General features: G+C 45.1%; 13 protein-coding genes and 1 long non-coding RNA gene across 22 annotated transcripts in view; 6 read left to right on the top strand and 8 right to left on the bottom strand.

Annotated features, from left to right (window-relative positions):
- pola1 (polymerase (DNA directed), alpha 1) overlaps positions 1 to 3,425 on the top strand; it is a 92,832-nt gene extending 89,407 nt beyond the window's left edge. The window contains exon 37 of the mRNA XM_062521316.1: positions 2,224 to 3,425. Coding sequence (XP_062377300.1) covers positions 2,224 to 2,363 — 140 coding nt within the window. The 3' untranslated portion in view covers positions 2,364 to 3,425. The remainder of the gene's footprint in view (positions 1 to 2,223) is intronic.
- A 4,471-nt stretch (positions 3,426 to 7,896) lies between these two features.
- On the bottom strand, positions 7,897 to 14,834 carry arxa (aristaless related homeobox a). The gene is made up of 5 exons (XM_062521424.1): positions 14,615 to 14,834; positions 13,537 to 14,062; positions 11,729 to 11,774; positions 9,887 to 10,212; positions 7,897 to 8,372 (listed from the first exon to the last, which is right to left on the bottom strand). The coding sequence occupies exons 1-5, from the start codon at positions 14,799 to 14,801 to the stop codon at positions 8,123 to 8,125; spliced, it is 1,335 nt and encodes a 444-aa protein (XP_062377408.1). The 5' UTR covers positions 14,802 to 14,834; the 3' UTR covers positions 7,897 to 8,122.
- Positions 14,835 to 23,087: 8,253 nt separating this feature from the next.
- hgd (homogentisate 1,2-dioxygenase) lies at positions 23,088 to 32,182 on the top strand. The gene is made up of 14 exons (XM_062520874.1): positions 23,088 to 23,247; positions 24,737 to 24,808; positions 24,932 to 25,020; positions 25,416 to 25,521; positions 25,620 to 25,679; positions 26,177 to 26,268; positions 27,808 to 27,842; positions 27,968 to 28,047; positions 28,215 to 28,314; positions 28,424 to 28,545; positions 30,129 to 30,233; positions 30,661 to 30,787; positions 30,927 to 31,108; positions 31,771 to 32,182. Exons 1-14 carry the CDS (start codon positions 23,233 to 23,235, stop codon positions 31,912 to 31,914), a joined length of 1,329 nt encoding a protein of 442 aa, XP_062376858.1. The 5' UTR covers positions 23,088 to 23,232; the 3' UTR covers positions 31,915 to 32,182.
- Positions 32,183 to 33,168: 986 nt separating this feature from the next.
- Positions 33,169 to 35,616, bottom strand: ndufb4 (NADH:ubiquinone oxidoreductase subunit B4). The gene is made up of 3 exons (XM_062521017.1): positions 35,420 to 35,616; positions 34,545 to 34,688; positions 33,169 to 33,315 (listed from the first exon to the last, which is right to left on the bottom strand). The coding sequence occupies exons 1-3, from the start codon at positions 35,594 to 35,596 to the stop codon at positions 33,253 to 33,255; spliced, it is 384 nt and encodes a 127-aa protein (XP_062377001.1). The 5' UTR covers positions 35,597 to 35,616; the 3' UTR covers positions 33,169 to 33,252.
- A 479-nt stretch (positions 35,617 to 36,095) lies between these two features.
- Positions 36,096 to 39,257, bottom strand: c19h11orf65 (chromosome 19 C11orf65 homolog). Of its 2 annotated transcripts, none has more exons than XM_062520842.1 (10): positions 39,162 to 39,257; positions 38,562 to 38,605; positions 38,231 to 38,357; positions 38,043 to 38,135; positions 37,872 to 37,925; positions 37,563 to 37,772; positions 37,313 to 37,446; positions 36,897 to 37,067; positions 36,531 to 36,586; positions 36,096 to 36,328 (listed from the first exon to the last, which is right to left on the bottom strand). In XM_062520842.1, the coding sequence occupies exons 2-10, from the start codon at positions 38,591 to 38,593 to the stop codon at positions 36,135 to 36,137; spliced, it is 1,071 nt and encodes a 356-aa protein (XP_062376826.1). In that variant the 5' UTR covers positions 38,594 to 38,605; positions 39,162 to 39,257; the 3' UTR covers positions 36,096 to 36,134. The 2 variants fall into 2 exon arrangements, with proteins under 2 accessions (XP_062376826.1, XP_062376825.1); XM_062520841.1 differs by lacking the exon at positions 39,162 to 39,257 and adding an exon at positions 38,794 to 38,999.
- Positions 39,258 to 40,378: 1,121 nt separating this feature from the next.
- Positions 40,379 to 50,004, bottom strand: zmp:0000000991 (mucin-3A). 2 transcript variants are annotated; one of them, XM_062520839.1, is made up of 5 exons: positions 49,681 to 50,004; positions 47,943 to 48,076; positions 47,574 to 47,727; positions 45,564 to 45,609; positions 40,379 to 45,132 (listed from the first exon to the last, which is right to left on the bottom strand). In XM_062520839.1, the coding sequence occupies exons 1-5, from the start codon at positions 49,794 to 49,796 to the stop codon at positions 40,531 to 40,533; spliced, it is 5,052 nt and encodes a 1,683-aa protein (XP_062376823.1). In that variant the 5' UTR covers positions 49,797 to 50,004; the 3' UTR covers positions 40,379 to 40,530. The 2 variants fall into 2 exon arrangements, with proteins under 2 accessions (XP_062376823.1, XP_062376824.1); XM_062520840.1 differs by having other exon boundaries at positions 47,943 to 48,073.
- A 489-nt stretch (positions 50,005 to 50,493) lies between these two features.
- On the top strand, positions 50,494 to 52,315 carry LOC134065710 (uncharacterized). Its single transcript, XR_009936326.1, has 3 exons — positions 50,494 to 50,541; positions 51,654 to 51,756; positions 52,164 to 52,315. It is a non-coding gene; the product is annotated as an uncharacterized LOC134065710 (long non-coding RNA).
- Positions 52,316 to 59,136: 6,821 nt separating this feature from the next.
- On the top strand, positions 59,137 to 69,647 carry chodl (chondrolectin). The gene is made up of 7 exons (XM_062520655.1): positions 59,137 to 59,480; positions 62,099 to 62,411; positions 63,498 to 63,655; positions 64,358 to 64,408; positions 64,952 to 65,041; positions 65,980 to 66,076; positions 67,556 to 69,647. Exons 1-7 carry the CDS (start codon positions 59,396 to 59,398, stop codon positions 67,638 to 67,640), a joined length of 879 nt encoding a protein of 292 aa, XP_062376639.1. The 5' UTR covers positions 59,137 to 59,395; the 3' UTR covers positions 67,641 to 69,647.
- A 733-nt stretch (positions 69,648 to 70,380) lies between these two features.
- Positions 70,381 to 72,178, bottom strand: lyz (lysozyme). The gene is made up of 4 exons (XM_062520656.1): positions 71,959 to 72,178; positions 71,535 to 71,690; positions 71,265 to 71,340; positions 70,381 to 70,563 (listed from the first exon to the last, which is right to left on the bottom strand). Exons 1-4 carry the CDS (start codon positions 72,089 to 72,091, stop codon positions 70,485 to 70,487), a joined length of 444 nt encoding a protein of 147 aa, XP_062376640.1. The 5' UTR covers positions 72,092 to 72,178; the 3' UTR covers positions 70,381 to 70,484.
- Positions 72,179 to 72,303: 125 nt separating this feature from the next.
- On the bottom strand, positions 72,304 to 99,448 carry abcc13 (ATP-binding cassette, sub-family C (CFTR/MRP), member 13). The gene is made up of 21 exons (XM_062521855.1): positions 99,299 to 99,448; positions 98,192 to 98,394; positions 96,388 to 96,565; positions 94,769 to 95,017; positions 93,821 to 93,886; positions 91,271 to 91,408; positions 90,161 to 90,307; positions 87,576 to 87,698; positions 87,352 to 87,528; positions 87,095 to 87,307; positions 86,132 to 86,351; positions 84,459 to 84,613; positions 83,994 to 84,149; positions 82,548 to 82,753; positions 81,795 to 81,921; positions 81,429 to 81,530; positions 79,996 to 80,142; positions 79,352 to 79,510; positions 78,621 to 78,787; positions 74,724 to 74,942; positions 72,304 to 74,265 (listed from the first exon to the last, which is right to left on the bottom strand). Exons 1-21 carry the CDS (start codon positions 99,446 to 99,448, stop codon positions 74,130 to 74,132), a joined length of 3,438 nt encoding a protein of 1,145 aa, XP_062377839.1. The 3' UTR covers positions 72,304 to 74,129.
- A 3,759-nt stretch (positions 99,449 to 103,207) lies between these two features.
- Positions 103,208 to 110,855, top strand: zgc:112408 (uncharacterized protein LOC550260 homolog). Its single transcript, XM_062521135.1, has 7 exons — positions 103,208 to 103,310; positions 104,085 to 104,194; positions 105,230 to 105,299; positions 105,626 to 105,708; positions 106,202 to 106,405; positions 107,421 to 107,555; positions 110,011 to 110,855. The coding sequence occupies exons 1-7, from the start codon at positions 103,244 to 103,246 to the stop codon at positions 110,197 to 110,199; spliced, it is 858 nt and encodes a 285-aa protein (XP_062377119.1). The 5' UTR covers positions 103,208 to 103,243; the 3' UTR covers positions 110,200 to 110,855.
- A 4,786-nt stretch (positions 110,856 to 115,641) lies between these two features.
- On the top strand, positions 115,642 to 123,457 carry lipib (lipase, member Ib). 2 transcript variants are annotated; one of them, XM_062522002.1, is made up of 10 exons: positions 115,642 to 115,784; positions 117,413 to 117,792; positions 118,382 to 118,490; positions 120,178 to 120,279; positions 121,028 to 121,117; positions 121,421 to 121,588; positions 121,699 to 121,788; positions 121,909 to 122,017; positions 122,332 to 122,505; positions 122,823 to 123,457. In XM_062522002.1, exons 1-10 carry the CDS (start codon positions 115,727 to 115,729, stop codon positions 122,908 to 122,910), a joined length of 1,368 nt encoding a protein of 455 aa, XP_062377986.1. In that variant the 5' UTR covers positions 115,642 to 115,726; the 3' UTR covers positions 122,911 to 123,457. The 2 variants fall into 2 exon arrangements, with proteins under 2 accessions (XP_062377986.1, XP_062377985.1); XM_062522001.1 differs by having other exon boundaries at positions 117,410 to 117,792.
- A 188-nt stretch (positions 123,458 to 123,645) lies between these two features.
- Positions 123,646 to 133,050, bottom strand: zgc:112982 (uncharacterized protein LOC503771 homolog). Of its 2 annotated transcripts, none has more exons than XM_062521999.1 (10): positions 132,842 to 133,050; positions 131,471 to 132,118; positions 130,051 to 130,779; positions 126,179 to 126,351; positions 125,963 to 126,059; positions 125,784 to 125,844; positions 125,359 to 125,483; positions 124,998 to 125,106; positions 124,459 to 124,573; positions 123,646 to 124,204 (listed from the first exon to the last, which is right to left on the bottom strand). In XM_062521999.1, exons 2-10 carry the CDS (start codon positions 132,106 to 132,108, stop codon positions 124,191 to 124,193), a joined length of 2,061 nt encoding a protein of 686 aa, XP_062377983.1. In that variant the 5' UTR covers positions 132,109 to 132,118; positions 132,842 to 133,050; the 3' UTR covers positions 123,646 to 124,190. The 2 variants fall into 2 exon arrangements, with proteins under 2 accessions (XP_062377983.1, XP_062377984.1); XM_062522000.1 differs by having other exon boundaries at positions 126,179 to 126,348.
- A 531-nt stretch (positions 133,051 to 133,581) lies between these two features.
- map7d2b (MAP7 domain containing 2b) overlaps positions 133,582 to 139,749 on the bottom strand; it is a 26,666-nt gene continuing 20,498 nt past the window's right edge. For 4 of the 5 annotated variants that reach the window (XM_062521994.1, XM_062521995.1, XM_062521996.1 and 1 more), the window contains 5 exons: positions 137,977 to 138,024; positions 137,693 to 137,747; positions 136,113 to 136,260; positions 135,351 to 135,611; positions 133,582 to 135,217 (listed from right to left, as the gene is read on the bottom strand). In XM_062521994.1, the coding sequence (XP_062377978.1) occupies positions 135,359 to 135,611; positions 136,113 to 136,260; positions 137,693 to 137,747; positions 137,977 to 138,024 (504 nt within the window). In that variant the 3' untranslated portion in view covers positions 133,582 to 135,217; positions 135,351 to 135,358. The remainder of the gene's footprint in view (positions 135,218 to 135,350; positions 135,612 to 136,112; positions 136,261 to 137,692; positions 137,748 to 137,976; positions 138,025 to 139,749) is intronic. The other variant, XM_062521998.1, reaches the window with a different exon arrangement.

The raw sequence follows: 139,749 nt of genomic DNA, 5'->3' as shown, positions 1-139,749 counted from the left end.
CAGGCTGCCTAACTTCACTCACGCTGCACACCTGCTAATGCACACGTTTGACAAGAGCCGTTGGGAGATAAAGAGCATGAGATGGTAATAGTGCAGCCATGATGGGAGGGGATCAGGCGGGGCGCCCAGATAAGCCCTGGCCCTGTTGTAGAGAGAGAGCGACTTGGAAAGGATTATGACATCCATCAAATCCTGCAAACCCGCAAAACACACTGGTGTCAATGGTGGCTCTCTCCTACAAGGCAGTTGTCTACAGTAGTTGCCTTTGGTGTGTTGTTTCAGGTCTGGAGATGCTGTGTTGCGCAAAACAGAACTTCTTTTTGCGCCCAAAGTGGGTTTAAGAAGCTAGTTTAATTTTTATCCACACCTGTTAGGTTAGCTTTAATAAGCAATACAATGCAGAGGATTGATTTATTTTATTCTTGTCCAGATGGGTTGGTAGCCAAGTCTGATCCCTTGTGTGTATGCTTATGTTTATACTGTAGTTCTTAGCAAACAAGCTTGTGCTGTGGTTCTGTTTGACACCGTAAGTGTTCAGTTACACTATGCTATCAGACCGCTGTTGTGTCTCTCTTCTCCAGAGAAATTCCACAAAGTTCCATGTGTTGTGCTTCCGTGGAGGAGACTGAGGTTGCCTCGGCAACGGCTATTGTGAGGTCACAGGGTCGTAGCTGCAGGTGTGTCTGTGTGCATGCGTCAGGCTCGCCCGCCGCTTATGGCGCCTGCATGCATGCGTCAAGCTCACCCCTTTGTGCCGGGCGACTATGCCGCACACACGGCTGGAAGCCGTGGTGTGGTGTGGTGTGGTGTGGTGTGGTGTGTGTGGTGTGGTGTGAGACCTGAATGCTGGCACCAGTGGGTTTAGCCGCATCACCACCACTGGCACCAGGGCTCCCAACTCTCAAGTTCTAGCTCTGGATCTCCCCGACCGAGCTCTAATCTCTCCGAGATTACCCAGCCCCACAGACAGGTCTCTCTGAGATTACCCAGCCCCACACACAGGACTCTGAGATTACCCAGTCCCACACACAGGACTCTGAGATTACCCAGTCCCACACTCAGGACTCTGAGATTACCCAGCCCCACACACAGGACTCTGAGATTACCCAGTCCTACACTCAGCACTCTGAGATTACCCAGCCCCACAGACATGACTCCGAGATTACCCAGCCCCACACTCAGCACTCTGAGATTACCCAGTCCTACAGACATGACTCTGAGATTACCCAGCCCCACACACAGGTCTCTCTGAGATTACCCAGCCCCACACACAGGACTCTGAGATTACCCAACCCCACACTCAGCACTCTGAGATTACCCAGCCCCACAGACATGACTCCGAGATTACCCAGCCCCACACACAGGACTCCGAGATTACCCAGCCCCACACTCAGGACTCTGAGATTACCCAGCCCCACACTCAGGACTCTCGCAGGTGATGAGCGGTCGCGACGCCAACTGACTCTGCGCGCCGTCCTGCGGCTCCTCCATCAGCTCTGCTGTGTAATTGAGGGCCCCCCCCCCCCCCCCCCCCAGCGTGAGACGGCCCTGGCTATCGACCCGCATGCCGGCCTCTGGCCCCCCCTCTGCCCCCCCCCCCGGCCCCCCCGCCAGGTGCCCCCGCGCGCTCATCCGCAGGACTTGGCTGTGTGCCGGTCTTTCCTGCGGCCACGGCACTTACCGGATCGCCAAATCTCTATTGATTCCTCCACTCTCTCTCCTCTCCATCTCGCATCCCGACGAGCAGAACTGCCACGCAAAGCCCAATTTCTGCGGCGAGCTCGATATCGAGCACGCTCTTCTTGCCTTCTCTCCGGCTCTGCTCAGGGTGGGACGAAACATCCATGCGCCAATATATCATGACTTCTCTTTGTGATGCGTTGTTGATATGCTGCCACCAAATATCGATATTTTTACTGATATTACGTTCATGTAACATAACCATATTCATCGTGCATAAACATAACCAACACAGAAATGTGCAAAGCTGTTTGTTGCATCCTGAAAGTGTTATTTTTGCTCATTTAAAAAATATATATTTGTACATTTTTAAGAGACACAGTGCAGAATTTTGCCGTAATTTCTGTTCTCATGCGGTTGTGTTTTTGCATGCTCGTCATCGTACGCGTTCACATGTATTGCTCACTAGCGTCCTTGCGCGCTGGTCATGGTGCGCGTTCCCATGTCCATATGTATGTTCTCATACGTGCTTGTGGTTTGCAGGGATGGTGAAGGGCCGCTGGGCCCCGGAGCGGCAGGTGTACAAGAAGCTGAAGGACTCGGTGGACCGGGCTCTGGCCTCCAGCAGCTACTCGGAGGTGAACCTGGCCAAGCTGTTCCAGGCCTTCACAGTGCTCAAGTAGCGCTGCCGCGTCTCCTCTCCCTCCGCAGCATGGGGGCCTGGCCTGTTGGGGGCGCTAGAGGCCCACTAGCCTGCTCCGCCCTGATGCTGCTGAGACTCCAAATCAGAAGCTCTCCACGCTGTGCTGTCACCTCAGGTTTCAAATTCAGCTTTATGTATTTAACAGAACAAAGTCTCCATTCCAAGGACCGGGTGCTATTGTTTTTATTGACGAACCCTCCCGACGAAGCCTCCCTTAATCCCGCACATGTTCTAGCGCCGGCCCCGTGCCGTGAGAGGAGAACGGCTCCAGTTATCGGGCAGAATCTCATCTGAATCAGGTCATGGTGGAGTGCCGTCGCCTATTAAACAGCGGCGGCGTTGCCCTCTCCTGGTGGCATTTAAGAGACTGCATGGTGTGGACGAGGCACATGTGAACACGCTTGGGAGGTCAAAGGTCGTGCTCTAATGGCGGCGGGGTGTGTAATGACCACGTCTCTGGCCGTCTCTGGCCATCTCGGGCTGTTTGAGTCCGAATCAATCACCGTGACCCCCCACGTTCTCATCGTCCGTCCAGTTCTTCTCCATCTCTTTTAATCGGCGGCGATTCCCTGGCCAAACTGGCTCGTCATGAGAGGATAAAGAGCCTCTCAGCTAGACCCCCTCCGCATCACACATGCCGTAAAATACCCTATGCACTTTCCCCCCTATACACACTCACACACACACACACACACACACACACACACGTACCCCGGGAGTGTCCAAGGGAATATCAATCACGACTAAGTTTCGGGCAGATTGGAGCGCTCGCAGGTCTGCCTGATGGGATCTGTGGATCCCTGCCCTGTAATGACATCTCTCATCACACACACACACACACACACACACACACACACACACACACACACACACACACCACTACAACCCCAGTCCCATTCACTGCTCAGCAATTAGCCAATGACATACAATGCCTACAATGCCTTTGATTCTGGAGATGTTTCTCCCAATTTCACTGTGATTGGACACTTGTTAGAATGAGTCTCGTTCGGTGCCTTTAGGGCTTTTTGACTAAAGGGGGGGGGGGGGGCTGAAGAGGATTGAGGTGGTGGCATTTGGGTGGTCTCTATGTCCAGCAGGTGTCTTCAGTCATATCTATATCCTGCATAAGTGTGTTAAGTTAGCCCTTTGTTGCTTTTGTGGGGGGAGGTTTTTATGTCTTGTGCATCTTCAATGTTTGTCCATTACTACATTTATGTCGCTGATTTGTGTTTGTGTATTTTGTAGTTTATATAACCTGATTGTGTTGATAAATTGTGTAATATGTTTTGATATGAACTTAAATAAAAAATGGTTAGTATTGTATCTGTTTCTCTGAATACTCACTTTTTTCTGCAATGGATGCTTGTTTTAAAGTGCAGTTCCAAGAAAAGACGTTTTTATAGCACCCTTGGTGTGTAATTTGGTGTTGTGTTGAAGTCACTTAGCCCGGGTGAACCCAAACAGATCTCAGTGCATTGTGGCTGGTATCATCCAGGCTAGAGGATAGTGTCGAGTATTACAGAAAAGTTTGTATTTTGTTAAATGAATACTAAAAAAAAAAAAAACGTTGTACAAGTTAAGTTGACTTGCGAATGGCGCAGACCTTGAAAGACTCCTCTTAAAAGCCGAAAATGAGTCGTGACTGAAGACGGGCCTTGTGTAGGATATTCACTATTTTATTTATTTATTCCTTGTGTAGCCTGCCTAAGATCACATGGGTTGTGAGCTGGTATTGTACTTCACTTCAGATGGACTACTAAATTCCCTTTGGCACTTTATAAGATTAAGTCATCAATTCATAGGCCTACTCTCGGATTTCAGGCACAACATTCCTCGAAATCGGCCAGCGCATTATCAAGCGGGCGAGGCTGTTTCCAAACTACAGCACTCAATAGCAATAAGGCTTTGCATTCATTTCAGCACTAAGCTAATAAGAACAAATCGTTTTTGTTATGCTAAGCTTTATTGCCTGTCTTTTTGACCAGAATAGTTGTGTTGAGCAAAGCGATGGACAAGGTAGTCTTTGATGAGGGAATTAGTGGCCCATTCTCTCCCCATTATTCATAGCGTCGCGGAATATGTAAGTACCCGAGGTGTCAAAAGGAGAAGCGGTCCTATTGCAAAGTGCCCCCCTTGTTCGCCTGAATGGGGGGCTATGAGATGATAAACCGCTTAATACACCGAGCTAATTGGATGAGGGTAAAAGAGACGGGGGAATTACGGCCAGCCAAAGGAGGACCGAGTACCAGTGGCGAACTATTCAGCCTTTTCACCGTGATTTCTCCTCTATATGACTCCACAGCGGGGAGACGGGCTCATCAAAGCGCCTTTAGAGCCGGTGCTCCGCCTGTCTCGAGCCGTGTCCGAGAGGAACTGCGGTTTGATTGCCCAGTGTGCCGAGGCACAGGCCGGAAGAATCTGAAATCAACATCGAAATCAAACATGGACTGAATAGGCGATAGATTTGGAACTAGCACACAGGGCTTTTATGTCTTTAAAATGCGTCTCCTGCTGCCGTACATGGAACTGCTAATATTTATCCTAACTTGTGGGCCTGACTATTGCAGGATAGAATCAGAAATGTTGGTTAGTCCACAGACTTTACATTTACATCTTTTCGTTTGTTGTTATTATAACTATGATGGCTATGAATATTGGATTCCCAGTCATTAAACAGTGAGCGGAAAGGGATTAGGCCTACACGTCTCAAAGTTGCCTACTTTTTAAATTGGCCCGTAGGTCCCGCCGACTCTCCGTTGAGGAGAACATTCCCCAGATGCTATGAACAAATTGAGTTGCTATTCATGTTTTTTTTTTTTTTTTTTTTTTTAAAGAAAGAAAACTTCACAATGAGATTAAGACATTCTGTGAAATCTCATAAGCGTTCAACAGGAACACGCACCAGTGGCCTTGGAAGAAACAGAATAGAGTGCCCAGCACTCACCTACTGAGGAGCTGTGGCAATGGGGGGAAATTGCTCTCTGTAGGCTAATATCGCTCCCTCTGAAGTCCACAGATTTTAATGCCGGCCGTGTGACGGTTAACATTGTCTGAAGAGTAGGTAATGAACGCTGTTTACGTGCTTAATGTGCAGATGTGTAATGTGTGTGTGCGCTCCCACCCCAGCGCGTCCCCTGGTCGCTTTATTTCCTTTCTCCTTGATCCTGCTTGTGTGCTGCGTCGAAATGAGACGGATTAACGGTTGTAAAACAAGGAAAGAGAAAGCTTTTCATTGGACTGAGCAATAAAGACGAAAATTAATCCGGGAGGTAATTTCACGCGATTTGGTTCAGCACCATGGACGGGTCAAATGGGGGAAGATGATGGTGTTGAAAGGAGCGCATTGATTGCGGTAATGGCACCGCCTCTCCTGTGAGTTCCAACGGAGAGGATTTGGGAATTAAATTGGGAATCTGAAAGAAAGACTTGCTGATAAACTGGATGTTACTTCATTAATGAGAAAGAACTCACAGCAACTGAGTTGGCGTTACAGCTGTTAAAACCAATTCAGGGCCTTGGAGAGTTTTGAAAGCATGTTTTGTTAACCGTCAAATAAAATGGTTGTATAATTGAAATCCGTCGCTTTTGTGTAGTATTCACACGTTTAGAGACTCTTCCATGGATATATGGCGTATTTAGACTATCGTTCAAAGCCATCAAAGAGCTCGGCTGTCCTATTGCTGTGAAATTCTTGTGTGTTTGCCAATATGTCTTGTATTCAACAGCAAAATCTGCCCACGGCCCCACTTTGATGTTGGACATGTCATGTGTCCCTCGATAGCCACACCACCGCTTTATACACACTGTACTCCATCGATCCTATAATACCGTCTAAAGTAGCCTACCTTCGCTATAGACCGATCTAAGATTAGCCTATACTTCGCAGTATAATGACGAGTGCCTTTTGTTAACCTTTCTTTATTTTAGTTAATTGCCTTATAGTATAAAGGTAGGAATGCTGTAAGTAAATAAGCAACTAGCTTACATAATTTCAGAAGAAAATGTATCTTCAAACATCCACAATAATTCTTCGCTGAAACATGAAGTTGCAAATGTCTAATATTTCACAATGCCTGGACCAAACGTTAAAACACCTCTCAACATGTTTAAATTGGCCTGTGATGATAGTTTAATATAAGGTGTGTGTGTATATATATATATAATTATAAATATATATAAGCTATTTTTATATATATAATACAGTATATAGGCTATTTATTTTTAAACGGGATAATTCATACAATTGAGTGATAACAGTAGAATTATGCATCAATATTTAACCTTATCTTCTGAATCTCTATTTTAACCTCTATTTTTATTATTTTTATTAATGCGATTTTATTATTACAAAATATCTGTCTGCTTCAAGAGTAAACAAGTACCATCACAAAAAGGAAGAGAGTAAATCGTGTCATTCTTATTTTGCCTGGTTTCCCCAATTATATCATCTGGACACATGTGAAAGACACTTTGGAACAGTAAAAAAATAATGTCACCAGTTCTTTATTTAGTTATAGTTTATCAGGCCTAAGCCAGAGTAATTTACACTCACTTATCAATAAAGCATCCTCTCTTCTCCACCAAAATGCTCGAGAGCAGAGAGTGAACATAAATTATAGTCTAGAAACCTAATATCTCATCAACATAGGAGCTTTTCTACTCAGAAACAGTCATACAATACTACATCAAGTGCATCTTTTTCAAACTTTTTTTCTCCAAATATACAAGGCTCTGTTAAGTTTTTTTTTTTTTTTCCTTTTTGCTTTCCACTTTACATTATTATGTACATTTCCTCATCACAGTTGAGCGAGGCTGTGTATTAACTCTAAGCATCACATCATCTGTCTTGTCAAATAGGATTGCAGTAGCATCATCAATCCAAACGGGGGTTTAAAAACAAAAACATAGTATATTTAACGTACACAGATGCTGGACAGGTCAGTAGGACAGAGGTCAGTGCGGAGACCTAAACTATAAGGATGGACTGAGCGACTCTCAGGCCCGAGGACAGAGTCTGGAGAGTCTGACGTGGTGACCTTTGGTATATTGACCTCTGGTGCACAGTGGACCAGGAGCACAGGTCAACCTGACGCTGCTGAGCTGAGGCATTCTGGGATGTCCTCCCACAGAGCCGTACCCCCCCCCCACACACCCCCCTCACCCCCGCCCCCGTAGGCTGAGTGTTCATGGTTTGTTTGAACACTAGGCCTCATCAGGCCAGATGTATTTGTGAACACACACACTAAGTACATTGCTAACAGGAAATGTCCAAGACTATGGGGGGCTGTAAAGGAGGGGGGGGGGTGTTGGGGTGACGCGGGGTGGGGGGGGGTGTTGGGGTGCTGGTTGGTGATGGTGCATTATGGGTAACTGTGGCCCTCCTCGCCGTGACGTGCAAGCTGGATTGGCACACGGACGGACAGACAGAGGTCTCCCCCGGCAACAGGTGCACACCACAACCTGTCCGCCAGGAGAGGTCAGTTCAGAGAGTGGACTGCACGTGCACGGGTCTCTGTGCGTTGGCTGGGCAGTGGAGGTCGCTCGGACGGAGGATGGACGCTATGACAGGCAGGCAGGCAGCTGGCAGCCCCTAGCTAGCGCCCACCGCAGCTCAGAGATGCTAGAGGTGCTATGGATTTGGTCTTGCTTTAGTAGGAAGGAGGGGGGGCATGGGGGGGCCAGGGTGGCGAGGCATGGCAGAGGTTCGGTTCGGTCCGGTTCGGTCCGGCGCGGTCCGGCTCAGCACACCTCCTTGCCCGTGGCGCTGGCCGGCAGGATGTTGAGCTGGGTCAGCTGGGCCGAGTGCTCCTTGGCCTTGAGGCGCAGCGCGGCGATGCTGGAGGCCCGGCGGTCGGCGGCGTGGGAAGAGGACGGGTCCGAGGGGAGGGCGGGACCGGGCGGCACCGCGGGGTCCACCGGCGGGACCGGCTGACGCAGGAGAGCGGCGGCCGTGGAAGCACTGGTCAGGGGACCCATACTGGAGAAGAGCCTGGGGGCAGCAAACAGCACAGCACAACACACACACCATGGTTAAGGTTATGGCTCTGTACGATAACACACACACATACACCTTAGTTAAGGTAACAGCACAGCACAACACACACACCATGGTTAAGGTTATGGCTCTGTACGATAACACACACACATACACCATAGTTAAGGCAACAGCACAGCACAACACACACACCATGGTTAAGGTTATGGCTCAACACACACACCATGGTTAAGGTTATGGCTCTGGCTCTGGGCACACACACACACACACACACACACACACACACACACACACACACACACACACACACACACACACACACACACACACCATAGTTAAGGTTGTGGCTCTGGGTAAAGGCTTTGGTCCAAAGCGACAACAATAAACATTACTGTCAGAAAGTAAACAGTTAGAGAACAGAAAGTAGTCCTATATTCTAAAATAATCTAATTATAGGAAAACTGCCTACACTAATATATATATATTTTTTCAGTTCCACAACACCCCTCAAAAAGCACTCAACCTCTCAAAATATTAAACATTTGATGTATGTCATAGAGAATATATGGAATATTCAATGCATTAGACACAGAGAGCTTAAATACTTTTTTAATATATAAATATATAATGCTTCAGTACAACTTGTCAGTTTGAGGTCTAGGCTTTCAAAAAGTTGTAAAATAATAGAATGCAATGAGTGGCTTGAATTCTAATGCCTTAACACTCAAAAGAGATTTAAGGGAAACAACTTTCCAATGCCGAGATGTCTGTCACTGAGTGTAATTGTAGATGAGGCCGATTTTGCGCTCTTCAGCCATCACACAGCAGTGCTGAAGTCAAATTGTAGATGTTCCGCTTTACTTTGAATCAGAATTTTGTTTTTAATTTGATCAGTTATCAGATTAATTGTTACTTTCATTAAGCGACATGAACGTGGTGACGACCACATTTGGAAAGGTTTGATTAAAAAAGGCCTCTCCACTCCCTGGTCGTGATCTGTGAGCAGGTGGTGATCTGTTGCTGGCACTTGGAATGTTTTCTCTGATCTAGAGCTTAAAATCATTTAACACTGCCCTGGGAATAAATTGCCACCTTCTCAAGCAGCTTGTGTCTCAGCATCAACCACTTGCCAAATTAGCTTCTTCGCTGCCATAATCTAATTTTGCATATCAAAGAACACTGCTGTAGCAGCTTCCTGTACACAAGTACACATACACACACCCTCACACACACACATCTACACTCACTCAAAACTGGATTTGCCCTAATCGAATGCAGTTTCCTTTGAAAGCATTGAACTGAAAGCACTAAATACATGCCACATTAGATGGGTGACAAGATGAATGCACAGGTTTCCAAGATGCAGTTTTTCAATATTTAGGATATGGTGGCTTGCAAGTGGGCAAAAGCTACATAAACTGGAGGCCTATTCACAGGAGATGAGAGTGGGGAAATAGCTGGGTATGGTGAATGACATGCACCCAAAGCAAACACATGTAAGTCCTTACCTGCCAAAGGTGGGCCCGATGAACGCAGGATGTCTGAACATGGCAGTGCCCAAGAAGGTGCCCAGGCCGAGGGGTGTGGCGGGGGGCAGGCCAGAGCCGTTGTGGGGCGGAGCTAAGCCGGGGAAGGCGGCGGCCGCAGCTGCAGCAGCTGTCCAAGCCGACTCCAGCGCGGGGTGGTGGTGGGGGGGGAACGGCCCCCCCTCCAGGTAGTGGCTCAGGGGGTGCGCTGCGGCCAGGTGTCCGGGGAAGGGGAGCCCGCCCGGGTGGGTCTGCACTCCGGCTTTCTCACGCTTCCTCCACTTGGCCCGCCGGTTCTGGAACCACACCTGGGAAAACCAAGCCAGAGCCAGAGTCAGACAACAGGCCTAATTATAATAAATCATCATGAATACAAACAGGATCAGAGGTAGGGGTTAGGCTGTATGTCAATCATAATGGACAACAACATGTTGCACACTATAGAAAAGTTCCGAAAATAAGTGATATTTTTTACTAATGTATTTTAATAAATATTCCAAATGTCCCTAGAAGCAGGAGCACAAGTTTATCGCCTCAGTAGTCTACCCACAATCTGTGGTTCCCTTTAATGAGGTGACAAATAGGCGGAAAGTCAGCGGTAATTACACAGGGTCTAACCCACTCTCTTCTGCTCCGTTAGCTTAAGATCGCTAATTAAAATCTGGTTTAGACAGCCCCAAAACGGGCGAGGGTGCAATAATTTAGAACCATGTTAACAAAAGATCGGGAAATAACAACTAAACAGAGTCTACTAACAATTAATGCGCTTTAAATTAAATTCCGCATGTGACCTCCAAAGGCTATTTAACTTTCCCACGATCTACCCCCCATCCATCCACAACTGCTGCAGTTTGTAGGTCTACGACAAAAAGCATGGCCCGCAGGCAGGGCCTGACAATGGAGAAAATGTCAATAGTAGGACAGTAAGCAGGGTCTCGGGACTATGGAGATATATCTCTCCTCTAACACCCACTCCTCCCTCCCACCCTCTCCAAACACACTTGCTTAAGCGCTGCCCTGTTTGAAGCTGTTTTGTATTGCATGGCCCCTGGGGAATTTATGAGTTTTATCACCTCCAGATTGAGCCCGTTAAGTGATTTGTTCACCTACGGCCCCAAACAGACATCTGTTGTTTTATGTGTTTGTACTGTCTCTCTGGTTATGAGAGTTGGTCTTGAACATGCAAAGCACGCCGTGAATAGACAGAGCGGAGGGGGCAAACACCTTTAATAGTCTCTCATTCGCTCCAAGTGCAAAGCATTGGATCAATGCTGGTCTATTGCAATCACAAAATGGGAAATCAAATAGCATTATCCTGCTTCCCCCTCCTCTTCCCCCTCCCTCTCCCTCGCTCCGGCGATGAGAATTCAAACACCATTTTCTCCCTGAAATAGCCATGTTTGCTCTCACGCTAAGTGCGCTTTTATGAATCAGGGGCGTCCGCGTAATTGCCACTAAAATGTCCGCCTTATAGTATGTAATAACTTTCGATAACAGGAAAGAGTTTTTCAGCGTTTATGGCCATTTAACAAAGTTTGGAATAAACACTTTCACTCGGATGTGCTTCTAAGACATGTCCTGGTAATATCCATTGCCGGTGGATATTTGTTCTTCCTGATAAAGCTTTACAGGGGAAGTGTCCGTTGATAAACATGACATTTAAAGACGTCATGTTAACTCCAGACCACAATTTACAAAATAAGTGCGTAATACGTCCACTATCTAATGTTCTTTATTTGAATAGTTAAGTGTTGTTAACAACGAGCTACAATGCCTACCGATTGTATGCAACAAATCAAACATCAGCAACAAGGCACTGCTTACTTGTACGCGTGCCTCCGTCAGGTCCAGCCGCATCGCGAGCTCCTCTCTGTAGAAAAAAATAGAAAGGAGGAAAGAAAGGAGAGAGAAAATAGGTTACCGAGCGCGCCTTCAACTGAGATTTTGCAATTTTACATTGACAATGGCAGAAAATTGTGCCGGACAAATTTGAAAAGCGTAAATGTGGTTAGTAATTTGATGATAATCGAATAGTATGGTGTATATTGTTAAATGGCGCACTTGTGCATGGGCCTTTTTTTCCAGGCGCATTGTAACAACATAATGGCCCGAGTAATGACTCTTACACAGCGATCAAGCGTTTGCTGAAAGCATACCTGTCAAATTGATTGCAATAATCTGCCACGAATGAATCGATAAAAAAAGCGTCAATGAACTTGATCAACGTGCACGGACATTTTGTTAAAAAGGACGAGTCTGCCAGTCGTTTGCTGTCCTATTTAAAAGGGAACTTGGTGTGTTGTCATCTATTAGCTGCCTTATCTAAAGTGTATCGTCGGTTTATATGGACTATTTGCTTTCCCGAAACGCGATAAGACGCACCACCTGTTCGTTCATATTGAAAACAAAAACTGTCTAGACATTTTATATAATCCTTATATAGATATACTTAAATATAAACAAGATAACTTGTTTATGTCCATAGCTAAAGGTAACATAAAAAACGGAGCATTCACACCCTGGGCAATTATTGTGCTACGCCCAATTAATGTTAGACAGATGCTGCTGTCATCAATTACATAGTTGCATTGTATATTGCATTGCATACTTGCATATAACTGTGTACATTGTTGGCATGCGTCTTAGCGTACATTTGTAATATTGTGAGACAAAAATACTGAATCAATAAACATCAGTGTTACAACAAACAAACGCGAGGCTGCAGGCTTTCAGGTAACAACAACAGGGTATCTGCCACGACTCCTCACACACACTCACGGAACTATTGTGTGACATATTGTTCCAGAAGTAACCTCGCCACTAAGGACATTGTTCACAGTGTCTCGATACTTTGGAGCTTCTACGGGCTCAGAAACCTGGTTATAGGGAAAGGCTGTCATGAGATACATGATGAAGTGACAGCAACAACGACTAATTGGCCCTGAGAGGGTCGTATCAATATCAGCCATGACAATACCCCACACAGAGTCTGACATAAACCGAGTTAGTGTACATTTGGAGCTATTGTTCCCCTTGCATAAGAGCTTGGGTTGAATGACATATTTTGTGCATGCGCATTATTGTAGTGAAGTAGAATATCATACTGCCACTGATTTGTCCAAAACAAGTAACCCAAGTAAGAGTCCATGTAAACCATTAAAAAAAATGCTTTTATATAGTATATAGGTCCATATTATATAATTACATATATGTAAAATCAGTAAATGTACTATATAAATATTATATTGTAAATTATTACCACCGCCATGTGCGGCCTGCATAGTCAATAATCTTAAAATGTTTGCTAAAATAATTTCTAGGCCTATAGGCCTACATTTCTCACATAATTCAGGTTGTGTAATTCGAAAAAAAATTAAGATAAGCCTACTTAAAATTATGTCCTTAACATAGGACCAGGCCTACATACAATATAATATTCTACACGAAAATAACACGACATTGGCCTGTTACACATTTGTGCTGTAGCCTACATATGCTTCTGTTTGCGTAATTCTTAGATCTAATCTGAAAATTAGTCGGTCACTATTTCAATGAAAAACCAATTGTCGGTTCATTATTTGATAATACTGCGCCGTTTCTAACAGCGCAATTTGATGTCCATCTTGACCTACCTCGTAAACACATCTGGGTAGTGAGTTTTCTGGAAGGCTCTCTCCAGTTCCTCCAGCTGGTAGCTGGTGAAGGTAGTCCTATATCTTCTCTGCTTCCTCTTCATCATGCCCTCCTCCGAGTCGCTGCCCGCCGACAAACAAACGCTGTCCTCGCCATCTTTAACATCCCCATCGTTCTGTAGACTCTCTTCGTCCTTTGGTGAGAGTTCCGCGTCTCCGCATGTCTCCTCTTTCACAGCATCCTCTTCGAACTTCAGCGTGCTAAGTTCCACAAGCTCCTCGGACCCGTTCTCTGCGCCGTGCCCGTGCCCGTCCTCGCTGTGACTGAAGGACGCGTTCTCTCTGTAGGATTTGCTGCGGCTGATGCTGACTTGTGGGGCTTGGTTGATCTTGAGGTTCTCGCAGGCCTGGTCCAGAAGCCGCTCTCTCTCGCCGCGCTCCGCGTGCTCGTGATAACCTCTAGAAGTGTCAAGGTATCGTCCCCCGGGACCGTAGAGCCGGCGTAGTTTTGGTGGCAGGTGCATGTCTGAATAAAAGGAATAATCTAGAATTATATTTAGTAAAATGAATCCCATGCATGCAAAAATAACTAAAGTCCATATGGGAAGAAAAATAGCTGATAATTTGTAGGGGTTTTTTTTTTCGTTTATTTGTTTTAGGCTACTATGATCAAGAACTGTGATCTTGGTAACAGCATTTTTTAAAACGACTTTGCTGCAATCTTAATAAATATATATATAAATAAATAATGCTATAGGCTATAATATTCCATGTGCAGCATTTGAGCTGTCGTGGACACGTAGCAGCAAAAAGCCTAGACTGTTACAGTACTAAATCTCTATTCCAATTTCGAGGTCTCTGCAAGATAGTTTCGAGATGACATCTCCCATTCCGCTGTTAAGCTGACAGAACTTGCCAAACGTGTCACGCTGTTACAATCAGTAGAAATAAACCGCCCGCGCTACATCTTGCTAACCTACAACAGAAACATAAAATCTAAGACACGAGTTGTGTTTACAGGTTTGTATGTGAAAGCGTTAGAATTGTTGAGGTAGTGCCGTTGGTCCTGCGATCTTACCCTCAGCTCCTTGGTCGGTCTCCGCTCTTGACGGCAGCGCTGGCAAACTTTGTGCCCCAAGCAGCCTGACTTTGCACGGGCTTTTCCTCCCGAGGATACTGTCTATGCAGTACGAGGACAGCAGTGTAGGCGACTTGCTTTTGCACTCGCCTCTGTCGTGGACGTCTTCGTGGTACGGACTGCTCATTTTGGTCTCTCTTTTCTCAGGTGCAGTGAGTATTTGAAGGAGTGAGAGGCTTGTCTCGCTCGCTCCGTCTCCCTCTCGGACGCTAATAACATATGCCGTGAGTCGCTACAGCTGCGTGCTCCATTCTGTTACATTGACGTGTATCGTCAATCTGATTGGTTCCCGGGGGGAAAGGCCGATCTTTATGTATTTTGACATTAAGGCTCATTTACACGAACCGAGCTAATCGAAAGAGGATTGTCAACGCGGAGCATTAAACTATTCTTTCGTTCAAACTCTCCTAATAAAATTCACCAGCTTCAATAACAGACATATGGTGTGTTAGTGGTGTTGTCTATGGCTAGCCTGCTGAAATGAAATGTTTTATTCCACTGGATATAATGCTCTCCTGTCACTGTCATCGCACCATTTCTTTACATCACATATTTCACTATTTATTTATGTTTTATTTTAATTAAATAAATGTAGGTCATTACTATTAATAGCATACTATAATTATTTCCATTACTACTGTTAACTGTAGGCCTCTCCCATTTCATTTCTAATATTCCAATAAAACTAGCCTATATCAAATGGGGGAAAAGAGTTAACCATGTAGAGAAAATAAGGCCAATTTTACTTTCATACATGCATTGGATCACAAATAATATTACACAAATGTTTTTAAATCTTTATTTTCTCCTGCGTCATGTATAGCCTAATGTCACATCCATGAAACTAGCAAAGCTGGTTGCCCTCAGAATATGTTTTAATATTATAGCCTATATATTTATATTAATCCACACGCTATAATAGAATTGTCTACTAACTATAGACAAAACATGCAGAAAATATCACACAGCCTATTGTAGCCAACCATCCGTCATGAAACATCACTCTCCCCACACACGTTGACGACACACACACACACACACACACACACACACACACACACACACACACACACACACACACACACACACACACACACACCTAGCACACTAATTGCCTGGCCTCTTCGAAATTGTTGTGGCGATCAGATAGCCTCAGATGATTGACTTAAAAAGTGAGGGCGGCGGTAATGGAGCCTGGAGATGCCGCAGGTAGCTGGACCCGCTTAGACTGGAGATAGATTGAGAATGTAATTTTAAATGAAAGTCCATTTAACCTGCTGTGAATGGTGTGACCCCGAACATCGCTCAAAGACTTCACAGCAAAAAAAAGGGATAATTTTCAGAATTCAATCCCCAAACTCCAACAAGCTGCCATTTGGGCTACTTTTTAAAAAATCTTTTCTTTAGACGTTGTCAACTTTGTAAGAGTGAAAACCTAGGCCATTGAAAAAATAAATGAGATATAATGGCACGAAATGTCTTTATTTCTGCTGTGTTAACTTGCCATATGTCAAGATGTCTTTTTTTATTGCCTTTGTGATTCATTTACAGAATGGTTGCCTTTTTCTTCTAATGTCCACATATGGAGTAGACATTTATAAAACCGGTGGAAATGTGTGGCAGGGGAGAAGACGAATGTGGAAACAGATCTTGCTTTCTATGTAATTAGGATACTTGCTTATCAGATGAAACATTAGAGCTAAGGCTGTATATCTGCGTGTTACCGCAAATAATGTATTGCGTTTATTGAGTCCGATTTTTTGTTAGACCAGTTGTATGGAGATCAACAGAGTAATAACAATAATAACAATATAAAGCGTTTTTCTGTGGTCACAAACAGGCGCGTAATGCAGACGGGTATTTAAAGTCGCTATGTAATTTGGGGCCACAATTTGATTCATTTGTACGCGCACTGTTATTAACCCAAGAAAAGAAATGTCAGCGACTATTACCGCCAGCAGGACATCCGCGCTTTGTTTAAATGCACTAATTACACGCATACATTGGGGAAAGCGCAATTTCCACATATTCAATTTTCTGTCTATTTAGTGCGCCACATGTGGATGAGCAGTTAGGTGTCCGTCACTTCAGTGCTCCCCTATTACCGGATGCTACCGTGTGTCATATTTTCCCAACAGCCTAACTTGATAATTTCCACAATAATCTGCTGATGTTTGGTGAGGCATTGTGTGCGCAGTGGCGCACAACAGACGGTTATGGTCAGGCTTGTGGTTGGCCTCCTAACGCATCACAGGCCTCTAATGCGGTGGTGCATGCTCTCGGAAAATAATCGTGTCCACAACATACTCCAGAGCCAAGCAGTGGCCGAGGCCACATTTATGACGGCAAGATCAGTGTGTTGGTGGAGTGTGTGTGTGTGTGTGTGTGTTGGGGTGGGTGGGTGGGTGGGTGTGTTTGGGGGGGGGGGGGGGGGGGTTGTCCCAACTACAGTGATTGGGTCTACCTTTCAGCTAGCGCCATCTACTGGGTGACCATCGAGATCTTCATTATCGTCAAGCACTAATGGAGACCTGACGGGTGTAATGTGTCTGACAGTAATTAATCATTAACTGGTGGAAAAGTTTGTCTAAATTTTAATTACACATCTTTCCATTGATTATCCCTGATTTTAGATAATTACTCCTAATTGCACATTAATTAACGCATTTTTAACTGTCAATTTGGCTGTTACCCATCACGCTCCTGTTGACTTGTTCTACCTCCTACATCAGATTTATGTAGGTCCATTCCCGTGTGTTTATGTGTGTGTGTGTGTGTGTGTGTGTGTGTGTGTGTATAGGCCTACTGTCAGAGCTTATCCACTAGCATGACACAATTATCAGAGCTCCTCGTTTCATGCGAGCGCCGGCCTGTGCAGAGCACTCTCATCATATGGATCGCGGACGCGCGCTGCTTTATCGTGGGCGCGTTGATGACAGCTCCGCGCAAGAGGCGGCGCGTCTGCTCTCGAGTCGCTGCAGCATAATTGGATGCTGCTCTGGTTTAAAGTGCGAACAAAAAAGACGAGCTTTTAGACGCGCGCGTAAGCAAAGTTAATTAGTAGTTATTAACACCCGACATAATGAGTGTGCGAGGGAGTCAATTTAATGACTTTGTTAGTCCAAGTTTAGAATGGCAGCCATGAAACGGAACGACAATAGCAATCCCATACGCGGTGATCATCAGTAATTTTCAACAGTAATACGCGCTAATAAAAACAAAGGGCTCTAATTTCGCAAAACTGACTCGATAATTTGAATTTATGCAAGAAAGGGCCATTTAGAAAGAACGATGTGCGCATTGAAGCCTATTAGCCTGTACGGTCCTCGGTGTAAAGTGGAGCGCTTTGGGCAACAATACAATATAGGCCCCCAGTCCCCTTCACTTTCAAAACAATAGTCCTTGATGAAATTATTAAAATGAAAGGCATTCATTGCGTTATGTTCAAGCGTAATGGTTTGCCTATTTAAACTTGCTTATTTTTGCCTATTTGTGAAACAAACATTTGAGTGTGGCATTGTAATAGGCTATGTCTCTCATAACCAGAGTAGGCCCTATGTGGGGCTCGGGGTCATTTCCTTATGGCCTAATAAGGCATTTCGTGCTGTGGCGCGTTATCATTTGGGTAGGTTTGATCATGTTCCTATTGGGAAGACTTTGCTCTCTGCGCCTTGTGATAATGGCGGCATTATTGCATTCGTTTTGTTCCGGGATATTGCTTTCTGCTTAGTATTCTTATTGATTTTTGCAACATGAAGCACGGAATGGGCTCTCTTAAAATGCATTCAGGTGAAGAGGTCACAAGATGAGTTGCTGCCCAAGCCGGCCATTTTCTCTCTTATGAGCTCGGATCATAGGGGCAATTGAGAGCTCTCATGTGATGCGCTCTCACAAGGGGTTGACTCGTGCGCCGTGCTCATAGTTTTACGGCTAATATGAATGACTTCTTCCTTCACTGAATAATAAAATAAGAAATCCGAAATTTAAGAATGGCATTTTTTTCTATGAAGCCAATCATCCAAATATATGCAAACTAATATGTTTTTCTCTTGATCTTATCAAGACCTATCGCTCCCACTTGAATAATGAAGAAGTCCATTTATTTAGCAAGCATCAATAACACTCTGAAATACCGCAATGCAAATCACAGTTGATTAGGACAAATTAAGGACTTCGCTGATATCTGACCTTGTCTGAGTTTTATGTAAATGATCGAAAATCACATGATGAATCAAATTCATTTAAATATTCCGAGATTCACAAAGAAATGTATTCCAGAAAGGAAATAGACTGTTCATTGGCCTAACCCCCGGGTATTCGTAAACCCGTAGATTGGGTCTATTATGGAACAGGTGCGCAAGAAAATGCCGTGAGAAGGTCCATGCTTTGGGCACAAAGAAAAACAGCTCCAAATACTATTATGGAGTGTGTTTAATGAAAATCATTTAGTCATTTGGCCTTAACTTTCAGTATGAAATCACCGTCACATCAGCATAAAATCTTAATCATTATAGGAACAGTTCAACAGCCCCATGATCATCAAGAGCACGGAGGGCACAGAAAGAGATTTTACTGACACCTTGTGGTACAATTATGCCACAAGTTAATGGCTTGTGGGGACTTCATCTGTGTTCTTAACCATTTTTCAACAGTTTGAAGTAGCAACTTTAATCAGTTATAGCTTATTTCTCCCAGGCAGGTGGGAATAAGACACTCCAAATGTTTCAGCGAGCGAGGGAAGACTTTGGCGGGTTAGCGAAGCATGCCATGAAGGGTATTCACTTATGATGCCGCCAGATACTTATCACCAATAACAACCCCAGCGCTTCATCAGACATCATCTCAAATGAAATTAGTTTCCCGCCATGCGCTGGGATGTCAGCTCTGGTCTGCAGCTGTGATGGTAATGACAGCGGTGCCAGCGGCTCTCTCTGGGCACTGGGGCTCGGAGGCAGCCGGCCGGCCCTTAGCTATTGTCCCAATGTGATGCCAGTTATTCTGCTCCACCTCTCTCTCTCTCTCTCTCTCTCTCTCTCTCTCTCTCTCTCTCTCTCCGTCTCTCTTTGCCCAGATCCAGAGCCCCCTACACACACACACACACACACACACACACACAAACACACCATCAGTGTTGGAGCTCCCTCAGTAATCAAATTCATTTTATTTCTCTGTTGCTGGTGGATGAGGAGCGGTCAGGGGTGGCTGACAAAATGTAAATAAACTGTGAGCGATTGTGAGTGTCCGTGCATGCATTTCTGTGTGTGTGTGTGTGTGTGTGTGTGTGTGTGTGTGCGCGCGCATGTGTGTGTGTGCGTGCGTGTGCGTGCGTGCGTGCGTGCGTGCGTGCGTGCGTGCGTGCGTGTGTGCGTGTGTGTGTGTCCAAGCTAGCTGGAGTGGGTGCTGCTGAGAGTCGTCCCTCCGTGGCGATGAGAGCCGTCTTAAGGCCAAAGGTGTGGCGTGCGGGGCAGGCATGGGCACAGGCGCGGGCACAGGCGCGGGCACCTCTGGGAGGGCAGCAGGACTGAGCTGGACCAGTGCTTTTGTTCTCAGCGCCCCTCCACACCTGGGGGGGGGGCAAGGGAGCATCATTAGGTTCACGGTGGTCCTATATAGGGGCGGAGAATTTGACTTCTCCTCCCCCCCCCTCACCCCCCCCCCCCCCCCCCCCCAAAGAGCTCTTTAGTGGAAGAAAAGCAATTGGGTTGTGGACTGCAGGGCTGATCTGCGCACGGGGAGGCCCTGCAGCCGTGCAATCTATATTGGATTTATTCCTGCCGCAGCTCCAGGTGTGGGCGCCCCTGCCGCGGGGAAGTCATAACAGGAAATTCTGAGACACTACGGGGGTCATCATGCCAGAGTGAAGATGGATCAGAAGTACCAGAGAGAGAGAGGGAGGGAGAGAGGGAGAGAGGGAGAGAGGGAGAGGATGTCTGTCCCAACATAGTGAATTTCTCTTCTGCGCTTCCTTTTTCTCAGCGCCACCATGTTTTTTTCTCCTCAGCAACATGAGTGAGTTAAAAGCGTTACCTCGCAGGCACTTAATAATAAGCTGGAGTCCTCAGCGCCCCAGGTGCAGGGTGGGAAACGCAGTCCTATTCTGCATATTTAAGCTGAATACGTGCAGGCCGGGCTGCTCAGTGTTTCCATGTGTGAGTGTTGACCATGTCCACCAAGGCCTCCAGGCCGGCCCTCTGTGCTGACCGGTCGGCATGTGTCTCTTTGCGTGCCATCTGCAGTGGCTAGTGCCACTCATCATTGGGAAGCTATCAAACCTCCCCCTTATATCAGCAATCTCCCTTTGTGCTGAGCCACAGCAAATCCCTGTGATGAAATTGATAAAGCCCCTGGCTAACTACCAGCAACAATTGCCAATAGACCGCAATGAGATTTCCATTTCAGGTAATTATGTTTGTGTGTGTGCATCTTTTTCATGTCTGTCTTTTTCTTGCTGTTTTTTTTTTTTTATCATTATTTCTTCCAAAAAAAAAAACTCCACATCTTTATAACCAAGCAATTCCAAAGCAATTTTCTCAGTGGGTGGAGAGTGTAATTTTCTATTCTGTGACATTGTGATGCGTAAGAAGCGAGGAGCTGTTGATAAAAGTGTGCGTACAGTGCTTTAATGGCCTGAGTGTGCGCGGGGGGAGGGAGGGGGGGATGTCATGGAGGGCACCATTTAATGACTTCAGAATAATGCCTTTCTCATTAGGGCGAGCTCCGAGGAACCGTCAGGGCCTGAACCGTGAGAGCGGAGCGTGCCGCAACAGTCTTTATCTTCATATTAAACCATTTGCATAACATTAGCACAGGCTCAGGAGAGACTCGGACGCCGCGTTGCACTTCATTTTAAAAAGGGTATAGTGGATGTCCCTGAAAATCTAATCAGCGCTAAGTGGAGTAAGCGGGTGAGTTGGTGTGGAAGCAGGGTGTTAAGGAGGTGAAGGAACACGGCGGTCTGGAAAGAGGCCCACCTACCGCCCAGACCAACACGCACTGCGGCGGCCACTTCTCATGTGTACTGTCTAGTGGCTTTTAGTGATAATTATTAGACATTATTATTACTAATTGAGGTTGAAATGTCACTGGATCTAAAATGGTTTGAACTTAAATGGACATAAGCCTGGGGAAGGTTAAGTAAATAAGACAGCAGCCAGTAGGCCTGTGTGCTGACCCCCCCTGCCCTTCCCTCTCCTTCCCCTTACTTCACTCTGATGTGTTTTCTTGCCTTATTCTGGCTCTGCCTGTGGCCTCAATTGGCTGTCTGTAGGGATTTGTGTTCTAGCCTGCAGAATCCATGCATAAATCAGAAGGAATGTATAGTTTGGGCCCACATCATGGGCAACTCTAATCTGACCAGCTTTGACTGGTCACACATAGGAGAGAAAATGAGACCCACTATTGTAAGCGATTCTTCCCTCAATCGTTTGTCTCTGCAAGCACCCTATCATATGTCATATGCAGTTCAATCGCATATCTGTTCTCCATAACGTTTTCATTTCTGTTTTCCAAACGTTCTATCCCTCAGAAGCACATACAAACACACTCAGGATTCCATCAAATGGGATGGCGGTAAAATTAAAATCAGTCATTTTTACCCCGAGGAGCGGATCAATTTCCGCAGACTGGGTCGAGATATTTTCCGGCATTAGGCTTTCTCGTCTTGAGCACAGCACCTAAACTGCCTGCCAGCGGGGGCTCCGGCACAGCTGCACGCTTCACTAGAGAACAGTTACTTCTGCCGCTCCGAGTTTATTTGCGCCTCGCTATGGGAATTGCCATCATTTACCCCGCCACCCCACCAACCAGTTCAGAACACCACCTCCCTCCTCCGCAGAGATGCACAAGAATTATTATTTTTTTTTTTTAAATGGCGGAATAGAATACAATGAAACATGGAAATTGCTTCCTCGTGATAGAGTCTATTTGCTATTTGACTATCGCCTTCTTTCATTTATTGAAAAGAACAAAAATGCATTGAAATGGAGGCAGTGATCGTACGGCCTAGTATGTAAGGCAGAGTCTTCTGCAAAATCATATGAGATGTACAAAGCTTTGTTTATCATCATCACCATCATCATCATCATCATCATCACAATCGTCGTCATCATCTCTTTGCCCCACAGATTCACTGTTCCGCTTTACTGTGCCATGATTTCAACCAACATATCCATGCACATTCGTCAAAATGACCAACTAGGACGTATAAGCACCGTGGTCGCTAGCCGCACTTCATCACGTAGGCTTGGTACTAAATGAACTTTACCCTGACCACAAGAGTAGTGAAGTTTGTCTTGGACAGGGAGCAGGTCATTGTTTGCCCACCGTGTCCGTTTCGGTGACCATCCAGCCTCTCCCGCCCCCGACGCGCAATCCAAAACCGTGCTCAGTTTACGTCACGAAGCATGTCTGGATTCAATTAAGCCCATATTGAGAAATAGCATATATTTACCCTGAGCCCAGCTCAGTCTCTTCTTCGCGTATCCACACAGCAGCGGGCAACTCGTTGAGAGTGGGCTGAAGGAAAACTTCTTGCAACTCCGCTGAAGTTTAACAGCACAATGGCGAGTCTTCAGGTAGGTAGACTATTACATCACATTGATTAAACGCTTCCTACATTTTAAAGGTGGAAGATGCTTTTAAAATATCAAGCTGCGACTTTTATTTAGAGTTTAATTCTGTGGCATTCCATTTCTCCCATGCTTTTCACAGATTTATGTAATTTAATACCGTCTTGGTCATACATAGTTCAGCCATAACGCCAAAACGGCAAGACTATTGGCATTGTTATTTGTAGAGTTATGCATCAATACTCAAGAATACATTGTCAATGGAAAGTTATTCTCAATAGTTTGCATCCAGAATGGCTCTGAAGTTGATAATCTGAGGGGCGTTCCCAGTAGCCAATCAGATTGCTGGAAACAACAGCTGCCCAGATGTCAGGCATGCAAACCTTGTAGTCCAGGCTAGTTATGCACAACTCTTTCCTTCTCTTTGCGCAGCTAAACACCAAACATGTGTGCGTAATTCAATAGTTACACAGAGGCCTCTTTGAGTTTGAGTTCGGTATTTGGTAAAAGAGTCTATAGATGTCAGTTTTATAGTAGTCAGTGAATTACAGACTAGGTGTCAGTCAGATGTCAAACATAGCCGTTTGGATCTGGTACTAACAACCCAGTTTCAATGCTCGTTAGTTTGAATTAGTTATATAACTGAACAGAGCCCAGCATATGTACAGTATAGGCTACTTTAGATTGCACATACAATGCACATGAGCCCTTGTCTGACCTGTTGTGTATGTATTGAAAACAGCTGTTGGAGACACATTTGCAGACCCACCATGACTCAGCTAGATCGTTTTGGTTTGTGATGGAGCCAAGTTGGGCTGCCCCTCAGAGCCAGAACTCACTGTGCTCCCAACTGAACTATAGTGGCCTGAACCCTCATAGCCATCACTAACAGTGGTGGAGTCTACTTAGCTGTAGTGGGTAAACAGTGGTGGAGTCTACTTAGCTGTAGTGGGTAAACAGTGGTGGAGTCTACTTAGCTGTAGTGGGTAGACTGTGGTGGAGTCTAGGTAGTTGTAGTGGGTATACTGTGGTGGAGTCTAGGTAGTTGTAGTGGGTAGACTGTGATCAACCCCTAATGTTAATACCTATCCTTTCTGATTTTAAGTGGACATACTGAGATGGTGATGCTTTTTAAGTGGGTATACTGAGATGGCGATGCTTTTTAAGTGGATATATTGAGATGGCGATGCTTTTTAAGTGGGTCTACTGAGATGGTGATGCTTTTTAAGCAGGTATACTGAGATGGCGATGCCTTTTAAGCGGGTATACTGAGATGGTGATGCTTTTTAAGCGGGTATACTGAGATGGTGATGCTTTTTAAGCGGGTATACTGAGATGGCGATACTTTTTAAGCGGGTATACTGCGTAGCCCTGCGTATCACCTAGACTACAGCACTGATCACTAATGTCATAAACTTGCACTACACTAATACCACTCACTGATAACACTGCGTACTGCCTGCTTCATGGACTATTCTGAATTCTTGATTTCTAGTACCTGAGTGGCTTTGGGAATGAGTTTGCCTCTGAAGACCCTCGGTGTCCCGGAGCGCTACCTGAAGGACAGGTAAACCTCAGAGCTGGGCACCATCACCTGCTCGTTCCTCCCAGCGGCTCAGTCCAAAACCTCTACCTGTTACAAGCCGTCTTGTTTGAGTGTTGAAATGGAACCCTTTCTGTTGGCTTCTAGAACAACCCCCAGGTGTGTCCGTACGGGCTGTATGCTGAGCAGCTGTCTGGGTCAGCCTTCACCTGCCCCCGCCCCGCCAACAAGAGAAGGTGCTCACTACCCACCCAGCTCACACTTACTGTACAGTACTCACCCAGCTCACACTTACTGTACAGTACTCACCCAGCTCACACTTACTGTACTCACTACTCACCCAGCTCACACTTACTGTACAGTACTCACTACTATACTCACCCAGCTCACACTTACTGTACAGTACTCACCCAGCTCACACTTACTGTACAGCACGCTACTCACTACTCACCCAGCTCACACTGTACTGTACAGTACTCACCCAGCTCACACTGTACTGTACAGCACGCTCCTGAGAACTGCCATCTTCTTTGGCTTTATTTTCATTATTGTAACCACACTGTCATCAACAATATTCATTAGCCTCTTGAGTCAGACTTGCTGGTTATTTGGTTTTTGTTGTTGTCCTTAGTTGGTTGTATCGTATCCTACCATCTGTTCGGCACAAGCCCTTCACAGCGATGAAGTGTGAGGACCTAACCGAGAGCTGGAATGAGGTTGACCCTGACCCCAATCAGGTAGCCACAGCCCTGCTGGCCATTAACATTCATGGACACTGCTCTGTTCCCCTTGACTTGCTCACCAGCTCTGCTTTGCTCTGATTCCTGTGCCACAGCTGCGCTGGCTGCCCTTCACCGTTCCCAAAGCCTCAGAACAAACGGTGAACTTTGTGGCGGTAAGTACAGTACAGACGGCGATGTGTCAGATCAGTCTTTATTCCACAATATTTCTCTTTATTCCAGATTCAGACTAAATCTTAAACATCTACGGCAGCAGCAGTGAAAAGGCCGGTTCTGCCCTGTGAGCGGCAGGGAACATTAATGAAGACGGATGTTCTCTTCTGCATGATCATTTCATATCAGTGGCCCTTTGTCTGAGATGAGTCTCACTGACCTCTACTCTCGATCCCCTGGTTGAATTATTTATTACCTGTTGCTCACAATAACGGTGTCAGGCCAGGTGAGGGGGTGATGAGCCTTTTGTTAAAATCCCCAAACTCCATTCAATGCACGTGGATGGCATAAGCGGATCATGAGTTTGGATCAAACAGCACACGCAGGGGGGATCATTGGAATAGAGTTCCCCATGATGACTCACCATTCACTGCTTGCTTGTGTGGTGTCTGCTCGTGTGCATCTCTTAACTCCTTTGTGTTGCCGTCTGCGCTACCAGGGTCTGCACACCGTGTGTGGAGCAGGTGACTCCAAATCCCGAAATGGAATCGGCATTCATGTGTACGCCTGCAACACGTCCATGGCCGACAGGTTGGTGTTTAGAAAGCAGAGAACGCACTCTCTAGTATTAAGTGTGCCACATACAGTAAGTAGATAGTGTTTAGAAAGCAGAGAACGCACTCTCTAGTATTAAGTGTGCCACATACAGTAAGTAGATAGTGTTTAGAAAGCAGTGAACGCACTCTTTAGTGTTAAGTGTGCTACATACAGTAAGTAGATAGTGTTTAGAAAGCAGTGAACGCACTCTTTAGTGTTAAGTGTGCTACATACAGTAAGTAGATAGTGTTTAGAAAGCAGTGAACGCACTCTTTAGTGTTACAGTTTTTCACAGTTGCTTGAACACTAAACCCCATTCGCTGAATCAAATTCTCAAATGCCTGAACACATTTGTTGAATTACTCCCTTTTTTGGCAAAACCATAGACTACTTTCACCCACTTTCACCCATTTTACCAAACTCATTAACCCTTTTTGCAAAACTCTAAACACATTGTGCATTCTGATGCACTTCTTAATTATATTGATAACCAAACATGGCGGAAGTTGAACACAATTAGAGCACAGTTGTCTCCATTTGAACACTACCACTCAAAATTGATAACACTTGTGTCTAATGATGTGACAACCAATATAAGTCAGTTCAGAGTTGTCAGAGACACAGGGGACAACAAGTGCGTGTTACAGTAGAGGTGAGGTACAAGGAAGAGGAGGGTGCAGGTAGGATGAAGAGGATGAAGAGAAAGACAGAGAGTTCCAAGAGTTGCAATACTGTAAATGATGAAATTTGGGCAACAATCATTGACCATGTTCTGAATGCCAATGAGAAAAGCAGGACTTCATGGTCCAACCCAACATCAGCAGTTTCTCTGTGGCTTCAATAATCCAAAGATTCAGACTACAGAAGAGACATAGCGTAAATGTCCATTATCATACAGTACAGTAAAAGAGCTGAGTTATCAGTATGTCCAAGTAAGTCTAAATTTAGGCACAATGCAATATTACAGTATTGCATACTTACAGTACAGTACTATCAGAGTCTGTGGTATCACAGTACAAATCATATTCAGTACAGTATTGGCCCGTCTTTCTGTTCACTTACAAAACTATTGATTTATATCTTCATATTGGCTAGAGGATGAGTAGAGAGTGATATAAGTCCTTATTCTTTATTTTCATTGTGATATTTTGTTTTTCAAATTAGAATGAATACAATTCCTCCAGGAGCCATAAACCCTGCCCTGAAAACTGTGTCTTCCATTGTTTGGTGTATTGTCTTATCACTGCTCTGCAGGAGTGTAATTTTGCCTGATGTGTTCAATGATTTGAGACCATTAGTTAGTTTTGAGCAAAGTTAAAAGTGTTTTGAGGTGATTGTTCAGTTTTGCAACAAGATTGAAGGGTTTCGAGAATGTAGTTTGAGAAATGAGTTTTGTGTTCACAGTTTTGAGAAAAAGGTAAAGAGTTCTGAAAAAGGTGTTCTAGCAATTGTGAAAAACTGTAAGTGTGCTACATACAGTAAGTAGATAGTGTTTAGAAAGCAGTGATGACTGATCTCTTCTTTCCTTCACAGCTGCTTCCAGAATTCAGATGGAGACTTTCTGATCGGTAGGATGGACCGTTTATTTTAAATACCTGTACATTTGAGTTGGTGGAGTAAATGCTATTGATTGTGATGTATTGACCAGATGTGGACAGTGTGCGCAATTCTAAGATGATATGTGTGTTTGCAGTTCCCCAGCAAGGAAAAGTCCTCATCACAACAGAGTTTGGCAAGATGATGGTTGAGCCCAACGAGATTTGTGTTATCCAGGTAAGGCAGTCTGAGACCACAACAGAAGCTAGTTTATATCATGAACTATCTCAGGGATGCCTTCTTAAGTAGGCCTATAGTTTTAGTGATGTTAGTTACTTCTAAACAGCCTTGATATCTTATGTGTGTGGCTCCAGTCCTCCATCAGGGTTTGTACTGTTTTACAGCAAGGGATGCGGTTCTCTGTGGATGTGTTTGGGGAGAGCAGAGGCTACATCCTGGAGGTCTACGGCGCCCACTTTGAACTCCCAGACCTGGGGCCAATAGGTGATCACAGAACTGTGCTGCCAACAGAACACACACCCCCACACACAGCAGACACATCACTCAACCCAACGGGGACTCATTTTTATCTCTGTACATTGATATTGTCCAGGGGCCAACGGCCTGGCCAATCCCAGAGACTTCTTAACGCCAGTGGCCTGGTACGAGGACCGCAGAGTCCATGGATACACCGTCATCAACAAGTATCAAGGGAAGCTCTTCTCTTGTCAGCAGGTGAGAGATGTTATTTTGCCTGTCACAAACCACAGTGATGTTTTCAAAACATTTTTGGAAATAAGTGAGGGTTACTGTTTACTGTTCATTCTCTATTCATGTTATACTTTTGTGTCAAGTTAGCAGAAGCTGTAACAAACCGCAGACATGGAAAGAATGTCTTAAGCTTTCTCTATAAATAAAATAACGGATTGAAGTGAAGTGAATAAAATGCAGTCACGTCCATTTCCTTAGGAGAGATATGTTTTGATTTGGTCTCCATATTTGTTTGCTCTGTAATCTAACTCTGAAAGAGCGAGTTTGACAATAGGAAATCTGACAATCCTTTTGTGGCTAAATTACCTTTAATTACTTAACGCATCCTGCTGTCTCACTGGATACGCACATATCTTTTCATCGGCAAAACGTTTCCTGAGTTAAGCATTAATTTCAGCATATTTCACTCTGAAATTATTTTCCAGAGCGTCCTGTTGAGTGGATAATTTGATTGACTTGTTATGGCTTCAGGAGAATGTAGAAGCAGAGTGGGGAGAGCGGCGGTGTTCTTCGCGACACACTGGGCGCGCAGTGTCATTTTTCATTACCAGAAAAAAAGGCGTCGGGGGTGTGTGCAGGACCTCCGTCACCTGTTAGCACACAGGATGCCTGAGTTGGGGGGGTGCAGGCTGTTTTCCCTTCAGACACACACGGTCCTCCCTCTCTCACATGAATACAGCAGGTTGGCCCCATTGTGGGGAGACTGCTGCTGCCTAGTCCTGCTGTTATTTTTTCTCTCCAACAGAGAGCTGAAATTGCTCAAATTAACTTATTATTTGCTTGACTGGGCCAATATGTTTGTGTTTTGTGTTTGCGAGTGATTTTTTCTCTCTCGCTTCTCTTTTAATCTCGTCTGCTGGGAGTTATCATCGGAGTTGTTATGCCTGCGCGATAGCGAAGGCCAGGGTCTTGGAAGCTCGACGGGGAGCAACAAGTTTTCACTTGTGGGAATTTATATTATTGTATATTGTATAATTCAATTGTCAGTGTTTTGTGTGGTTGCCTGCATCTGTACTTTCAAACACAATTGCAGCCCTGTCGCTCAGTGCGAGCGTCCATGTTTGGCGTCAGGTTTACTTGAGTGTGTCTCGGGAGTCTGGTAACAACAGGGGACATGGGGGTCAGAACAGTAGGCAGTCTCTCTTGTAATGAATTGTATTGATTTTATAGCCACCATTCAATGTCTCTTCAAAACAACATTATCAGCAGAGGGTTATATAAAATTGCAGTGCCTGCCTATAACGATCAAGCTAAATTTTACCACATCACAAAAGACTTTACACTCCCAATTTCTTTTTTATCCTTCAACCTGAGCAGCAGAAGTGCAGAAAGTTTGTGAAAGTGTGACATTTGGTGTAATCTCAAGAGTCCATCGCTGGGTCTATTGTGACGCATAACTGACAAAGAAAAAACATAACCAGCGGTAGGTGATGAACTGAGAGTGATGCTTGGTTCTCTCTAACACAATGACTGCATCTGCACTACGCTGCTGTGACTTCCAAGTGTGTCTATTCCTTATCTGTGTGTTTATTTATTTTATTCTACAGGACTTCTCCCCCTTCAATGTGGTGGCATGGCATGGAAACTACACTCCCTACAAATACAACCTGGAGAATTTCATGGTCATTAACTGTGTGGCCTTTGATCATGCCGTAAGTCTCAGACAGAGTGACAAACTCTCCCTGAATAGAGTACGGTGTGTATGGTTAAATATGGTTTAGAGGGGCAACAATTGCCCAATAAATTGTCATTTTTTACACTTAACAGCAAACAGTTAGAGTATTGTTTTCGAGTCAAAATATTTTTTTTAGTACTATCTGACAATAAACCAAGTACAGACATCACATGGATGTCACAGTGACATCTTGGCAACAATGGTCGACATTTCTCACCATTTATATTACAGAACAAACCAGTAGCTAATAGTTGATCAGTCAAGAGAATAATCGGGGGGTTGATCATCAATGAAAATAATCCCTTTGCAGCCCTTGCATGGTTCTACATTCTCAAGCACACATCCTCAGTTATGTCTCATACATTGGTGAGGTCGTGATTTGACTTCCCTCTCCTTCATTGTAGGACCCATCTATTTTCACTGTGCTAACAGCCAAGTCTACCCGTCCAGGGGTTGCCATCGCTGACTTTGTGATCTTCCCTCCTCGCTGGGGTGTGGCTGACCACACCTTCCGTCCCCCGTACTACCACCGTAAGCACGCACGTCTCCGTTACTGTCTCACATATCAGAGAAAAAACACACACCACTTTTTTCCCCCCCTTTTCCTCTCAATATTCCTCCTTCACATCCATGGAATTCTGTGTCAGAGCTCCCCCTGTCAATGTTCCAGGGAACTGCATGAGTGAGTTCATGGGGCTGATTAAGGGCCACTACGAGGCCAAGGAGGAAGGCTTCCAGCCAGGAGGGGGCAGTCTTCACAGCATCATGACCCCACACGGCCCGGACGAGGACTGCTTTGAGAAGAGCAGCATAGCTGAGCTCAAACCAGAGAGGGTGGCTGAGGGAACTATGGTAAGGATAGCAGGCCTGAGACTGGGGGTGCGTTTCATGTAGCGTTTATACGTCCTCCCTCGCTCCTCGATGCCTCGATCCTCACTGATCTACATAAAGAATGATGGGGGGGAAACAATGGGATAGTCTATCCAGTGTTAGTTATAGATCAGTGGGAACGCCCCTCGAGGATCGAGCATCGAGGATCGAGGAGGCGTAATGAGAGGCACCCTATACCTGGCTATCACCAGACTAAGCTCAATCTTTTAAGATTGAACATGCGTCTGGGGAGTCTGCACTGTATTTCTATGGCACAAGATGCATGATCAATGGGCCATAGTTCAAATGACTCTGTACGCATTTCAATAGTCCTTCAACCAAGCAGACCAACGATCTGGGTGTGCCTGGTGGATCAGCTAGTTTGTGATTGGTTCCAGCAAACATGGACAGGGCGAAATCCAGTCGGCGGCAAATCGGGCTAGGTTTACCCGGGCTAGCCTGGAACTAAAACTGCAAATCGGGGTAGGTTTACCCGGGCTAGCCTGGAACTAAAACTGCTCCAAGACTTGAGCTACTTACTGCACTGTGGAATGACAGGCCTCAGATGATCTTTTACAAAAACCTTTTGGTGATGGTGACGTTAAAGCATGTGCTGTAACAACTGTTGTCTCCTTTGTTTTCAGGCCTTCATGTTTGAGTCATCATTCAGCATGGCAGTCACCAAGTGGGGCCTGCAGACGTGCCAGCGTCTGGACAAGAACTACTACAAATGCTGGGAACCGCTCAAGAGCCACTTCAACCCCAACTGGAGACCCACTAGCAAGTAGAGGAACAAGCTGACGAGGAGGAGAGTGCTCGTAGTGTTGGTTTGAAAAGAGAGAACAAGGTCTTCATCTGTAGCTGACGAGGATGAGAGTGCTCGTACAGTGTTGGTTTGAAGAGAGGAGAACAAGGTGGTCTTCATCTGTAGTTATGCGCATCATGTGGAGTGTGCAACAGGAAGCAGATTTATTTGATTAGTTACTCCTGCTTTGGCAAATAATTGTTTGAAGTACAAAAGAATAAAAGGCGTGCTTTATCTGACCATAAACTTTCCACGAGTTCTCCACGAGTTTTGCATTTTTATAAGACCAGCACCACACCAATATTAAATAATACAGGACTATCTCGAAACATTTGAATATCATGCAAACCTTTCATAGATTCTAGATTAAATTCACATAAAATGAAATGTCAAGCCTTTTTTCATTTAAATCTTGAGCATTATATCTTATAGCAGATAGAAATAATTTAAAAAATCCAGTAGATCAGAATATTACAATACAGAATATTGGATTTGGAGTCCTTCAACCAATCAGACCTGTGATCCGGGTGCACCAGGTGGATAAGCCAGTTTGTGATTGGTCCCCGCAGATTTGTAACGGAAGCAGGATAGAACAATGTGGAGGTTTCCAGACTGAGCTGCAGGGCCAAATCAGATTGCTGCTGGCAATGAACTTTTCTACCCTGGAAATCCAGAGTTCTCACGAGAATTTGAATTTGCTCAGCGAGTCACTCTCGTCACTCTGGCAATCAGTAATGATGCTCATTACACACATCCTGGAAGCCGAGCTGCACCAATCACATCGGTGTATCTGATATAGGCGGTCCAGAGGCGAGCTAAACAGACGACAACAGTGCTGCAACATCGAAGTCTGGACTCAGTTAGTATAGTAAACATTAATCGTAGTGTTATATAATTGTGTCGAAGTCCGGAATCAGTCAGTAAAGATTGGTCATAGTGTTATCCAATCGCGTGCAGCAATATTTTCAGATGCATGCTTGGTGCTGCCCCTCGGTATTGGGCTGTTTTCATTAGTCATAGCCAGACCCAAAATGGTTCTAGATGTGTACCCAAAATGGTTCTAGATGTGTAGAACTTTTCATTAGTCATAGCCAGACCCAAAATGGTTCTAGATGTGTAGAACTTTTCCACAATACTGTATTCTTGTTACTATGTACCTGTACAGTACAGCACACCTGTTACCTGTTACTGTCACCTTGCTGCAATTGCAAATTTGAAACAAACAAACAAAGTCAACTTTCAAACAATTAATTACGTTTATTCTGACAGTAATATACTTTATACATATTTAAGAGACATGTTTGGACCTCAATGGTGTGGATCAGTAGGAGATCTTGTATGTTCGGTCATAGGTTCCGGCTTTGATCTTTTCCTCTCTATTGTCCTGAAACAACAATTAAGCAACGTTAAGATGGTTACAAAGTGTCATTTCACACAAAAGTTAACAGTGTCATGAATCTCATGTTCCATGCCATTGGGTCTTTGATTTAAAGCAACAACATGGACGTTTTGCTTCCGGGATCCCCCTACAGTTGGGAAACAGCATTGTTTTCTATACTGTCGTAAAATCGGTCATGGTTACACCAGTGGGGTATCCTCAGAAGCAAGTTAGACATATCAAGGCTATCTAGACATATCGAGGCTGCACAAAGCCTTAACTCAGGGTATTAAGTTAAGTGGTACTACGATAGCAGTTATGTGATACATTTGTAAAACTAGGCTTTCAGCCCAGATCTGTGTGCGTTCTCGGTGTTGGGATGATGTTGGCCAATTGAATGTAGCCTCTGCCAAACCAAGCCATTTAGACATACAGTAGGCTTGCTACTTCTGGCTGGGGTTTTTTTGTCCTAAAAAGGGGGCTTGGTCATAAAACTCCAACATCAGGCTGTAAAGTTTACACTTTTACCATAACACTTTCGGTTTCGTTGCTGCTTCGGCCATCAACATACATACGCTATACCAGCCGGCAAACAATCGCTATAGTTTGGGCTCTCACTGAATTTGAGGAAGTGGGTGGTGGTGGGGGAAGTGAGGTATGCCATAAAGCAGTCGAACTTTGTAGTTTTTTTTGTGCTCAGGTTACTACCCGAAACCCAAAGTTCCATAATGCCAGTAAAAGCAATACAGACAAGGTCTCATTCAACCTATTGTAAATCAACGTACCATCACGAGGGTCTTGGAAATGTATTATGAGGGTAGAAAAACTATGTGGTGTTGCTTTAAATTTCATGTTGTGCTTGTGTAAATGGTGTGGAACTTTTATTTCCAAAACCATACAATACAAGCAAGGAACATTTCTGTGCCTAAAGCGGACATTTTAAAACTCAATATCGATACTGAAATACTACCCAGTCCATAATGAATTCATGCACAGCACCTGAGAAATTTAAACCCTGATTAATTCCCTTTCCTGTCCCCTTGATTCCTGTGTTTAATGTGTTGTGGGTGTGTTGCAGAATGACACGACAGGTGAGCAAAAAGAAATAGGCCTACAGTGCCACAATCAACTCATTCATTTCCAACAGCCAAACCGCAGACGTCATCTGGGTAACTTTAGTCATAACTTCAGCCAGATAAACACAGGGACATATACACATAGTTGGAAACACGTACCCTGTCCGTTTTGAAAACACCGAACCAGAAGATGAGGGGTACCACTCCAAACAATACCCCCATCAATGACGTCTTAGAGGTGGCCCTGAAGTGTGGATAAATGTTGGATCTTGCATAGACCCAGCGATTGAGAGCAGGATCTTCCTGTACAGACAAAATACAAAACATAATTTACACTCCTGTACCATACAACCTGCAATAAAATCATGCAAAAGCAAAAACACCTCACTCGTTAGAATGAACAACTTTATGGCCTCCTTACACCAAACAACTTTGACAAGATTGGGAAAGATTCTTGAAAGATTGGAGTCTTCTAACTAGTGCCCCCCAGTCAAGCCTCAATCAAATGACTACAATCTTTCAAGAATCTTTCCCAAATCTTGTCAAAGTTGTTTGGTGTAAGGTGGCCTTAGCTTATATTCTCTTAGCTCACTACATAAGGATGGTGCCATTGCTCTAACTCTAAACTACGTTATCCTTGTCAAATCAGCTAGCAGTCCTACTGTTCACGGTAAGCTAACAGTTAACATAACAAACCAAGGTGCTAACTTAAACTTAATTATCTGATACTGTGGTGTTGACATGACGTCTAGCTAGCGCTAGCACATGCTAACGTTAGCTACCTATCGATAGCAAGGTCATGCAAGTTAATGTTGAAGCCACACGTTATTTTGTTGCATAGCAAGACAATTCTGCAGTATTGCTGCTTTCTTCTTTACTGAAAGTAAGGGAAATCCAAATATCTAAAATGTCATCATGAAGACAATATTTGACATATTACATGCAGTTAGCAGTAACAGGCTAGCATTTTTTGTATATTTGCCTCAACACAACCGACACTAGCTAGCGATACTAGCTGGTGAGTATGTCCTTACAATAAGCTCTTTTCTGTGAGGATTGTTCAGCTGCATCTGATACTGCCTCTTCAGGTTAGCTCTCACAGCCGCCCTTTCTTCTTCAGCCCGTCTGTACTCAGGAGAAAGGTTAAAATATTCCGCTGGATCTAATGTTTTTGGCCGACTGGCCAAGGGTGCATCTTTGTAATCCGCCATGATGGCATTGAAAGTGGTGGTTGACACAGCCTTCTGCGATTGGCTTATCATCTTCACGCTTGGCTACGTAGCCTACCACTTCTCGCGTTGAAATATCACTCAATTTTCAACGACTACACTAGGCTTGTTTGTACTACTTTAATATCTTAAGTGTTTAAAATCACCTTTCACTGGATTCATTTCTCTGGCCTGGCTGTCATGTCGATTATAAGGCCACTGTAATACACAGGCACCACTGATACAACATTATTTACATGTGTAAGTGGTTTAAAAACCATCATTTACATTTCTAAGGAGCATTTCATAAATCAGGTTATGTCTGCCTGAACTGAGATGGATTGAGGTTTTTTTTTTTTTGTAATCCATCTCTTTAAAATAACTTGAATGTTTAGCCAAATCATCTGGATCAATATTAAAAGCAGAGGAACAACATGTCAGGCAATTCCAAATAATGCATTATTGATGAAAACAAAACAAAACAGAAAATGTATGGCTGTAGACTACTTCTTTAATTCCTTTTATGCGGTCACAGTAATGCTCAGTTGTTGATACAGTAGCGTCCGGAGCTTGAGTTCCCATATGGCATTCGGACGCCAGCTGATGAATGTTCAGACTTGATTATGTTTGATATTTGGGGGTGAAGGACGCTGCTGTTGGTTACAAACTGGCTGTTCTCCTGAGTGAGCTGGGAAGCTTCACAGGGGTTGCATCTGGACTTCAACAGTCCCACATCTGTAAACAGCGAGACAAAAAAAAAAGTTCACTGTGTTTTTTGGCCAGCAGAGACTGCTATGGCACTTCTTAAACGATCACTTTATCATGACGCCAGGAAGGAATGCAGTATAAAAAACAGAGCTAGGCCTAGATGAACAGAACATGCAGCATAAAAAACAGAGCTAGGCCTAGATGAACAGAACATGCAAAAAACTGATACCTTTCACATATTCAGATGACTGGCTACTGCCTATTGTCTTCCATCCATTGATATACCTGAAGAATTTTAAAATGTCATGTTACTGACATCAAGACATGTCTGCATTATACAACATGAAGCATCATTAAACCTGGGTGATTTATGCTGAGGTTTATGTTATAATGTTTGTGTATAACTGTGGCTAATGATCATGAATGTACTCACAACATGCTACTTCCATCTTTTTCATGGCGCAAAGTGTAACACATGCACAAGGCTCTATCAAAGTCTCATTACACAAAACATGGGCCAACTTGTTCAGTTACATAATGAGCTGCGCCTTAGGAGCCACCCAATGTTCCCAAAGAGATTGTTTTGACACATTACTCGTCAAAGTTGAGTGCGTTCGTCCACTCCAGCAGCTCGTCCACTTCCCACTCGGCTACGTGATCTACTCCCAGCTGCTCCACTGCACACATCATGCCAAAAGTAGACTTCTCCACCAGCAGGGCCGTCTCTTGGTGCCCCGTCCACGCACGCAGGACCCCGTCCTCATACCTGCACGCACAATCCAGTTCATTCATCTTGGAGCTATATGACTGGATTATCTTGGCAAATCAGACATGATTAAGTATTAAACTCGACGGAAATACATAACTACAAGTATCAAGATATTTTAAGTTCAACATGTATTAACGGACTATGCTGTATTCCCAACACCTATATTTAAAAAAAAGTATTGAACTGTGCAATGATACTGTAAATGGCAACTGTGGTGACCCTCTCTGCTTGCACTGACTCACATTTTTTTAAACCACTCAATCTTCCTTAACTTCTTTCGCTTTTCAACATCTTGCCGTCTCAGTAGTTTGGTATGTTTGTACTCGAACTTCTTTGCACTGGTATCTTGTGTGATTGTATCACCGAAATGACTAATCTGTACAGAAAATATAAATTTGAAGTTGAGCACAAACAACATAAATTTAGAAGAAGTTTAAATACACAGAAACTCTACTAATGGAGTAGAAGTGGAAATGGAGGACACAAACCCACCTTGCCTACCAGCACTCTCCATCCATTATTTTCCACACGCTTGTACCAGCTTGACCTGTCATCTTGGACGACTGGGAGGTGGTTATGTCTCTGCCGAGGAACAGGTCGTCTCTGGGCCTCGTGGGTGTAATCTTTGGGACTGCTAGCACATAAATCCACTATAGGCCGATGAGTGAAGATCTTATAGTAGATGCTTGGTGGGAAGGTGATCTAGTGGGCAATATATAGAATAAACCACATACCTCATATATGGAGCATTTTACCTTGGGTTTACATTTTCCTCTACAATGTAAGTTAGGTCGTACTTACACCACCCAATCTAAAACGGATAAAGACCCCTGCCCCAGGATCAAGAATGTCTGCCTTTGATGGAGAACAATCACATGATAAGTCAATGAGTAGCCTACTGTTCAGTAATCATATATGACAAAAATGTGTTAATTTCACTTATAATATAAACATTTTATTTTGGGCAGTTACCTCTCTGGGATTGACATGTTTCAGCAGAATATGTGGCTGTCCCTGGTTGTGGAAGTTTAGAAGTTCTTTGAAGTACTTGAAGACTTGAGTATCCTAATAAGTTACACAAATATTTGCCTATAGGCCTAGTGCAAAATATAATGTTGGAAAACTATACTTTTGGAGATAGAATTTAGGCTAGTACATACAACATGTTTCTTCCATGATCTCTGTATAACTCTGATTGCTTTGTCACGCTCAATCTCATATTCTGTAAAGTCCAGGGTGCTGTTCTCCCCAGATTGAATATCTTCAACCGGTGATGACCTGGGAGCACTGCAAAACGGTTTAATCAGTTACAAAGTAACACATACTGTATCTAACTAGTATATCTTCACATATAGTGCATGGAGAAAGAACAAGACAACCCTCAAAATCATAAATCTGGTTATGGTCCCTTTCTACTTTATGATGGGTAGGCCTACAGATGGCACACAATTGCTGTCAGATTACAGTAATGGCTAATGATAGCCTACTAACCTTTCAGCATACTTGATTTTTTTCTTCTTCATGGTTGCAAAATTCTGAACAAATGAGAGAAAACACATTATAACTCATTGCTGAATTATTACCCTGCTGTGTTCATTATAACGTTACTTAAAGAGAAATAGGTCGGGGTTGTGTCAACCTGGTCATGCACTTGGACAGTGACCCATGCATTAATGTAAAGATTAGCCTAATGCCAGTGGTTCTCAAACATGCGTTAGCCTACCCTTCTCGTTGTTTTGTAGGCTGTTACCTTCCCTCAAATTATTGCATATCCTATAATGTGCAAAGTTACAGGCTCAGATACATTTTTCAGACAAGTAGTGGAACACGTGGAAATAAAACATTAACATAACTCAGAAAGTATAACTCAGGTTAACAAAAAGGACGCGGAGGTGGTTAGCTGAATTTGGAGTTCTGATAACGTTCGACACACAACCTTACATCGTTCAGTAGACTGAGTAAAGACAGTTGTTTATCAAGTAAGTAAACGAAGACTCTCAAATGCTGGCGTGATATCAAATTTGACACAAATATGGTATCCACACCAAACGATTGTTTAAAAAAAAAAAAAAATACAGGGTGACAGCTTACTTGTGATTTATGCCAGCTGTCGTTTTTGGACTGTTCTGTACCTTGCACGCCGAACTCGCTGTTTGGAGTTTCAGGAAGTGAACTGTTTGGAAGCCTTTGTTACCATAGCAACTTCTCCAAAAGGGCCCAAGTACAGAAGGGCAGCCTCAAAATCCATTTGAACTATACAATTAATCTAGGCTGATTAATTAACATGTGTCCGTTTCTGTACTTAACTGGAAATATAAAATGTGTTTCTTAAAGCCTTTTCTTCTTCAAACTAGTTTTGTGCAAGAATTTGCTTTGGACGACATGTCTGCACAGTTGCCCGACTTTGCCAGGGGGGTTCTTGGCAGTAGCCTATTTAATTCTTTCAGCTACCAGCTGCCGTAATCGCATTGCCATTTTAGAGACAATTACATGACTGCTTGAACCTGTACTTGTTTTTAGTCTGCATGTTGTTGACAGCCTATTATATTCACTGATCTGCAAGTAGCCTACAGGCCTAGATACCCAAACCAAGGCTGTATGAAAAGCTCTTTCCATTGCCTTGTCCTCTGGGAATACTGGGAGGTCTACAATGATGTGTCTTCCACATTATTACTGCATCGCTATTTTGAGTTAAGAGTACATCATTAGACCACACCCATTCAAACCAGTTTGAAACAAGAAGAGCTATTTGAGAGTTTGGGACGGCTGCAGTCAACAATTTACCCCAAATAATGAGCTGCTCTGATGTACAGCTTGCGTCTTCGACTTTTGTTTGTTGTCTAAAGGGGAAAAAACTAACTCAAGTGTGGGAACAGCTTGCTTGTATATGACACATAATGACATCATCATGTCCATGGGAGGTGCCCTTTAGGACATCATCAGATCAACCAAACGGTCACATTTTCCCATTTTCCTGCTGTGACCCTCTAGCTAAAGACAATCTGAGAGTTGCCTTAGATACCAGCAACACACATGCAGCTGGGCACTGTGGCAAAGAGCACGCTAGAGAGATATGTGTAGACTACGCAACAGAGGAAGAGGTTGCATTATGGTAATTACAGTAAAGTCAAGCCAGGAAGCTGTTTACATTTAATTCAAATTGTATTTAAACAAAAGTCAGAAAATACAACATGATGTCCCTTCAAATTTGTAGACTAATCCACATGGATTGAGACATATGGCTATATGGGTTTAGGGGTTTTATGCTGTGGTCAGAAAACAGGTCCAAGAAACCAAAATATTGCCACTACAGTTCATATATTTTATTACTTTTATCTCAACATACAAAATCAATTTAACCCTATAAAATAGCTTGTCAAATAAATAGCCCATCAAACATTCAGTGGAAATAGAAGGTGTACGATACATTCAGGGAGACAATCCCATATCAAACCTCCATCTAGAGCTCTGTCTCTTCCCCATTGTCATTGTCCAGATAATACTCATCGTCAGTTGTAGTGGAGTCAGAATCTGACTCCTCAAACACTGACAAATTGCAGGTGTAGTTCTTGGATGGTAGGTTCCCTCTGGGCGACACGTTCTCATGAGAGGAACGACTGCCCTGAGAAGAGGCGCTTGGAGCTCTGGACAGACGCCTTGTAGTGGGGGAAAACGTGGGAGACGGCGGAGGTGTTGGGTCAGACTCATTTTCCCACGGGAATGACGTTCTCTCCAGGCTAGCTGGGCTCCAGACCCGGTTAGGTGATTCATTTTTCGGTATCTGGGGGGCTATAGTTTTGCCACTATGTGGTGGGGTCAATGTGGCCTCCGGAGTCATAAAGTCATCCAAAGTCATGAGATCAGCAGCAGTTGTGAGGTCACTGACGCTGCTCGCCCTTGAGCTTGACCTTGAGATACGACCAGTACCTGAGGGTCGACTGGACTGTACACTACTAACAGATATAGACCGTTTGTGGTTCAAACCATACTTAATGTCTGAGTATAGCTCTATGCTAGGCAGCAGTCCCTCTTCATCCCAAGCATTGCTAATGCTAAGGTCATCCTGTGGTTCACACAAAGATGTCGTTTTTCTCCTCGGTTGACTTGTGCTAGAGAAATTCCTGTCAGTTTTTACATCTTCTGAATAAAAGTCCATGGGACTGCTGGGATTGGAAGACATTTTGGAAGTTCTCCAGTTGGCCGGAAGGGTGGAATACTGGTTGGCATGCCTGTTTTTTAGTTTTTGCTCTGGTTTTGTTTTAGAGTGCTCTATTGATTGCGGTACTTTGAGAAATGACATCTCAGATTCCTTCCTTTTTGGTGCCTTGGGTGGTTTGGTTGCTATCTGGTCTTGTATGAGCAGAACAGGGCTGGTAGCAGAGGCAGAGGGGAGGTCTCTATCTGCTGCCTGCTCACATGACTCTAATGTCCCTCTGCTCCCTGGTATTCTCGACCTACTACTGGAAGCGTTCGGATGCAAAGGTGTGTCCTCTGTTTTCAAACTTGCCTCTCCATCTAGATATTTGACAGTAAATGATTTCAATCGATCTAGCATTTGGTCCATTCTGTTGCCAAAAGAATTTTTCTTGTTTTTCTCAAAAAATTGTGTCGGTGGTTTGATTTCCGTCCCACTAGAGCCACTGTCTTTCTGGTTCTTTGAGGAAAACAAACTCCACTTTTGGCTTTGTGAATCTGATACATCCTTGCTCTTGTGTTTATCTACATTCTGACTGCTACTATCTGATTGATTACGTTGATATCCCTTTTTCTCAGTTTGTGTAGGAGATACGTGGCCAACATTGTCACTTCTGAAAACTGGCATCTTGTCATGTTGTTTACGAGTCTGTGTTTCAAAAACAGAGACAGACGCTGTTGATTCAGAGGGGCTTAAAGTTATTCTAGGAGATGTGCTCTTAGTGTCTTTGGAATCTGAAATGTATTTTGAAGTGGTTGAAACAGGCTGGTTGGTGTGTGGTTGAACAAGTCCCTGAGTGTCTACTGACATAGATTTTTTGAGCGGTGGTGTCACTTGCGATGGCTGCTTGCCAACAGTGTTCAGCTGTTCCTGAGATAATTTCACCGACAAATATGGTGGCTGTAGGGTGGACACCATTTCTGAGGTGTTCGCTGTGCCATCAAACGAGGCAGACCTCAGGCTTCGGGGATTCGATGGAGAGGAGGCACTACTAGATGTCTGTCTTGCAGAGAGGAGGCTGACATAAGGCGAGAGACTCATAGGGGACCGGTCATTCTTTTCAGAGATAGAAGAACCAGGTACAGAGGTCCCAGTAGAATCTGTCTTTGAGCTGGACCTCTGGCTCTCATGTGTACCAAGATCAAAACTAAATTTTGAGACTGGGCTGGGTGTATGTGTTAAGCTGGACTCAGACCCCTTCCTTAGCTGTATGTTCTTGTCTTGTGGTGGTGAAGAGACAAGAGCCTCTCTTCTTTGTGCCTGTAGCAGTGAAGAAGGGGGTGTAGGTGAGGTATCTAAAGCTGGGCTGCTAAGCCTGAAGGATGAGAATGTGGTTGGAGGATGCACTGGGCTTGATTCAAACTGCTTCAGCGGTAGGATTTTCCCTTGTAATGATGGAGGCACAGGAGATTCCCTTCTTTGCAACTGGGGCAACGAAGCAAAAGGTGGTGGAGGTGAGGTGTCTGAAGCTGGGCTGCTAAATTTGACGGATGAGGATGTGGTTGGAGCATGTGCTGGGCTTGATTCAAACTGCTTCAGCTGTATGGTCTCTTGTGATGGTAGAAAGGGAGGAGTCTCTCTTCTTTCCGACTGGAACAACGAGGAAGGTGGCATTGGGGAGGTTGGTGAAGCAGGGCTGCTAAGCCTGAGAGATGAGAATGTGGTTGGAGCGCAGATATTACGTTTGGATCCGGCCGGAGACAGAGGATCTGGTGACTCAGATGGACTCTGGGACAACTGAGACAGCTTCTCAGCTGGGGCCAGATCTTCCACATTCTTTTGCCACGAAGGGGATACGGCAACCCTCTCAACTGGGGAGCGATTTTTGTCAGCAGTGGATATATGGTGTGAGGTGTCTGTGATGTTTGTCTCTCTGATAGATAGGGACCTTGGGGCGTTTAACAAGCTCTGTTGCACCACTGTAGCTGTATTTGTGGAATTTCTTAATGGCAATGGTGAAGTAAGGTTGGTTGACAGACATAAAGAATACTTTTCCCTTGGGGATACTGGGGAGTCAATTTGGGGACTTTCAGCTGCGGATGCCATCCTTGACCTTCTGCACATAGTAGGTATATCAACCGTCCTGGCTTGATGTATTCCATCATTATTTGATCTAGTATATCTGTCGATATTGGTTACATTTTGTGAACTTGCATCTGTATAGCTAGTTAATGAGTTCAGGTTACTTGATGCAAGGGATGCTCTAGGGATTCCACTGTAAATGCTCGATGAGTATCTTGGTGCTGTTCTTCCTACACTGTCGTTAGTTAACATGGTTCCTACTCTGTTGTTGTTTAGAAGGTCTGACACATTACTTAAAGTATTTGTACGCCTCAAATTAGACGTGTGTGAGGGTGTACTTTGTAGTAGACTATCTCCCTGTAATGTATGTTGCCGTCTGAGCATGGATCCAGGGGTGGGACTAAGTGGCGTGTTTTTCAAACCATCCAGTTTGTTGTATTGTGGCGAGGAAGTTGCCTGCCCTCGGCCCGAAATGGAAGTTGTGTTAGGTGAGCTAGGTATTTCAATATTATAGTCAGGGTAAAGAAACAGATGTGGCCTCAGACTCTCATATTGTTTTTCCTCAGAGGAGGTTGACAAGGGAAAGAACTCAGATGTCCCCTTTGGTTTATTTATCGGACTAGAGAGGGGCGGAGCGGGACTGAGGAGTGACTTTGCCCTGTTCCTCTGTAATGTCACGTAAGACATCGGTTCAGACATCCTTGACACATTTTTATTTTGGTTAAGGGAGCTGTTTGAAGTCATGGGGTGTGTCTCTGAGGGTGAACCTGTACTTTTGGAACTCATGTTCGTCTTTCTGAAGGAAAGCAGGAGGCTGCCGGTAGTGGCAGGAGGGGAGTTGATGCTGGAGAACTGGCCTGGTTGACGAGTAGTGGCAGGAGGGGAGTTGATACTGGAGAACTGGCCTGGTTGACAAACACTCCTTGACCAGTGGAGGTCCAAAGAATGGGGAGACACAGGTCTCAATACTGTATCCACTGGGGAAGTTAGTGGATGGCCAACCTCTGTTTTAGCATCCGTCTTTCCTCCACCCATCCCTGCTGAAAAGGCCCTCGAGATACGGCGCTTTACTGGTCTGTTGTTCCGCAAGTTGAACAGATTGCTTGGTGTGCCAGTGGAGTAGCTGCCGGCCATGGACAGGGCATTCTCCTTATTGCTCGCCTCTGGAAACACATCTCCAATCCGAGGGTTAGGGTCTCCAAAGAAAGGTTGTTGGGGAACATCCCTGCCGAAGAGAGATGAAGGTGCATGGACTTCCTGTCTTCTTCTCTGCATTTCCTGTTCTGTGGTGTTTAGATTTACATCTGCAGCACCCGGTCTCTGTCTCCTGGACCGGGCGCTCCAGTTAGGGGCAAGTGCAGTCACTACAGAGGATGTCAGCATGTCTGGAGAGGAGCGAGTCTGGTCCGGCTGCAAATGGGTCGCAGCAGAATCAAAACTCTGTGAACGGGGAAAGATGATATCCTCTGTCTGGTCCAAGAACTTACATAAAATTGGTTGACACACACTGTTGGACTCTGCACTGGAATCACTTTTCAGTTCATCTGGATTTAGGTTTCCTACTTTTTTCACAGTGCCCGGAACAGTAAACTCTGTGACCCTGATTTGTATCACTTTCTTCGTGTATTGTGCATAAGGGTATCCTGTTTCACCTTGCCTCTTTAAAATGACAGTGTGCTTGTCTTCTCTTAAATCCAGAGGAGAGGTATGGGGTCCAAACGCACTCTGTGATTGACATGACGTTGCTTTCTCATTCTCCAAATGCAATGTTGTCACTTCCTCCTTAGCTGTGCAGAACGCACGTTCAGTGCCAAAACTTTTTTGAGGAGTCTCTTCTTTATTCACCTGTCAGGACAGAGCACATAAAATGATGTCATGTTTGAGAAGTGACTCAAAGTGTAACCTTGGAAAGCAGTTATAAAAAGGCAGCGGTAATTCACAGCAGTGGGCAGGAAGGCAGGCAGGCAGGCAGACAGGCATAGACTGATGACTATTTTAGTGGGCTTCCCACACCCAGCCACACCACTTTGTAAATACAATCACAGCCCTAGCTTACCAGACCTGCCCACTTACTAAGCACACACAGATGGAATGTGCCATGCTGATGAGATAAACGTTTACTCTGTGTCAACAAAACAAGGGTCTTATCTGCGCGCTTGACACAGAAATCCACAGTTATGAACCTACTTTGTTCATGTTGCCATAACTAATGAAAAGTGGTTAAAAATGTTAATGATAACTGATGTTTAAAACCACAGTGTAAAATGACAACTTACCTCTGTGTTACTAAATGTGTCTTTTGCTGTTGTAGGAGTCTCTTCTCTGGTTAAAAAAGAAACATAAAGTCAGTATGACAATCAGTCCACATAATCAACATATACTTGTGGGTGGCGGTGGCACCGTGGCTAAGCAAAGTGGTTCGACTAGCCGCAGTAGCCAGAAAGGTTGTGGGTTCAATTACCGCCTTCCACCATTGTCTCCTTGAGCAAGGCCAAGTTGCTCCGGAGACAGTGACCTTTGCATGACATGTGAGTCGCTAAAAAAAGAGTGTCTGGTAAATGAACACATGTAAATGTAACTGCATAGTGTAATCCAGCAACTAATGCGCATCTAGTTCTACATTCTGTGGAAGAACCAGAGTTTAATGGATTTACTGAAATGAGATATTACACAGGCGTTTACCAATATCAACAATACATCATGCCTGCGTGGGAAAGGATAATTTATGTAAGCTGTTTTGCCTCTGCACACCTGTACGTTTAAGCCTTCAATGGGACTTTAACTGAATCCAGACAAACAAGAGCATCTGCATTCCTGCCTCCTGAGGAAACTGTACCAGAACATGACAGACAGCTGCATTCTAGAGCACACATTTTAAAGCAGTGATGTGTGACCATTCCGTCAGCTTTGAGTGTGAAGTTACTGTATGACATGTTAAGGAATTAAATACACATTTAACTTATACAAAAACTATTGACTGCGTCCAAGAAGCTAGTACTTGAGATGCAAATCCACACTTCCGTGACTGCTCATGAACAGGTGACCTCTATACAGTATGGCCTGTTTTAAAGGAAGGCAGTCTGTGGTGTACTGAGATACGGTAACGTCCAAAGGCCATTAGCCAACGAGCTGCGGTCATGACTGATATGGTAATGTAATGGTTCTGACGATTGTTTTTTTACACGAGGAATGCAACAGGAATGCATTCTCAGATGGCGTCAACTGAAGCAAAATGAACAAGCTAGAGTAGTGTAGTGTAGTAGAACAACTAGCAACAAACTAGGGTATTGGAATATGCTCAAGCTGTGCCTAAACTAAATAGGTTAGTCTCTTTCCAAAAGCTTTTTCCTGTGGTCTGATATCCTCTCTAAAAAGCGTTGTATCTGTTAAAGGTGCATTTTCAAGGAGAATGTCCCTAACGTGTCGTGGACAAAAACATTTTCACAAACTGTTCTCAAATACATATGTGTATGTCTAGCCATCCAGCCAACCAACCATTATGAATGACTGAAAGCTCCTCATTCTAAAAGCTTCTTGGATGCATAAGCAGTGCATACAATGCCATCAGCCCCTACACTGGTTTGCAATCACCATTATTTCTTTCTTATGTGTAATAGCTGAAATGTACTAAATACATCAGATGAGATTGTGTCTCTGATATCAAATGACATGAATACATCCACTCCACTGCAATGGCTCACATTGTTAATGTCAGACTACCTGATCAGACATGATAAATGAAAATGTCTCTGGTCTGGGTGGACTACATGCCATTTGTTCAGTTAAAATGGTACAACTGATCGATGGTTCCTGTTAATTGGGTTAAAAAATCTCATATTGGATTTACAACCTCAGCAAGTGTGGAATGCAATTTTGAATGCATGAATGTATGATTCAGTTCCTTTCCCTTAATAGCTCCCAAGAATTTCATTTTACAAGAACATATCTCACACTGACTGATGATCCCTATGAGAGCAATTAACAAGAAAAGTATAATTACACTGTAATATCTAGAACATTACTGTTTAGTTCTGATTGACAAAAACAAAGCCATACTCCATTCGCTTACGACAGGTATCTGCCAAATAGCCATAACCATAACCATACCCACTTTATGTGCCATCTATGAAACGACTTCAGATTCAAACAGTTGTGTTTGTTGTAAATGATGTGATTGACACTCCAATGGTCTCCTAACCTTTTCATAAAACATGTTCCAGTGATAGGACCTGAATACAAATGATCCTTGGCAGATGTACATTTATGTGTAAACAAAGAGAGCTCACCTGAACGTTCCGCCTGGCGCTGCCTGGGCTTGTTCTGCTAAGGTGTGGCCAAACCCAAGGACAGAGCTGCACGTTGGAGGAGACGGTTGGGTTTTATCCGGGCGAAAAGCTGGGTTGTCCTCCTTGGTTTGTACAGTTCCACTTCGGTCCAGTTCTGTTGGGGATATCAGTTACCTACATTACTTCCTTTTGCTTTCCGATGGACTTCCTCTATTGCATCACTGTTATATCCCCAAAGCGGAATGTGTAATATGTAATATGAGCTCATGCATGGTATGAATACTATTCCAATATTCCTTATGCAACATATTCCAGATCTGTAGGTATGCTCCCTCACAGCTAATGCACTCTGTGTGCACTTGGCCTTACCTGTATCTGCAGGCCTTTCGATGCTCTGTGGCAGCGGTGCAAGGGATTTGCTTCCAGGCTTATTTTTATGGTTCAGATCATGCTGGTGTATGCCTTTCAGCCTCTGTTCCACATCCCTGATGTCCCACAGCCTTCTGGAGAACATACAGAATGCATGAGCCAATTGTTTTCAAGATTAGTATTTCTGACTACAGTGATGAAGGTTAACCACTCCAGTACTGTGGGCCCCACTGTCCTATGATTGGTACAGTGACATTGGGCAAGCCGTTTGAGAGCTTAATCCCTCGTTTCTTGGCTCGTTTTCTTTCCCAATGAAGGCAAGTCAGTGGCAGGTAAGGTAACATTTAATTTACACACACACACACATACACACACACACACACACACACACACACACACACACACACACACACACACACACACACACACACACACACACACACACACACACACACACACACACACACACAGAGTCAGTGGCAGGTAAGGTAACAATTTACATACTGAAATGTTCCTGTGCATTGCAATGTGAAGCCGAAATATTTGACAGACAAAATAAACCTCATATTCCAGTTCATCTGGGGCCTACTGCCACTGCCAAATGGTTTACATCTTTAATTTCTTTCAAACTTCAGAGCCAATCAAAATAATATTATTATGTTAATGGCCTATGAGCCAGAGGAGGGATGCATTGCACAATGTTTACCCATTGGGAAGGGAAGAACTCACTCCAGCTATCACAAAATACACTCTTAACATGGTGGGGCATGTTGAGATAAGTTTGGATGGTGTAAACAGTAACAATATGTTATCTTCGAAGGGCTTCTTGTTAAGAATCTGTTCAAGGCTATCTTCTTGATATAGACGAGCTGTAAGGCTATCTTCTGATAAAAACAGTCTTGTATCAGTTGCTTCAGATACCTTTACATTAAATGTAGGCCAACTTGACGTTTGGAATGGCAAGGCGCCAAAAGCATTAACTGGGTTGTGAGAAAATGCAGATAGCGAGAAGGATTATTCTCTTTATGAGTCGATGTTATCAGCAAAAATAATGCAACTGCATCTGAAACATTTAATTTGTACAGTTTAAAAAGATGAAATGTCTGCATTCTGAAGTCTAGGAGCTATATTGTGGGCTGCTCCAGTCTGCAGACATTCTTTAATGTACGCGAAAACGTAGGCTATGTTTGTCCTGACTCCTGGCACGGTACCTGGCCTTGAAACAGTATGGATGTGAACGCAACCACACTGCTGAACTTCATTTTTTAACAGCTCAACACTTGGCGTGTGCTGCTTGGCGCAGCTGTCAAGTGGCTGTTACATAAAGTGGGTGTTGTCAGTTTGAGGATAAACCTCGAGAAACTTGACAAGAACGTTTTTAAGTCCCAAAAAGCGCATTTATAGACAGTAGTCCGAATGTTTTGTAAGTGTATTGATCACACATATTTTGCCCAAAACGTGAGTAGCATCACGTTAGCTCTAAGGTTTCATGCCTTCCGTTCGTGCGTAACAAACATTGTAGCCTACTCCACATGCTAGTTTGAGATACTCATATGAGCTCAACTTCAGAAGTTTAAACAACATCACAAATAGTTGGAAACTTAGGCTAGGCCTCGTCGTAGAGATACCTTATCTCCTCTATCACGACTGAGAGTGATTCGCGATAGTCGCCCGCGTAAGCGAATAGATGAGACAGGCATGAGCTCATTTGCCGTGGCCATAGCTTATTCTCACTTACCTTTTTCTCTGAAAGCCTTTCTTACGAAAATCCTTCTGTGGAAGAAAAGTAGCTGGGGAGTTGGCTTTCCCTTTCCCCGACACACTTATCTCTCTAATGAATTCACCCGTTGACATCCTACAGTTAAGCCTCGCTGCACCTTACCAGGCTTGTTAGGTCACCTCCCGCTAAGTCCTCGGGCGTGTTTTAGCAGCGTCATGGGCTGTAGCCTACTACTCCCTAAGATATGACTAGCCTATAGGAAAACTTTAGTTCAGACTATTACATTCTTTACGCCTGACCCATGCTGTGTCCATTCCCCCATTACGGGAAGATGGCTGAATGCACATAACACCCAGCTGTAGCCAACAGTTCTGCTGTGTAAACATGCGCGAACTTTAGACTGAACGATATCCTCACAGGGAGATAGATAACACGGATTCATCAACTAGGCTATCTCTGATGTTACGAGGGGGGCTGTGTTGAGTAGCGAAGACATTCCGCTAAAGTCGATTATAAAGGAAAAGAGTTGATTATGGGAGAATTCTGGAAGCTTTGGCATTTTTGGCCTGTTCTGTTGTCACTTTTTCCATACCTTGAGAAGCTACTTTGCTTTGTGTCTCCAATAAACCATTAGGCTACATGACATTGTACATAATGGGCGTGAACGGTTCATACACTGGGCGAGTTAGTCTAGTCTAGTGCATGTTCTAAAACAGAACGATTGGGGGCGACGTTGTACTAAAGTTGCCCAAGCATTTATGCCATTCTAATCCAGAGTTTCCAGGCTCCCGGGGACCAACATCCTAAAGGAAACTACAAGGCCTACGATAACCTGCATGAAAAATACAGTCTGGTTTAATCTGGTTTGATCATTTGCAGGTAAATTTAAACTTCTGTAGGCCTACTGATGCTTAGTCCAGTCTGATAGCCGTAATATGGACATAGCTTGATTGAAAAGAACATGCCTTTACCGCAGGACCCATTTAAACGTGAGCAGCCACCGCATTGAATACTGTAAAACATTTTAATTAAGCAGAAGCAATATGAGATATTTACTTAGATCACTTGGAGCTGCCCTCTTAATTTTGAAGAACAGTTGGTCTTTTATGACTGGGACAGGAGACTCTTTAACCTCTCACTCCCACCAGCCAGTGAAGTCCCACAGCTGAATATTGACTCCAGTCAGAAAATCAATTTTAATCAGGATTTTTTGGGGGGATCTCTAATGAAAAGTGATTGTTTGTTCTGGCATCTTGACTAATTGTGAAGAGATTAATGATGGAGGACTGCTCTTTTTGTCAAATAGCTGGTAGTCATTAATTACCCTTATTAACTCACAATGGGAGAGGCAGCAAGACTTGGACCACAGCACTTCAACACAGTGAACGCACTAACACGCGCACGCGCGCACACACACACACACACACACACACACACACACACACACACACACACACACACACACACACACACTCACTTTGGTATACGTTCTTATATTGAGGGAATTAATGCAAAGGAACAACTCTCTTTATGTTTGAATGTTCAGTGCAGCAGAAGCATTATCTCCATATTGCTCTGTAACAGTCAGCTTGATTAATTGAGATGTTTTTTGTGTTTGTATTACAGTGAAGAATACTCCCCAAAAAGCACAGCTTAATATCTATTTTTAAAGGATTAACCAGTCCCAAAAACGCTGAGCTTTTATGGTGGAAAGACTAGGCCTTCGCTAGGTGGTTCTAGTGACAAATGTCCAACGGGTTGTCAAGAGAAGAGGTTTTACATATTTCATGCTGCCTGTCATCCACTACATAAATTACTACCCGTCTTATGAAAATGCATTGTCTCCCGTAGAGAATCTGACGAGGCCAATTCATAACCGTGGATTGATTTTTTAAAACTGTGTGGCCATATTAAGCAGCTCACTCAGAGCCCATTTTACAGTGGTTAGCATAATCAAGTTTTTACGTGTTCTCTAAAATGTAATCATGCAGGGCAATCACAGAAGAATCTGTACAGTATGTACGTACTGCGAGACAGAAAATGGATTTTGGACTTTGGACAAATCATTTTACTCACTGTCTGCATCATTTGCAGGTGTGTTTTCAATTTGAGTTTGCTTACTACATTCATTTCAACATTTGAAGAATCCCAAATCCCATTAAAGGCACACAGTAGGCTAACATAAACAGTGCAAGGAAAGTCGAAGAGGACATGTTTTTGATTTTGACACAGTTCATAGACTGTTATTCACGCAGTCAAGGCCTCAGATTGATGGCAGATTTCATATGAAGGTCAGGTGGAAGAACATATTTGATCAATATTAAATGTACATAATACATACAAAATGTGATTAAATGACATCAAATGACTAAACATAAAGAAATATTGAGTCAACAGTTTTAAAAACAGTTGTAAAAACATTTTTAAAATTAATTCTCCTATATTTGGTGTCCATTCTCAGTAATAACCTGTGTAGTAAAATAAAAATGTTTTATTTGCAGGAAGAGTTGATAATCTGCATGGTCCGTCTGTCTCCTCTGGCTTTACTGGTTGGGCCCTCAGATAGGTGTTCATTCAATACATCCGCAATCACACACACATGTTTGTCCAATGCCAAAAGTAGCCCACAACACAAGGCATCATGTTTTGTTTACAATATGAATCATACTATTATTGTATTTAAATTCATATTTAATTTATTTTGGATGTTCATTTTTTTGTTTGAGTATAAAGATAGTCGAGCAATGTTAGCTTTTTCTCTTGCCCTGCTGTGATTGAACCATATTAAATAAACTGAAATGCTGAAAGTCTTCACCTGGTCTACATGGCCTATAGAAGATAATGTGACAAATGTCAAGATCGTGTGTACATTTCAAAGTCCATAATTGGCGCTACATGCATCTGAAGTAAAATATGATGTAGTATGAGGTATCTTAAGTCTATCTGAAGTAGAAGAAATGCAAGCAGAGCTACAGTAAATGTTGAATCGTTACATCACAAATCATGGTGGCACCAGACTACGGATCCCATTGAGGCCTGTCCAAGAGCCACTAAACGTAAGTGGGTTTTATTATTGTATTGAAATCCCTGAATAGTTGTGAATTCTGCAGAATGCAATAAATGGCACAATGATCAGATGCCATACACATATACTCGAGCAGTTATACATCTCTAAAAATGTCCATTTTAGCCATCATCTGTGCTAATGTTTTTTGCAGTCAGATATAATATATAAACACAGTTTGGGGGGGGGGGGGGGGGGCTACTTCAGGGTCATTTTCTAGTGCTCTAACGTCATTAGGGAACTTGAGGTATATCCTGCAGTTAGTCTCTGTTTTATCCATTAAACAACCAACTCACTGAATTAATGAAGAAATAATCTAATTTTGCCCCCCCTCCCCCTTCTTCCCCCTCAACTGCTCTACTTTCTCCTGTGCTGGCGAGGAGCCTTGCATTTGAAGCCCATGGCTGGTGACTGAAAGGTTGACTGCAGGCAAGGGCAGGCTGCAGTATTGACTACTGGGTAATTATGCTTAAGTGGTGACTGGCAGAGGTAAATGGCAGCAACAGATTATCTGTTTTGAAGAGATGCATTCTTAGAATCAATAAGAGTCCATTTGTGGAAATGGAGCAATTTGGGGAAAAATACACCCCTGTGCCCAGCTCGCACCGCATCCACTTAAACAGAAGTGGCGGCCATAGTAGTTTCTATATATACGGTGTGTAGGAGAGAAAGGGAGGACAGAGGAAGTGAAAAGGCAATCCCATGAAAACATGCTTCATTTACTTGCTTGTTGCCAGACGAATGGGAGCAGGTCTATATTTTGCTCTCCTCAGAATGGAGATGCACTGTCGGAGTGGGTGAGAGGGGTTTTTCAAAGGACTTCAAAGAGCAAATGCATATTTTTTAGGAATAGTAAGCATTAGAATACAGAAGACACTCCAATGTGTGTGTGTTCATGAGTATATTTTTCCTTTTTTGTGTGTGTGTGTGTGTGTGTGTGTGTGTTTAATCAACTGTGTGACATCTCTTTCTCAACTGTGAGTGTTTAACTGACATGTAAACGTGTTGCTGGCCTAACAAGTCTCTGTGAGGCGGAGTAGCTGAGTTCCCTCTATAGCCCACACAGTAGCTGCGTTTACTCCATAGCCCGTACTGTTGCCTAATTACTGATTGAATTAGCCCTGAGGCTGAGCGCCCGTCACCGTCTGATGTCACCCCTGGCGGAGCGCGCGGCTGCAGGGGGAGCGGCTAGCGTTAGCGGTGTAGCGTGCGCTCTAAGTGATGAGGAGGAGTGATGAAGAGGAGTGGAGCGCCGCAGCGCAGGGTCTCCGAGGGGTCATAAAGAAGGCCCATTCATTAGCCGGAGACTCTCTCCTGGCTCTGCTTTTACTGGCTTGTCCCTTTTTTCACTCTTTTGCTCTCCGCAGGTTCATGGTTCATCCTCCTCCTCACTAGCCTCCAGAAAAGACTTGCAATGGCGCCGGGTCAATCAAACCGCCGCAGTTAGCCCTAATGGCTACCTTACAATATGACGATACACGAGGGCCGTACTAACACCGACTTAACTCTATCTCTCAATCAGTTTAATTGACATCTGTGGGCCCACACCCACAAGCTCCCTTCTCTGAGGAGAGAGGTATTAGTTTACTCCTGAAGTGACCCAGAGCTAGCAGCTAGCATTCCTCCATGTTTGGCGTGTGAAATGTGCATTATAAGGCGCTAATCCACATGGAGCGAAATTGGAAACTATGATAACAAAAGCCTCCAAGTGAATTATGGGATACAATGATACGGGTCAATGGCCACTCGAGCTGGATTGAGAGCCCTGCAGAAGAGGCATTTGGCTTTGGCGAGCCCATAGATCTGAGTGTAGCGGCCGCATCGGCTACTTTAATGGATGTCTGCTACTTCCTTTTAATGCTGCGGCTCCTCTTCCAGCGCCTCAGAGCGCCCCGTTAATCCAATCAGCGGAGAGCGAGGACTCACTTCCCCCCGCAGACGTCATTGGCCCCTCGTTTGTCTCTCGGGGTCAGCGGCGATGGCAGGCGTGTCTTTCACACTCACCCCTCTGGCCGCCATCCCTCACCGGCTCCCCAGCGCCCACTTATGCCTCTTCGGGGACCTGCCGCTCAGGCGTCCTGGGGGGGTGGGGTGGGGGGGGGGTGTGTGGGCGAGGTGAGACTGGAAGAAGGGGCAGTTCATCTGAGGAATAGTCCATGGGTCAATACTGACAGATGTATGAACCAGCAGTGGAGCCATGAAGTTGGTTGAACAGGATTGATGTCTCAGTGGTACTGTGGGTTTGCTGATATTAGTGATGTTAAATAACCCTCACAGGTGGTACTGTGTGTTTGGTGATATTACTGTAGTGATGTTAAATAAGTATATCCAGAGACGGTGATCTTTGGTATAACCCTCACAAGGGCCTCAGATCTTTCCAACATTTTGGTACTGTGGGTTTGTGCTACTCCACAGTATCTCTTGGTCAGAGTTGTGTATGGTGGCGTGGCCCTTACTATGAAACACAGAGGTGTGTATGGTGGGGTGTGGCCCTATGAAACACAGATGTGTGTATGGTGGTGGTGTGGCCCTTACTATGAAACCCTCGATGACGAGAGAGGTCTGAGAGACTCAGGAAGAGTTTCTTCCCCCAAGCCGTCCGGTACTTAAATGGAACTGACTGCACATAGCACTTTTTTCTCTATCTGCAATTGCCCCCCTCCTGACATCTTGAATGTATTGTTCTTTTTGTTGTTGTTTGTTACTGTTTTGGTGGGTTGTTTCTGTTTCTGTTCTGTGTCCGTTTGTACTGTATGCCTCTTTTTGCCTAGCATGGAGCCGACTGTAACATTTCACTGCATTATATGTATGTGGCAAATAAAATCTGAATCTGAATCTGAATCTGAATCTGAATCTGAGAGGTGTGTATGGTGGTGGCGTCGCCCTTACTATGAAACACAGAGGTGTGTATGGTGGTGGGCTGGCCCTTCCTATGAAACACAGGGGTGTGTGGTGGGGTGGCCCTTCCTATGAAACACAGGGGTGTGTGGTGGGGTGGCCCTTCCTATGAAACACAGGGGTGTGTTTGTCATGTTTTCATCACCATGTAGTATTTGTCATGTTTTCATTACTATAGTATTTGACATGTTTTCATGTATATATTTTTCTTGTGTGTAAGCTTCCGAGGATGTTGTAAAACCAGCACAATTATGTTCATGTACTGTATCCGTCACCAGTGGCACCCATCCAAATATGGCTGCCCTCATAGTTCAGCATTGTTCCGAGCTTGGCATGTAATCAACATTTCAGTGGTTTTAATGTGTTGATAGATGGATTAGACTGGCAGAAGGTGCCTGCTCTCTACTGATGTTTGGACAGTGCTTATTAGTGAAACAGCATACGGCCTATCAATGTCAACAAGTACACTTTAGCTTTAGACAAAATGATTTCATAGAAAAGGTAAAGCAGGGAGACCAAAAAGTGTATGGATTTAGTGTGCAGTAAAATAGTGTCCATTTCCTACTTTCTGCAGGGAAGACCAGACCAGACCATTAGCTTGTTTTAGTTTAGTGTAAGAACAAGGATATTGTTTGGTTTGACCTAGATTTGTTTTTGCACTGCAGAAGCACCACTTGTTATTTCCCAAAAGATGTACTAGATGGAGAAATGGGCCCTGGCTCATTACTGTGTCCTGCAGGTCAGGACCCTCTCAGGTGCAGCCCAGGGCACTCTAACAAATCTCTCTGACGAGTTCTCTTTCACGGGGAGCCGCTGCGCGCCAGACGAGTCCCTGGCCTCAGCAACGAGGGCCGGCCAATAAAAGTGTCTCGTAGACACAACAATGCATTTAACCATAATCACTTAAAAAGGCTAGACTTCCCACCGGTGAGCGCGCAATAATATTAGATGTCTGCCCGGCCTCATGTAAGTAAATCACCATGCAGGCTGAGCTGGGAGATTAAATACAGCGCTGATTGTTTTATGTGGACAAAGAGATATGGGTAACAATAGACAGGAAACACTACAGAGACGGTCTGATGGTGCAGCGGAGGCCGCAGCCATGGAAACGGTGTGTGTGTGTGGGGGGGGGGGGGGGGGGGGGGGGCTGGTATGCAACCGTGGACGTTATTGATGGTGATGCTCTGGCCGGGGCTGTGGTCCGAGATACTTGACAGGGGGCTTGCAGCCTCAGCAGTGTCACGAGTCACCTGGCCCAGTTATGGCTCACTTTCTGCAAGCTGGCTCCCCCCCCCCCCCCCCCCACCTCCAAAGCCTCGCCTCACGGCATCACGCCGCACTCAGGCTCCCAGTTTTTGTGATTACCCGACATTTCTTTTCAACCGCCCCCCCCCCCCCCCCCCCCTTCCTTGCTGCCAGCGTTTCCTGCCAGATCTCTTTAATAACCATCCAGATGAGGGTTCCTGTAATAATGCAGCTTCCGTTTTTATTGATAATGTGTCAGAGAATCTCTTAGTGTCGTTATCGAGCACACGAGGCAAAACTGAATGGCATCAGCTTCAGAGAAATAACTGATCAATAGCGAATAGCAAATTAAGTAATAGCATTTCTGTGTCGATGCATATTACAGCACAGTTAACAGCCCCGGATCGGCATGGCTCCACAGCCAGATCAATCCGCACGCCGGCCAGGTGTCTGGGCATGACAGCGTAATTGGCCGTCAGAGGGAAGCAAGCGGGCCGGAACAATGCCCACGGGCCGCGGTGGACTCTCCGGGCCACTTTCAGAACCATGCTGGGCTCTTTGTGGGCTGATGAGGGGGTATTGTGGGGTCCCCCGCAGCACAGAGCCCTGGCCACTGGGACGAATAACTGCTGCTAGTGTTATGGGGGACAAAATGGAGCCAGAGGGATCGGTGACTTCATTACTGTAGACATTAGGGAAGTTACTCTGAGTGAAACTGATCATTTGAGGTGGAGCTGACAGCTGATTGATTGATTGATTGATTGATTGATTGATTGACTGTTATACATCTGCATCTATTAAAACAACCAGAAAAGATAGATAAGCTATAACAAAATACAAAGCAGAGAATAGATATAAGACCTTCAAATTGGCTATATGGTCTATAAGTGCCAGGAATACAGTTTGAGGGTCAAAAGATGGATCACTACAGCAGTTTCAGTTTGTATGTAGGCTACTGCAGGGATGGAAATTAAACGTTTGGTCCACCTGCCACTGTGGCTAGTGAACTCCAAAATCTACCAGCCACTCAACTTTTTCACCAGCCACCAGAGATGCGGCCTGAACATTCAGAGCTCATAACTGGCCTGTCCTCCGGGCACAGTGATAAAACTAAAGGTCAACAAAACAGCATTCATATGCCACAGTATCATAAAAGTGGTGTGGCTCTTTTAAGGCAATCCATTGGTGTGAGTTCTAGAGCCACACAACTTGATCTAACTATATTGCAGCCTACAGCATCTGATTTGAATATTTACAGATATCTACAATATATTTCACATTTAACATTTACTTTTACTTTTCTATTCTGTATACAAACTCACATACACACACACACACACACACACACACACAGGGAGAGGGAGAAAGAGAGAGAGAGAGAGAAAGACGCACCCACATACAATATAGCTACAAAGAGTGGACCAACATCATATTAGTAAACCATAGATTAAGAATAGGATGTCACTTAAGTTCATATGGGGGTCAAGACAGGTGACCCAATACTTTTGGCAATATAGTGTATACACAAAAACAAACTTTTGAACAAATATATTGACTATTGAGGATATGAAGCCATATATGAAGTCAGATGTCAGGCAATCATATACCCAGACTGCTGTGAATCATAATGGAGGCAGAACAGTTCCTGTGACGGCGCATGCTGCCCATGCCAGCAGTTTCTTGGGGACAAAGGAAAGAGACATAATGTGTGGATGGTGAAGCATCAATCGATTAACTACTAGAACATACTTAAATTGATCATATTTGATTTTCCAAATGCAAGGATCAGAGAGAAAATGACTGAACCCCCCCCCCCCCACATGCTAGCAAACCCATCAAAACTCACATAAATCAAGGAATGATTCAGTCTCTGCCCAAGCAATGATCTAATCGCATGAAGTATATCAGTTCAGGGAATTCCTCTCATTCAATGGTTCCTGGTAATGGCAGGTTAATATATCCTCATCGAAGAAGGCTAGCCAACCACTTTAAAATGGGGACATTGTATGGTACCGCGACTTTTGGTTTGTGAGGACGATTCCCGATCTAGCCTACGCCAAGAACTCAAATATGTAATCTCACAGTTTTGATATGCATAATTGCCTAGCTCACATGGACGCTCAGTCGTGTTTTGAGGTTTAATGAGATAGGTTGTGGAGACGCGGGGTTACAGCTGTGGCCCTGGTCGATCAGCTGCAGGCGAGCCTTGGCAGGCACGAGGGGGGGAGATCAATAAACGTTAGAGTCGAGTGGTTGAGCGTGCTCGCTACGTTGGGAACACATCACACATCCGACAGCGCTCGGAGAGAGGGGGGAGTGACTGTGCTTCGCCTAAACCTAGAGCGCCCCTCACACTGACAGGCGAGTTTTACTCCGGGATACCATGTCTATCCCCGAAACTGACAGCCAGAGTGGCCACTAGTGAACGGGAGACAAAGGCACTCTGAGCCACAGAGACCGTTTGTCTACGTGTGCTCAGTTGGCGGTTCACGGGCGTTTAGAGTGTTTTTCACCAAACTCTGGAGGATGCGCGTGGACATGATTGCTATTCGAATTTTGTCCGGGTTGAGCGTGCTGGTCCTACATGCCCATGGCGCGAGAGTTGTTAGCGGTGAGTCGAAATTAATTTCATTTTACTGTAAACTTGAGGAAAAGTTTACTGTTACGTGTACTTAATGCATTACTTATTTGGTAAGGTTAAAGCTTGGTTAAAGTTTGGTTAGGCTACGAGTGTCTACAATAATGTAAAGGTTTTTGTCAATGAGAAAGCTAAAATATTGATTGAAATATAATATGTAAAAGTCTTTATTTAAGTTGTATGGGGAAGTATCCAAAAAGTGTAATGCAATAGAATTACAAATGTTTGCTCATATCTAAATTCTTAAATTTACCCATTGTGCGTCTGTGTGTGTGTGTGTGTGTGTGTGTGTGTGTGTCTGTGTGTGTGTGAGAGAGAGAGTGTGAGCATGTGTGTGTGTGTGTGTGTGTGTGTGTGAGTGTGAGTGTGAGCATGTGTGTGTGTGTGTGTGTGTGTGTGTGTGTGTGTGTGTGAGTGTGAGTGTGAGCATGTGTGTGTGTGTGTGTGTGTGTGTGTGTGTGTGTGTGTGTGCATGCGTGCGTGTGTGTGTGTGTGCTTGCGTGCGTGTGTGTGTGAGAGAGAGAGAGAGAGAGAGAGTCATTGTTTGAAGTGAGAGACATCTTTGAACAGTTTTGTGCAAAAGCAAGCAATAGTACATTGCACATGGCAGTGCAAATATAGTGACAACCAAAGCTGAGATCCCCGCTATTAAAGAGATGTCTGGAAGGACATGTCTGGATCGTTGAGCGATGGGGTCAAAAGTTTAGGACATGGTAAAATGGAATTGAGGGATTGAGCATCAGCAAAGCGGGAGGAATCGGAAACAGGAGAAGGAAGCGATGGGAAGAAAGAGTGGGAAGTTGGTGCGTAAACTGCTGAGTCCGGTCCTCCCCCTGCAAGACCCGGCCCATTACCGGACCCAAAGTGATGATAGTGCAGATCTGGATCAGGCAATTATTTAAAGTACCTCCTGGGCAGTGAGCTAATGTTATTATTAGACTTTTAACAGAGTGTGTATTAATCACGGTTATTATTCTCAACGTGCCGCTGTAACCCCGGTGCTTTAGAAGAGGGCTTGAGTCTGCCCTCAGCCATAACCAGTGGACGAGCCCTGAGGTGGGCCGATGGGTCGGATGCTCCGCTCGGCTACATGATCATATAAAGCTGTGACCAGCAGATGAAGAATGCTTTTATTGAGACACTATGAGCTCATCCGCTCTCTACCTTACCACTCTGCCATCCTCTTCTAGAGCCACTTTAAGAACTTCTTTTTTTTAATCAGTCTGTCATTCCCTTTCATCCTCTGTTAGAACCTATTTTTTTCTTTGCCAATCTGCCATTCCCTTTTAGAACCTCCTTTTTATCAGTCTGCCATTTGCTTTCATCCTCTGTTAGAACCTCTTTTTTGTTTGTCTGTATAAGAGATATATCCAGAAGACTCTGCTTCGACATTTTGGATCCTTGGCTGCCTCATAGAGGCTTGAATAGCATTTCTTCATCTTGAGTAGCATTTCTTCATCTTGAATAGCATTTCTTCATCTTGAACAGCATTTCGTGGAGCTTTATCGAGCTTCTGTTTTGTGTTCTCCTCCTTTGTGTCGTCTGTCAGTCCACATCCACTCAGTATTGTGAGAGCCCACTGAAGTCCAGAAATGTACAGTTATTAAAATGCTATTGGACTGGATGGTAATGGATCAGTTATGATTATGATGATATTGTCTGCGCCCAAGCAGCCTGTCAGAGATGTTCCACTGAGATTAATATATCAAGAAGGACCTTCAATACGCTAGATTAAAACTCTTGGCAAAGCAGGATGATTTAGTCTGAAACGTTCTACAGGCTATTGGATGGTTAAATTCTGGATGGGACAACGATAACTTGATTAGCCCTGTGACTTTCTCATGGGTCAGACAAATCGGGGAGAAGAGATCATCATTGCTCAGACAAGGACTGAAGAGGTTGCGAGAGGCAGCGTCCACCCCAGTGTAGCGCATCATCCATCTGCATTTGTTAATTAGCGGAGTTCTTGGACCAAGAGGCAGGACTAATGAATGAAATACTCTACCGTCCGTACATGACTGGACTGAAAATATGGTGCTTTTGGCTCTCTGCATCTGAATCCCAACTTCTAACTTTGTTGCCTGACTTGTCTGCACAGTCTGCTCATTGTAGAGTGAAATATTCAATAATAGAATGGACTGCTATCACAAAAGAGCACTTTTTAACATGTGACGTGCACATTTTCACCATAGAATTTGAGTGAGAAATTTGAACTGTGATATGGCATTGTGAAAACCTTGTAAGTCATACCGTAACTCAAATTCAAATATTCAAATATATAACAATGTTATTCTAATATGTGTGTATAAATATAACAACTTTATTCTAATGCATAATATAACGTTATAATGTTATTCTGATGTATAACATAGCCTTATTCTGATAATATATATATAACATAATTTTTTTCTGATATATTATAACATCGTTACTACAGGCCAGACAGTGTGATATATATATATATATATATATATATAATATAATATAACATCGTTATTGCAGGCCAGACAGTGTATATAATATAATATAACATCGTTATTACTGCCCAGACAGTGTGATATATATAATATAATATAACATGGTTATTGCAGGCCAGACGGTGTGCCATGGGGGCCCAGAGCAGCCGTGCTACAAGATCGCCTACTTCCACGACATGACGAGCCGCGTGGCCTTCTGGGAGGCGAGCCAGGCGTGCGAGCTGGACGGCGGCGCGCTGCTGAGCGTGGACAACGCGTCCGAGCAGCGCCACATCGAGTGGCTCCTGCAGGAGCTCACCAGCGTCGCCGACGGAGACTTCTGGATCGGGCTGACCCGCTCGGACGGCGACAGCACCCAGGAGCACGCCGGGTTCACGTCCTGCCCCGACCTGTACCGCTGGAGCGACGGGAGCGTGTCGGAGTTCAGGTGAGAATAGAAGAATAGAATAGAATAGAATAGAATGTATACTTTTGGGTTCACGTCCACCTGTACCGCTGGAGTTCAGGTGAGAATAGAAGAATAGAATAGAATAGATATACTTTTGGGTTCACGTCCTGCCCCGACTTCTACCGCTGGAGCGGCGGGAGCGTGTCGGAGTTCAGGTGAGAATAGAAGAATACAATAGAATAGAATACAATAGAATAGAATGTATAGTTTTGGGTTCACGTCCACCTGTACCGCTGGAGCGGCGGGAGCGTGTCGGAGTTCAGGTGAGCTGCGGCGGCACGACAATACGGAGCTGAAGAGGAGACCAGAGGCTCTTCTCAACGTCTCTCTTCGGCCCTCCGGCTCGTTCCCACTGATCTATAAAGAATGATGGGGCGGCTACTATGGGATAGTCTATCCAGTGTTCTTTATAGATCAGTGGGAACGAGCCGGAGGACTGAGGATCGAGGACCGAGGAGAGATGTTGAGAAGAGCCCTTAGGAGAGACTCCTTTAGGTTATTCAGAAGGTTTCAAATGACAGACATGCATTGGTTGGCCATCTTGTACCCAGTCAGCAGTGTTGTCAAGTGGATCCTGAATATTGGTCCTGCCTCTGTGTGTTTGTTATTGTTATTGTTATGAAGAACCAGAGATTCTCAGAACTTCTCACAGTTCCCACAGGTTTTCAACGGTTCTGAATATAAATAGATTTCCTGATTGTGTGTACTGTATGTCTGCACACGTACATGACGTATGCCCCCCTAACACTCTTGAGTGTGGCGTATGTCCCCCTAACATTCGTGTGTGTGGCGTATGCCACCCTAACACTCCTGTACATGACGTATGCCACCCTAACACTCGTGTGTGTGGCGTATGCCCCCCTAACACTCCTGTACATGACGTATGCCACCCTAACACTCGTGTGTATGGCGTATGCCACCCTAACACTCGTGTGTATGGCGTATGCCACCCTAACACTCGTGTGTATGGCGTATGCCACCCTAACACTCGTGTGTATGGCGTATGCCACCCTAACACTCGTGTGTGTGGCGTTGACATGGCCGTGCCCTCTGCCCGTCTCTAAGGAACTGGTACTTTGACGAGCCGTCGTGTGGGGGCGAGGCCTGTGTGGTGATGTACCATCAGCCCACGGCGCATCCCGGACTGGGCGGAGCCTACCTGTACCAGTGGAACGACGACAGATGCAACATGAAGCACAACTTCATCTGCAAATATGAGCCAGGTGAACACCGGAGAGCACGCAGCAGTCTTAGCTCATATACTGTACCTCTCATACCTCTCATGGGACACTTACAGTATGTCCACTTAGCACCAGCAGTCTTAGCTCATATACTGTACATACTATACATAATACTCATATACCTCTCATACCTCTCATGAGACACTTACAGTATGTCCACTTAGCACCAGCAGTCTTAGCTCATATACTGTACCTCTCATACCTCTCATGGGACACTCATGTCCACTCAAGCCCGGCAGAATAGTTTTCTATCTCTGTGCGGCTGCTGCACGGCAGACGTTTCTAGTGGGCGTTGCTCCATTGAAAACAATGGAATTCTATTTTTTTTCGTGGCGTGGCGCGGCGCTTCTGGTGGGCGTTGGCCTTCAGAGTGCATCAGACAGGGCTGAACACAGTGCTGGATAGTCCAGAAATTATCAGAACAAACAACCAAATTTCTTCCTCTGCATGTTTCATTCCATCAGATAGAAAACAGTGTCTTTTTCCTCAATGTTGCGACATGGTTTTGGTGAAACCTAAAAGGACGGTTCTTTTTAAGTAGTGAGCACCAGCTTGATATCTTTTTCCACAAAGCATACAAACTAATATTTATTCACACATACTGTACAAATAGGCATACACACCCACATAGGCACACCAACACTCATACAAAACATTATGACAACGTTATCATCTCTGGTCTAGAGAGCCATTTGGTGAAGGAACAAGGGGACAGGCCTGGAGTCCGTGAGCCAGGTGAGGATTTCCTACTGCTAATATTACAGACAGGATTACTTAAGACACACAGCCTTACGTAACACGCACCTGTGTGTAAAAAGACGTAACACACACACCTGTGTCTTAGAGACATGCTCTTCATTCCACAACTGTACGCATGGACGGGCTACATTCCTGAAACAGATGGAATAGTTTAGAGGGAAACAAATCTCTACAAACCTTAAACAGCCACAGTGTTGGAGGCTTGGAGCAAATACGTTAGAATAAATTCACCGTAATAAACTATAATGATTTTTTAAAAAATGAATTATTTAAATTATTATTATTATTATTATCATTATTATTATTTATAATTGCTATTCATTTATTTAATTTATTTAATTTAATTTATTTAATTTATTTAATTTATTTAATTTATTTAATTTATTAATAATGTATTATGATATCACCCCTCAACTTGCTCGAACTCCTCTGATAAATCTCACCAGCATGTTTACACATCTTGTCAGAGCTGCTGGTATAACAGGAAGCCCTTGTTTACAAACGTCTATGCATTCTCAGACGCTCACGCACCAGAGGAGGCTACGGAGATGAAGCCAGCTGTGGACCCCGAGGGCGGGGACAGTCCCGTGTTAGTGGCTGATCCCTCAGGTAACACACGAGAGCAGCACCAGAACGAGGAGCAATGGTTCCTGAGCCGACCTCACGTGCTTATTGCTGCTACTTTCTCCGAAATGTTGTTCTCCGCAGTGTTAGGATATAGTCGGTGTGTGAGTTCACAGAGTCCAAGGATCTGTTTCGATGCGAATCTGAAAGAAAGGGTCATAAATAAACAGCTGTAGTCTAATAAACTGCCTGTGTGCTTTACAAGGCATTTTAAGTGGATGTGTGTTTTCAACATGGCCTGGTTTCTCCGGCCTCACTCTTTAAATATTATTGCATCTGTCCTCTCTGATGTAGAGGATGCCTCTTTCTCAAACGGTATCTACAATAGAGAGATTCAGAGGCTCAGCCTTCTGGCAGTTCATGATCACTAAGAGTACAGTTTATTAATGGTTTCTTTAAAAGGGTTAAGTTATATTATAGCCTTTTCCACAAATTATGAGAAATCTTTCTTTGTACTTTTAAAGAATTCTAGGCTTTGAAACCCATTATAAAGCCACAACACAGCCCCCCCTGAGGAAGTCCTAAGTAGAATCCTTTAAGGGTCTTGAGAAGAGGCAATTAGGAAAAAAAACTACACTGCAGTCACTTCTAAGCCTAATAAGTTAAACATTATAGAGAGAAATTATAGTCTGCATTTGATAAAATGAACCCATAAGAGCCCAACTGTTCAGAGAAAATATATTCACCACGAGCGTTCACCACTGTTTGCGTTCAGAGAAAACATATTCACCACCACGAGCGTTCACCACTCTTTGCGTTCAGAGAAAACATATTCACCACCACGAGCGTTCACCACTCTTTGCGTTCAGAGAAAACATATTCACCGCAAGTGTTCACCACTGTTTGCGTTTATAGACAACACATTCACCATAAAGGTTGGCCATGTTTGCGGAGTGTGACCGAGGCCTGTGTTCCTCTCGCAGGTATGTTCCTGGTGTACGTGATCATTCCCACCATCCCCCTGCTGCTGCTCATCCTGGTGGCGTCCGGGACCTGCTGCTTTCAGATGCTCAGCAAGAGGTGATCGCACATTCCCATTTTGTGTGTGTGTGTGTGTGTGTGTGTGTGTGTGTGTGTGTGTGTGTGTGTGTGTGTGTGTGTGTGTGTGTGTGTGTGTGTGTGTGTGAGTGAGGAGAGCAGTGACATTTAAAGAAAACAGAAATAATTCACTCTCGCTGTTTCCGTCTCTCACACACACACTTACAGTAAACGTGTTATCATTATCAGTAATCTCCTGGCTTACAGGGGTGCATTTTAACACACACACACAACACATACACACACACACACACTTACAGTAAACTTGTTATCATTATCAGTAATCTCCTGGCTTACAGGGGTGCTCAGTCTAGCAGCTGTAGCATCTGCCTCCTGTTTTTAGCAATGTCTGTTTATATGTGTGTGTGTTTATGTATGTGTGTGTGTGTGTGTGTGTGTGTGTGTGTGTGTGTGTGTGTGTGTGTGTGTGTGTGTGTGTGGACTCAGTACTGCAGCATTACAACATGCTGGCTACATGTCTCATAGCTACAGCAGGGTAGTCTGAGCTGGCTGTCTCCTGCAATGCCACATCGATATCTGGAACATGAGGCCAGACATGTACGGACTGAACTGCTGAAGCAAGCCATTCTCCTGCACCCCCCCCCCCCCACACACACACACACATACACACACATAAAGCCATTCTCCTGCCCCCTCCCTGGACCCACTCCCCACACACACACACACACACACACACACACACACACACCATCAAGCATCAAGTGGAGTCTAGTCTTCCTGATGGGGCATTACAAAGCACTTCATTTGTATAATTTATGATATTTATTAGGCCCCAGCTCACTCAGAGTGATGTCTTTGTAACATATTTTCGATCATCGGTCCAGGCAGGGCATCTCCAGACAATGCATTTAATCACGCTCGCAAGCGGCCGCCGGCCTGCATTAAAAGGCTTGCTGGACCGCGTTCAAGTTGCGTCCAGATGAAACGCCTCTCGTGCTTTAATAAATGGGGGGGGTCCTGCTTTACAATGCACGCCACTTGTACCCGTGACACGGCGCAGCCATCACACAAGATGGAACGCTACAGACGAGATGGAACGCTACACACAAGATGGAACGCTACATGAGGCCTGACGTGTGGTGAACGCACGCCAGGAGAAATGCTCTGACAGGAGTCTGCCTCGATCAGCTCTTTACTGCACGCTGCATCTTTCTACTGCGCTGCACTTCCAAAGCACAATTCAGCCTTTTCTATGTATCTGGTTTTAAACAGGGCGTAATGCCACCTTAATGGAGAGAGGCTAATTGGTCTTTGAGCAGCAATTCTTCAGACCAAAATCAGATTAATTTATTGTCCCGTGACAGTAGTGGTAAAAAATGCTTGTTTGTGTAAGATTGGCCAACTACCTTCTGTATTGCCTGCCTACAGTCGCAAGGGCTTGATGATGACTCTTGGATCAAATGCTCTTTCTCCCCCCCCCCCCCCCCCCCCCCCCCACAGCAAGCCGAGGACCAAGACCAGCGTTACCCAGTCCACGCTCTGGATCTCCAAGAGCCCCAAGTCAGGGAGCGCCATGGAGGTGTGAGAGCGGGCACACACAGCAACACGTCGCTCCCCCGTGGCCGCGGGAAGGAGGCGCGTTGCTCCCCTTGTGGGGAGGTGAAAGAGACACTGTTGTCCGCTTTGTGCAAAGTTCCGCTTAACCCCTCCGCTCGTCTGCAGAGCAGTGTGTCGTCTCAATGTGTAACTGTCCACCGGTCAAGGTCCTCCGTGACAAAGGATCCCAGTCTTCTGTGTGAAACTGCATGTTTTTAATCGCATTAGTGGGTGTCTCGTCAGCGTTCACCAACAATAGCCCTCTACCTGCCATTCATCCATCCATCCATCCATCCGTCTTCTCTCATTCCTCACATCTCTCTCCATCTCATTCTCTTTCTCTCTCTCCACCACCTACTCCCCTCACACATCTTGCCTCCTCCTCCTCCTCCTCCTCCTCCTCCTCCTCCTCCTCCTCCTCGTCCTGCTCCTCTCCTCCCCTGGCGTGAGGGGGAGCCTCTCCTCCTCGTGCTCTCCGTTGCTAGGGGAGTCTCTCTCTAATTGGCCCCGAGCGCAGGGAGGGAATTGATTACAGTAATTAAGCCGGATGCAAATGGGACGGAGAGAAGAAAGCGGGATTAAGCGTCTCAGCTGACGCAAATAGGGTCACCGCTATCGAGGACTTTGATGAACACAGACATACACACACACACACACGCACACACATACACGCTCAAAAAGAAATGAAACAGCACCAAAAGTCGAACTAAGTCCACTGTGTGTGCGTGCGTGTATGTGTGTGTGTGTGTGAGAGAGAGAAAGAGACAGAAAGGGGGTGGGGTTGGCAGAAAAAAGGGAAAACTCTCAAGTGCTCTTCCTATGAAATTTCAACTTCGTTCCAAGAAAAAAGGAGAAAAGTCCCTCTTCAGAGACACATTTATCTCTCAAAGCAACTGTGCCCATGGTTTGGAAAATGAGTTCTAGTAATTTGTGAATTTGCCAATTTAATGTTTTAGGCTGTATTGCACTGATGACCAATATAGTGTTTTAGGCTGTATTGCTTTATGAACAGTTAGCTGATATAAGATCCCATTAACCAGCAGTAGGCTAAATGTTAAAGGCATCCGTGGCAAATAACTGAAAACTATGAAACACTACATTCAAAAGAAACATTTCACGAGTTTGATATTTTTAGTTCTTAAACACAGACAATATTGTAAATTTTTGCATGTGCAGCTTTATGAAATACATTTCCGTTTTAAAATATTAACTTCTATTTTGTATAATTGCCTATATTTGACATAAATTCTGTTTATTTAAATCACCTGAACATATTTATACAGTATTATAATCCATAATGTCACACTTAAAGGAGGAATGCGCCATGTTTTCACATAGATCATCTCTCTTTCTCAAGGTCACCGTGTGTAAATAAAAAATAAACAAAAACAAAATCGGTTTTACGTGCTCGAGTCGCTAAAGCCAGCAGCTGATGCAGGGAGACAGCTACAGCGTAGAGTAGAGTAACGGAGATGTATGTGAAAATTCACTGCATTTCCCCTTGAAGTCATTCCTCCATTCATTCATGTGTTAACGACTATCTAAACTTGAACAGAAACAAACAAAGTCATTGTGAAACCAGATCTACACTTGATCTGGGTCAGAGGCATCTGCCAACTTGGAAGTGTTTAATTTATTAGAATGTGTGTGTGTGTGTGTATGTGTGTGTGTGTGTCAGTTAAATAACTATTCATGTTGAGGAAAAAAAACGACATGATTCACCGAGAGTGCGCAGCTGTAGGTTGTGCGGATGTTAAGATCAGTGTGTGTTGCTGGTGGTTGTGCGGATGTTAAGATCAGTGTGTGTGCTGTTGGTTGTGAAGGATGTTAAGATCAGTGTGTGTTGCTCTGAATGTTTTCTATTCATCTCTTCAGCGCCTCTCTCCTGCAGCATGTACAGCACAGGACTCTCTTTCGTCTCTAAAGAAAAGGGATTATTTTTCACTCCTACTGTACCTCCTTTTGTGAACATGAAAATAAAAGTGCTTAGTGTGTGTAGAGCGGCTGATTTTCGTGTTGGAGCCAGTAGATACTGTATACTACACACACATGCGCACACACACACACACACACACACACACACACACTTACATTACAGTTGGCACTACAGAAAACATGTCAGGCATAAAGACAGATCTGGTAGATGAGAAGGAGTGACAGCACACACTCGCGTTCTCTCTCCTTCTCAGGGATCATATTCTCTCTCCTCTGCCATGCCACGGGTATTTATGTGTGTGCTTTCTCTTAGGCTGCAATTAGCAATACAAAGCACTTAAAAACACACTGGTAATTAGCCAACCAATTAAACTAATCAGTCTTTTGCTTCGACAGGAGAGCTGGCGTCACACACACAGGCTCGAGTAATTATAGATATGACGGTAATCACTGCCTTTAAAGCGCAGGGGGGAGAATTAAAGAAACATAGCCTTTCCCATCTGGAGAAGAGGTTCAGTCTCTCTAATGAGGAGGAAAAAAAGGAAAGCCATCATCTCACACCTATTCAAAAAGACACATAAATGTTCATACATGTAAGCATCTTACATCACTGGTTTTGAAGGCAGTGTAGTCTAAATATTGAGAAGAGGGTTAAAAAATGACGATATTGAAAATGACTGATCAATGAATCCATGTCTCCAAGATAATCGTCCACAGTATCAGTATTCATTGCAGATATATTCAGAAACATCTCTTCAGTAAAGGGTCACAGAGTTCACAACACCACAAAAACATTGACTTCTGTCTTCAGTGAGATATGCTTTAATGATACATAATGGGAAGCACCATGCACAGGTATTTGCATTTGCAGACACATGCCACCGATCCACCGTGTCCTTCAACTCTCCTTCACAAGGTCACACCCTTTTACCCAGCGGGTCATCTTGCGCCCTTTGCAGTAGTCGGTCCAGCTGTCCCTGCAGGCCAAACAACCCATGAACAGGATTCGGTAACCGACATCAATCTCAACAGTTCAGCTGAGCTGCAGACACATCTATCACGCAGTAGTGACCCCAGTCCAATCAAAATCCCACATCTATCACGCAGTAGTGACCCCAGTCCAATCAAAATCCCACACCTATCACGCAGTAATGACCCCAGTCCAATCAAAATCCCACATCTATCACGCAGTAATGACCCCAGTCCAATCAAAATCCCACATCTATCACGCAGTAGTGACCCCAGTCCAATCAAAATCCCACATCTGAGCCAGATCTGAATGGCATCTAGGAGGAGCCAGATGTGGACAGTTGTGCTATTTCTAAACATTTTAAAGGAGCGCACCAACTTCCTGGGAAATGATCTTATTTGCTGTGGACGCTAGTTAGATAGGATGCTACATACAGTACCTCCTCTTGTCCATTAGCATTAGCCCAGCGGGACACTGTCATTCACTGTGAGTGGACTAGACCAGTTAGCTTATAGCTAGCCTATAGCTCCCTTTTCTATATAGGCTAACTGTTGGCATGTTTCAGTCTGTGTAATCATAAACTATTTTTACATCATTTTTCACACGTGCCATTGATATCTTTTTAAGGGTCCCCAAGGGCACTCGGACTCGAGTGTGGTGCCGGCGCTTTTTTTTTTTTTTTAATCCTACGTTATGACTAACACTTACCAAGCCTGCAGCCCATCCCGCTCCACAATGGTTTTCAGGCATTTAACAGAAGCCACCAAGTCATCATTCAGCAATTCTGTTGAAGAAATATGAGCAAAAATGTGTGAAATAACCCTCATTTGCACAGCCCTGTACATGTTCCTCTCAGGCTACTGTCATAAGGACCTGAGCTCTTTCCATTGCTGTGTGTTGGCTTAAGTATTGGATAAAACAATGAAAAACAATATTTTATTAAATGTTGAAATTTAATAGAAGTAACGTTAGTCCCACCTGCACACTTGACGTTGCACTGGTTCTTTCCTCCACGGGTTCCATCGTCACACCACTGGAAACTGTTGATCTGGAAAATTCCGTAGTCTTTCCCCACATCGGCAGATCTCACCTTGTGAGACTTCCACTTAGTCTCCCAGTAGGCCATACACACATCTATCGAGTACACAGGCCAAGTCAGAATACATTTCAAAATAGCGGTCTACAGTATGTCAAATATGACATTCTGACACACTCCACAATTAATGTACACTCACCGGGACAAAACAAACACAGAGTTCTAATTTAGATAAATGTCCATGAATATGTTCATCAATAGATCCATCCATCCATCCACAGATACATTTATCAGTAGACAATGTTCAATTACACTGAACCACGCACATGTGTAGTGGGATTGATTTGAATGCACAACTCTACTCACAGTTGCCTACGGAATGTCCACCAAAGGTGTCCAGGCCCTGGGCTTTGAAGATCTTGGCTACTTCACAACGACTGAGCCTGCGCGCCAAGCACAGAGGCACACACACTAACACCATCAGCACGAGCAGCCTCATGATGTGTGTGTGGCGATGGCTAACTAGGGTACAGGTGTGGTACAGGTACAGGTACAGCTGCAGTACAAGTCTGGCTCTGAGGACGGCTCCCCACTCCGTCCGTTATATTGGGGCAGGGCAGGAGGAATATGGCGCAACACACACACAAACAAGTCAAAATGCACTTCTTTCAAAACAGAGAAAAGGGAGGCGTCTTTAGTTTTGTTGTGTGTGTGTGTGTGTGTGTGTGTGTGTGTGTGTGTGTGTGTGTGCCCTTACAGGCATTTAGACATCAACGAGGGACTTTCTTACTGTGACAGTTGAAACAGGTTCTTTCTACTCAAGGCTCTTTCTACGGTGACAGTTGTAGAAATTGAGAAACATTCAGCTCAAAGTCTTTCTGGTTGCCATATTTGATTGCCCTAAACCTAACCCTTATTCAATTACTTCTTTGGTAATAAGTCAGATTACAAAACAGGCCTTACCAAAACACTGGTTGTGAAAAGCTAACCGAAAATAACAGACAAATTAGAAGTTGTAAGGAAATGGAGAAGTTGGCAGTTAATACGTTGAATATGACCAAAAACTGAATTAAAGTCAGCTTGGTATCAGGGTAAATGCCATCCTGTTAAACATGGTCTTTCTCTGCTTAATGTTTCTGTTTGTCTTTATTTGTAAGATGCTGGCATTTCTTCCACACTTGTTCAGTCAGAACGACCTTCATTTCAGCATCAGCACTCTGAATTTGTTCTGCAGCAACTGAGACAGTTGCACTGAAAAAAGAAAAATCTAACCAAATGTTATTCATTTTGTATTAAGATAAAAATCTCTTTGGTATTATTTTTTAAAGAGACTTACATAGTGCTCTTTTGAAAGATCATTTTGACTTAATTTAATGAGACTTTATTATAAAGACAAATTTGCTCAGTGCACTGGCATTCAAATTTGCTTTGGTGTACACTGTCCAAAGGATAAGTTTCAAATACGCCTACAGGTGCCGATCATCGGGGTCTAAGCAAGCAGTGAGAGGCTGACCCCTTAGGCCCAGCCATCTCTTAGGCCCAAACCCTTTCTGCTCATAGCCTTCTGGCTCCACAAGCACAGCCAGCTCTACAGCGTCAGGCGTAATAACATCACAAGGATCTTTTTACTGGAATATTGAACAATGTGCTTTAATGCTCAAACCAGTTAGAAATAGGTTGTAATAAACAGACAAACAGACAAAGACACGAATGGCACAGTATATATATACACATTGTAACGTATTACATTTGAAGTCTAGAGATCATTTTACACAGTGAATAATACTTTAGCACTTCCCATAATATTGCTAATACAAAACTGAAAACCTTTAGAAAATGCAAAAGTTCTGTAGCATTTGAGAGTGAGATTTCAAACTAAAAGTCTTGTCCTTGCACTGGTGTATTATACATGGCACCTGACTTTCATGTTACTGTTACCAGAGTAACTAAACAATCTTTGCTGTTACTGCCTGGTTAGAACTGCTACAGATGTCAAATGAGGAAGTATTCAACCGTCTTGGCATGAATTCAGGTACAGTACACATGTCAGTTTCTCAACTAGAAAAACAGTGCAGAGAAGGCATTTCAGTTCATCAGTGATTGTGTTCTTGTGCTATAACGTGAAAGCTGCCAAAAAGCTGAGTGTACTTTGCTCTAAACTAAGAGCATTCAAGGCCTCTTCCGACTGGGAGAATGCCACAGACATCCCAGTCCAGCCTCAACAGAGCTGACGTGCGTTTACATGAGACAAACATTTTTCATTGAAACTTTAAATTTGAACGTTTTTTGTGTGAACATTCCAATTTCAACTGTAAGTCTTCATCCAATGAACTACATCCTTGGACCGTTTTGCAAGTGTTGGCATTGGCAAGTGTTCACAACAAAAGCAAAATAACAAACGATCCCACATGTCTTTGCTTTGTGAATGTGAGCACACCTCGTGCTGCAGTTAGCGGGAGCAGCAGCCCAGCGGTGTGTGTGTGTGTGTGTGTGTGTGTGTAGGAGCAGCAGCCCAGCGGTCAGTCACCAGCGGTCAGTCACCTGCTCCTCCTCCAGCTGCTGGGGCCTCTGAGCCAATCAGCCTGTGCTCTCGGAGTCAAGGCTGCGTTCCTCTGGCACACGTTGGAGGGTGTGTCAAAGTCTACCACCCGGCCAGTGTCCAACACTAGCACTCTGCAGGCACAGACAGGTACACCACCATACCGTTAATACACAGGTACACCAGCACACCATTATACACAGGTACACCATTTATACACAGGTACACCAGCACACCATTATACACAGGTACACCATTTATACACAGGTACACCAGCACACCATTATACACAGGTACACCACCAGACCATTAATACACAGGTACACCAGCACACCATTATACACAGGTACACCATTTATACACAGGTACACCACCACACCATTATACACAGGTACAACACCACACCATTATACAAAGGAGGGAAACAACAATAACTTCAAGGTCAGACAGCAGCTCATCTCTGTCAGAAAAACATTCTGAACGTGCCCCTGATGTTTGTATATTTTACAGTATCTTTTAAAGAGCCATGCACATTTGATGTGTGTGATGTGGAATTTGATCGGTTCACGCATCAGTGAGTGAAGCCACTCACCTGTGAGCGTCCATGACGGCGTGCGAGTTCGGGGTCAAGGTCAGGTGCGGGTTCTGGGTCAAGGTCAGGACCGTGCAGGCGGAGAACTCTGTGCGGATGACCTGCTGGACCAGGCATTCTGTCTCGGTCTCCACGGAGACCAGCGGCTCCTCCACCAGCAGGACACTGGAGCCCCACAGCAGCGCTCTGGCCACGCAGAGTAGCCTCTTCTGGCCCTGACTGGACACACACACACACACACACACACACACATTACACACACGCAGAGTAGCCTCTTCTGGCCCTGACTGGACACACACACACACACACACACACACACATTACACACGCAGAGTAGCCTCTTCTGGCCCTGACTGGACACACACACACACACACACACATTACACACGCAGAGTAGCCTCTTCTGGCCCTGACTGGACACACACACACACACACACACATTACACACGCAGAGTAGCCTCTTCTGGCCCTGACTGGACACACACACACACACACACACACACACATTACACACGCAGAGTAGCCTCTTCTGGCCCTGACTGGACACACACACACACACACACACACACATTACACACACATTACACACGCAGAGTAGCCTCTTCTGGCCCTGACTGGACACACACACACACACATTACACACACACACATTACACATGCAGAGTAGCCTCTTCTGGCCCTGACTGGACACACACACACACACACATCACACACACACACATTACACACACATTACACACGCAGAGTAGCCTCTTCTGGCCCTGACTGGACACACACACACACACACACACACATTACACATACACATTACACACGCAGAGTAGCCTCTTCTGGCCCTGACTGGACACACACACACACACACACACACATTACACATACACATTACACACGCAGAGTAGCCTCTTCTGGCCCTGACTGGACACACACACACACACACACACACATTACACACGCAGAGTAGCCTCTTCTGGCCCTGACTGGACACACACACACACACACACACACATTACACACGCAGAGTAGCCTCTTCTGGCCCTGACTGGACACACACACACACACACACACACATTACACACGCAGAGTAGCCTCTTCTGGCCCTGACTGGACACACACACACACACACACACACACACACACATTACACACGCAGAGTAGCCTCTTCTGGCCCTGACTGGACACACACACACACACACACACACACATTACACACGCAGAGTAGCCTCTTCTGGCCCTGACTGGACACACACACACACACACACACACACACATTACACACACATTACACACGCAGAGTAGCCTCTTCTGGCCCTGACTGGACACACACACACACACACACACACACACACACACACATTACACATACACACACACACACACACACACACACACACACACACACACACACACACACACATTACACACACATGTGTGTGTAAATTACACACACATGCAGAGTGGACACACACACACACACACACACACACACACACATTACACACGCAGAGTAGCCTCTTCTGGCCCTGACTGGACACACACACACACACACACATTACACATACACACACACACACACACACACATTACCGTCACTGGAAACAACACACACATTGCCCTCACTGAACACAACTCAACACACACGTTACAGTCACTGGACACAACACAACACAACACACACATTACCCTGACTAGAACACAACACACACATTACACTTACAAAACAACACACACATTACCCTGACTAGAAACAACACACACATTACCCTGACTAGAAACAACACACACATTACCCTGACCAGAAACAACACACACATTACCCTGACTAGAACACAATATACACCTAACCCTGACCAGAAACAACACACACATTACCCTGACTGGGACACAACACAACACACACATTACCCTGACCAGAAACAACACACACATTACCCTGACTAGAAACAACACACACATTACCCTGACTGGAAACAACACACACATTACCCTGACCAGAAACAACACACACATTACCCTGACTGGAGGGGTATACTACGAATCTCGTTGAACATAACCAGGTTTTCTTTGGATAACCTGGATTGCTAAAAACGAAAGTCACAATCAGAGTTGAGTGGTACTACGAAACTCACTCAAGGATGAATTTGTCCAACTAGGCTTTTAGCTCAGATCTGTGCGCGTTCTCGTGGTTGGGGTGACTTTGACCAATCGGGAAACGTGGAGACGCACAAGACAGCCTAGGTTAACCAACGATTACTTCCGCATTTATGAGCGGCAGAGAAATCTAGGGTGGTCTTTTTTAGTGTCTAACCCATAACATCAAAAAATCGATGGTCATCAAATATTGCATGGTATGCACGTCCATAGTAGTGACATATTTGCACACGCAACATAGTTAAAAGCGCCTTCGAGTTTCAAAATGTTTGCAGAGGCGGGGCTGAACCTGTTCTAAGTATGACAGATTAGCACACGTGAGATAACTTCGTTTTTCAGGATAATGGATTGGTTAGAATTGGCCAGAGGGCGGTAGTTTTTCACGATTTGAGCTATAGGCCTAACTTAGCACATAACCTGCTCCCGACCAGGTTTGGTTGCGAGTATAAGATACCATGGTGATACAGCGACGCAAAAACAAATCCACTTTCGTATGACAGCATACCCTGGCTTTGAGCGCAACATACCTCGCTAACCCACTAATCGAGATTCGTAGTATACCCACAGGACACAACACAACACACACATTACCCTGACCAGAAACAACACACACACATTACCCTGACCAGAAACAACACACACATTACCCTGACTGGGACACAACACAACACACACATTACCCTGACTAGAAACAACACACACATTACCCTGACTGGAAACAACACACACATTACCCTGACTGGAAACAACACACACATTACCCTGACTAGAAACAACACACACATTACCCTGACTAGAAACAACACACACATTACCCTGACTGGGACACAACACAACACACACATTACCCTGACTGGGACACAACACAACACACACATTACCCTGACTGTAACACAACACACACATTATCCTCACTAGAAACAGCACACACATTACTCTGACTGGAACACACTCTGGTTTACAGTAATGTATGGCATAGTATGGGCCATAGAGTACAGTACTGTGCATGACACACAGTCCAATGCTGTGATAAATAGAGAAACACGTCATCCAAACAACAAAAATAAAACGTCAGAGAAAAACAGGTGAAGCATGATGTGCTCTGGGTTGGCTCGTTTACACACCGCTGTAGGACAGGCGAAGTATGACGTCTGGTAATCATCGACTAAACGTTCATACCGCGAGCTTTGTTTACAGGGCCTTGTGTGTGTGCAGTACACTGACCTATGACTAATGCCAGTGTTCCAGAGCACTTTTACTGTTCTTTCTGTTCTGTGGTGTGGGATTTCACGGCGCGCTCATGAAAAGGCCTGTGTGATGTGTCCTGACACACCCACCCTTTGAGGCGGCCAATTAAGTGGCTGCTCCTGGTTAACAATTTTCACCAAGCCAGTTCACACAAAACACGGGCAAGGATGTCCCAGCCTCTAGGCTTTCATGCCCACCCATGGCCATTACCTGCAAACTAACCTGCTTGCTTGACTAGAGATAGATAGATAGATAGATAGATAGATAGACAGATAGATAGATAGATAGATAGATAGATAGATAGATAGATAGATAGATAGATAGATAGATAGATAGATAGATAGACAGATAGATAGATAGATAGATAGATAGATACAGTAGATAGATACAGTAGATAGATAGATAGATAGATAGATAGATACTTTATTCATCCCCAAAGGGATCCTTCCCTCAGACAAGACAGGTGTCCAGCCTCACCTGACACCTATACTGTATGTTTACCTGAGACTGGCAGCGCCATCCTGTACTGCGTGCAGCAGCTGTCCTGGAAGCACCTGAACGGTCTCCTTCAGGTGGCACAGATCCAGAGCCAGCCACACCTGGGCATCGGGGAGCATGCTGGCAGGGTCCAGGTTGGCGCGCAGCGAGCCTGAGAAGAGCACGGGCACCTGGGCAGGGACGCAGAAGAAAACAAAACAAGACAAAAGCAGCACATGGCAGCTGCATGAGAGACGCCAGTGGAGCTGCACACTCGGCACCTTCTGCGGGCACACCCTGCGGCTCAGCTTCAGAGCCGTGCCAAGGCACACCTCCGCATACCGCCAGCGACACACCCCGCCGTGAATGTGTCTGTCAGCATGTTTTCAGAAGTGCTACAAGTGTGTGAAGCGCAAACATTTGCCATGCACTGCACAAGGAACCATTCATTGACACAGACTTTGAGATGAAATAACATGCTTCACCCCTAATCAAACCAACACGTCCTCAGATCTCACATGAAAGGCCAAGAGGGCACAACACAAGGCTGCACCAGCCATTTGTCTTCTGGTGTCAGGAGATGAAATCAAATACTATACTGTTCCATCACACTCACACTTTGAACTCAAACACTTGGTACTGTAGATACTTTAATCCATCACCAACTGCAGAACAAAAAGGCTGCAGATTCCACCGACACCTCAACTCCCCGAGAGTTCCAACTGAACATGCGGCCTCCTCTCGCCTCGTCTCACCTGAGGGATGACGTTAATCCGGCGCCGCAGATCCTGCAAGCCCAGACAGGCCGCGTCTACTCCGTCGATCAGCAGCGTCCCGCTAACGCCCTCTAGTGTCCGCAGCAGGCAGCTCACCAGCGCCTCCGTCTCCGCCCCCTCCCGGCTCAGCACGGCCACCTGCAGGCGGGAAGTGGGAACGCAGCCACAGGTAAACAACACGCTGCTAGCGGCGGGAAACTAGCCAGAAACACCACTATGATGCTCGGCTTATAGCTCCTAGATAATGGAGACAAAATCTAACAACATGTGAAAGTGTGTTCCAGTTGTCTATGGTTGAAGTGGTATATTTTCAAAATGAGGGTTGAACTTGAGGGTGAAAAGTCTGAAAGAAGTTTTGGTATGATGGTATGTTTCTATTATACAATCACATACAATCATTAAACATTATTATCATAAATATTACATTTTGAGGTACACAAACATATGAGTATTCTCGTTCTCTGATTGTGAAACTACGCGTGTATGGACAATGATTGACCCTTATTCTCCCATGGAAATAGACTCTGCAAGAGGACTGTCATCATTACTCGTGTTGTTCATGGACTACACTGAGGTCAAAGGTCGGCCTACTGCAGTAAGAGAGAGGCAGTGCTGCCCGGCACCTTCTCTCCGCTCTGGATGTGGAAGGTCAGTCCCCTGAGCGCTGGCAGGTGGCCGTCTGGACATTTGGTCTCGACGTTTCTGAACTCGATCTCTCCCCTCTGTGGCCAGCCAGCAGGGGGCGCTCTGCAGGGCAGCACCCACGGGCCCTGTGGGAAGGTGGGCGTTTAATCAGTCTCAAAGGATTTCCCGTCTGCTAAAAGGCACTCACTCAGACGCCATAAAACTGACACAGCGCTCTTAAACGGGAACTGCAGACGGGGTTGTTTTCCTCCCTTTCAGTTCCGCCAGACAAACCAATACAGCATCAACATGCTCATTCTGCTGAGGGCTCTACGGGGGCAAAGTACAACAGTTATAATATCCACTAAGTACAATAGTTATATTAACCACAAAGTACATGATATCCACTAAGTACAATAGTTATATTAACCACAAAGTACAATAGTTATAATATCCACAAAGACCAATAGTTATAATATTGACAAAGTACAATAGTTATAATATCCACAAAGTACAATAGTTATAACATCCCTGCAGGTCCTTGGGCCACTTCTGAGTGCACAGAAGGACCGTACAGAGCACACGTGTATACTTGTCTAAGGCAGCACATCTATACTTGAGCACACGTGTATACTTGTCTAAGGCAGCACATCTATACTTGAGCACACGTGTATACTTGTCTATGGCAGCACATCTATACTTGAGCACACGTGTATACTTGTCTAAGGCAGCACATCTATACTTGAGCACACGTGTATACTTGTCTATGGCAGCACATCTATACTTGAGCACACGTGTATACTTGTCTATGGCAGTACATCTATACTTGAGCACACGTGTATACTTGTCTATGGCAGTACATCTATACTTGAGCACACGTGTATACTTGTCTATGGCAGCACATCTATACTTGAGCCGAACTTTAATGGTGCTGGTGACTAACATTTTGACGCAGACATCAGAGTCAAAGTCCACAGATAAAATATTCTCTCTCTTGATACTAATAGTGTGATGGCTGCCTCATGAACATGACCTGTCCATTAAAGCACAACCAAGTAAAGCTACAGCAACGGCGCAGGTGATTAGAGACAGTGAAGGAAGCTGTGCCAATGATCCATACACGTTCACACAGTTCCCACAGCACATTTTAGACCTGATAATCTGGGTGAAGATTTTACTCAACCCAAAACTGATTAGAAATATTTTTTGAAAATCCATGTGGTGGTTCTGTACATTGTTAAATTGGCATCTTTTGAAAATAGGTCGAAGGCCAAAAATGTTACTCATGGCAGTTTCACTTAATTAAAGGCCCGTACACACCGATTCCAATTTTTCGGACAAAATATTTGTCCATGGTCCGTGTTGGAGGGCCTTCATATTATTTCTGAATTAATTACATATGCATCAGGGCACCATTGCAAACATACTGTACCTCTTTCTGCAGATTCGAATATTCAGACATCTTTCTCACAGACAGCATGCAGTCATGAACATCAGCAGAGGCCTTTCTACTCTGGTGAAAAACTCCCCGCATCTGCAGAAATACAGAACAAATCATACTGTGGCCCTGTAACATGTATAGGCATCTGCAGAAATACAGTACAAATCATACTGTGGCCCTGTAACATGAATAAGCATCTGCAGAAATACAATGCAAATCATGCCTGTGGCCCTGTAACATGAATAAGCATCTGCAGGTGTTGTTTAACACCAGCTACCTTATTACATTAACTATACAGTACACACACGCTAGTTAAACGTCCTCCCACACCGTGACACACATGCTTGTGGTACTCACACTCAGTGTGTAGAACAGCGCCAGGCCCACAATCCCAGAGTCCACGGTGTCGGAGCTGTCCATCAGGATGACGGTGACCAGGAACACCAGGACCCACAGAATGGCGTCTAACCGCAACGACAGCCAACTGCACCAACACCAAAGAGGTCTTATTACGGCAAAAGACCGTAATCACAGCACAGAGGTCTTATTACGGCAAAAGAGCGTAATCACAGCCAACTGTATTTGTATGCATCTCACATGCACTATTTATAGTGAATGAAGATGTTTCTGCATAGCAACATGAACATGTTTAATTAGTGCAAGCACACAAGGCAAACTCTACACAGATAGCTGCAGATCTTCTCCGTTCTGTCTTCAAAGTCCCTGTAGTCAAAGACAAGCTGAGGGGGAATGGAACCTGCCCTAACCCTAACCCACAATTACCTTCTGAACAATATGTGAAATTATTTTGAACTATGAAGGCCTCAGTTTAATCCATCCTATCACTATTTTTAACACCCCATGGAAATAAACTATGTCAGGAAAACGTACAGTCAGTATCTCTATTACTGTAATGTGGCTTTGAATGCTTGTCATATGACAGGCTACCCACCTCTTGACCTGGCCTAAATGATCAGGTTAAATCTGTTCACGATAGGTTCTGTTGGATTTTCGAGGACATTGTCAACCAAGACATGAGCTACCTGAGCGCGCAGTCTCACCTGGCCATTACGATTCTGTTGAAGTGGCACACCAAGTGGTCAGTCTCACCTGGCCATTACGATTCTGTTGAAGTGGCACACCAGGTGGTCATGGAGCGTCCGCTGGTGGGCACTCTGATCCTGACAGCTGAAGTCTGCGGAGGTGACCCCATCGCCATTCTCGTCCAGCGGCATCTCTCGAAACAGCGTTGTCATGGCGAGATGAGAAGCGATGTCCAAACACTCCATGCGTCTCAAAACAACCGTGTACTGAGACTATGAACAGTGTAGAGAGAGAGAGAGCACAAAGAGGGAAGGAGACAGACTCACATGTGTAGACAGAACAGCAGTGGTACTGCAAATGCATACTCAAGTACAATTACTCCCTTAAAAATTTACTCTAATGTAAAGTAAATGTAAAAAAATTTGAGAAACTTACTTAGTAGGCTAAGTAAAAGTAAAAAAGTTACTTTCCATTTTTTATATTTTTATGTTGTGGATTTTTATGTTTTTGCTGGAAAGTGTAAAATAGTTCATACAGGTTAAAAGCAGCACTTATATTTATTTTAATTAGGTAAAGCAGTTTCAGTGGGCCAATGTATATTATAATATTAGGCTACACCCACTATCTACCCTACTCAGCTTACCCTTCTCTCTCCATTTCCCCATCTCAGAATGGATAAATTAAATAACTTCGATGGCAAATGAAATGCTTCTCCCATGTTGATCTACACTAAGAGTAGTTGTCAACAAGATTTTCTTATTGATAGCCTAGCCCTAGATGCTGCAAATACTGACGGTGCGATCAACAACCTGCTTGTCTGACAGTGGTCTAATGAGAAGCGGTAGCACCTCGGTAGCACCTCGGTATCCTCTTGGAGATGCATCTCGCTCTCTCTCTTTTTTTAAGTATATATTTTTGGGCTTTTTATGCCTTTAATGATAGGACATTCGAGAGAGACAGGAAGTGAGTGGGAGAGAGCGTTGGGGTGGGATCCGGAAAGGACCAGGGGGCGGGAATCGAACCCAGGTCGCCGGCGTGCGGTGCAGGTGCCCCAGCCAGTCGCGCCACGGCTGGGGCCATCTCGCTCTCTCTCTATAGGTAAGGTTAGAACTCCACAAACGCCCAACAGACCCTTCTGCAAATACCTGCCCTAATGAACGCCCATCAGACCCTTCTGCAAATACCTGCCCTAATGAACGCCCAACAGATCCTTCTGCAAATACCTGCCCTAATGAAATCCTTTGGCGCCCCCTACAGCCCATAAACTACAGGCCTAATATTAACCTGCAAAAGGGGCCTGTTTGAAAAGGGCTGTTGATTTTACAGTAAGTGCATTGTGACAGGCCAATAGTTAGACAAATGCCTTCTTATAACCAGCTCATAGTCATAACATAGTCATAATCTGTCTGAACACAGTGACAGTGTTTAAGAAAGTATCCTAATTGCTGGCTTTATTTTGTTTAGTGAAATTTAGTTAAATCCAGCAAACCCCCACCAAGATGGACGCCTTACCTGGACCCTGACCAGGAGGATGAGAAGAGGGCCAGCCGCCAGGATGAAGACGGGTGTTATGACAGAGATGAGAAGAACAACAGCGCACATCTCCAGCTGGGAGTGCACCCAGACGTGCAGACGCTCAGGGAGCAGGTCATCGATCACATACATATCCTGGAATTAGAGAGAGAGACACACATGGCTATGCAATCAACACAGCCTTTAGGCACTTCAGCCACTTTTGCCACTTGTTTAAAACTTCTAAAGCTTTGCGCTGATTCACATTTGGAAGACATTGCTTTCACTGAGGATCAACACCATTATTTATGTCAGCTCAAAGCTCAGAGCAGATGTAAAACGATATATAAATATATAATATATTATCATATAAATATATAAATATATAATATATAAACATATACATGTATATATGATCAGGTGGGCTTGTGTGAGATTGGGCCAGATGGTGCGTGTGGCTCTGACCCGTGTGAAGCACTGCAGCAGCCTCTCTGGCGGAGTGTTCCGGAAGAAGCTGAGCGGAAGATGCAGCACGTCAGACAGCAGCTCGCTGTGGAGCCCCCCCGCCGCCCGCACAGAACCCTGGGTCAGGAAATGAGCAGCCCCACACACAAGTATGGCTACAACACACACACACAGAGTGAGAGAGAGAAAGGGCAGGAGGGTTAGAAAGAGGAAGACATTTACATTTACATGTACATTAGCTTTTGTCCACCCCCAGGTCATGACAGCACAAGTGCCTACAGGGAGCCTGGTTTGGGTTTCATTTCCCGACGCCACCCCATCTCTCTGTGTGACCTGTTTCCTGTCAGTCTCTTCACTATCCTACACCTGTACACCTGTACACCTACATCAGTCTCTTCACTATCCTACATCTGTACACCTGTACACCTACATCAGTCTCTTCACTATCCTACACCTGTACACCTGTACACCTACATCAGTCTCTTCACTATCCTACACCTGTACACCTGTACACCTACATCAGTCTCTTCACTATCCTACATCTGTACACCTACATCAGTCTCTTCACTATCCTACATCTGTACACCTGTCCACCTACATCAGTCTCTTCACTATCCTACACCTGTACACCTGTACACCTACAGTACATCAGTCTCTTCACGATCCTACACCTGTACACCTGTCCACCTACATCAGTCTCTTCACTATCCTACACCTGTACACCTGTACACCTACATCAGTCTCTTCACTATCCTACATCTGTACACCTGTACACCTACAGTACATCAGTCTCTTCACTATCCTACATCTGTACACCTGTCCACCTACAGTACATCAGTCTCTTCACTATCCTACACCTGTACATCTGTACACCTACATCAGTCTCTTCACTATCCTACACCTGTACATCTGTACACCTACATCAGTCTCTTCACTATCCTACACCTGTACATCTGTACACCTACATCAGTCTCTTCACTATCCTACACCTGTACACCTGTACACCTACATCAGTCTCTTCACTATCCTACGCCTGTACACCTGTACACCTGTACACCTACAGTACATCAGTCTCTTCACTATCCTACACCTGTACACCTGTCCACCTACATCAGTCTCTTCGCTATCCTACATCTGTACACCTGTACACCTACATCAGTCTCTTCACTATCCTACACCTGTACACCTGTCCACCTACATCAGTCTCTTCACTATCCTACATCTGTACACCTGTACACCTACATCAGTCTCTTCACTATCCTACGCCTGTACACCTGTACACCTACATCAGTCTCTTCACTATCCTACGCCTGTACACCTGTACACCTACAGTACATCAGTCTCTTCACTATCCTACACCTGTACACCTGTACACCTACATCAGTCTCTTCACTATCCTACACCTGTACACCTGTACACCTACATCAGTCTCTTCACGATCCTATCTGAAAAAGGGTAAAAAAGCCCCACACTATACTAACAAAAGAGATCAAGGATACAGCACGCACACCCCAAAAACAACAACAACTACAGTAGGTGCTGGACAGAAAAGCAGATGCCAAGAAAAGAACGAGAAGTTCACACACCAGAATCTGCTCCTTAGCGTGCACCACGTGCAATAAATATCCTCCCTCTTGTCTGTGACCCTTGACCCCTTGAGCCCGGTGACTCACCTTGCAGCAGGCCCAGCACCGCGTACAGAGAGAGGCGCGAGTCCCTCAGCTCCGTCCAGCCCTCCAGACCCTGCACCTCCTTCGCATCGCTGGTCCACAGGCTCAGCAGTCCGTCCTGCCCGACAGACACCAGAACCAGCCCCGTGTGGGCCACCAGGGACAGCATGACCCAGCCCCAGCCGAAGGCCTGGAGGTACCGCCGAATGTCCGCTCCAGATCCCTGTGGGAAGACCATGTAAATGAACCACATCCTCACGGTGAAATACGCAACAAAGCACGGAGGAATTTTGGCTTCTGGTTTTTAAAATATGAGTCACTTGTTAGTTTTAATGGTTCAAAATGGCCTATTTGTCTTTGTGATGTAGACCTATTGGGTGAACACCAGCAATAATAAAGTATATTTTCTCTGAGTGAAAGCTTGATTAATAGCTTTTATTTTTCATAATTTGCTTTTCATTTGCTTTTATTTACTTCAATCCCCGAACTAAACTTGCTTTTATTTGGTACAGGCATCTATCTACTACTTGTCATCAGTGGGAAATGTGTGTGTTTAAGCAGTGGTTTCTACTCTAACTTCTGTGTGCGCAAACTAAGCAGCATAGAGCTAACTTAAGTGGGTGATCTGGTGGGCTTTAAGTGGTTTCATACGACCAGAAGACCAAACCAGACTTGTAATTGCCTTTATTTGCCCAAAGCTGTGGCCACGCCAGGCCAGTAAAAGAGGCCTGCATCTGTCTGATCGGGACTTGGCTTTTAAACCCGTTTTTATGGTACTACATATTAATATAGTAATAGATTGCAACAGATGGCAACAGATGATTGGGACGCAGCTTTTAATGACGTTTTTATGGTATTTAATATTTGATAATATATGGTACTTAATATTTGCTATAGTAATAGATATTTACTTTCTTGCTGAAGGTAGCAGGTGGCAGTAGATTTCAGATACTCAGCTATACTCACGCCGGTGGATGAGTGGTCCATCTCCACTTTGAGTCCACTGAGGTGGTCATCTGCGCTGCAGCTGGGGGGGCACACGTACAGAACAGGGGTCAGCTCTGGGCACACGTACAGAACAGGGGTCAGCTCTGGGCACACGTACAGAACAGGGGTCAGCTCTGGGCACACGTACAGAACAGGGGTCAGCTCTGGGCACACGTACAGAACAGGGGTCAACTGGGGGGGCACACGTACAGAACAGGAGTCAGCTCGTACAGAACAGGGGTCAGCTCGTATAGAACAGGGGTCAGCTCGTACAGAACAGGGGTCAGCTCGTACAGAACAGGGGTCAGCTCGTATAGAACAGGGGTCAGCTCGTACAGAACAGGGGTCAGCTCTGGGCACACGTACAGAACAGGGGTCAGCTGGGGGGGGCACACGTACAGAACAGGGGTCAGCTGGGGGGGCACACGTACAGAACAGGGGTCAGCTGGGGGGGGCACACGTATAGAACAGGGGTCAGCTCGTACAGAACAGGGGTCAGCTCTGGGCACACGTACAGAACAGGGGTCAGCTGGGGGGGGCACACGTACAGAACAGGGGTCAGCTCGTATAGAACAGGGGTCAGCTGGGGGGGCACACGTACAGAACAGGGGTCAGCTCGTACAGAACAGGGGTCAGCTGTTTGTTTGTCCTGCTCCGAGGTCTGAGTGCGTTCAGCTCGGCCATATCATGGCTCAGAGGATCAGGGCTGAACGAGAAGCCAGATCCTGAGCTAATGCTCTCAGCATCACTGAGTTTATGCTGAGGATTAAACGATCGTAATTTAGGATTGCTGGCCTCCTATTCCACGCTACGGCTAGTCTCAAGGTCCTGCTGAGGCCCCTCTGTCCAATGAGACGGCTCTGTGCAAGTTATTCGCCCAATCAAAGTGCAGAGATTAGCTTGGCAGCGGCCCCAGAGTCATTTCATGAGGTTGCATGTTGGCGCTGTGGGCCAGAAAAGCCATGTCATTCCGGTAATCACGTTAGATAATAAGCAAGCGAGCGGCACAGAGCCAGAGCTGGAGCTAGCGGAGGGTTGGCATGGCAGCACGGATGAGAGAGGGATGAGGGAACAATGGCAGCCACAACAGGTGCAGATGTGGAGGAGAAAGGTCATGACCTCTGCCCAACAGCTGGTTGAGAAAAATCCCGCTCACCAACCTGTGCAAAGCCTCCATCAGGCCACACGAGGACACGCTCAGTTCAGCTCCATCTGAGTAGAAGAGGACAGCATACATGAAAACAAACACACACACACACACACACACACACACACACACACTCACACACACACACTCACACTCATACACACACATATAAACACAGACACACGCAAATGCATGCAATCTCTCTCTCACACACATACAGTACACATCCAGATGATTGAATCACATGCACACACAACGTACAGGCATGGACAAGCCAGTGAAAATATATGAACACACGCGCACACACACGCGCACACACACACACACACACACAAATCCTATTACAAACACACACAGAAAGGTCGTAATGAAATAAGCATTAATGCAAAACACACTATTCACAGAATGGTATTAAAAAAACGGTTAAATAAGCAGACTGTAGGGCATGAGCTGTGAGTTCCGATTAAGCCATCTGCCATCCATGCACTCCTGCATACAGCATTACGTTTTGGCAGAATGGGGAGAAATTAGACTGTTGATGTGCGACCCATACCCGCTACAAACCCCTGGGAGCCTCTATCTCCTACAGTAATAGTCACCTTAAAGAGGAACTATGCAGGTTTGGCCATTTCTCTGCTGTTTTCTCGTTTTACGCTTCCTCTACAGCTTTAGCGTGTATATTTCACAGCACTCCTCAATCGGTCAATCTGCCTTTTCATGAGCATGATCGCGAGGCTGTGAAACTCTCTGTTTGTCATACCACCGACCCCGGTGGCACAAACTTGCAAGCGTGTTTTTTCCGCTCACAGGTGCTAGGGGGAAGCCAGACCGCTATCATTCAACCCGGACGCTGATCAGTTAAGGTAAATTAAGCTTAAAAAACTGGCATAGTTCACCTTCAGTTAAGGTAAATTAAGCTAAAAAAACTTGCATAGTTCACCTTTAATATAAACCAGTTAGGACAAATGGTCACGAATGTTCAGTTAGGAGAATGTGCTTAATCTTTGGTGATACGGCGGTGATCTTACCTGATGCGACGCCTGCATGACAGCAGTCTAAGTCTGTGGTCTCAGAGCGAAAGATGCTCTCCAGATGACACAGTGAATGCTTAGCCTGCATGGGACATCAGAGACCTTCTCAACGGCAGACTAGAGCATTAACATCATTTTAACCAGCTCTATAGGGTTTTAACCAGCTCTATGTGTGTGTGTGTGTGTGTGTGCGTGTGTTTGTGTGTGGAAGGGCATGTAGCTCGTTTTAGCATCATTTTAACCATCTCTATGGGTCTTTAACTCCAGCAACTTCCATCAAACCCACCCTGCTGCACTGGTGACAGGCATACTGGATGTGACTGCCCTGTACTAGCACTGAAACATATAGATGTAGACAGATTTAAACCAGTGTAACACCCTTCCAGTTAAACTGAATCGTTTATTTGTAGTATGAGTTGGCTGCTGTGTGTGTGTGTGTGTGTGTGTGTGTGCGTGTGCGTGCATGCGTGTGTATGTGTGTGTGTGTGTGTGTGCGCTACCTGAGTCAAGATGGGCGAGAGGTTGGGGAGGTGGAGCAGCGGCGGGCGCGCATGCGTGTGTGTGTGTGTGTGTGTGTGCGTGTGCGTGCATGCGTGTGTGTGTGTGTGTGTGTGTGTGTGCGCTACCTGAGTCAAGATGGGCGAGAGGTTCGGGAGGTGGAGCAGCGGCGGGCGTGCATGCGTGTGTGTGTGTGCGATGTGCGTGTGTGTGTGTGTGTGTGTGTGCGTGCGTGCATGCGTGTGTGTGTGTGTGCGCGCTACCTGAGTCAAGATGGGCGAGAGGTTGGGCAGGTGGAGCAGCGGCGGGCGCGCATGTGTGTGTGTGTGTGTGTGTGTGTGTGTGTGTGTGTGTGTGTGTGTGCGCTACCTGAGTCAAGATGGGCGAGAGGTTGGGGAGGTGGAGCAGCGGCGGGCGCAGCAGCCTGAAGAGCCAGATGGAGGTGAAGACTTGTGCTGCGGTGAGAACATTCCCATCATGCATCAGGACAAATGCCCCCAGGCTGGACAGACACACCTGAGGACACAGAGGAGATGTTTACATTAGAGCCGTGTTTACATTAGAGCCGGGTTTCAACCTTAGATCTGTGTTTATCACAGTGTGGTCCGCCCTATACATTAGATCTGTGTTTATCACAGTGTGGTCCCCTATACATTAGATCTGTGTTTATCACAGTGTGGTCCCCTATACATTAGAGCCGTGTTTATCACAGTGTGGTCCGCCCTATACATTAGAGCCGTGTCTACCGTTATGATTATAACTTACTTGAACACAGAGGAATTGTTTACATTATAGCAGTGTTTACTGTAATGATTGTACTTGAACATACCACTTAATCTCTTTTAATTCTTTCCCAGTGTGGTCCATCCTATACATTAGATCTGTGTTAATCACAGTGTGGTCCATCCTATACATTAGATCTGTGTTAATCACAGTGTGGTTCATCCTATACATTAGATCTGTGTTAATCACAGTGTGGTTCATCCTATACATTAGATGTGTTAATCACAGTGTGGTCCATCCTATACATTAGATCTGTGTTAATCAGTGGTTCATCCTATACATTAGATCTGTGTTAATCACAGTGTGGTCCATCCTATACATTAGATCCGTGTTAATCACAGTGTGGTCCATATCAGTGTTTCTCAGGCTGCCGATGTGTGTGCGCCATAGCAGCAAAATGATGAGCATTATGTCATTAACTTTATGACTTGTTTATGTTTAAACTTTATGACTTGTTTATGTTTATGACACTTTCATAACCCTGTCATGTCACTCTGATGTAGATACCTTCAAGTAAAGTGTAACCAATTATTGTGATACAAAATATGAAGCCATTTTCTTCAACTCAATAACATACAAATGACAAAATGCTATGAAATACGTATTTTGAATACATAATAATATCATAAATAACCATTTGACATAAATACTGCCCATCCCTGACAGTAGCAGAGTAATGAGACCATGACATCATACCAGGAAGGGCTCACACACACGGATCAGCATGAGGAAGGCCATCAGATATCCCAGAGTGCTTAGCGTCTCCAGCTCCCTCTCTCGTGCCGCGGTCACACGATACTGGAACCAGGCCTCCCAGGCCAACTGCTTCAGCATCTGCACACACACACACACACACACACACACACACACACACACACACACACAGTGCATGCAAGGAGGAGAGATGCACAGAGATGAGAGGAGGAGGAGCAAGTCATACTGGTGAGTGAGTGACAGCACTTCTGTATTCACACAGGGATGGAGATGCAAGTACAACAGATGAAAGCACAGCACACAGCGCGCACACACACACACACACACACACACACAGAGAGAGAGACACACACACACACACACACACACAGAGAGAGACACACATACACACACACACACACACACACACACACTGCAGCTGCATACTGGAGTGGAATCCTTCTCTCTAAGGCTTAGAGTTGTGCACTGGGTGACGGCACAGAGGGCATTCTCTTGCATTGTGATTCATGCCAGTGGAGGCTGTGGCTCTGTGGTTACTTGGCATACAGTAGAGCATAAATATGGGCACCACCTCAGCCCCAGCCCAGGCACTGGTACCCTACACACACACACGCACACACACACACACACACACACACACACACACACACACACACACAGAGACACACACACACACACACACACACACACACACTCACACAGATACACACATACACACACACACACACACACTAACACACACACACACACACACACACACACACACACACACACACACACACACACACACACACGGGCGCCCCTTAACCTCAGCCCATGCACTGGTACTCTTGGGTGACAGCCTGTACATTCAGCATGAAGAGAACTACAGTTTCCAGTTAGCAGAGGGAGAACACAGAGGCTCCCAAATACTGCACTCAGACTGGGATGAATGCGTCAACAGTGAATGTGTAATCTTTTTTATCTTAAGATGTCTTCTGTATTAAATTTGCATCTAGAGTATTGTGGATTACAACATCACTATGTGTGGTTGTGTGAGTGTGTGTGTGTGTGTGTGCGTGTACGTGTGCGTGTGCGCGCGCGTCAAGGCATGTGTTGGTGTGTGTGTGTGTGTGTGTGTGTGTGTGTGTGTGTGTGTGTGTGTGTGTGTGTGTGTGTGTGTGAGTGTGTGTGTGTGTGTGTGTGTGTGTGTGTGTGTGTGTATGTGTGAGTGTGAGTGAGTGAGTGAGTGAGTGAGTGAGTGAGTGAGTGAGTGAGTGAGTGAGTGTGTGTGTGTGTGTGTGTGTGTGTGTGTGTGAGTGAGTGGGTGAGTGTGTGTGTGTGCGTGTACTTGTGTGCGTGTGTGTGGGCGCTCTGTGGGGATATAAAGCATGCTGCCCCTGGGAGGAATGATAAGTGGGTCATGCAGGAGGGATTAGAATAGATGGAGAAGAGGCTCAAGTGTAGCGTGGGGTCAAGACAGAGACAGGACTCTGTGTGTGTGTGTGTGTGTGTGTGTGTGTGTGGGGTCAAGGCAGAGACAGGAGTGTGTGTGTGTGTGTGTGTGTGTGTGTGTGTGTGTGTGTGTGTGTGTGTGTGTGTGTGTGTGTGTGTGTGTGTGTGTGTGTGTGTGTGTTTGTGTGTGTGTGTGTGTGTGTGTGTGGGGTCAAGGCAGATGTGTGTGTGTGGGGTCAAGGCAGAGACAGGAGTGTGTGTGTGTGTGTGTGTGTGTGTGTGTGTGTGTGTGTGTGTGTGTGTGTGTGTGTGTGTGTGTGTGTGTGTGTGTGTGTGTGTGTGTGTGTGTGTGTGTGTGTGTGTGTGTGTGTGTGTGTATGTGTGTGTGTGTGTGTGTGTGTGTGTGTGTGTGTGTGTGTCTGTGTGTGTGTGTGTGTGTGTGTGTGTGTGTGTGTGTGTGTGTGTGTCTGTGTGTGTGTGTGTGTGTGTGTGTGTGTGTGTGTGGGGTCAAGGCAGAGACAGGGCCACGGCTCATAGAAGGGACGCATAAGCAGGATGTGCCACTACAAGCAGAGGTAATGATTAAAACCGTAAAGGCCGTTAAATGATACGTAAGATGATTATAGCCACCCCATTTCAATGCTACTGTACTGCATGCAGTTGACTATTCATTGCGTTGTGGGCTTACTACATAAGAACACAGATAAGTACTTAAAGAACACAAATAAGTACTTACTATATAAGAACACAGGTAAGTACTTAAAGAACATTTAGTGCCAACTTTCTAAATGTAATCATTAACATACAGTGATTTCTGTATTTGTTTGAACACAGATAATTTGCATGAATTTGTTTGGTTCATTTGAGAAGCATAATACAGATATTTTCAAGAGTCAAAGTTGTCATTTCTGTCAAGTTGTACAGCTAGATATTCCAAACCCCAAACAGAGGCAGACTGGAGGCGTGTTAAAACAGCAGTACTGTGTGTGTGTGTGTGTGTGTGTGTGTGTGTGTGTGTGTGTGTGTGTGTGTGTGTGTGTGTGTGTGTGTGTGTGTGTGTGTGTGTGTGTGTGTGGAGGTGCAGCTGCAGACTCAAACCTTGATGTGTGCCAGCATCTCCTTGAGCAGTGCCTCCCTCTCCTCTCTGACTTTGATCTGACTCCTCTGGGGGGGCGAGAGCAGCACCGTGTTAGTGTTTACTGTTCACACACCACGCACCGCCGCACATTCCATTACACCCCCCCCCCCAAATTAAACCCGTTTACAGGCACAGGCACAGCGCTCATCATTACACCCCCCCCCAATTAAAAGCTTTTACACACACAGGCACAGGGCTCATCACGTTTAGGATCTGGCATCTAAACCAACAAATAAATAAATAAATAAATAAAAATGACCGCCCTTTGGCCAATGTGCAGTGACACGGCAGAAATTACAACACCCCCCCCCCCCCCCCGCGCAAACACACACACACCATCACCACCCCCCATAAAATACATTGTCCTCCACCCGTCAACCCCCCCACTGCCATCCCAGCCCACCCCCATCTCCTCTCCTCTCCTCTACCCCCCCATCCCCCCATCTCCATCACCTCCATCACTACCTTCCCCCTCTCCTCCACCCCTCCTGTCCGCTCCTCCTCCTCACCCTCCTCTCCTCTTTTGCCCCCACCTCTTCTTCCCCTCCTCCATCCCTACATTCCCCCCTCCTCCACCCCTCTCCTCTATCCCACCCTCACCTCCTACGCCCCACTCCTCCATCCCATCCTCTCCTCCTCCACCTCCTCTCCTACTCCCTCTATCGCTCTGTACTGCCCACTGACCTTCAGCAGGCTGACCCTGCGCTCCAGTGACCTCTGACCCTGCGCTGCACTGACCTTCAGCAGGCTGAGCCTGCGCTGCACTGACCTTCAGCAGGCTGACCCTGCGCTGCACTGACCTTCAGCAGGCTGACCCTGCGCTCCAGTGACCTCTGACCCTGCGCTGCACTGACCTTCAGCAGGCTGACCCTGCGCTCCAGTGACCTCTGACCCTGCGCTGCACTGACCTTCAGCAGGCTGACCCTGCGCTGCAGTGCTGAGTTGAGGGGTACGATCAGCAGCAGTGTGGTGGCCCCCACCAGGGCGGCGGGGCCCAGCTCCCGCCACAGCAGCCCCAGGCACAGCAGCACCCGCAGGGGGGAGGACAGCAGCAGCGGCAGGGTCACCACCAGGCCAGCCACCCTCTTAATGTCCAGCGCCAGGTGAGTGCCCACATCACCGACACCAGCGGCACCACCACCACCAGCGGCAGCAACCTGGTGATGAGAATGGCTGGAAACACATGAGAGCTGTTGTTGTTGTTGTTGTTGATGATGTATATGTTGTTGTTGTTGTTGTTGTTGTTGTTGTTGTTGTTGTTGTTGTTTTGGATGTGGATGAATGGATGGAGTGAGTGAGAGGATTGAGATGAATTGAAGGAAGTGGAGTGAGTGAGTGAGTGAGTGAGTGAATGAATGAATGAGTGAGTGAGTGAGTGAGTGAGTGAGTGAGTGAGTGAGTGAGTGAGTGAGTGAGTGAGTGAGTGAACGAATGAGTGAGTGAGTGAGTGAGTGAGTGAGTGAGTGAGTGAGTGAATGAGTGAGTGAGTGAGTGAGTGAGTGAGTGAGTGAGAGAGTGAGAGGGTGAGTAAGTGAGGTGACACAAGAGAGAAGAACAGAGGGTTATTTTAGACGAGTGGAAAACCGGCCGATATCATCACGCATGCGCTACAGTGGCAGGCTGTCAGATTAAAGTGACGCCTCATATCAGTCATGCTTTGTGAGTCGCTGCTCGCTTCACTCAACATCAGTGGCCTCAAACGCAAAGCAGGAAAAGCGTGGTGACAGAAGAGGGGCACCAGGAATACAGACTGACACGCGTCCACTCACTCATGCGTCCACTCACTCTCATAGAGGAATACAGACTGACATGCGTCCACTCACTCTCATAGAGGAATACAGACTGACATGCGTCCACTCACTCTCTTAGAGGAATACAGACTAACATGCGTCCACTCGCTCTCATAGAGGAATACAGACTGACACGCGTCCACTCACTCATGCGTCCACTCGCTCTCATAGAGGAATACAGACTAACACGCGTCCACTCACTCTCATAGAGAAATACAGACTGACATGCGTCCACTCACTCTCATAGAGGAATACAGACTGACATGCGTCCACTCACTCTCATAGAGGAATACAGACTGACATGCGTCCACTCACTCTCGTAGAGGAATACTGACTGACACGCGTCCACTCACTCATGCGTCCACTCACTCTCATAGAGGAATACAGACTGACACGCGTCCACTCACTCTCAAAGAGGAAGATGCCCAAGATATCCCTCCTTCGGATGAGGCGTTAAACTGAGCTCCTGACTCAATGTAATGAAATGTGCACATTAAAGTGGCACGTATCGCAAAGACTCGGGGGTTCCCCGGTGTTCTGGCTCATCTAATGTGACCCCCTAATCATCCCCCCCCCTACATAACTGGCTCATTCTGGCCCTGTAGTGAGCATTTTGGCGCATAATGTCCCAGATGGGTGCTACTGTACACATTACTGGTGGTTAGAGAGGTTCCCTCTTCACAAGTTGTTGTTGTAGTTGTTGTTATTGTCGTGGGCAAGACAGCGTTGCGACTCACCTTTCTGTACAGCATCGCCGTCAGTGCCACTTGGACCTTCGCCTCGGTCATCCCACTGTGCTTCTCACGGAGATGCTCAACGAGAGACTGGCAAACGACGATGCCAACGAGCACCAGCATGTACGTGCGCCCCTGCCAGTCGTACACTGCCTGGTTCTCCATGTAGAGGATTATCCATCTGCATGAATTAGACCCAAAGACAAATAGGATAAAAAAGAGATTAACATTGAAAAAACTTAGCTACATCTGGACTTAGCAATTAGCGTTGGCTCAGTCAGTAGTGTAATTAGCCATACAGTATCGCGGTAAAGTGCTGACACTGAACATTTCACGCAGATCTGAACACTGTGCCATAGGGACTTGTGTGGTCTGAACACTGTGCCTGAGGACTCCCAACACTGGCTACATATGTCTGTCCTTTTCTCATCGCTACAGCTTTTTTTATTCAAGTCACCAGATGTCTGTGAAGCCCTTGGCTGACGGCAGCAGTGACAACGCTAGTCAAGGGCGGAATAAGAGCGTGCTTTGAGTGCCTGAGAGACACTAGAGGACATCACATCTCCACAGGGTAAAAACTAGAGGACATCACATCTCCACAGGGTAAAAACTAGAGGACATCACATCTCCTCAGGGTAAAAACTAGAGGACATCACATCTCCTCAGGGTAAAAACTAGAGGACATCACATCTCCTCAGGGTAAAAACTAGAGGACATCACATCTCCTCAGGGTAAAAACTAGAGGACATCTCCTCAGGGTAAAAATGGGAACAAATGATGAAACTCTGCGTTCACACCCCACCCCCAGCCCGACTCCCAAAAGAGCTCTTGGGAGGTAGAGCAGATAGGGATGTTTTAGGGGTTCCTCCAGGTGTCAGGTGAGATCACCAGTCCCGTACCTGAGGACGAGTCGCTAGGGGTTGATGGGGGAGGCTGATATCACTGCTCTAAAGGTCAGTGGATACGGGTTGTTAAAGCAAGTAGTTCTTCATTCTAAAATAACAGATTCAATCTCATTTTGATGCTACACTGATTTACAATACGAGTCTGACATTGCTTGAAACTGGTATTGCACTGTGTAGCACTGTTGTTGTGGGCAGGAGAGTAACCGTGTTCGTCAGGGTTTAGACTAATTGGGCAACAGCCCCTTAGGGTTAAATGGGCACCCACATTCATTACATTGAATATTGACAAAAAGGGGGATTCCCACATTATGTTGCTTTGAGACTGCAGGGATGGTGAGGTGTATTATCGCTTTAAGATCGCAGGGATGCCCTACCTGAGGGCCAGGTGTATGAGGGAGACGATGGGTTCTACCTGAGGGCCAGGTGTATATGAGAGGTCATGGGGCCTGAGGGACAGGTGTATGTAAGAGATGGCGGTTCATACCTGAGGGCCAGGTGTATGTAAGAGATGGCGGAGCCTACCTGAGGGCCAGGTGTATGTGGGAGATGGCGGTTCATACCTGAGGGCCAGGTGTATATAAGAGATGGCAGGTCCTACCTGAGGGCCAGGTGTATATAAGAGATGGCGGAGCCTACCTGAGGGCCAGGTGTATATAAGAGACGGCGGTTCATACCTGAGGGCCAGGTGTATGTAAGAGATGGCGGGGCCTACCTGAGGGCCAGGTGTATGAGGGAGATGGCGGGGCCTACCTGAGGGCAAGGTGTATATAAGAGATGGCGGAGCCTACCTGAGGGCCAGGTGTATGAGGGAGATGGCGGGGCCTACCTGAGGGCCAGGTGTATATAAGAGAGGGCGGAGCCTACCTGAGGGCCAGGTGTATGTAAGAGAGGGCGGAGCCTACCTGAGGGCCAGGGGCCCCAGCAGCTCCAGCAGGTCTGTGAGCAGGCGGAGGAGGCCCACCTGCAGCAGTGACGAGGAGAAGGTCAGCCAGAGGGCGTGCAGGAGGGAGAAGCCCGGACGCACGGAGCCCGGCAACAACAGCTCCTCCGCCCCCGACCCCGGCAACAACAGCTCCTCCGCCCCCGACCCCGACCCGCCAGCGCTCTGCAGGAGAGAGAGAGAGTGAGAGAGTGGACCACATGGACACTAAAATACACATCTGCTGTCAAGTCAGTCATCTACGTTCTGCAGGAGAGAGAGAGAGAGTGTGGACCACATGAAACGACATGAGACCACATGAAACCACATGAGACCACATGAAACACACATTTGTACTGTAGCTCCAGCTGTGGCGCAACTGGCCGGGGCACCTGCACCGTACACTGGAGACTCGTGTTCGATCCCCGCCCCGTGGTCCTTTCCAGATCTCACCCCTCCTCTCTCTCCAAATCACTTCCTGTCGCTCTCTACTATCCTTTCACTCTCTACTGTCCTGTCATTAAAGGCAAAAACACTTTAAAATAAAAACTACACATTTGCAGGTCATATGTACACCGTACTGTACACACATGTGTGCTGTATCAGCAGCACTGCAGCATTCATGTGTGGTGTGTTCTGACTCCGCGTCATGTCCTGGTTGCCCTGTCAGCACTTATCTATTTAAGGACAATACATTATCCCTTACTTAATGATAAGCAATACATTATCCTTTACTTAATGATGAACAACATGTACAGTAGAATGAGGAGATACTGTAATGTGGACAAAATATGTGTGTGTGTGTGAGAGAGAGAGAGAGAGAGAGAGAGAGAGAGAGAGAGAGAGAAAGGGGGAGAGAGAGGGAAAAAGAGAGATGGAGAGGAAGAAAAAGAGAAAGAAAGAGATGAGACAGGGAAAGCAAAACTAAGGATGGATGCAGATGGGAAGACAGTGTGTTTGTGGGAGTGGGGTCTATTGAATAATAATAATAGGCGATTAAATTTCAATGACATTCAATAACATTATCTCCCCCCAGATCTGTTTAGTTAGTCCATTTGCAAGAGTGGATGTGCTGCCTCTATTATTATACCTCGTCCTTGCCAGCGGGCTGCTGCTGCCTCCTCCAGTGCTGCTCAAAAGTGGAGCAGACATGCTGGCCACAGTCCTCCTCGCTCACTGGGCTCAGGTCCTCCAGCTGTAGAGGCCGTCGCTGGCCCACCGCCACCACTCTGGAGGCCATGCAACAAACAAACAAACAACAACAACAACAACAACAAACATTACACCTCAGTGCCCCACTGTTCCAAAAGCTCTGACAAGTTCGCACAAGCCATGTTGTTAAAGGAGGCAAGCTATTGAATAGTCTACCTACCTGCTAAACCACCAGTAAGTGATCCGACTCAAGAAGAAGACTCCTTTCTCTCTCGGCTGGTTCTGTAACTCGTACCGTAAAGAGGACACATGCGGCAGGATTGTTAAACTGTAGCTGGCATTTCCACAAGTTACATCAGAATTAGGTTGTCAGGCATTGCATTTCTTATTATGATTGTTCTATTTCACTGCAGTGCATTGAACAATATTACAATAATCTGCAGCTTAATGTTTAGAACAGGATGTAAGACAGCCTCTAAGGTTTATTTTTCTTTTATTTCCTCCATCAAAACATTTCACTCAGCAATGTATGTCTTTGTTCTGACAGTATTAATTTCATAACAATGATGCATTTTAGCTTTATAACTAAGCTGTTCCAAATAGTGTACTGAGCATCGTACTGTACTGCAGCGCACTGGGTACGGTGCACACAAATTAAACATTCAATATTCAGTCAACAATGCACCTCTGTATCACCGGGACGCACCTATATTTGCGATAAGCCCATTGTGTGGGAGCCCTTTGAATGGAAGCGCACAGCTCGCAAAACAGTACGCGGAGGAAAGTTTCGCTCACCTGCTGTCCATTTACCCAGCTTCTGAGGAGCACATAGTTGAGGAAATATGCCACCGCCAGTTTGGTCAAGGGTGTGAGGAGGAGACAATAGCTTCAATCGCGTTGAAAGCCACACAAAGGACGTGGCCGAACAGATGTAAGCTTTATCGAAATACTCCTCTAAAAAATAAGTGCAATCAGAGTTGGGTACCAATGCCGTGGAAATTATTTTCCTGTTTTCAGTCAGGTGCGCTCGAATAGTTGCCCCGTCTTTCATAACCGAGTAAAATACAGCGATCTACTATGTTAAATGAGGAATCGCTACTGCATCCAATGGGAGATGAATGCAGCCAGGGGCGTGTTTATTGCCTGTCAAATTTGATGAAGCGCGCCTTGCGTGAATTCGAACGACAGTGTTCATCTATCCCTAACAGCCTAGCTACATTTCTGTCAGTTGTCCAACTCATTGTCTGTGGATATGATTGAATTCAGAAGTCTACACCATTTCTGAGAACGACCTTCATGAAGTTATTGACTTAATGAGACCATTCTCACGGGAAGACCGTCAGCAGCTGACTGTACTTCATGTCCTCAACCCAGCAACGGAAATCAAGTAAAGGACCATCCAGGAGAGGGGTGTCAGTTGTCATGGCACTCACGAAATAATTTTCCTCCATAACGCTGAACTGATTTCTTTAAAACATTTAATGGTGTTGTCACAGAATGTGAAAAAGAGTGTTGACTAGCGGCTGAAATCAAATAAACAGATGTCAATCAGCCAGTGTGCCAAATTAAAGTGCTATTGTGCCAAAACCAAGGCACACACAAACAAGTTTATGTTAGGAGGGCTGCAAATAGAGGGCTGGAGTTATTTGTCCTCGGAAAGAGAGCCAACAAAACAGCTGTTCTCCATGACCCTCTTCAAACCCCATCTGGGGCAACTGCCACACATCCTCTCATCTACAGTATAACACTGTTTATGGCAATATATTTATTCAGACACTCACAGAACAATATTGTATAAGGCTGAAACTTATCTTTCTTGAGATACTTATCTTTCTTGAAATACCACAATAACATGAATGATTAGGCAATCAATAACATGAATGATTACATACACCACCATAACATGAATGATTAGGCAATCAATTTCATGTTATGGATCAACATCTAGACTATTTCAATAAAAGCAGACACATTTGAAATGAGAATAAGATGAGTAGACTGGGAAGAGAAAACAAGTATTTTGAGATCTCAAGATGAACATGAATTGGACTTGCTAAGGTTCAATTTAATTTCCACTTAAGATATCAAAATAGAGCTGTTTTTTTTCTCTTATCTTCTTTGATCTCGCTACTCTATACCTTATTTTCCCGGAGGTTCCCTTCAGGAGAAACAGGTGAGATCTCCACAAGAGGTTCCCTTTAGGCAACACAGGTGAGATCATAAGAGGTTCCCTTCAGGAGAAACAGGTGAGATCTCCATAACAGCTGATTTATTTATTGTGAAACAAAGAAAAGACATTTGACTTTTTCTTTTGATGACCTTTCGAAAGAATTATGTGAGTGAGTGGTTTATATTCTTTACGGTTTACTGTCACTGTCTGTCTTGATTAAGGTTGATGGTGACTTACAGTATAGGTCCCAATGTTGTATGCAAATGAAAACATAATATTGATTTTCCTCCACCAATGTTTGATTGATGAAGAGTAGGCTTGGTCCTTGGTTTTGAAAACACTATACACAGCCTGTGAATTATGCTGGACAGACTACATCTCTGCATTTAATGAATACCTCTCAGGTTACCCTAGGCAAGGGACATTCAGGTCCAGTATACACAATAGCTGTCTGTTTACAGAGGTCACACACAGATGGTTTTCACACAAATATTAATTACGATGGATTTATATATCTCATGTCTGACGAGAAGGCTTTGTGTTAAAGTACCCAGACATTGCTTTTGTGTTTACCCCTGTTATGGATCATTGGCTTGGGGTAAATAGTAAAATAATATTGTTCTGGAAAGTATGCACACACACACACACACACACACACACACACACACACATACGAGAGAGAGAGAGAGAGAGAGAGAGAGAGACATACAGTATAAAGAGAGAGGAGAGAGAGGGAGAGAAAGAAGTAAACAAATATTGTGAATATTTGTGAATAATTCATTGATTACTTGTTAGTAATTTATCGTATTATTGCGGTGTGTGTCCACTCTCAGACCCTTACGGAGGCAGTGGCGTGGTCACTCCATCATCACACAACACACAGCTAAGCCCAGGCTATGTGAGATGAGGACTTATGGGAAGATTTACGTGCGATTAAGTAACACGGTGGCCATCTGGGACCAAATTAGGTCCATTCTCGGATGCCAGGGAAAACAAGAGGAATTTAGTTTGACAACAGGCTTGTGCAACAGAAGACAGAATCAGAATGTGATTATCTTCTAGAAGATTCTCGTAGATTCAATGCAATTATGTTGAAAGATTGAATAAAGTTCATGTAACTCCACATAGCTCTTCTCTCAATGTATAAAATACACGTAGTTGAAAATGCAGGTGTATCATTAAAGATCCCTACATCCAGGCATGCAGCACAATTCATACAATCTTCTCCCATAGTCACACACAGACATAGCCTACAGGGACAATAGAGGAACAGAATTAAACAACAACAGTCATCACACATGTGGAAGACATATAACAGAAACATCAGGATATAAACTTCTTGTGAATATGAAAATAGTTTATTGAATAGTAATGTAATTCTGGTGTTCACTGGATTGGTGGCTAGCATTCCACATAAACTTTTCCTTACTGACACAAAACAACAGGTGTATTATTTCATTTTCCATCACTTCCATCACGAACATTTAGAAATTAGACAATATGGAAAACTCTCACTTTGAAAAATAGATTCAGTGAGGCAAGTTATGTTGCCTAGCGATATGACGCACCTGTTTCCCTTGTTGTTTGGGGTGAGAAAGAGGCGGCTCTTGGACATCAGCTCCCTATAAAGGCAGGTCTGAAAACTTACTGTAGGAGGATTCACATCAGGTAGCAATACTTCAGAGGAATTTATCTGTCCCTTCCAAATAAGAGATGCCCCTTCGCAAAGCTGGGGCAAATGTTGACGAAGCAACAGATGAAGAAGCCAACATCAACACAGGTAATCTAACTCATGAAATGGTTATCGTAGTGTACAACACTATCAGCATTCACTGCTGTGCTGACCAGTTTCTCTCAGGAGATGATGGACCATCGCGTGGTTCTGTATTGTGTGGGGTTCTTCTAACGTTCACTAACATTACTGTGCTGAACCTGTTTCCCTCAGGAGATGATGGCCCATCGTGTGGTTCTGTATTGTGTGGGGTTCTCCTAACGTTCACTAACATTACTGTGCTGAACCTGTTTCCCTCAGGAGATGATGGACCATCGTGTGGTTCTGTATTGTGTGGGGTTCTCCTAACGTTCACTAACATTACTGTGCTGAACCTGTTTCCCTCAGGAGATGATGGACCATCGTGTGGTTCTGTATTGTGTGGGGTTCTCCTAACGTTCACTAACATTACTGTGCTGAACCTGTTTCCCTCAGGAGATGATGGACCATCGTGTGGTTCTGTATTGTGTGGGGTTCTCCTAACGTTCACTAACATTACTGTGCTGAACCTGTTTCCCTCAGGAGATGATGGCCCATCGTGTGGTTCTGTATTGTGTGGGGTTCTCCTAACGTTCACTAACATTACTGTGCTGAACCTGTTTCCCTCAGGAGATGATGGACCATCGTGTGGTTCTGTATTGTGTGGGGTTCTCCTAACGTTCACTAACATTACTGTGCTGAACCTGTTTCCCTCAGGAGATGATGGCCCATCGTGTGGTTCTGTATTGTGTGGGGTTCTCCTAACGTTCACTAACATTACTGTGCTGAACCTGTTTCCCTCAGGAGACGATGGCCCATCGTGTGGTTCTGTATTGTGTGGGATTGTCCTCACGTTGGTCTCCATGCTCCTCATCATTGCCACCCTCCCCCTCAGCATCTGGACCTGCATAAAGGTAGTGTGTGTGTGTGTGTGTGTGTGTGTGTGTGTGTGTGTGTGTGTGTGTGTGCCATCCACCCACTGAAAACAGGCAAACATCAAAAGCGCTGTCAGAAATGTTGAAAATATTTTCTTAAAAAGAAACCACAGCTTTAATGTTATGTTTTTTTTTTTTTTTTTAACAACTGCATCAGAGACTACTAAACATATTGCTTTTAATTCATACCGACAATGTCTCCGATTATAACATCAGTTCAACAATTTCATGTATTTCTGTACTCCTGCACAGTGTGCTTGTATGGGTGATCACAGAATAGAAAGAATAGAATAGACACATTTTAAATTTAACACAATTTAACCGAATTAGTGAACACACACACAGCACACACACAGTGAGGTGAATCACACTCTAACCTAGAGCAGTGAGCTGCCTGCCCAACCAGCGGCGCTCGGGGAGCAGTGAGGGGTTAGGTGTCTTGCTCAAGGGCACTTCAGCCGTGGTGGACTGGTCGGGGATCGAACCGGCAACCCTCCGGTTACAAGCCCGAAGCCTAACCAGTACACCACGGCTGTCCACAGGGCTACTCCTGCACATTGTGCTTGTATAGGTGATCACAGGGCTACTCCTGCTGAGTCCTGCCCATTGTGCTTGTATGGGTGATTACGGGGCTACTCCTGCACATTAAGGGCTAGTCCTGCACATTAAGGGCTACTCCTGCACATTAAGGGCTAGTCCTGCACATTAAGGGCTACTCCTGCACATTAAGGGCTACTCCTGCACATTAAGGGCTAGTCCTGCACATTAAGGGCTACTCCTGCACATTAAGGGCTACTCCTGCACATTAAGGGCTAGTCCTGCACATTAAGGGCTAGTCCTGCACATTAAGGGCTACTCCTGCACATTAAGGGCTACTCCTGCACATTAAGGGCTACTCCTGCACAGTGTGCTTGTATGGGTGCTCACGGGGCTAGTCCTGCACATTGTGCTGGTATGGGTGCTTCTGTTCAGGCCTGTTTATTCTGTCTTTCGTGCAATTCACTTCCTGTTCAGATTGTTGCCGAGTACGAGAGAGCCGTGATCTTCCGTCTGGGGCGAATCGTATCAGGAGCAAAAGGGCCTGGTGAGCACGTCCATGTTGTTACTATGGAGAATGCAACACCAGCGAGAAGAAGCCCTTGTGAGGCTGATCATAGGTGGACAAAGTTTGGTTGACGGGGGAATAAAAGCAAACATTAATTAATTAGGATATTTCTATAGTAGCAATCATTTGATGGCCCAGATTGAAAATGTGTAATAACTGATATATGATGTATCATTTGATGGTTATAATGTGTAATAACTGATATATGACATATCATTTGATGGTTATAATGTGTAATAACTGATATGATATCATTTGATGGCCCAGGTTATAATGTGTAGCAACTGAACATGTCCACTGTACAGGTATCTTGTGGGTCATTCCATGTGTGGACACTTTTCGAAAAGTTGATATGAGAACCATCTCCTTCAACATCCCTCCTCAGGAGGTAAGTAGGCTACACAGCGCTACTCCACTATCTATCTAAGCACACAGCGCTACTCCACGCTTCCCACTTCACACTACATGGGGCTCCTCTCGTTCGTCTTTTTATCTATCCTCCCTCCCTTCCTTCCTTCCTTCCTTCCTTCCTTCCTCGGTCCTCCGGCTCGTTCCCACTGATCTATAAACAACACTGGATAGACTCTCCCATTGTTGCCGCCCCATCATTCTTTATCTAGATCAGTGGGAACGAGGACCACGGAAAGGAAAGAAGGAAGGGAGGATAGATAAACAGACGAAAGAGAAGAAGAGCCCATGCACCTGTTCTACTGACACTCCCTGCAAAGCCCAGCAGTAAAGACACAGACTGCCCTCTAGTGATCGCTCTAAATCACTGCACCTGTAGCAGGACTTAGAATCGCTGCATCAGCGTTCTAAAGATGTTCTACTGCTTTATAAAGATGTTCAACTCAGTGACCCCTGCTGCGGTCCTAATCCAGGTGCTGACCAAGGACTCGGTGACCATCATGGTGGACGCGGTGGTGTATTATCGAGTCTTCAATCCCATCGTGAATCTCACGCAAGTGGAGGACGCCAACGTGGCCACGCAGATGATCGCCCAGACAACCCTGAGGAACATGCTGGGCACCAAGAGCCTGGCCGAGCTGCTGATGGACCGCGAGGAGATGGCCGAGCAGATGGAGGTCAGTACACACACACACACACACACACACACACACACACACACACACACACACACACACACACACACACACGGGTACCAAGAGCCTGGCCGAGCTGCTGATGGACCGCGAGGAGATGTCCGAGCAGATAGAGGTCAGTACCCACACACACACACACACACACACACACACGGGCACCAAGAGCCTGGCTGAGCTGCTGATGGACCGCAAGGAGATGTCCGAGCAGATAGAGGTCAGTACCCCCGTCCACAGCGAGAGCCAGAACTCACACAAGGTCAAGGGAGGTCAACTCAACTTTATTTGTTTAGCTTGTTTTAACACAACAGATGTTGTAAAGTGTTTTATAACAACAGCTGTAGCAAAGTGTTTTAATGTACAGTATGAAGAGCCAGATACACAGATAATACAGATAAATTACACAAATAAATGATGTGAGCATCCAAGAAATCAAACAACTCACTGATTAAGCTTTCAGTTGCTAAGGCCTTTCGGAGGCCTGAAGCACAGACACCAGGTGCTCAGAGTCTGGAAGTTCAACTCTGAGTCTGGCAATTCCACTCTCAATTGTCAGACTATATGCATCTACTGTATGTGTATACAGTACACGCATTATTGTATGAGCCCTTGCAGCAGACAGCTCAGATGAAACCCCAGATAAGAGGGAGACACTGCAGAATAATAATCTAGACTAATAATCTAGAATAATCTAGAATAATCCATGGCAGCCCCGGCGGTGTGGATGTCTGGGATTCCACCTCTGCTGTAGACACGGCAAATCCCCCTAATGCTCACGCAGCTCTCGCAATGCTCACCTCAACACTCAGCCACCGACTCACTGAGGCCAGACAATGACACGCTCAATACAAATCCTCCTTTGAGTCACACTAAGCCTCTCCAGACCATAACGTAAAAAGACTAAAAAAGAAAGAAAGAAATGTCACTTTGTTATTCATAAAACTGTGGCAATTGAAGGCGTGTCCATGTTTGACCTGCAGTAATACTGTGAGTCCTGCAGGTGGTGCTGTATGACGCCTCCAAGCACTGGGGCATCAAGGTGGAGCGGGTGGAGCTGAAGGATGTGAAACTGCCCCAGAGTCTCCAGAGAGCCATGGCAGCAGAGGCAGAGGCATCCCGGGAGGCCAGGGCCAAGGTGAGCGCACACACACACACACAGAGTTATACACAGACACAGAGTTATACACACACACACACACACACACACACACACACACACACACACACACACACACACACACACACACGCACACGCAGAGAGTTACTGTATACACAGACACAGACACAGACACACACACACACACACACACACACACACACACACACACACACACACACACACACACACACACACGCACATTAACAGGAAAACAAAACTCTTTGCACAAGCATAGACATATAATATACAAATAATCTGGTTATTCACAGGAATGCAAAGATGTCGTCGCAACCACAAAGGCATGCTCTTGAGGCCAGAGCCCCATGCTGAAACCCCAGTGCAGATCTGCTGATCCAGTAGCTAAATGGGTGCTAGTGGGACGTGTGCCAAGTCTGGCTCTGATTAGCTTCACTGCCCTGCATGCTATCTGTTGCACAACAAGACCGAGCTCATCCAATAGAGTTGAACAGTTCACACTGTAGTGGTAGGGCCTCCATGTTGTCATCTACACTGTACTGATAGAGCCTCCACTGTGTTGCCATAGTGATAGGGCCTCCACTGTGTTGCCATAGTGATAGGGCCTCCACTGTGTTGCCATAGACACTGTAGTCATAGGGCCTCCACTGTGTTGCCATAGTGATAGGGCCTCCACTGTGTTGCTATAGACACTGTAGTGATGGGGCCTCCACTGTGTTGCCATAGTGATAGGGCCTCCACTGTGTTGCTATAGACACTGTAGTGATGGGGCCTCCACTGTGTTGCTATAGACACTGTAGCGATAGATCCTCGACTGTGTTGCCATAGTGTTAGGGCCTCCACTGTGTTGCCATAGACACTGTAGTGATAGGGCCTCGACTGTGTTGCCATAGACACTGTAGTGATAGGGCCTCCACTGTGTTGCCATAGTGATAGGGCCTCCACTGTGTTGCCATAGACACTGTAGTGATAGGGCCTCCACTGTGTTGCCATAGACACTGTAGTGATAGGGCCTCCACTGTGTTGCCATAGTGATAGGGCCTTCACTGTGTTGCTATAGACACTGTAGTGATAGGGCCTCCACTGTGTTGCCATAGACACTGTAGTGATAGGGCCTTCACTGTGTTGCTATAGACACTGTAGTGATGGGGCCTCCACTGTGTTGCCATAGTGATAGGGCCTCCACTGTGTTGCCATAGACACTGTAGTGATAGGGCCTCCACTGTTTTGCCATAGACACTGTAGTGATAGGGCCTCCACTGTGTTGCTATAGACACTGTAGTGATAGGGCCTCCACTGTGTTGCCATAGTGATAGGGCCTTCACTGTGTTGCTATAGACACTGTAGTGATAGGGCCTTCACTGTGTTGCTATAGACACTGTAGTGATGGGGCCTCCACTGTGTTGCCATAGTGATAGGGCCTCCACTGTGTTGCTACTGTATAGACACTGTAGTGATAGGGCCTCCACTGTGTTGCCATAGTGATAGGGCCTCCACTGTGTTGCCATAGACACTGTAGTCATAGGGCCTCCACTGTGTTGCCATAGTGATAGGGCCTCCACTGTGTTGCTATAGACACTGTAGTGATGGGGCCTCCACTGTGTTGCCATAGTGATAGGGCCTCCACTGTGTTGCTATAGACACTGTAGTGATGGGGCCTCCACTGTGTTGCTATAGACACTGTAGCGATAGATCCTCGACTGTGTTGCCATAGTGTTAGGGCCTCCACTGTGTTGCCATAGACACTGTAGTGATAGGGCCTCGACTGTGTTGCCATAGACACTGTAGTGATAGGGCCTCCACTGTGTTGCCATAGTGATAGGGCCTCCACTGTGTTGCCATAGACACTGTAGTGATAGGGCCTCCACTGTGTTGCCATAGACACTGTAGTGATAGGGCCTCCACTGTGTTGCCATAGTGATAGGGCCTTCACTGTGTTGCTATAGACACTGTAGTGATAGGGCCTTCACTGTGTTGCTATAGACACTGTAGTGATAGGGCCTCCACTGTGTTGCCATAGACACTGTAGTGATAGGGCCTTCACTGTGTTGCTATAGACACTGTAGTGATGGGGCCTCCACTGTGTTGCCATAGTGATAGGGCCTCCACTGTGTTGCCATAGACACTGTAGTGATAGGGCCTCCACTGTTTTGCCATAGACACTGTAGTGATAGGGCCTCCACTGTGTTGCTATAGACACTGTAGTGATAGGGCCTCCACTGTGTTGCCATAGTGATAGGGCCTTCACTGTGTTGCTATAGACACTGTAGTGATAGGGCCTTCACTGTGTTGCTATAGACACTGTAGTGATGGGGCCTCCACTGTGTTGCCATAGTGATAGGGCCTCCACTGTGTTGCTACTGTATAGACACTGTAGTGATAGGGCCTCCACTGTGTTGCTATAGACACTGACGGCAGGTTATTGTAAATGAGTAATGTAAATGTGTTGCTGCAGGTTATTGCGGCGGAGGGCGAGATGAAGGCCTCTAGGGCCCTGAAGGAGGCGGCGGAGGTGATGTCCGAGTCGCCCGCCGCCTTACAGCTACGCTACCTGCAGACGCTGTCGGAGATCGCTGGCGAGAAGAACTCCACGGTCATCTTCCCCATTCCTCTGGACATGTTGGGGACCTTCACGAAGAAATGATCGCTGAGAGGATTCACTAACGAATGAGATCCGTAACCACAAACTGCATATTGTCTCTAATGCTGACAGAGTCTATAGTCCCATGTTTATTAATGAAGCAGGTATAACCACACAGAGCATCATTTCTTTTTTTCATTTCAGTGGGTACATGGTCAACGAACTGACAAAGCAGAGATATATCCACAGCAGAGATATATCCACCCCAGATGTCTTTTTAATTAGCGTCAGGAGAGACATACTGTAGGCCCACACATTGCATAATCAGATGAGAATATTTTAGGTGTTGATTTGTTAAGGGACGGAATCATTCTCTTGCTGAAAAATAACAGCTGTGACCGCAGACGTGATGTTGTTTGTTTTATGTGTGTGGCGACTGGCGAAGTGAAGTCCCACACAGTGACCAACACAGAGAAGGTTCTGGAGACTTCCCATAACCACCGTCATCCACACACTAGCCTGATACTACACACACCACCGTCATCCATACTGTACACCAGCCTGAGACTACACACACCATCTCATCCATACTGTACACCAGCCTGATACTACACACACCACCGTCATCCATACACCACCCTGATACTACACACACCATGATCATCCACACACCAGCCTGATACTACACACACCACCGTCATCCATACTGTACACCAGCCTGAGACTACACACACCATCATCATCCACACACCAGCCTGATACTACACACACACCACCTCATCCACACACTAGCCTGATACTACACACACCACCGTCATCCATACTGTACACCAGCCTGATACTACACACACCACCGTCATCCATACTGTACACTAGCCTGATACTACACACACCATCATCATCCATACACCACCCTGAGACTGCACACACTGCCTCTTTTCAACACCACAATAAGTTGCTGTATTGGGTAATGCCACCATCATTTTGCCACAATTCTAACTCATATCCATGGTGCAATAGGCCGCAAACCACAGCTGTGGGTGATCGTGGGACTCAAAGGAAGACAGTGATAAAATAAACGCCCACATATGTCCCCGACATCTTAGTCACTCCGAGCTGCAGTGTAGGTGTCCAGCATCTGTAGTCGCTGTCATTATTGTCAATAAATATGTCTGGATATGTCTGGTGTCTGTGCTGTGAATCATTTGAGAGAATCTTCAGTGGGAACATTCTATAGAAGTAGAGTCAGTGTTCTAGAACAATCTTTCTAGAACAGTGCCATAATCTACAATCCATCATCCTACTGGCTCACTGGTAGCCGTGGAGATGCATGTCCTATTGACTTGGTCCAAATGCACACTTAAGTGTGGAGATGCATGTCCTATTGACTTGGTCCAAATGCACACTTAAGTGTGTAGATGCATGTCCTATTGACTTGGTCCAAATGCACACTTAAGTGTGTAGATGCATGTCCTATTGACTTGGTCCAAATGCACACTTAAGTGTGTAGATGCATGTCCTATTGACTTGGTCCAAATGCACACTTAAGTGTGTAGATGCATGTCCTATTGACTTGGTCCAAATGCACACTTAAGTGTGGCCTCCTGCCAACAGGGAAGACTAAATGGCAATGGCCCCGCCCTTCTAATCGGCTCTCCTCCGTTTGATTAAGGTTGTCAGCGGAGATGGGTTTGAGGAAATACGTAATCTACCCCTCTGATCTCTCTTTCAGATGAGCAAGGCCAGCATAGGTCATGTAATGTAAGTCCATGGACAGTAAGCCCCCACAAAATTGCTTACAAGGCAATTCTGTTACTGCCATTTTCAGCACTTATATGTAAACATATTGTATTCATGCAGGCTTTTTATGCATGTTCTATCTTTCATCTGCATTAATGCATTAACATTAGATAGAGTCTTTATTGTCCTATAAGGACATTCTTCTTCACACATCAATCAACATTCCATAAAAGAGATCCATTATGGATAACTTACTGCTGATATAACTTACTGCTGATGATCTGCAGACAATAGCATTCCACTTCTGAATGATGCCGATACGTGCTGCGTATATTTTGGGCAGTGACTGCTGACTGCTGTGGCTGCTGACAGTATATTTGGAAAGCAAAGAGTATTAATACCACTCTGATCAGCCCAGAAAGGCTTAGTATGGAAGCTTACAGTACATGAGGAACTGGAGCTGACCCTGCTGCGGCCTCTTCACCTGTGCGGATTTACAGGCTGAGGGCAGCGGCCATATAGGTTATGAGAGCTCTGTTGCAGACCAGGAGAGATGAGAGGTGTCCATATACTGTAGGTTATATAGGTTATGAGAGCTCTTTTGCAGGAGAGATGAGAGGTGTCCATATAGGTTATGAGAGCTCTATTGCAGGAGAGATGAGAGGTGTCCATATACTGTAGGTTATATAGGTTATGAGAGCTCTGTTGCAGGAGAGATGAGAGGTGTCCATATAGGTTATGAGAGCTCTGTTGCAGATGAGAGGTGTCCATATAGGTTATGAGAGCTCTGTTGCAGACCAGGAGAGATGAGAGGTGTCCATATAGGTTATGAGAGCTCTGTTGCAGACCAGGAAATATGAGAGGTGTCCATATAGGTTATGAGGGCTCTGTTGCAGGAGAGATGAGAGGTGTCCATATACTGTAGGTTATGTTGGTACACTTTTTAGTACCAAAGTGATCTGGAAACTTGGTTACTTAGGACGTTGCAAAATCAGGAAATGTATTATTTACAATGATGATACAATGACACACTAAGGGGGAGAATATCAGCTTCTCCTGAAGGATTCATCAATACTGTATCTCTGCTGAAGCAGGGGAACATCCCGGACTCAAGGCCAAGGCGGGCTGTGGGGACGTGGCTTCTTGTCACACCATCAGGTCTGGACGCTCTATTGTTCTTTAATTAAAACCTTTTGCCTGGGATATTTGTCAGAGGCCTGGCCCCATATCGTTTCTACAAACATTGATGTTTCACACCTGGTAATAAGCAAAAGGTTTTGAGACAGGCTCTCATTGAATTCTAGAACAAACAGACAGTGTCCTGAATACAGACTACAGACACAAGAAATACATATGGGTACCGAAATCACAAATTACTATAAGAAATACACGGTATGTACATTCACAGAAAGGCTTCTGATTCACAAGACGTTCAGTTATGAGGGCTTTGTTGCAGGAGAGATGAGAGGTGTCCATATACTGTAGGTTATATAGGTTATGAGAGCTCTATTGCAGGAGAGATGAGAGGTGTCCATATAGGTTATATAGGTTATGAGAGCTCTGTTGCAGGAGAGATGAGAGGTGTCCATATAGGTTATGAGAGCTCTATTGCAGGAGAGATGAGAGGTGTCCATATAGGTTATGAGAGCTCTGTTGCAGGGGAGATGAGAGGTGTCCATATACTGTAGGTTATATAGGTTTATAAGAGCTCTGTTGCAGGGGAGATGAGAGGTGTCCATATAGGTTACAGAGGTGAGAAGGGCTCAGGACGCAACTCTCAGCTCAGTAATTAACCTTTACCTCCTTCAGTCACATGAGGCTAACCACCCTGACCTGGCTGGGCATGTGATGCAATGTCTCCCTCAAGCTTCTTACGGTCTGCACATTATATGACGGACCCCACCAGTCAGTACGGTCTGCACATTATATGACGGACCCCACCGGTCAGTACGGTCTGCACATTATATGACGGACCCCACCGGTCAGTACGGTCCGCACATTATATGATGGACCCCACCGGTCAGTACGGTCCGCACATTATATGACGGACCCCACCGGTCAGTACAGTCCGCACATTATATGACGGACCCCACCGGTCAGTACAGTCCGCACATTATATGACGGACCCCACCGGTCAGTACAGTCCGCACATTATATGACGGACCCCACCGGTCAGGCCTCTCTTCTGCCTCTCCAAATTCATTATGGCCACAGATGATGTCATGACATTCCACAAAATCTGTCCACAAGGTTCCCTATACCTGATATTATCTGATTTCCTGTATACCTGATATTATCTGATATGGGATGTCTGGCACCTGATATTATCTGATATGGGATGTCTGGCACCTGTCTCAGCTACTATTGGTATCTTTTTTGGCAACAAGGGTACAATAAGGGTACACAATTTAGCATTAGTTAAGTATAAGTAGGTAACGGATGCCAGCTAGTTAGCTGTGCTTGTCGAACGTTAGTAAACCTCACTCCCCGATGCCTCAAGAGCACTGCTGGCGTGAAAGCTAGTAGCCTGGACTTTTGGCTGGATTGGTAGCGCACTCGACTCCCGATTCGAGGTGCTGCTGTTTCGTAGGTTCGAGTCCGGGGGTGTGCAGGGCTGGACCGCGGTGGTTCCACACAAAGCAGGTTATATGCTTAACTTAATACTTAAGTAATGTTGAAAACATACGTAATAACGATTACGAATTAAGTGTTTGTTAATGCTTAACTAATACTTAACTAATGCTAAATTGTGTACCATCATTGTAAAGTGTTACCTCTTTTTTCACATGACACATTTGCATAATGGATTATGTAAGTTTGTGTAGTCATAAACTGTAGTTCCTGCTTAATCAGTCCTGTTTAATTTCTTTAATCACAGCACCCTCTCTCGCGTGCACACTCGCTCTCGCTCACGCTCGCTCTCTCTCTCACGCTCGCTCTCTCTCTCTCTCTCCCCCTCCCTCTCTCTCTCCCTCCCTCCCTCCCTCCCTCTCTCTCTCTGATCTGCTGTCATGCACTGCATGTCCTAGCCCAGCGTTTGAGCCCTTGATCCTGTGTACCATGTGTAAGCAATATGGATGAAGTCGCTGCAGCAGCAGCAGGGAGCTCTGGAGAACCGCAGCCTTTGCCTGTGGCGCTATTAATAAACTCGCTGATGTGGCTTTTCTCCTCGGCCTGCGGCTGGTTGTGGAGGAACCACCCTGTGGTTGGTGACCTGCCTAAGGTTAGAGCCAACAGCGGCTGATGTACACACACACACGCGCACACACACACACACACACACACACACACAAATGCACACTTAGTGAGTGGCAGAGTTAGAAATTGGAGCGTTGCACAGAGGGTGGCATGTCGAGACTACAACAGGAAGGGGAGGGGGAGGGTGTGGGAGGTTTTTTTAGAAGATTGGTGGTTAAAGATGGTGGGTTAAATCCAATCCTGTGGTCTTGGGGGAACTTTAATGACATCCCTCATTTTATTTCTTCTGAAAGTTATTACGCTCAATATTTACTTTCTTTGTTTATTTTTAAAATATCTAGCTTGATTGTTGTTTGTAGCTTGATTGTTCCTGACCAGTCTACCCCCGTAGTGGACGCTGCCTTCTCCAGCTCTCCAGACGTAGCCAGAGAGTCCTGAGACTCAGTGCCGAGGAGACGCAGTAAGAGTCCACTTATCTCTTAGTCTCCTCCCACTTTCCCTCCTCCTCCTCCTCCTCCTCTTCTCTCTACTTCTGTGTGTCCACTCCACTGTTGCTCCTCAGACTTTGTGAGTCCTCTCGTAGTTCCTCATCTGTCCCGATCTCTCTGCCTCGACCGCCCTCGCTCGCTCTGTCCAGTCTCGACCAGCCACGATGAGGATACTAGCGCTGCATGTCTTGTGTCTGGTGGGCTCGCTAATGCTCTGCAGAGGTAGGTCTGGCCTCTTGTTGACACCTTGTTGTTGTTGCTATTGTTGTGATTGAGTCTCATAGCAAATTAGAGGAGTCTAATCAGAGATGTTTTGTTTGTCCCATGATACAGTGTCCAACAGTGATCAGACGTCTTCTTAGTGACACAAATGTATTCATTTGCTGAGCATCAACTGAATCTGAAGCAGAAAGATTAATACCGTAATTTCCCAGCTATTAGCCGTGGCTTATATATTGTTTTTCCAAAATGTCTTCAGCTATGAGGTTAATACACGGGGGCAGTTAATATGGTATTAAAATGGTTTTGTTTCGTTTAACTTGCATGAAACACTACTGCGGCTTATATACAATGTGGCTAGTACACACATTACTGCGGCTTATATACAATGTGGCTAGTACACACACTACTGTGGCTTATATACAATGTGGCTAGTACACACACTACTGCAGTAGCTCTCTCTGACAACCCAGTTGAAATCTATTTGTCTGCGGTCTTAATGAGTAGAGGGACAAACACACACACCCTGCTCAGACGTGCGGTCTTAATGAGTGGAGGGACAAACACACACACACACCCTGCGGTCTTAATGAGTGGAGGGACGAACACACGCACCCTGCTCAGACGTGTCTGATGATTCATCGCCTGCCCTGGTCAGTCCAGCAGCACGGCAGACTGACCTGTTGCACACCTGCCGTCTCTCATGAATGAGCCGCTCCTCAGGTGGGCCTTGCAGACAAAAGCACAAGCCTGAGCTGGGGAAGAGGGATGAAGTCGAGCATCAACACCCCCCCCCCCCCCACCCTTTAACTCCCCCCGGGGGTTTGTAAACGATAGCCATAATCGGCCCCTGTTCCCCCGGGCTGACGTGGGGTCAGCTGGGGAGGGAGCCATGGTGTCGGGAACACCGAGAGATGCCAAGAGAGGCGCAGGATCATCGGCTTTTTTATAGCAGCGTGATCCAATTGGGCCTGGAACGTCCACGCTAATCACAGGCCGCGGATCACCTCTAAAGCCCCTGGGAGTGTGTGTGTGTGTGTGTGTGTGTGTGTGTGTGTGTGTGTGTGTGTGTGTGTGCCACTGTGCAACCAGGGATGTCAAAAGTTCAGGTGGTCAGAGATAAAGAGAGAGTTCCGGAGAGGAGAGGAGAGGAGAGCGAGGGAAATATGAAGAGTGAGAGGATGTGATGATGATGATGATGATGGTGATGATGTGGGAGAGCTCAGCGGTGCCGTCAGCTTAGGAGGATCAGGAAGGCTAGACGTGAGAGAACTGGGTCGCTAACACCCCAGCTGACAACCACATCAGCAGGTATCAATCTCTTTAGCTGGACAGTGGAAAAGCATGGGGAGAACGAGATGCATCGAGAGAGATGGAAACTGATTTTAAAAGTGCCCAGACATCCCACTTACAAGTCAACTCCATACAGTACATGCTGGTTAGAGCAACTATAGGGCCTAAATAGCAGGGCTAATTACACCTGTCAGGGATTTGGGCTTCAAATAACTCAACTACACACGCAACAACAACACAGCAGCTCCAGAAATGAGGGTAGTGAAAAGAGAGGTTTAAACGGCGCAGATGTCGGGGTGACCAACACAGCTGCTTTCTCTCGACTCAACTCTCAGCAGGTCAGGAGGACAGAGAGTGTGACCACTTCACTGACCTGGACTTCCACGACTCGTTTATCGGGACCAACCTGTACGTGCGTCTGCTGCTCTACACGCGGGCCAACTTGGACTGCGGCCAGGAGCTGGCCCACCACCGCCTCGCCGCGCAGCCGCTCTTCAACCTGTCGCGCCCCACGGCCTTCGTCGTCCACGGCTACCGGCCCACGGGGGCCCCCCCCATCTGGATCGACCACTTGGTGCGCCTGCTGGCCCTGCAGCAGGACATGAACGTGCTGGTGGTGGACTGGAACCGCGGCGCCGCTAACCTCAACTACTTCACCGCCGTCACCAACACACGGCGCACCGCCGCCAACATCACGGGGTTCATCCAGAAGATGCAGGTGAGCTGCAGTACAGCGCGTGCCCCGTTAATACTCACTTGTGCTTCTTAAACGCTTCCTTTTGTCCTCAACGCTTTCATTTAGTGTACATTTGTGTGGTTAACATGATCTATATAACATCTATATAATATAACAATGATCTCTGAGGACTAATAACAGATCCTGAGAAGAGTGTACTGTAAAGTCTAGCATAGAATAGTATACTGTAAAGTCTAGTATAGAAGAGTGTACTGTAAAGTCTAGTATAGAAGAATATACTGTAAAGTCTAGTATACTGTAGAAGAGTGCAGTGCACTATAAAATCTAGTGTAGCAGATGTATCCTCCTAAGGGCATCCTTAGCGGTAACCTTTTCATGTCTGCTTAACACACACACGTGCTGCTAAAACCCATGAACGTGACCAGCACTCAAACGTGCCGCTCTAATTAGGCATGATTATTTCATGATTCAACATCTTCAAATCACTGCCTGCAGGCACTCAGGGTAATGTGGGTGTCAAATGTGCGTGCCGCTGTCAAACTTCACTGCAGTGTTCTTGCCTGAGTGCTGATGGAGAAATGGCGCTGATAACTCCATCTTTGTGTTAAAGGAGGCGGGAGCATCCCTGGACTCTGTCCATCTGATCGGGGTCAGCCTGGGGGCACATGTGGCAGGCTTCATTGGGGCCATGCTGGGGGGAAAGGTCGGCAGAATCACAGGTAAGAGACAGAGAGAGAGAGAGAGAGAGAGAGAGAGAGAGAGAGAGAGAGAGATCCTGCTGGGTGGCATATCCTATGTGGGGTGGGGGGCAGTTTACTGATACTTGGTTTGTTCATTTGACATGTTTTACATCGTCAATGTGAAATTTTTAATTCGCTTTACCTGTGCTGAAATGTTTAATACCCTATGTTATTTCATGTGGCCATCAGAGATGAGTAAATATTCTGTTATCTCACAGTCACATACAGTAGTTTACATCGTCAATGTGACATTTTTAATTCGCTTTACCTGTGCTGAAATGTTTAATACCCTATGTTATTTCATGTGGCCATCAGAGATGAGTAAATATTCTGTTATCTCACAGTCACATACAGTAGTTTAGCCCTACAGGTGATAAAGTGATGACACTGAATTGCTTTGGTGCATAATGCACATTTGCATAACACTTATTCTGTTTCTCAAAACTTCTCAAATTTCTCTAAAGAATTAGTGCAAACTCCACCGCACACTGTATAACCGGCATGTATCCTGCTCAAAATGCTTAGTTTACGCCTCAAAAGCAAATATTCACGCCAATGAAACGACCAGTGCAATCAAAATGACATGTCATGATGCCACTGTTTATGTCTGTGGCATCATTGATGGCCTTCCTCAATGACATTATGGTCAAACTGTATTGTCTTGTTGTCAATGTGACAGTTTGTTCTGAGTGTTAGTATTTTCTGATGATCAATGTGCAAGGCAACACTAGCTTCTATTTCACTATTCTATTTACTACAACGTTACACAATATTGTCTGAGGAAGGGGGTTGAATGCAAGACAGTGGAGATGTTTGTGTGTGTGTGTGTGTGTGTGTGTGTGTGTGTGTGTGTGTGTGTGTGTGTGTGTGTGTGTGTGTGTGTGTGTGTGTGTGTGTGTGTGTGTGTGTGTGTGTGTGTGTGTGTGTATTTTGAAGGTATTCATGGGTTTTACCAGGTCCCTTTCCACAGGTGTATTAATCAAGCACCATACAGTCTGCATTCATATTCTAGGACGGTGCTTGATTTTATACACCTGTGGAAAGGGACCTGATGAAACCCATGGATAAGAGGTAGCCTAGCTGGATCCACACACACCTGTTAGCCAATTTCAGTCTGCTCTGAAGGTCCGTCTGAAGGATCCCATTGACACCCGGTTCTGAACTGGATGTTTTACAACTTCTAGGGACAAAATCAACAGTGAAATTACTCTCAGATTGGTGCATTAAACTTACGAATGAAGTTTCATAAGGGCAAACCCACATTTCTAGCAAACATTTCTAGCAAACAAAGGTTTTAAGTAGATAGATAGATAGATACTTTATTGATCCCCAAGGGGAAATTCAAAATTCAAGTGCAATTGTTTACTCAGTTCCAAAGAAATACATGTACATTCCTGGGCTTTTGATGATGACCTGCTAGCTAGTCTCTCCAGACTTTGCTAGTCTGGGTTCATCTAGGCCATAAGGGCACTCCAGCTGGTTCATCCAGACTATATAAGGCACTCCAGTCCAGTCACAGAATAATTGGGCTTGTTACATGACGCGGCATGTGGTTAGCATGGTGTGCTAACGTTGTGTTCTCCCAGGTGTGCTACCGTCCTGTTCGCCCAGGTGTGCTAACGTTGCGTTCTCCCAGGTGTGCTAACGTCGTGTTTCCCTGTCGTAGGTCTGGACCCCGCTGGACCCATGTTTGCAGGTGTGCCACCTGAGGAGCGTCTGGATCCCACGGACGCTCAGTTCGTAGACGTCCTGCACACCGACATGGATGGTAAGGAGAAGAGAACGTTACGCAAACGCTATCAGATTTATTTTAGACCTACAATGAATATAATTTTTTCAGCCAAATGTACTCTTTTTCTGGTAATGCAGCCATAATTGTGCATACTTATTGAGCCGTTCTGACTGTGAGAGGTTTTTTTCCTGTGTCTTCGTTTGCTGTTTGACGCTTTAGCGATTGATTATTTAATAGCCTAATAAATAAATAGAATATCTGTGGTAGGCCTATTTCAAATTAAAACAAAGTGGGAAGACTCAAAATTGCTACTTTTGCAAACCACTTGTAAACATAAACAAATATGTGCCAGGAATCAAGTGTTGATATACAGTAGTAGCGTGGATAAAGTGGTGATGGCTGTGCCAGGCTAGTAATCTCTACTAAAACAATGAGCTGAGCTGACCCGGCCCTGGCCCCTCTTCAGTCAGGACCGATACTGTGGCCCCCAGAGAAGAGAGTTTGGTGACCCCTGATGTAATTGTTTGGCATTGCTAAGGCTAATGAAATGTACTGTAGATCTTCCTTTAGTACTCTTGATGTACTGTAGATCTTGAAGAAGAAAATCAGCTGATCAGCTCAATTTCAGGATGACCGTGTTAGTTTATATATTGTGGTATGAGAAATATATGCTTTTGTGTTCTACTGCTGTGAAGTTTATATGATATTGTCAGTTTTATGGTGTTCACAGACAGTTCACCTTCTCTCATGACTTCATGGTTCTGCTCTGTGATTAAATGTGTAGGCTTTGGACTCAGAGGGACTCATGGCCATATTGACTTCTATGCCAATGGAGGATCGGATCAACCAGGATGTCCCAAGACCATCTTCTCAGGTCAGCATCTCACCCGTATACCAAGTGGGGTTTCCTGATATTAAGTGACATTTATAGATGGAGAAATTATTATTATTATTATTATTATTATTATTATTATTATTTATAGATGGAGAAATTATTCTTTATACTGTGTAGTGTTGTGGTAATCAGCCCTAACTAATAATTAAGAAGTTCGCCTTGAGGACGTGACTATGGAACACTAGAACATATAACATTTCAATAAAGACAAATTCAATCATCCCAAGTCAATTACAAAATTCTGTAAAGGAAAAACTAAAACCTGCTCACGTTTGCGTTCAGGAAAGGCGTACTTTGTGTGTGACCACCAGCGGTCAGTCCTCCTGTACCTGTGTGCTCTCAACCGCACCTGCAACCTCACCGCCTACCCCTGCTCCTCCCACACCGACTTCCTCAACGGCCAGTGCCTCCAGTGTGAAGCCTTCAAGCCCGCATCCTGTCCTGTTTTGGGTAAGACAACGTTATGGAAATGTGGATTAGCGACCTATCAAATTTCATCATTGGATTTAAAACGTCGATGAATATAATTTCTTCAACCAAATCTGTTTTTTCCCCCCCAGGCTACGACCTTAGTCCCTGGAGGGACACTCTTGTGAAGCTGGGACAGACCAGGGCCTTCTTCTCAACCACAAGCGAATTTCCATACAGCAGTAAGTTGCTTTACTCCCCCTAGTGGACATGCCATAAATAACTCAGAGACTCCATTATCTTCTGAGGGAAATGGGCTGATCATCATCTTCTTTACTGTCTTGTGTTCTGTGTGGCACCAGAGACCAGCTACAGGGTGGACATTGTGACGTGGAACCAGTACCTGCGCTGGGGCGTGGTGGTGCTCCGGCTGCACAGCGGGAAGAACATGATGGAGACCAGGATGGACAAGTGAGTGATGGAGGGGACGGAGAAGTCCAAGGAATAACAACCGCCATCATCATTTTAGTATTATCATTAGATTATGATTACAGTTATCATTGGGGGCGGTGGGGATGGAGGGTTATGGGGGGGTTATTCCTATTAGTCCTGTTGGCAGGGTAACATGAGGGGGTTATTCCTATCAGTCCTGTCGGCAGGGTAACATGAGGGAGTTATTCCTATTAGTCCTGTTGGCAGGGTAACCTGAGGGAGTTATTCCTATCAGTCCTGTTGGCAGGGTAACATGAGGTTTCAGTTCTTTTGTTGCTTCCTGTTCTCCTCAGCAAGCTGTACAGATTTGAGCAGTACACATCCACCCGACTGCTGGCTCAGTTTGATGAGGACCTGTACCCCATTCAGAAGATCTCTCTAAGGATCGTCACAGGGAACGTGATCGGACCGCGCTACAAACTGCGGCTGTTGCGCATCAGGATAACTCCACTCAACAAGCCAGACAGGTTACTGTTTTTTACCGTTTTTTTACAAATGTTTTTCTTTGTTTTACAGTTTTTGCTCTTTACTCTCTGAAACATCTACAACCTCCACTTCACCAGACTTAAATGTGTCCCCTTGCACTTAAGTGTTAATACTCAATTATGTAAGTAAGCAGGAAGGTGTGTTAAGACTTAATTACGTGAGCTTACGTAACGAGCAAAGGACAGGGAGACTTACCCTCGGAGCCCACGCGCACGTGAAACATTAGGGTTAAGTTGCTTAAGGCAGATGCCGGATAAATGTTTGCCAACAAGATCTCAACATGTCTTTTCTTTGGCAGGCCGTTGATGTGTCGCTACGACATCGTCATGGAGGAAAACATGGAGGTCTCCTTCAGGCCCAATCCCTGCAACGAGGACAACGCATGAGGCGCCGTCCGACCAACACTGCTATGTTCATACCACTGCCATAATAACAATCACAGTTACCCTTTCTCCATGCATCAGCACTCAGCCAAGACATACCGGACTCTGGGGTCACGCTGCCCCGGGCTCTTGAGAACCAAAGAACTGCTACACAGCATATCTTGAAGGTTGATGTGGACCTGACTGACAACTGGGATGACGAGACTGTTATGAGAAGACTGCGTCTTTGAGCAAAGTCTGCTTTGGAGCCTCTCTTTGTGCCTTAACATTTCTGCCAATATCCAGAGAATCCTTTTTTTCTATCTGTAAATGGATCGAGCAATTAGAAATCAGGTATGACTAGTAGAGGTCACAAGATGAACAGCATTAAAACATCACTGTCTCACACAGTGAGAGATTTGAAATACACTTGAGTGCACTTTATTTAAAATAAGTTGTATAGCTTCTTCATACTTTAAAGACTTCAGTTATGCTTTGTAAAACTTTAAATCTTGTGAAGTTTTTTTTTTATTACATCTAAAAAAATAAAAATAAAATATTTTTTAACCACACACAACTTGTCGGAGCTGATTAGATCTTCCAAGTTTCATCAGAAATCGTAAAACCACTCGAATCAGACCAATGTAAAAAGGACTTGATAGTCCTTGGTAGTCATATTCAACCAAAACAGGCGTAAGGCCTTTTCAATAGAAGCCTTCTCCAGTCCTAAAAGCTCATGAGCAACTGAATCACAAGATCCAGAGGAAAGAACTCATTTATTCAACAGGACATATAAAGGCAAGAAATAAAGAAAGGCTGTGAAAAAAACAGAAAAACATGACAAATAATTGTGGGGTGGGGTGGGCAACAAATCATTTTTAGATTTTCAGTGACCTTAAATTTGTAAAACAATATAACCTGTGGCCTGTAGCGTAAGAAAAGGTTAGTAAGTATTGATCAATCTTCAAATCATACTTGGACAAATAAATGTTATTTTCTCTATATTAATCACAACATATGAAAGAAAATAAAACAACCACAACATTGTTGCAACACATTACACAGGGTATTTACAGTAGGTCCTTCAAGTCCGTTTGATTAAAAAGGTCACACAGAGCTGAACTATTTTCACAACATAATCCACAACATGAGGATTTTTTTTTTAAATTGGATGTTCGGAACAGAGAGCAGTTCCACGTTCTATTTTCCGGTGTTCCACAGTTCCATGTCCCTCTTAAGAAAGCGGCAGTGGAACTATGTGCCTCCCTCTCTCCACACACTGGCATCCCTCCCGAGTCTACGGTTTACCAGTTGGCACCTTAGGGAACACAGAGGTCAGTCAGTTTTAGACATTCTTGACAAATCAGAAATTGAAAACTGTAACTGTTAAACAAAACTTACTGAAATGTGCTATGTTTTACGATGCTGATTGCAAAACACATACAATACAAATCAATACAGTACATCTCTGTGTGACTAGAACAGAACAGAACATGCTACAGTGCAACAGCTGGGCCTCTTTGTTAGAGGTTTGTTCGGTCGTTCTTAAGCGGTGCAGGCAGCAGTGCGTACCGTTGGCACTGTTGTGGTACTGACGCCTGTTGGGGCCGGGCTGAGCGCCAGGGCGGTTAAACCGGCGCTTGAAGTTCCTCCGGTTTGGGCCAGGCATTCTCTGGTGCATGTCAGGCTGTCGTGTAGGGGCACAAGAGATGTGAGAAACACCCTTGTAAAAGCATGGAGTCCCGAAGGGGACAAGTGCAAAACAATATTACATATGTTTCTGGCGAGCATAAGAAACTATCTGGTACACAACAGAAAAAAAAGGAGGAAAAAAGTTCCATACATGTCCCTTTAGGGGCTCCACATAAAAGCAACTAAATGGTGTAAAACATGCGATGATAACTGAAGTCGTTAAATTGAATACATTGTGTAAAACATGCGATGATAACTGAAGTCGTTAAATTGAATGCTAAAACTACATTAATTGTTCTATTGTTTATAAACATGATATTGTAAGGACTTTAGCATTCAATCTATTCATAACTCTTATGTGTTTATCAGGGTATAAACATACTGATTCTACAGGAACAATCCAGACACATGAAGCTTACCATTTGACCACCCCACTCCCTCTGTTCCTCTGGGCCCTCCCCGGCCCAGCGATGGTCATCTTCAACACCCATCCTATCATCCTCCTCAAAAACAGGCTCAGCTTCCACACTGCAAACAAAGGAGAAGATTAAGATACACAAGAAGTTAAGATGCACAAAAACAAAATACAAATGTAGCTTCGTAAAGTAGTTCAAAGTGGCTTGCAGTTTATTCTAAAATTGAAAATATATGGACACAACAGCAACCAGCCTCCCACTGGAAATCAACGGTAGTAAGAGGTTGAAGTCTCGTACGTTAGGATGACTCCAACCATTGGGTGGACACCAGCATGCATATTTTTTTAAGCCATAATATACAAACCTTTCAGTCGCAGCTTGAGAGAAGCTGGCACCAGAAATGGTGACCTTCACACCCTCTAGACGTTCCTGTCTTCGCCTCTCAAGGTCATGGCGAAGGTCCCCTGGGTCGCAGGTCTGCGGCCGTTTCTGCGCCCGTCAATCAAAGGAGTTATGACCAATCAAGCAGCGATGGAGGGGTCTCATTAAGCAGCAAAATACACCCAATAGATAACACAAGCTTCTTACAGTATTCAAATTCCTAGATCTTAGATTTTATTTGGATGACATGCAGTCAAGTTTCAACAGTTGCCATTAAGCAGCTGTTTTGGTAATGAATCCAGACCATTACTTTGGACTAACAAGATCAGCCTCCAATAAAAATCAATAGGGAGAGATCCATAGCTCCACATAGTTTGCACACACATTTCAAGTTCTCTGCTAGCTCACCTGCATGTTCTCAATCTTCGAGAAAATTGGCATCGTATCAGGTACAGACACTTTTATCCTTCTGCAAAAGATGAAACATCAATGACGTTAGATATAACCTTGGATGAAAACGAGCAGAAGTACCTTGACATACATCACAAAACTACAACAAGGCCAAAGAACAAACAAACAACCCTCACCTGTCCATGGCAGGTTCTTCATCCTCCTCAGGAGTAGCGGTCATAACACTGGAGAAGCGATGGTTCAGGGTGACATTTTCACCTTTAAAGTACATTTCTGGTAGAGAGGACACAAAAAAGCAACAAGATATAAAGAGGGCCATGACATCTATGGGTTGTGCTATAGTATTGTTATTCTCAGTATTCCCAGTAAACAAATGAAATTGAGAAAGTAACCTTTGACTTGATGGACCAGAGTGATGATCTCCTGGGCAAAAGTGCCACTGTGCACCTGGGTCTCCCTGAACGTCCCAGAATGCTCCAGCATAGGCAGGAAGTCCAGTCGTTGTCGACCCACATTGACGAGGTCCAAAGACAGCTGTCTGTCGGAGTTGTGGCTGAAAGAGCTGCTGGTACACAAATGGTTGAAGCAGGAAGTGACATTAGGCCTCCAGAGCGGTAAGTTGGATGAGCATCCAAAAAACTACAGCCTCTAGTCTGAAATCTTTAATGATCCAAGTGGCTGGGCGGATAAATATGATTATAATCTAAAGCTATGGAGTCATAATGATCATTATCTGAAGGTGCCTTAAGTTAACATACAAACGGTTGGTCTGACATGAGCGTTAGCCTGTTTTATGTTTGAGCTGTTTGTTTACCAGCTTACCTTACCAAAGTCTGCGGGATGAACCTACCAGAAAGAAATATGCGTGTGCAGTGGTCTATAAATACATCCTAGCAAGATAGTCCTAGCCAGCAAGAGGCACAGAAATGGAAAAACAACCTTCTCAGGGGAAATAAGGCTCAGCAGTGATAGCACTATGAATGTTTTTTGTACATTAAAAGTATCAGCATATATACTGTAATGCATGTCTTTTATGTCTAAATAAAATGTAGGTTTGCATGGAGACTGAATTTTTAAAGGAATAGATGACGTAGATCAAGACTTAAGTATGGGTTCAAGAAATGTGTAGTAGGATGATTGTAATGCCTTTCAGATTTCAATGCTTATTTCCCCCTGCTGGGCAAAGGCAGGTGAAAGATCATGCTTCCCTTCCAATTTTGCAATCGTACAGATCCATCCACAGGGCATGTTGGGTCCTCGTTCCTCCTCAGTGATGCTTTCTTTGGAGAATCCTTTGTTTTCGGAACTTTGGATTCCACTGAAATGTATTTTCCTCCTCATAGACAGACTAGCCAGAGCACTGATCTCACACTCTCAGCATCCAAGGGTGCGTCCTTAAGACAAGACTTCCTCCTCTCAGCTGCTGATGGGCTGGTGAGATACGAGCCACCTGGCCTTTGGTCTTCACCAGGTGAGGAGCTTCCACAGAAAATCCCAGATGCATCCTGACACCTGCAGTGTCCATGTCGATACTGCTCGTCACATTTCCAGGTCACGTATGTTTCTCCCGTAATCCAGTAGTTTCAGTCGGACCACTGGCCGTATGGTTCTTCTGAAACCCTGAGGTATGAGGGGGGGATACACTTGTGTTCTTGATGTGTTCCTCCTCGGTAATTTCTTAGAGGTGAAAAAAGTTGACACATTGGTGTTGTGGCAAGTGGGGCTGGTGTGGTTTGTACGTTGCTGTTCCTTACGTCTTGCCTTAAAGGGCAATTCAGTCCTAGTCCTAGTCTCAAACCAGGTGAAATGCAGTCTTCTACCAGACTGAGTTTACCATGCTTCACGTGCAGAGAGTGGAAACTATTGGGGCAGTAATTAATCCGAAGAATTGGCCTTATCCCAGTTGAATAGCTCTTCTGAATCTGATGCATCCTGTCTTGACTTCTTCCACTAGACAGTTCAAATGTAGGACATAGTGGGTGCACCCAGAAACAACATTCCTGCTCTAGTGCCAAGGCATAACTCCGAGGGCATCTGGAACCATGGAGTAAATGGAAACGCTGCATGAAGTCCAGGGGAAAGTCTTCATAGTGCTTTAGTGTCCAGTTGATTTTATTTTGGGGTGAGTAGTGTGGAACCAATATCAAAAACATCCATCGACACTCACAACTAACATTTTAGTCTTTCACTCAAAGTTGGCAAAAGGAAGCAAAGTTTTCTGCTTCAGATGAGTCCGTCTTGATATTGCGTTGAAAAGGATGTTGTTCACTCATCTTACAGTTGAAAAGGATGTTGTGTACTCATCTTACAGTTGAAAAGGATGTTGTTTACTCATCTTACAGTTGAAAAGGATGTTATAGTTTCACCCTCAGGACTTGTAATGATGCAGTGGTTCTGCATGGGACATAAACAGCTTTTGGAGTGAGAGACACACAAATTATTCTGCAGTTTAGTTCCAACTCTTGAAGACTTTGTAATTTCAGATATGCACTCGTCTGTACTGTACATGCCAAAGAACAAGACAGAGTAAGTCTCGACAGTCTTTCAGTTCTCCTGGCCAGGTTTCATAACCCATAGAAAGAGAAGTATCATTGGAAACAGTCAATAGCGCGACTGTCCCTCCCAAATGACAAGTCTCCAGGAGAAACTTCTACGGAGGATTGGCCATGTACTCATAAAGGATAATGGACTCTCATTTGCAATCCTTCTTGCATATCTTCGGGAGGCATTCCTGTCACTAAGTATGACTGCAGAGGTGGTTGGGCAAACCTTTGCCTCAAATCTGTCCCCCTAGAGGATTATCACTGGCACTGAACTGAAGGAGAATACCACCACCTGGTGTCTTGAAGGCAAAAATAACATGCTGACTTACCTTAAGCCAGGGCAAACTACCAAGGTTGAAACAAAATAAAAATAAGCTTACATTTAAAAAAAAATACATATATATATATATATTTTAGATAAGTGCTGGTATTTTGGTGGACACATCTTCCTTGCAAAACCAGTGTGGAAAAAGCAGGAAACAGCCCTATTTCAAAAGAGCATTTAAACTTGACCACTCAGGGGAAGTCCACTACATCCTCTAGAATGATCATCCAGTCAGTTATCTGGTCATGTCCGAGACCCAGACTGACCATGGCCTCCAGTCCAGGAAATTCCTTTATCACCATGGATACAACTATTTCCGAAATGCAAAACTGGTTGGGAATGGAGAGGGAGCAATCAAAGACTCTGGATCTGGTGAGTTTTAGAGAGACGGGAGAATATGGATTCCCCAGCTGATAGAGAAATCTCTGTCTGCTGAAAAGTGGTGTGCAGTAGTGGTTTAGGTCTTCCAAAAATGTAGCAGCGCCTTGCACATCTATACTTGTTCTTATTGAGTGAACTCCATCATGGAGAGTGAAATGCAGAAAGGGCTTCAGTTTCACAGAGGGAGCCATAAGATATTCAGTCGCATGCACAATCTGGGTTGGAATACTGATCCCACTATTTTTGTGTCTGTATCCATCTTTTTTTAATTTCCTGTTCTTCAGACTGACTTGGCAGTCATCAATTTTTTCATTCATCAAATATGGATGTCCCATCACCCACCACTGTAAGAAAAAAAAAATCAAACTAGCAAAAAGAGGAGCTCACTCTTGGTCATATCCATTTACAATGCCTAGTTAGAGTGTAGAACTTGCTTAAGACATGTTTAAATATTCAAAAGGTGGGCTTCATTTCCTTCAACCTCTACTGCATTCTCTAATGCATAGTTTCTATCCAGTGTTCTTGAGAAGTCTGGTGTGGTCATAATATTTCACATCAAGTCCATAGCGTATTCCTAGTCTTCTCAGTGCCATGTCCTCTATAGTATTTGTTTGCAGTTCAGAAGGACTCCATTCACATGAAATGTGACTTCACTTCAAGCCATCACATCTGTTATCGACCATCTCGTCGTTTCTTTTTGTGAAAAAGCTTTAGGGTTACATGGTGACGTGAGGACAGGGAATACGATTCTGTGTCGTCTTGACGACTTCCTTGTAATATGATGAGGACTGTGATGATTTTCTCTGGATTAGGACTGGATCTGCTTTGCCATAGAGGAGTACATTTCTGCCATTCAGTGACTTCAGTCCACTTCAATTGTTCATCCCGTGCCACACGAGAAGTCTTCTGAATTTGAGAAGAATCCTTTGGTCAGGATTGTAGGCAGAGCATTACTTAGAAAGGAAGCATGAACTTTCAACCATACCTGACAGTGTTGGAAATCACAAGACTTTACCTGTCCTGACCCGTGTGTCGATTCATGTCCACCTTGATCTTGAGGGTTTCTCGTTCGCTAGCGTCACCTCTCGGCACTGCGGGCGCCTCTCTGTTCACGTTCAGATTCCTGTGTTGAAACAGTGGCCTGGGCAGAGTGATCTCCTGTCCCACATTGCCTCTTTGCTGCTTAACATCTGGTCTTTGCTGTTCCCACTTTGCTGGGCCTGAATAGTTTCCATGGTCCACTCTGTCTGGCCTCAAATCCACGTCTACAGCCGGTGCTCCAGCGTGACGATCCTGGAACTGACGTGGTAGATCATGATCTTCTGATGGCTGCTTTTGCCTTGCTCGAACATTGGGAGGAGGATGAGGATGAGGATGATGAGGAGGAGGAGAAGGACTTCTCCTCCTCTTGGGGGGAGGCTCCATCCTTGGCGACACTCGCTCATCATGTCTGGGCTCTCTCCGGTGTCTATCCTGTGGAGGTCCTGCATGTGGGACATGATCTCTCCGGTGTCTATCCTGTGGAGGTCCTGCATGTGGGACATGGTCTCTTCGGTCTCCGTCTCCACCTCTGTTCACTGCTCCATGCTGGGAGATGCCGTGGTCGTGCTCTACAATGACGGGTGCATGGCCTGGGCCTCGGCTGTAGGGCTTTTGAGGGCCCCCGTGCTCCTCGTAATGACCCAGATCTCTGGAGCTCTTATCCGGGCGATGGTCTCTAAAGTCTGACCTCTTGGGTTGTGACCTGTGTCGACATAGAGCAATAAGAATGTTCAACAATAAAGTTCAATGCACAAGACGTAAGGATTTGAATCGTGTGGATACCTACTAACCCTAGACTACACAATATGTAACTATTCGTCCTACAGACTACTTACCACAGGACTAACTGATTACTGCACACAATGAAGCAATTTCATAAGGGATATATTGTGGCAGGTATTCTTACACACTGCCAAATTACAACTAAAGCTAAAGACAACAAATCAAATGTACACAAAAGTTAAATTAACTATTGTATTATAGTAAAATTAACGTAAATTAATCATTCATTAACAAAAGGTATAACTGGGGCAGTAGTGTAGTGGCTAGGTGGGTTAGCATGCAGTAGCCAAAAAAGTTGTGGGTTCAATTCCCAGCTGTCACCATTGTGCTGCTGAACGAGGTACTTAACTCCTACCTCTGGGGCAGAGGTTATAATAATCTACATAAGTAAGCTGCTTTGGATAAAAGCGTCAGCCAAGTTAAAATAAGTAACTATAGTTGATGATACACAATGAGAGCAGCAGAGATGTAGAAGATGTTGGGTATGGGAACTGCTTTCACTTGTCTTCTACAGGATGCCAATCAATCTTCTTGTCTTCTCGTCTCCCGTGCTGAGACGGAGGCCTTCCAATTGGTCATTTAATAATACGGTGATATTACTCTTCCTGTACCTATCTGAAAACGGGCTCCTGGCATGGTAATGCTCCTGGTTTTCCACAGGGTAATTTCCGTGCTCCATCCGATCCGGCCTCCTCTCTTGCGAGCGGTTAAATGATCTTCCTCTGGGGCTGGGGCTGGGTCCGCGGGATCCCCTCTGGCCTCGGCCTGGACCCGGCGCCTCCTGCCGCTCATGATGCCCGGCGCCATGCTCGCTCCTGGCCCAGTCGGGGGACGGGCGTCTGTGGTGATGGTCAAAAGCCAACGCCGGCGATGGTAGTCGCTCTCTGGGAAGCCGACGGGGAGAATGGCCGTGCATTTCGTCAAAGGCTTTTGGAGATAAGCGCCTCCGCTCTGCATATCCCAGCGGTGGAGGTCTGAGGGGGCTTCTCTGACGATTCACATACTCATGGGGCGAACGTCTGGACTTGTAGTCCTCTGGTGACGGTGGTCTTCTGTTGCCGTGTGCCATGAACTCTTTATTGAACCTGCCCCATTCGTTTGGGGGTCCTTCCCTTGACATGCGCGCGTCATTCCAATGAGGGGGGCCGTGCATCTCCGGAACCCTCCGTGGTGGGTCGAAATCACGACCCGGGACATACTGGTCTGAAAAAGATCTGTCATCTCGTCTTCCAGGGCTCCTTCTATACATTGTAGTGTTTCTGTTCAAATGTAAAACATTTATTAAGTTATGTCAAGTTAGTGTGTAAATAAGGGTATTAAATTGATACACTCACGTTACACATTAATTTATCGTTGCTACCTGTACAAATTAATGGGTGATCTGAACGTGGTCGTGACATTTGTACCTTGAACCACAGGACAATGTTACGACTATGAAATACAGATGTATATCCTTATCAATTTGCATCATGAATAGCATTAATAACATAAATGAACGAACGAAGGACAGTTTAATGACGGGCCATGTGTTAACACCGGAAATCCACGACGTGGTGAGGGCTCTGGACAAGCCTGCCTAACAGCATTTGAGAAGTGCGCCAATCATGACAGAACAACGAGTGGCGTCTGTAATGGTGGTGATCAAACTAAAGTAATACGTTTAATAGTAGTGAGAGTGTTCATCGTGATGAAACAGTTGGAGCGACGTGATTTGTCAACTATTATCGTAAATTATCACACACCTTTCATGCAGCATTCAGTAATGCCATGCAGCAACTTGGGCCTACTACAAACGTAAACAACACAACGTAAAATCGTGTTTTACAATACTCGTTACACACTATCGATAGAAAAGACAACTAAGACTCGATCTCTGAAGCTAGATTGGTAAAGTTGAGATAAAATTATGCATCAAGTGTCGCACAACCACCCTTATATTATCCTAGCCACCTTGCTAACGGAATGAGGCAGGTCATATTTACCTTGGCGCGCGCGTAGACAACTCGCTATCTTCCTTCAGGAAGATATGTCCACCAAAAATACCAGTCACTTGAAAGATTTAAAAAGAATACATACTTACTATATAATTCACTAATTCGCTAATATTAAGTACTAGTGACAAAGACAACACTTTCAGAGTTTCCTTGCTCGGCCGAGCAACGATAGCAGAAGAAGCTGAAGCTTGCGTCTTTTCAGCCCTGACACACTTCCGGTGCTAAAATGTACAATCTATTTATTACAGCGCCCCAACAGTTAGTATGTTTCACTGCACCAATTTAGTTTGCCTTCATACGCTATGTAGCCTACTGTAATACAGCCTGAATAGGCCTACAGCACTGACCCATGAAAAACGTATGCCTACAGAACTCTGTTTAGGATCAACAAAGAAATAGGCTAGCCTATTTTATCCAATGACATATTGGGTTTGGATGATATATTGGGTCTTGTATTTACATGCAAATGCAAATAGGAAAAAATCATAATACAGGTCTACAGCATTCTTTTGCTTTCTATCACAAAACATATCTGCATTCTCAAGTTTTTTGTTCCTTTCCAGAATTCCCTAGCAGTAAAATGGCCTACCAGTAGGAAACAGGCCTATTTAACAGGTAGGTCAATACCTTCGCCACAATTTGCTTTCTGAGGTTCAGCACTTAGGTTAATATTAGATGTATTTTCTCCATCCATCAATTCATTTTAAATCACAAATCACAAGACGATGTATGACCAATCAGTGTTTTATTAATGCTCTCCCCCAGTGCTGAAGATCCATGCGTTTGTCTACATATTCCACAAAGCAGAAATGAACCAAGTTTTACTTTCCAATATTCAAGATAAAATATGTTTTTTCTTCTGTCATATTCCACAGTAAAACTGATGAGAATTCTTAGCATGTCAACAGTAGGATGATTGGGCAGGGATGTGAGGGGGGGGGGTATTAGGGCTGGGGGGGGTGATCAGATGAAGACGGGTGGACAGAGAGACAGCTGGACAGAGTAGACAGTCAATCTACCTTTGCAGCACACAACACGGCTGTTCATTCTGTCTATGACAGGGAGTTGCACCCTGATTGGTCCTAAACAATTTACATCTGGAGGAATATGTCATACTATACACAACTGATTTGAATCTGCCACCTGTATCTTGAGGACCTCACCAGGAGATGAAAAACTGCACAAAGCACACATGCTGCACCCTGCCTTCCTGCGCAATACAGCATGGACGACAGGGCAGTCTTTACAAGGAACATCATGGTGAGGGCTGTTTTTCTTTACACATTGTGAACCTTTTCATTTGTGGCACTCTACGAGGCACATTTGTACATTTGTAGGGTTTTGCAGATATACTTGCAGAGTCTTTCAATGCGGTACACTCTTTTGCATAACAGGCTTGGCTCCATGATCTCCCCGACACTACACTAGAGTCATGAGCAGCAGCAGCAGCAGAGTTTACAGCAAAATATAAAGCAACATGAGCAACTGGACACAGGATAATACAGTGCAACTTTTTACAGTGTTCAAACCACAGTTCAATAACAGAGTCTGAAAACAAAAAGGATCGAGGAGCCATTCACAGTTTCTTTTTTCATGTCTGTTCAAAAGACAATTTCTAACTGCACACATCATGGCCTTTCAATTCTCATTTTGTTGTTGTTGTTATTGTTGTTGTTATTTACAATGATGTGACATGGTGTAATAGTGTATTATGTTATATTTTTATTCACTGTATGCTTGCATGACATTTTGCATACTTATTAGTCTACATAGCCTTGATTGTGATCAGAAATGTAATTCTTGATCATCCAGTAAAGTTTGCAACATTTCCCCAGCCATATGATACAACACACCATATAGACGCTACACAAATTTACTTCTACAGTGCACTGTAAGACTGCTGGTCAGAATACTCTCAAGACAGCGTAATACATCAAAAGAAATGTTGAACTGCTACAGGACTAAATGGTGGGCTCACCTATCAAATGCTAGGGAGGGTGAGATGAATATAGAGTTGCTACAGTATATTACATTGAACTGCACAGGCAGCATATGTCATAGAGTAATCTGAAATAGAACTGCTCTGACAGAGAGGCAAAGCGTTTTTGTGTGTGAGCTTTTGTGTATGCTTTTGTGTAGATTGCACGTTGGTCTTTGTGCACAAGATGTGTTTGGTGTATGTTTCCGTGTGTTCTGTCAGAGTGAGTTAACTGTTGATAACATTCAGTGTGTGCTCTCTGCGTTTGCATCCGAGAGTCTTGGGGACGAGGAGTGGTGGGGTTTTCCTGCAGGTTGGAGAGGTGACGCTGATTGGCTGATACAGTTCCTCCTCTTCTCCCATTGGCCAAGAGTCACCGACACACCCTGTCGACACAGCAGGAGAAATATTGACAACCATCAAAACCCTCAACAGCGCCCAAGACAGACAACCACTCAGGAATGAAGGGGAGACATACAGAGTCATGACGGCTACTGTGAATGTGTTGCTTTTCATCACCTGGTTACTTAGATGCCAAGCTTGTCAGAGTCGGAGCTCTGGATCAGCTGAGGGTCAGCCCCGGCCCTGCTGAAGCCCTCCGGCAGGTTCTTATTGAGGTCCCCGAGCGTGGTGGCTGCGGAGGGGACTCTGGGGTAGGCGGCTTGGCCTGTACTCTCCAGCAGATCCTCCAGTGCCTTGGCATTGCTCATGCTATTCTGGGGGGCCTCGTGGACAGGGGAGTAGTCTGCTACAGAGACGAGCTCATCTCGTGAGACAGGGCTGTGGGGGTGAGGGGGGGGGGGGTCGGAGGGGAGGTGAGGGTGGGGAGGCGGGGGTTGGTGAAGGGTTGGGGGCACATGTAGGATACGGCAAAAGAGAGGTATCCCACAAGTAAGTAACCATGTGACGCACAGTGTCATGCAACATGGCTTTGGGGCTAAATTCAGTCACTGTCAAATCAGTCCACCCGGGAAACTTGAATCCATCGGGAATTATATTGGCACAGATTATGATAATGATTGGCACAAAAATCAGTATCATTACTGAATTCAATAAACTCTCAGGAGCTGATTTGAAATAGGTAACTACTGAGCTGAAAAAAGCCCCAAGTGAGAGCCATATAGCTACCATATGCAATGAGATGGCATTCTCTCTAATGCGCAATGTCAATTCAACTGACTTAATCCCTCCTCATTTCCAAAGAGTTTTGAAGAGCTGAACACAGAACAATCAGACAAAATGGAGGTGAGTCAGGAGTGGTAATGTGGAGGGTCTGGTTACCTAACGTCCATAGACTGGACGCCATCGGAGAGGTCGTCGGCGCCGCAGAGCTTAGCCTCCAGGGGCTCCAGGCTGATGAGGGGAGACTGGCCCGCGCCCACAGGCTCTGGCGTCTGCTGCTGCAGGTCCACACTGGCCTGCTTCATGTCTGTGGAGTAGAGTCACAGCAGAACCTGAACTTAGTAACGGCCACATTTGGACCCTGTCTTAAAGGTGTACTATGAGATCTTGCATGGTTTTAGAGCAATTTCATATTTTAGTTAGGCTGATAAGCTAGTGGAGCGGTTAAGCTCACATTATAAGAAGTATTGTGCATTTTATGACTAAAGCATGAAAGTTTCACCATATAATCTTGACCCCCCTAAGCTTTAATTTCAGACGTGGAGGCACTTCAGATCTGACCTCTGGGGCTAGATATTTGCTGTACAATGTAAACATCTTTGAATTTGTCTCAAATCGTAGCCATCTCCCTTTGATCAGCTTGCTGCCTGCTGCCTGAATACACTGTGAAAAAATCCGGTCTCTGGAGACAACACAGGGGCTGTAAAACGTCAAACAAACACTAGGGCACAGGCTGTGTACCAAAATATAACAAACCATATTTCAGCCAAACACCAACAAGATGTTTAGGGGAGGGGTTGGGGGTTAGTGAGTATGCACATATGGGTTGAAAACTTATTTAAACTGATTTATGCATGCTACGCATTGGAAAGTAGTGTTTTGTTTGTTTACGTGGAACGTCAACAGAAGTACAGTAACATCATTCAGGATCTCATAGAGCACCTTTAATTAATGCATTAAAAAAACAGCTAAATCCCTGTAAATTCTGTACAATTACAATTTTAAGAGAAGACGGTTACCACAGACTACCTGAGTCAGCTTTATTCATGATGTAGCAGCGACGTTAGCAGACATATTTCAAAAATATGCTCCAAGCTATGGGAGCAAGTTCGCCTTTGTACCACACAGTGGCGCTGTTCTCATAAAGTCACAAAGACTTCTCGCATGCTGAGTCACTCTGCAGACACTTCTGAGCTTTGTGTGTGGTTAGAGTGTGTGTGTGTGTATGGGGCGGGGTGCCTCTATAGGTTAGAGTGTGTGTTTGTGTGTGTGTGTAGGGGATATGCTTCTATAGGTTAGTGTGTGTTTGTGTGGGGTGTGTGCTTCTATAGGTTAGTGTGTGTTTGTGTGTGTATGGGGCCTCTATAGGTTAGTGTTAGTGTGTGTGTGTGTGTGTGTGTGTGTGTGTGTGTGTGTGTGTGTGTGTGTGTCTGTGTGTGCATGCTTGCTTTATTGTATGTTGTGTGGGGTTGCTAGTGATAATCCTTATAATAAAACTGACACAGACAAGCAGAGAATACATCATTCTTGATGTCTTTGTGGCTCCCTGTGTTTGTGTTACATATACATGTATGTGTGTGTGCGTGTGTAAGAGAGAGAGAAAGAAAGAGAGAGAGAGAGATAGAAAGAGGAATGGGCAGACAGAAAGAAAGAGAAAAGGTATGTGTGTCAAAGTCTGTAGTCCCGTTATGAGACAGATAATTAACCCCTACTGTATTTAACCCCTCAGTGCACTGTACCTCTGCACTCCTGCGCCGTCTCGGGGGATGGCGACTCCACGGGCACATCCTCTCTCTGCGCAAACACAAAACACACGCCCACCAGCGTCTGATTAATGGGCGCCGCTGCTCCTCCGTGATGCTCTTTATTGTGCCAACGAGACCAATGCGCCACCGCAGTATTGCCAACGCTCCCATCCCAGAATCAACAGTGACCGAATGAGGTGTTTTGTTTTGCATTTTCCTTTATTCTTGTTTACTTGTTTACCTTTGGTTCTTCGCTTTATTGTTGTTTACTTGTTTACCTTTGGTTCTTCGCTTTTCCGTGTCCGCTTCATGATCTCCTCAATCCTCTACGAGGGGCACAGTAATCAAAACAAACGAGCAGAGGTCACTCTTCAACAGTGGACAGCACAGAGATGAACAATAAATGAGCAGAGGTCACTCTTCAACAGTGGACAGCACAGAGATGAACAAATGAGGAGAGGTCACTCTTTCAACAGAGGACAGCACAGAGATGAACAATAAACGAGGAGAGGTCACTCTCTTACAGTGGACAGCACAGAGATGATCAGTACACTGTTTTATTCAACGGAGCCAGCTTTTCATCTACGCAAAACTCATATCCCAAATATACGACCATAGGAACAGTTGTAAGTTAACAAACATTTTACATGACGGCCAATTATGGTGATGTGAACTGTGGAAGTGTTGTACGACTTGACAGAGAAGCGGAGGATCTGCTCCCACATCATCTGCAGTACACGGATGAGTCAAGTGAACGCGTTAAATATTTTGTGTCCCGGCTGCTGAATTGTCTGCTGTAATGAGGACTGAGATGCTGACATGGGGAGTACCAGCGGGCTGTGGAATGTGTTGACAGACATGAGAGACTTCCTGCAGTGCCGTCTCTTCTGCTAACCCCAATCTGACTGCAGAATAGACAACTGTCTCCCTTTACCGCCTCTCTAGTCATTATCCCATACAGAAGACAGGTATTTCAGTTCGACGGGTTAAGATTATTGTATATCTTCTATTTGCTTCTTCAACATGGAAATAAAACACAGGTTTATCCAACCTAACAGAAGAGTATACTATAATTTCTAGACTATTATCTGAAGTTTATATACTGATTTGGTGAATGTACTGCAGCCCTGTGGTTAATTCTCAGGTGCTGCATGTACAAGATTGTCTCCGTGAAAAGACGTTTATGATCACATCAGGCCTTGCCAACATTTTCATGAGGTTGTTGTGAAGACAGAAATCACAATGTATTTTTCTCTGGAGTGCCTTTGAAGTTGGAGACTGAAGTATTGTAAGTTATACTCCAGTAGTGTCTTGAATATTTTTTGGACTATTTCCCTACTTATGATTGAAGTGTTTGCAAAAATCCCATGCGTAAGAATCTCAGCATGTCTTCTATCTATCTTCTCAACATGTCTTCTTTCTATCTATCTATCCATCTATCTTTCTATCTATCTTGTCTGCAGTCTCAACTGCTCCTCAAGCAAGAGACTGCTGTGCGACAGATTAATGCACGGCACGGTTCATACATTGATGTACAGTACTTCTCTCAAAATCACTAAAATCACTCAAGAACTGCACAATACAATGAGGTGTCTGGACTCTGGGTCAAATTTTACATGAAAATGAAATTAGCAAGTTTATATTCAAAGCTTCTATCAACTGTTCGCAATTGCAGTTCTTCTCTGTTCAGTGTTCACTGTTTTTAAATAAAATAACGTGGGACAGAATCTTGAATCTCCGAATCTCTGCAGTCTATCTGACTCAACCACCTTTGATGCTGATGTAGACCAATGTACAATGGTTTTAGCATCTTCATCTTTAGTATATTTTACTGTTCTTTTTAGTCATGCTGACTTTCGTTATCTTATCGTCCTGTTTACATTGCAGTGTATGATGTGTGTGGTGTCTTAAGCTACTGGGACCTTGAATTTCCCCTTGGCGATCAATAAAGTACTGTATCTATCTATCTATCTATCTAAAGTATGCTGTTGCACGTGTGAGCTGCTGAGGTCGGATATATAATGGATGGTAGTGAGGAGTGGAAGGCTGGG

Source organism: Sardina pilchardus, chromosome 19 (assembly GCF_963854185.1).
Source record: "Sardina pilchardus chromosome 19, fSarPil1.1, whole genome shotgun sequence".
Taxonomy (NCBI): Eukaryota; Metazoa; Chordata; class Actinopteri; order Clupeiformes; family Clupeidae; genus Sardina; species Sardina pilchardus.
The sequence above is the reverse complement of the archived record's forward strand: the minus strand, read 5'-3'. Positions and strand labels throughout refer to the sequence as shown.

What these genes read in the sequence shown, in the direction of transcription:
- arxa (XM_062521424.1), bottom strand. Translation starts at nt 14,801, where the DNA reads ATGAGCAGTCCGTACCACGAAGACGTCCACGACAGAGGCGAGTGCAAA. An exon ending in GACCGACCAAGGAGCTGAGG is followed by an intron (nt 14,063 to 14,614) that starts GTAAGATCGCAG and finishes CCTTTTATTCAG; the next exon opens with ACATGCACCTGCCACCAAAA. An exon ending in ATCGGGCCCACCTTTGGCAG is followed by an intron (nt 8,373 to 9,886) that starts GTAAGGACTTAC and finishes TGCTGCCCCCAG; the next exon opens with GCTCTTCTCCAGTATGGGTC.
- hgd (XM_062520874.1), top strand. An exon ending in AAACGGTGAACTTTGTGGCG is followed by an intron (nt 25,680 to 26,176) that starts GTAAGTACAGTA and finishes CTGCGCTACCAG; the next exon opens with GGTCTGCACACCGTGTGTGG. An exon ending in GGGTGGCTGAGGGAACTATG is followed by an intron (nt 31,109 to 31,770) that starts GTAAGGATAGCA and finishes CTTTGTTTTCAG; the next exon opens with GCCTTCATGTTTGAGTCATC.
- ndufb4 (XM_062521017.1), bottom strand. Translation starts at nt 35,596, where the DNA reads ATGGCGGATTACAAAGATGCACCCTTGGCCAGTCGGCCAAAAACATTA. An exon ending in CTCACAGAAAAGAGCTTATT is followed by an intron (nt 34,689 to 35,419) that starts GTAAGGACATAC and finishes TTGTCTGTACAG; the next exon opens with GAAGATCCTGCTCTCAATCG. An exon ending in GTGTTTTCAAAACGGACAGG is followed by an intron (nt 33,316 to 34,544) that starts GTACGTGTTTCC and finishes TTGTTGTTTCAG; the next exon opens with GACAATAGAGAGGAAAAGAT.
- c19h11orf65 (XM_062520842.1), bottom strand. Translation starts at nt 38,593, where the DNA reads ATGAAGAAGAAAAAAATCAAGTATGCTGAAAG. An exon ending in TCCGTTTTAGATTGGGTGGT is followed by an intron (nt 37,773 to 37,871) that starts GTAAGTACGACC and finishes ATTGCCCACTAG; the next exon opens with ATCACCTTCCCACCAAGCAT. An exon ending in ATTGAGTGGTTTAAAAAAAT is followed by an intron (nt 37,068 to 37,312) that starts GTGAGTCAGTGC and finishes TTGTGCGTGCAG; the next exon opens with GTATGAGGACGGGGTCCTGC.
- zmp:0000000991 (XM_062520839.1), bottom strand. Translation starts at nt 49,796, where the DNA reads ATGTCAACGGGTGAATTCATTAGAGAGATAAGTGTGTCGGGGAAAGGG. An exon ending in GCGCCAGGCGGAACGTTCAG is followed by an intron (nt 45,610 to 47,573) that starts GTGAGCTCTCTT and finishes TTTTTTAACCAG; the next exon opens with AGAAGAGACTCCTACAACAG. An exon ending in ACACATTTAGTAACACAGAG is followed by an intron (nt 45,133 to 45,563) that starts GTAAGTTGTCAT and finishes CTGTCCTGACAG; the next exon opens with GTGAATAAAGAAGAGACTCC.
- chodl (XM_062520655.1), top strand. Translation starts at nt 59,396, where the DNA reads ATGCGCGTGGACATGATTGCTATTCGAATTTTGTCCGGGTTGAGCGTG. An exon ending in CATCTGCAAATATGAGCCAG is followed by an intron (nt 63,656 to 64,357) that starts GTGAACACCGGA and finishes TCTCTGGTCTAG; the next exon opens with AGAGCCATTTGGTGAAGGAA. An exon ending in GCCTGGAGTCCGTGAGCCAG is followed by an intron (nt 64,409 to 64,951) that starts GTGAGGATTTCC and finishes ATGCATTCTCAG; the next exon opens with ACGCTCACGCACCAGAGGAG.
- lyz (XM_062520656.1), bottom strand. Translation starts at nt 72,091, where the DNA reads ATGAGGCTGCTCGTGCTGATGGTGTTAGTGTGTGTGCCTCTGTGCTTG. An exon ending in TGGACATTCCGTAGGCAACT is followed by an intron (nt 71,691 to 71,958) that starts GTGAGTAGAGTT and finishes TGTACTCGATAG; the next exon opens with ATGTGTGTATGGCCTACTGG. An exon ending in GTGCAACGTCAAGTGTGCAG is followed by an intron (nt 71,341 to 71,534) that starts GTGGGACTAACG and finishes TTTCTTCAACAG; the next exon opens with AATTGCTGAATGATGACTTG.
- abcc13 (XM_062521855.1), bottom strand. Translation starts at nt 99,448, where the DNA reads ATGGCCTCCAGAGTGGTGGCGGTGGGCCAGCGACGGCCTCTACAGCTG. An exon ending in GTGTGTGTGAGCCCTTCCTG is followed by an intron (nt 90,308 to 91,270) that starts GTATGATGTCAT and finishes CTGTGTCCTCAG; the next exon opens with GTGTGTCTGTCCAGCCTGGG. An exon ending in ACATCCAGAGCGGAGAGAAG is followed by an intron (nt 79,511 to 79,995) that starts GTGCCGGGCAGC and finishes TCCCGCCTGCAG; the next exon opens with GTGGCCGTGCTGAGCCGGGA.
- zgc:112408 (XM_062521135.1), top strand. Translation starts at nt 103,244, where the DNA reads ATGCCCCTTCGCAAAGCTGGGGCAAATGTTGACGAAGCAACAGATGAA. An exon ending in GCATCTGGACCTGCATAAAG is followed by an intron (nt 104,195 to 105,229) that starts GTAGTGTGTGTG and finishes CTTCCTGTTCAG; the next exon opens with ATTGTTGCCGAGTACGAGAG. An exon ending in TCAACATCCCTCCTCAGGAG is followed by an intron (nt 105,709 to 106,201) that starts GTAAGTAGGCTA and finishes GTCCTAATCCAG; the next exon opens with GTGCTGACCAAGGACTCGGT.
- lipib (XM_062522001.1), top strand. Translation starts at nt 115,727, where the DNA reads ATGAGGATACTAGCGCTGCATGTCTTGTGTCTGGTGGGCTCGCTAATG. An exon ending in CGCATCCTGTCCTGTTTTGG is followed by an intron (nt 121,589 to 121,698) that starts GTAAGACAACGT and finishes TTTCCCCCCCAG; the next exon opens with GCTACGACCTTAGTCCCTGG. An exon ending in ATGGAGACCAGGATGGACAA is followed by an intron (nt 122,018 to 122,331) that starts GTGAGTGATGGA and finishes TGTTCTCCTCAG; the next exon opens with CAAGCTGTACAGATTTGAGC.
- zgc:112982 (XM_062521999.1), bottom strand. Translation starts at nt 132,108, where the DNA reads ATGTATAGAAGGAGCCCTGGAAGACGAGATGACAGATCTTTTTCAGAC. An exon ending in CGAAGATTGAGAACATGCAG is followed by an intron (nt 125,484 to 125,783) that starts GTGAGCTAGCAG and finishes TGACGGGCGCAG; the next exon opens with AAACGGCCGCAGACCTGCGA. An exon ending in GGGAGTGGGGTGGTCAAATG is followed by an intron (nt 124,574 to 124,997) that starts GTAAGCTTCATG and finishes CCTACACGACAG; the next exon opens with CCTGACATGCACCAGAGAAT.